The sequence below is a fragment of the Pan troglodytes genome, chromosome 13, assembly GCF_028858775.2.
Source record: "Pan troglodytes isolate AG18354 chromosome 13, NHGRI_mPanTro3-v2.0_pri, whole genome shotgun sequence".
Taxonomy (NCBI): Eukaryota; Metazoa; Chordata; class Mammalia; order Primates; family Hominidae; genus Pan; species Pan troglodytes.
The window spans coordinates 19,045,230-19,189,408 of NC_072411.2; the positions used below are offsets into that span (position 1 = coordinate 19,045,230).

Here is a 144,179-nt window from a genome sequence, read left to right on the forward strand (position 1 = left end):
GGAACTTCTATTAGATAGTTATTGATCTGCTGGTTTATCCTCTATGTTTCTTACTTCCTTTTAAAAAAAATCTCATATTTCTAATTCTTTGTTATTTTGCGGAACGTTTTAGAAGATTTCCCTAATAAGTTCTTTTAACACATTGGATTTGTTTTAATTTAGACGATTATATTTTTAATTTCTAATGCTTACTTTTTAAAAAATAGAGATAGAGTCTTGCTACGTTACCCAGGCTGATCTCGAATCTGGCTTCAAGTGATCCTCCACCTCGGCCTTCCAAGGTGCTGGGATTACAGGCATGAGCCACCATACCTGGCCCTAATACTTATTTTTAAAATCAACTTGTTGTTCTTGTTTTGGTGGTAGCTTATTCTTGTTTTTTATATATATTGTCTTAAATTTCTCTGAGCATATTTTCATTATTAATCTTAAAATCTCCATTTCCTCTGAAGTCAGGTATTCTATGGCTCTTCTCTGTTATGGCTCAGATGGTTGCTTCCTCCAAACCTCATGTTGAAATTTGAACCCTCGTGTGGGAGAGGGACCTAATGAAAGGTATTTGTGTCATGGCGTCAGATCCCTCTTGAATGGATTGATGGCCTTCCTCAGGGCTGATACTCACTCTATTAGACCCCGAGAGAGCTAGTTATTAAAAAGAGCCTGGAACCTCCCCCGCTATCTTTTTGCCTTCCTCTCTTGCCATGTGATCTCTCCACAGCTGGCTTCCCTTTGCTTTCCGCCATGAGTGGAAGCAGCCTGAGGCCCTCATCAGATGCAGATGCCCAGTTTTGAACTTTCCAGCCATGAAAATTGTGAGCTCTTTTCCTTTATAAATTACCCAGCCTCAGGTATGCCTTCAGAGCAACACAAAACAGAGACATTTTCTTCTGAACTGCTGATTTCCTTAAACACATCCTTATCGTTTGTTGTCTTTTGGATTTGTGATTTAAGCACAAGGTGTGTTGTATGAATGGTTGGTATGCATTTCCTCTGCTGTGATGCAGGTCTGTTTCTCTAAGATGCTTTGTTCACTTCCAAATGAGATGGCTACTTGGAAGCTTCGGTATGTGGGTGGCTGGTCCATAGCAGGCTTTACTTTGGGGCTGTTGGGATGGGAGCAGATCTTGCTCCTTTCGAAATGCCAAAATAAGATAGCCTTATTTGCAATTCCAGCATCCACCCTTGAGGTCGTGGCTTGGCTCAGGTATGTTTCCATGTCTAGAAAGTGCTCTGGTTTATGTAGGGAGTAAACTCTGCTGATGCCAGTGTCTCTACCCACTTGGGAAGTGGATTAAAAAACTATGCTTTTTGGCATAGTTGTATATAGAATGTGTTGGAATCACTCTGGTTTCACTAAGAAATCCTTCTTTCCAGTTTTTCCTGGTCAATTCTGTATCCTTCCCTAGGGCCCTCTCAAGATGGATTGTGAGGTAGGATTTGATGGACATTTTGGGGCACTGCCCTTCAGCAAGTTCTTCACAGGTAGTGTGGCTTTTCTCTTTACAAGGTGGAGAGCTTTATACCTTTGCTCTCAGCTGTAGTCAGAAAACAGAAGAACTGGAGACAATATGATTAGTTATCTTTTAACATCTCTGTGCACAGAAAAAGAGTACTGTGTGGTCTCTTCACAGCCTGGACTCTCCCTTTGGACCTGAGTCTCCCAAGATTAGAGACTAACTTTTTCATCTTTATTTCTGTCTGCCAATGATGCTGATGCCAAACTGAATTTCAGCAAATGCACCAGGAGGGAGGGTGCAAGAAGACTGGGTAATTATGGAGTGGCTGAGGAAAGAAGGGACCAGAGGAGGAGAGAGAAGACTTGGGTGCAATGCTGAGCTGAATGGAGAAGAACCTGATGAGTTCTTCCTTAAGGCCCAGGTTGTGATGTTGTAATTCTGTAATTACCTCAGAGCTAAATCTGTTTTATTTGTCTAGAAATGACATGACCAATGCAATAGACTTAACTTTGTAAAGTGTCAAGCCTTTGGGCAAAAGGAGAAATAAAAAAGACAAAGCATGCTGGGTAAAGACAGAGAGAGTCCTGTTTGTTGATGGGCTTTGAAGTCCACTCTGAGTGCAGTTGGCTCCCCATCTCCAGCTGCCTTATGTGTTTATTCTTTAACTCTGAAAATGTGAAATTGTGTTCTCCCGTCAGGAGAAACCTTCCTGACAGTTGCAAGTGCTCCACAGGAGTGTTTGGAGCGGGCCTGTGCAGGCCTGGTGATTAGGCCCTGTGTTGCTGACTGACAGACTCTCACTCCCGGGGGTCATCCTAGCTCCAGCAGCTCTGCAGGGAGAAGCTGAGCTGGACAGAATGGGAAAAGCTCTCTCTCCAGAGCCTGTATTAAAGAATGGGTCCTGCCATTTATGGAAGATGCCACCTTCTCTGTGGGGCTGAAATTATTGAGAAAATTAGTTCATGTTTTGGTAGAGGAAATGGCATATTTTTTCTGTTCTATTTTGGCACTCATAATTCTAGAATGTGGCTGGACGAGTTGGTTTCCCGATGTCCAAGGACATTCGTATTAAAAACTGAAAACAAAGTAATAGAAACTAGCATTTTTGTTGCACCCACTATTACAAGCTCTGTCATAGAGTGCTTTCAGCAAACTGTCTCATTCAATCTTGCCTCCTTCAGAAAAAGTTTTACTGTCTCCATTTCACATGCATGTAAGTGGAAAACTGGCATTTGAATGCAGATCTGTCTAGCTTCAGAATGCAACTTTTTCCTCCATTAAAATCCTTGCTTATTAAAGTAAAGAGTACTTGGCAAACAGTAGGTAAAAATCCCCATTTTGCTACTGATTAGATGATTTTAGGTGAATTAACCTCTTTGAGCTTCAGATTTCTCATCTGTAAAATAGAGATAATAATAGTACTAAGTTTGCAATCTGTTATGGGTGTTAAATGACTCTGTATATCTATCTGTTATCTGTCTATCTCTATCTATCTATCTATTGAAAAACAATAACAGTCTTATAGAACACCCATTTCCATGTAACAAGGTTTCTCAGCTTTAACACTATTGGCATTTTGGACTGGGTAATTTTTTGTTGCTAGCTTCTGGCTTATGCATTATAGTATATTTCACAGCATCCCTGACTGCTACCCACTAGATGCCAGTAGCAGCACCCTCCTCCCCACAATCATGACAACCAAAAATTCTCCAGACATTGCCATATGTCTCCAGTAATTGCCCACCCCTCTGCTTAAGAACTACAGCCTCAGAGAGAACCCATTCTGTCTTGGACACTATAGAGCAGCAATATGTAAACAGCAAATTTTTTACATAGTCAATAGCAAACAGTTTAGACTTTGTGGGCTACTTGGTCCCCGTTGAAACAACAAAACTCTGCCATTGTAAAGCATGAAAGAAGCTATAGACAATACATAAACAAATAAGCACTACCATGTTCCAGTAAAACTTCATTTACAAAAACAAGCTGGCCCCCAGGCTGTAGTTTGCTGACTCCTGCTTCAGAAAAAATGCAGAGTGAGCAAGTATGGAGTCCCCTCTTTAAATATGCCACACAGTCACTGTGTCCTACGGGCCTGGGACTGGCCTTGCATATAGGCAGAGGGGATTTTGTGAACACATAGACTGTGAGAAGGGCCCCTAAGACGCCCTGCGCCTCACAGGCTAGGTGTAGCGCCTCCCATATCACCAGGGAAGGATGATCTTGGGGGATGTGAAGCATGGCTTTGACCAGTCCTCTTCTAAACAGCACCTTCCTACAAGAAGGCTGGAAGATAAAGCTGTTATTAGTGAGCACTACCTATATGGGAACGAGTTTCTCTATTCAGAGGGATTCTTAATTCTCTGTAGTCACTGAACCTAGGACAAGGAGGTGAGACAGGAGAACAGACCTAAAAAGAAGGGACTCTATAAAAGTGTGCAGCAGGGTCGCTGAGCACACACTTGGCTGACAACTGAAACCTGCTGATAAAGAACATCTCCAGTTTAAACAGAAGAGGAAGTGGCACAAAAGTCAACTCTATTATTTGGCAAGGGTGTAATTAGGCTTACAAATGGACCTTTATTAATAAGGAGCACTAAAATTCTTCTCTAAATAGTACCCTGCAACCATCGTGTCAGCAGCCTGCAGGCTAAAGCATGTCCCTTATTATCATGATGCCGTATGCATCTGTCTCAATAGAATACCAAAATTAGTCTACCACAAACACATTCTCACAGTGCCACAGTGAGAGTCCTTGCCAAGTGCAAACAAGATGGTAGGGATGGAAAGGAAAGGGACTGAAATAGACTTGTCTGGGATTCACTGCTTTCTTTCATTGAGCTCATATCCACCACCTGTTAAACAAGGAAACATTTAAAAACATCTCCAACGTGATGGTATGCTTTCTTTTTGGTGTTACTATCCTTGCTTCTCTTGTAGAAGGAGAGGCCAATGAGATGTAAACAGCAGCCATGGGAAGGTTCAAGAAAAGTTCTTCCAAGGACTGACTTAGCTGTTAGATCCCTTTTGCTTGTCTGCTCTATCCATTTGTTTCTGCCTGAAACTTGGTTGTAATGGCTGGAGTTTTTGCAGCCACATTTTGATCAGGGGTCTGGGTTGCTAATGACATTTATAAAGCTGCAATCAAGATCTGGATAGCACATCCTTGGACCTATCATTTAAGAGTGAAAAGCAAACCTATCTTCTTTAAGAAACTATTTTGGGAGTCTTTATTATGTTAACTGAGGTATCTTAAAGATGACTACAGATTATTTTCCACTTTTGCCATAGAGAGGTAGAATTTGTTTCCTTTACCTTTAAATCTGGGCTAGTCTTCTGGCCTGTTTGGACCAAAAGAATGTGGTAACAGTCATACAGTGCATCTTCTGGATCTGGGCTTTATGGGGTCTGCAGTTTCCATCTTTGCCGCTGAGAGCATCTCTTCTTGGAACCCAACTGCCATGCTGTGAGAAGTCCAAACTGCGTGGTGAGATCACACAGAAAAAAACCGAGACACTCTGATCCACAGATTCAACTATACTCTCAGCTGATAGGCAGCACTGACTTCTAGCCAAATAATTAAGCCTTCTAGAATGTTCCAACCCTGTCAATCCTCCAGATAACTGCAACTCTTGCCAATATCATATCAAACCAAAGAATCACATAGCTGAGCCCAGACTTCCAGATGATACCACCTCAAGCATCAGATGAATGAGTCCTCACAGAAGTCCTAACCCATCAAGTCTCCAGATGACTGCAGCCCCAGCTAATACTAGTTAGAACAGAAAAACCACCCAGCTAAGCCCAGTCAACCCACAGATTCATGAAAGGTAATAAATAGTGGTGGTGGTTTTAAGGCACACCAATATGATGACTGAAAATAAGAACCATGCAGGGATAGAATGAAGAAGGAAAGATGGAAAAGGCAATCTCATTAGAATAATTCTACCCATTGGCCTCGAGGACATTGCCTGAAATTTATTCCCCAATTCTGGGCTCTGTTTAGCCACAGTCACTCTTAAAAACTTCAGCTCTCAAGCATACATTCATAGGAATATGGGGATCTAATTCTCAGCTTAACTGAATGTTTCAAAAGCCCCTGAACTGAGAAACAAACATAAAAACAGGCCAAGTGGTAAATCTTTGGTTATCTGAGAAAACCAAAATTGAAACTATCCCATAATCTGTCAGCAGGAGCCTGGGTCCATAAGACACCACCCTCCTAGAAGATAATTCCTGTTGAAGGTGAACTGATGAGTGAGAATTACAAAGTGCACAGGGAAAGTCAGTGTATAACTTCTTGTACATTTGGTGAATGAAAAAAAAGAACATAGCCCAAACTAATAGGCAATAGAGAAAGAAGAAAGGGCCTTTGAAATTAATATATTTAAAATATTTGAAAAGATAAAGAAAAGATGAAATCAGTAACATTAATAATGGGATTTAATGAAAAAAAAAACAGGCATAGTTGAATAAAAAACTAAATAGAAATTCTAGAAATAAAAAATAATTTAAATTAAAAAGTCTCAATGGATAAAGAATAGACTATATATGTATGTATACATATATATGTTTACTCTCTCTCTCTCTCTCTCTCAATGAATGTCAGGCCAGATCCAAGAAATTACTTAAAATACAATACAAAGAACTAAAATGATGCAAAGTAGAAAAGAGAAGTTAAAATATATAATAGGAATTCTAGGAACATAAAACAAAGTGATTGCAGTGAGTTGTGTAATTTTTCCAGAAATAAAGAAATACTTGAGTCCCTGAGTTGAAAAATTATTCTGAGTCTCAAATGGCATTTCCTGCATGATTGAGTTGTTGACTAAAGTGACATATGTGTATACATATATAGTTTTTCTTTGTGTAACATATTGGCTTCATTATAAAAGAATTCCCTTTCATATCATACCTTTTATAATTTCCTCTGATGATGGGACCGGATCTTTGTTTTATCTTTCTGCTTCATTTCTCTGGCCCCTTTCCCCACATTCATGAGCTCTTTCTCACTGTGTCCCTCTTATTAGGAAGGCCCAATCCCATTTCCAATGCCTAGCCAAGCTCTGTCACCTTCTAGAAGCCTCGCCTGACCACCCCAGGGCAATGTCTCTGTTTTCTCTAAAATTTTACAGCACTGAAATCTGTTCACTTATTTGGCTTATAGTCAAATGACTTTTCAATTAGCTCTGCAAGCTCTTTAAGGTTGGTGGCAATAGTTTGCATTTCTGTGACTTAGTTCTCAATAAATGGTACTTTGTTAATTGATGGCCAAAATTCCACAGATTTTTGAGACTAATTTTTGGGAGGATTAAAGAGATAGCAATGGGAAGGTTTGCTAAAAGCTTGACATAAGAACCTGATGTTATTCCTGCTGCACCTGTACAAAAATAACAAATACTACGGCTATTACTACTACATCACCACGGCCACTTTTACTACTGCCATTATTAGTATTGCTATGACCACCAATGTGTAACAAAGCCCTCAAAGTAAAACACTGGAGCAGAATTTTTCAATGAGCCTGTGGAGCAAGAAGACTGTAAAGTGATGGTGGGAAAATTAGGTAGAGGAAAGAATTTCTGAAAAGGCAGGAGAAAAGTGAAAGACATACAGTTGGAGGGGAAAGAAGATTGAAATAGGAAAAGAAAGTCGGACTGGAATTCACTTCTTGATTGGGTAGAATTCTAGGAATAACAAACAAATTAAACAGGACAATGGACCACAAAGATGGTGTAATGTAATTTATCTCCATGAGAGGAAAAGTCATATAAGCCTATCAGTTTTATGAAACATGCAGAGGCTGCTTGCCCAAGAGCAAGCCTCATGACTAGTTCAGAGAAGCCAGGTTGTCAACTCCACAAAACTACCTCCCTGGAGATGTAGCATCATTTTTTTTCAGTTACTCAGATTCGCTGGAACAATGAGAAACTGCCTCAGGGGTCATGGAGGCCAAAAGTTTTCTTAGGATACAGCCTCACATCAAAACAGCTTGGATGGGAGCTAGAGCTTCACAGATTTGGCAGCTTGGGCTCAGCCAAGAACTGAGAGTTTTGACTTTTTTCCCCAGAGTGATAAATCTAAAGAAACATCTGGATCACTATCACCAAAACCACCAGCAAGTTTGTCATAATCATTGAACTTTAATCACTGACTAACTGGGTTAGTTTCCATAGCCTTTAATTTTTACTATTTTGGAAGGAAAAATACCGTTAATCCCAAATTTCTCTCATTTCCTTGACTAAGCTCCTCTCATTTTGTCCCTCCAAACTCAAATCATTCTTTTCTTGGTTAGTCTATTAACTGAGTTTTCTATATTATGTGTTACAGCTCTTGATTCAAAATGTCCTGCTGAACACATCAATCTGTCTTGTTGCTGACTTTCAACTTCCTGCTCAATCAATCACAAAACACCTTAATCCTTCTTGTCTTGAATTACATTTGATACCAGTCCAACCTTATCTTTAATAAGCTCACCTAGGTAATTTGCATATAACAAACAAATTAGATCTTCCAATGATTATTTATAGGGTGCCAAAGCCATAAATCAACTGAGAAATAATCTGCTATAAGAGGCCTTCTGGCTAAGTGGGGAACAGAAGTTAACAAATTAAATTCCTTCTCTCAAATTCAACCTTTTCATTACACCTACACAATTCCATCTTTCATCTACAATTAACCATTAGGTTCAGGTCAAAAATGAAACTCATGCTACTATTTTGGATATTTTGGTATCAATTATTTGATTCTTTTCAGTGCTTGATCACAAATTTGTGTTATTTCTCTATTCTGCATTAATGATCTACTGTACATATACATGTGGAATGATACAAGGCAGAGACATAGGATTCCTGGATTTTCCTTCAGGCTCTGTCATACAATATCTGAGTTTTGGGGTAATATGCCACCATCCTCCCACTTTCCCCACTCTAAATTGAGTAGGGGTTTATGTATAGGCTTCAAGTGATCTGGGAACACTTGAAGTGTCATGCAACATTTTTAATGTGTTTGTGCATTTTTTTTTCTTTTAGAGAGAGGCCCCATAGCTTTAATCAGAATTTATCTCTAACATCAAAAGGTAAAGAAAGTACACATTAAAGTATATCTCTCTTCTATTTCAGCCCTTACATAATATAATTTGATTATTATTTTATGTTCTCAAGGGAGAATTCTATTTTTCAAGAAGTCGGAGTTTTATGCACTCTAACTGAAGGCACCTACAAATCAGGGATGCAGTGAGGAAGGGTAGACTTTTTGGTAAACTATCGTGAGATCGTTTCATATGAAAAAATTAAATTACCATCTCACACCATACACAAAAATAAATCCCAGATATATATAAAAAAATGAAAAGCCACAATTTAAAAATTAGAAGATGTGGGAAAATATCCAGCAGTAAAGTATTTCAAAAATAAAACAAAAATTATACATCATAGAGGGAAACATGGATACTTTTTTATTACCGTATAGATTCAAACTGCTATATGGTCAAAGACTTCTAAACAAATTTTTAAAACATACTACCAACAAGAACAAGGTATTTTAAACACTTATAACTCACAAAGTATCAATATCTTGAATATATGAAAGTTTTTATATATGAATAAGAAAAATACAAAAAATAGAAAATAAGGAAAAGATATAAACAGTCAACACAATGTAAAGTCACTATGAATGGCCACTGCCATTCACATCCCTTTCAGCTCTGACATGCCTTGTCATTTCTATAGCTGTTACTAATTGTGTCATTTACTTTAAAATGTATTATGTGCCATTTATCATGGTTATCTATTTCATTTGGGGAACTTTTCTTGTTACATCCCCTGAGAACAAGCACTGCATTTAGATCTTTAAAATATATGCATCAGACAGCCCCTAGCTCACCAATGGATACCCTGAAGAGACTCCATGAATATTACATATATATTTTAACGTCTCTAAAATTGAGGTGCACATTACAATCTATGGTATTTAACACTGAGAGCCAGGCAACATTCAAGGCATAGTTGCCATTGACTGCATAGGCATGAACTTGGTTATTACTACTCGTATTATCATCACTTCAGTTGAGTTAAGTGCACCCTTGGCATTATATTTGTAGAGTTTAATTGTCATTTTAAATATATTTTAAAAGATTACACTCTGACTTGACATTGATGCAAAAAGTTACAGTAAAGGCAGAAGGCACAGAAACAAAGTGGTGGGACAAATTTGTTATCTGTAGAGCAAATACTCATAACTGTGAAATTGCCTTAATTCCGCATTTTCTTGCAAAATAAAGACCAAACTACTTGGTCCTCAGAAAGGAAGGGATCCCCAAACAAATGAAGCTGTGGAAAATTCTGTCTCTGAGATATTTGCAAAAACATTGTCTAAAATAGGCCAAGTAGTGCAACACAAGGCAAGAAGAATTGCCACATCTCTCCAAAGGAAATTCAGTGCAACAAAGGAATGATGTGACTGGTTCATGCTGCCTCTCATTCAACCAAGAAAAGATCAGCATGAAAACTTGAAGAACACATGTTAGCAGCATGAAGAAAAATTCCAGATCGAATAGTGGAATTCTCTTTTAAGAAATGCTGCCTCAGGCCGGGTGCGGTGGCTCATGTCTGTAATCCCAGCACTTTGGGAGGCCAAGGCAGGTGGATCACCTGAGGTCAGGAGTTCAAGACCAGCCTGGCCAATGCAGTGAAACTGGTCTCTACTAAAAATACAAAAATTAGCTGGGTGTGGTGGCAGGTGCCTGTAATTCCAGCTACTTGGGAGGCTGAAGCAGGAGAATCGCTTGAACCTGGGAGGCAGAGGTTGCAGTGAGCCGAGATCACGCCATTGCACTCCAGCCTGGGCAACAGGAGCGAAACTCCGTCTAAAAAAAAAAATACTGCCTCATCAATGCACTTGATGGTATAGAGGATGATATTGTGAGATAAACATAAATGTTGACTCTGAAATCAGACTGTGAATACGAGGGAATTTTGAAAATGCCTTGAATAATTTATTACACTTTTTTTCTGTTTGTAAAATAGTGATAGTTGATAAAAAATATGGCTAGTTATGTCTAAAAGATCTCTTCCAATAAGCTTATAAAATAAACAACACTAAGAGATAAAAATTGTGTCATCATTGTATATAAATAAACTTACATCGTATTATTTGATGTAATAGACATGATTATTTTTATTAGGTTGTGGTTTATCCTTTCACTGAAACTTGACTGGTTTTGTGACTAGCTTTGAAAGATAGAATGTAGAAGAAATGCTGATTTCAGTCCTAGTTCTTAAAGACCTGGAAGAAGCTGAGCATGATGGCTCACATCTGTAATCCCAGCACTTTGGGAGGCTGAGGTGGGCAGATCACGAGGTCAGGAGTTCGAGACCAGCCTGACCAACATGGTGAAACCCCATCTCCACTAAAACTAAAAAAAATTAGCCGGGCATGGTGGCGCATGCCTGTAATCCCAGCTACTCAGGAGGCTGAGGCAGGAGAATTGCTTGAACCCAGGAGGTGGAGGTTGCAGTGAGCCGAGATCACACCATTGCACTCCAGTCTGGGCCACAGAGCGAGACTCCATCTCAAAGGAAAAAAACAAAAAAGCAAAAAAACCTGGAAGCTTCTTACTTTTTCTCTTTTGGAATGCAGACACCATGTTACAAAAATGCTAATTTAGACTACTGGAAAAGAGAGGCCACAGAGGAGAGGAATGGCACCCAGGTGATTGCCAGCATCAAATGCCAGACATGAGAGACAGGCCTAATTTGTTGTTCCAGTCAAGTTGAGTGCAGCTGTATGGGTAAACTCAGCTCACACCAGGAGGAACAGAACCACCCAGCTGAGCCTAGCCAACCCACAGAATTATGAACAATACTAAAACATCATTGTTTCAAGAAACTAAGTTTTAAATGTACTTTGTGCAACAACACATAATTAAAACAGGGGTTTGTCCTAAAGGGATGTGTTGTCATCACAAAAATCTCAAACCTGTGGTACTGGCTTTGGGACAGAATGTCAGGAGGGGGCCATGAAGGCAGCAAGGAGATGGTGGAAAAACAGCAAAAGAAGGCAGTTTATAAATGCTAGAAAAAATGGTGAACATTTAGTGCAGGGATTGAACAGTGGAGAAAAGAGCAGACAGTGTTATGTAGTGTCAGAGTAATTAGCAAGACTGCCATCTGGGGTAACTTGGAAAAAGAAAAATTACCTAGTAAACTTGTGGATCTGGCTAAGAATACTTCCAAGCAAACTGCTAAAAATATCATCAAGCTTCTTTTAAAAGCATATAATGAAGTGTTGCAAGAGAAAATGGAACTAAAACTGAACTGTTTGGTTTTTAAGCAGAATTTAGAAGAAATATAGAGAATTCAGGTCAGTTTTTCCAGATGGCAGAAAAAAAAATCCTAAGAATAAATAATCTCATGGAAAATAACAAATCTACAGTATTGTCAGTAAAAGTAGCCTCAGGGTTAAAATGAAATAAGAGTGTGGCTGAAAGACTCATTGTTTAGACCTCGGAAAGATTTAAAGTGGTACTTGGTGGACCATTCAGCTAAACAAAAAAAGCTTTTAAGAATCTTAAGGTAAATTCTCTCAGCAGAAACGTAAGTCTCATAATGAATTTGGAAGTGGCTTTGAGGCATGGGATAAACTCAGTCAGATTCATAGAAAATCCACAGAGTCTTTAAGAGGATCATATTAGTAAAAATATCACCACCACGGGCTAAAGGGGACGGTGAAATTTGTAATAAAAAGAAGCAGGCTAAAAGAACTATTCTGCTATAAATATGGGCCATTTCTTATAAGGATGCAGCTAAGCCCAGAGTAATTAGGGAATTGATCACAGGGAACAGAACTGGTACTAATCAAAGGATATGCCCTGCTTTGAGTTGGGGAACTGACATATGCCCAGTGGATTTCAAAATTATTAGGCAGAAACTGCTATGTACCCTTCATATATATAATTGTGGTAAAATGCATATAAAATTTACCATTTAGCAATTTTTAACTGTACAATTCAGTGGCATTAAGTATGTTCACACTGTTGTGCAACCATCATCACTATCCATCTCCAGAGCTTTCTTACCTCAAACTGAAACTCTGCACCCACTAAATGATAACTCTCCATGTCCCCTTTCCCCCAACCCCTTATAACCATGATTCTACTTTCTGTCTCTATGAACTTGACTGTTCTAGGTACCTCATATAACTGGAATCATACTATGTTTGTCCTTTTGTGTCAGGCTTATTTCACTTAGTGTGATGTTGTGAATGTCCATTCATCTTGCTATATGTAACAGAATTTATTCTTTTTTAATGCTGGATGTTATTCCATTGTATGTACATACTATGTTTTGTTTATTCTTTGGCCTATTATTGGGCATTTTGGTTATTTCCACTTCTGGATGTTGAATAATGTTTTTATAAACATTGATGTACATCTATTTGTTTGAGTTCTTGCTTTACAATTATTTTGGTTATGTATCTAGAAGTGGAATTGGTGAATCGTATGTTAATTTCATGTTTAATTTGTTGAGAAACTGCCATACTATTTTCCACAGCAGCCACAAAATTTTACTTTCCCACCAGCAATGCACAGGGTTTCAATTTCTCTACTTTCTCACCAATGCTTGATTTCTGTGTCTGTTTTTGTTTTAATAATAGCCATCCTAATGAAGTAGTATCTCATTGTGCTTTTGGTTGGCATTTCCCTAATGATGAGTGATGTTGAAGATCTTTTTATGTGCTTAATGGTTATTTGTATATCTTCTTTGGAAAACTGTCTATCCATGTCCTTTGCCAATATTTAATTGGGTGGGTTGTTGTTTTTGTTGTTGTTGAATTGTAATAGTTCTTTATATATTTTGGATATTAATCTCTGATTAGATATATAATTTTAAAACGTGTTTTTCTAGCTCTGTGTGTTCTCTTTCACTCTGTGGATAGTGAATTTCAATGTGTCAAATTTATCTCCTTTTTCTTTTATTGCCTATGCTTTTGGTGTCATGTCCAAAAAATTATTGTCAAATGCAAAGCTATGAATTTTTTCCCCTACATTTTCTTCTAAGTGTTTTATAGTTTTGACTCTTACATTTCTGTCTTTGATCCATTTTGAGTTAATTTTTGTATGTGGTATAAAGTAAGGCTGCAACTTTATTGTTTTTCATGTGGATATCCAGTTTTCTCACATTATTTCTTAAAAAAAAAAACCAAAAAAAAAAAAAACCTGTCTTTCCCCATTGGATGGTAATGGCACCCTTGTCAAAAATCATTTGAGTATATATGGAAGAATTTATTTCTTGTTTTTCTATTCTATCCTATTAGTTTATATGTCTGTCTTTCTGCCAGTACCACACTGTTTTGATTATTGTAACTTTGTACTAAGTTTTGAAATTAGAAAGTGTAAGTCCTCCAACTTTGTTCTTTTTCAAGATTGCACCAGCTATTCAGGGTCCATTGGGATCCATGTAGATTTTAGAATTTAAAAAAAAAATTGTATATAACACACAGTGATTTTTGACAGAGACAACATTAAATCTGTAGATCACTTTGGTATTATTTTTCTCTTAACAATATTAAGTCTTTCATTGTAAAACATAGGAGGCTTTTCCATTTAGTTAGGTCTTCTTTAATTTCTTTCAGACATTCTTTTTTCAGTTTTCAGTGTACAGGTCTTTCATCTCCTTAGTAAATTTCATACCTAAGTATTTTATTCTTTTTGATGCTACTGTAAATGGAATTGGTTTCCAAATTTCCTCTTTTGCATTATTTTATATTAGTGTACACAACTGATTTTGTGCATTAATTTTGTATCCTGCAACTTTGATGAATTTATTCATTCTGAGAAATTTTTGTGTGGACCGTTTGAGTTTCCTACATATAAGATCATGTCATCGGCAAAAAGAGATAATTTTAAATTTTTCCTTTCTAATTTGGGTGTCTTTTATTTATTTTTCTTGCCTACTTGCTCTGACTATAATTTCCAATATGATATTGAATAAAAGTGGTGAGTGTGGGCATCCTTATTGTGTTCCTAATCTTCTGGGAAAAGCTTTCAGCCTTTCAGCATTGAGTATGATATTTGCTATGTACTTTTCATATATAGCCTTTGTTAGGTTAAGGTAGTTTTCTCCTAGTTTGTGCAGTGCTTTTATTCTGAGAGGGTGTTGAATTTTGTAAAATACTTTTTTGCATCAATTGAGAAGATCATGTTTTTTTTTTTTTCATTCTGCTAATGTGGTGTATTATATTGATTGATTTTTATATGTTGAACCATGCCTGCAATCTAGGAATAAATCCCACTTAGTCATGGTACATAGCACTTTTACTATGCTGCTGAACTCAATTCTTTGTTTGACTTTGGTATCAGGGTAAGGCTGGCCTCATGAAATAAGTTAGGAAGCGTTCTCTCCTTTTCAATTTTTTTTTTGTTTGAAATGGAGTCTTGCTCTGTCACTCAGGCTGGAGTGAAGTGGCATGATCTCAGCTCATTGCAACCTCCACCTCCTGGGTTCAAGCAGTCCTCCTATCTCAGCCTCCTGAGTAGCTGGTACTACAGGCACGCACCACCATGCCCAGATAATTTTTGTATTTTTAGTAGAGACGGGGTTTCACCATATTGTTCAGGCTGGTCTCAAACTCCTGACCTCAGGTGATCCACTCGCCTAGGCCTCCCAAAGTGCTGGGATTACAGGCATGAGCCACCGTGCCTGCCCAACCTTCCTTTTCAACTTTAAGAGTTTCAGAAAGATTGGTGTTAAGTCTTCTTTAAATGTTTGGTAGAATTCAGTGAAGTTCAAATATTGATTTTGGTTCCTTGACTTTTGATTCCTTGACTACTGATTGAATCTTAGTAGTTAGGCCTATTCAGATGTTCTATTTTTTCCATAATTTAGTCATGGTAGGTTGCATATTTTTAGAATTTGTTCATTTCATCTAGTTTAAACAATTTGTTTGCTTATAATTGTTCATAGTACCCCTTTATAATACTTTTTACTCTGCAGCATTGATAGTAATGTCCCTACTTCCATTTCTGATTTTAGTAATTGGAATCTTCTTTTTTTTCTTGGTCAACCTAGCTAAGATTTTGTCAATTTTGGTGATCTTTTCAAAGAAACTATAGTTGGTTTTGCTGATTTTCTTTATTATTCTTCTATTCTTTGTTTTCTTTATCTTTGCTCTAATCTTTATTATTTCCTTCCTCTGCTAGTTTTGGGTTTTGTTCACTCTTCATTTTCTCTTCCCTTAATGTGTAAAGTTGAGTTGTTGATTTCAGATCTTTCTTCATTTTAATGTACTTAGAGCTATAAGTTTTCCCTTTAGCATGGCTTTTGCTGCATTCAATAAGTTCTGTTATGTTTGGGTTTTGTTTTCATTTATCTTAGATATTTTCTAATTTTCCTTGCTATTTCTTCTTGTACCCACTGGCCGTTTAAGAGCCTGTTGCTTGGCTGGGCACGGTGGCTCATGCCTGTAATCCCAGCACTTTGGGAGGCTGAAGCAGGCAGATCACGAGGTCAGGAGTTTGAGACTAGCCTGACCAACATGGTGAAACCCCATCTCTACTAAAAATACAAAAATTAGCCGGACGTGGTGGCATGCGCTTGCAATCCTAGCTACTCAGGAGTCTGAGGCAGGAGAATTGCTTGAACCTGGGAGGCGGAGGTTGCAGTGAGCTGAGATTGTGCCACTGTACTCCATCCTGGGCAATAGAGTGAGACACCATCTCAAAAAAAAAAAAAAAGAAAGAAAAAAAAAGTGTTGCTTAATGTCCACATATTTGTGAATTTTCTTCTCTTATTCATTTCTAGTTTTACTCTATTGTGATCATAAGTACTTTGTATTGTTAAAACATTTTTAAGTTTAGTAAGACTTGCTTTGTGGTATAATATATTGTCTATCCTGGATAATCAATAAACACTTGAGGAAATGTATATTCTGCTGTTGTTGGGTGGAGTGTTCTGTATATATTTGATAGATCCAGTTGATTGATAGTGTTATTGCATCCTCCATTTTCTGATTGATCTTTGGTTATTCTATCCATTACAGAAAGTGTAATATTGAAGACTCCAACTATTATCATAGAACCGTCTTTTTCTCCTTTCAATTCTGCCAATGTCTGATTCATATATTTTGAAGCTCTGATGTTTGTGCCATATAAGTTTGTAATGGTTATTTTGCGGTGTGTTGACCCTTTTCTCAATATATAACATGCTCTTTGTCTATTTAACAGTTTTTGACTTGAAGTTTAATTATCTAATATTAGTATAGCCACCCCAGCTATCTTTTGGTTACTGTATGCATAGAATATCTTTTTCCATCCTTTCACTTTCAACCTACTTATGTCTTTAGAATTAAAGTGAATCTCTTATAGAGGTTATCTAGTCAGATCATGTTTTTAAAATTCATTCTGCCAATATATTATTTTAATTTGAGAATTTAATGTATTTGTGTTTGGAGTAATTGCTGAGAATGAACTTCTTACTTGTGTCCTTTTATTATTTGTTTTTGGTGTTTTATAGTTTTTTCATCCCCCCCCCCATTCCCTCCAATACTGCTTTCTTTTGTGTTTAGTTCATTTTTGTAGTTTCACATTTTGATTATCTTCTCATTTTCTCTTGTGTATATCCTATAGATACTATCTTTGTGGTTATGACAGTGATCACATGTAACATTCTAAAATTATAACAACCTAATTTGAATTGATACCAACTCAACTTCAGTTGCATATGAAACCTCTACTTCTATGAAGCTCTTCTGTCCATTATATAATTGATATCACAAATTGTAACTCTATGATACAGTTTGGATTTTTGTCCCCTTCAAATCTCATGTTGAAATTTGATCCCAATGCTGGAGGTAGGGCCTAGTGGGAAGTGTTTGGGTCATGGGGATGGATCCCTCATGAGTGGCTTGGTGCCCTCCCCATGGTAATAAGTGAGTTCTTGCTCCATTAGTTCATACAAGAGCTGGTGGTTTAAAAGAACCTGGCATCTCTCTTGCTCCCTCTCTTGCCATTTGCGGTGACTGCTCCCCCTCCACATTCTGCCATGAGTAAAAGCTTCCTGAGGCCTCACCAAAAGCTGAGCAGATGTTGTCTTATGCTTGTACAACCTTCAGAACTGTTAGCCAAATAAACTTCTTTTCTTTATAAATTATCCAGCCTAGACATTCCTTTATGGGAGCACAAACCAGCTAACATACTCCATATATTGTGTATTCACTAACAGAGACTACCTTTTTTTTTTCCATTTGTCTTTTAAATTCTGTAGAATATGAAAAGTGATGTTAGAAACTAAAATTACAATAATATTGGTTTTTATATTTGCCCACGTATTTACCTCAAGTAAAGATCTTTATATCTTCATGTGACTTTGAGTTACTGCCTAGCATCCTTTTATTTCAAAATGGACTTCCTTTAGCATTTCTTATAGGACAGATTGAGTGGTAATGAACACATTCAGCTTTTGTGTATCTAGAAGTGTCTTAATTTCTTCATCATTTTTGAGGGACAATTTCTTTAGATGTAGAATTTTTGATTAACAGTTTTTTTCTTTCAGCACTTTAAATACATCATCCCACTGCTTTCTGGCCAGCAAGGTTTCTGTCGACAAATTGACTGATAATATTAGAGGATCCTTTGTATCTGACAAACCAATTCTCTCTTGCTGCTTTTAAGATTCTTTCTTTCTCTCTCTTTGTTTTCCAGCAGTTTTATTATAATGTATCTCAGTATAGATTATTTTGAATTTACCCTACTTGTAGCTTGTTGAGCTTCTTGGACTTGTAGATGAATACATTTACAAATTTAGAAAGTTTTTGACCATTGTGTCTTCAAATAATCTCTCTGCTTCTTTCTGTCTTATCCTTCTGAGACATCTATAATGTGCATATTGATCTGCTTGATGGTGTCTCACATATCCCTTAGGGTCTGTTCACTTTTCCCTATTCTTTTTCCTTTTAGCCCCTCAGATTAGATTATTTCAATTTTCCTGTCTACATGTTCACTGATTTTTCTGCCTGCTCAATCTGCTGAATTCCTGTAGTGGTTACTACAATTTAGTTATTGCTTTTTTCAGCTCCAGAGTTTTTTCTTTTAATAATTTGTATCTCTTATTGATGTTTTTATTTCTCGTATTCTTTTACTAATTTTATTTAGTTATTTGTCTGTGTTTTCCATTAGCTCTTTGAGCATATTTAAGACAGCTGTTTTAAAGTCCAGTGTTATGCTTGAAATGGAATTATTTCTGCCAATTTGAATTTATCTTACTTGCAGCTTGTTGAATTTCTTGGATTCATAGATTAATAGAGTTAATCAAATTTAGGACTTTTTGGCCATTACTTCTTCCAATAATCTCTCTGCCCCTTTCTATCTTCTCTTTCTGAGAATTTTGTTCTTTACATATGCCATGTTTTATTTATTTATTTATTGTATAGGCTTTGTGATTTTTTTTTAATGGAAATTGGGCATTTGAGAAAATAGCCACTCCTCGCAGTCTTTGCAGACAGAAGCAGTCATTATGCTCTAAGCCTAGGGATCAGCCTAAGGTGAGACCTTGGAGTCTTCTCAGGTCTGTTTTGAGAATGTGTTTTGCCTGGGCTTATGTCTGGCTTTCTCAGTTCTCCTATAAACACGGCTGCTTTTGAATGTCTTAATTTCCCAAAGAGTCTCACCTTTCATTTTCCTTCGGGCCTTAGATGGTCTATTGTTTGTCTCCACCCATAATCTCTTGCCTCAGGTATGTGTGGGGTAATAGTCATCCTGTGGCTTTCACAAGCAGTGGCTGCTGCTTTTTCCCACCTGAGATCTAAGTTAAGCAACACAGAGACTGGTCCTTCAGGCAGTCCCCAGAAAGGTTAGAGCTTGAAAAGTATGGTCTGCTCTGCTCTCTCTGGTTCAATTGGGCTATAGTCTCCTCATGACCGAGACCATACCATACCAGAGAAGGGCTGGGGCAGAAGTGAATAAAAATGCCATGAAAATGTCCTACGAATTTGAATGTGGCTTTTTTTTTTTTAATTAAATATTTGCTTGGTTGCTGTAGACTTTTCCTTTATTCCAGAGCTCCTATAAGACTAGTTCAGCTAGTTTCTGGTTGTTTTCTGAAGTTTTCATGGGAGAACAGAGACTGAGAACTTTTCTATCTACCATTTTGCTGCCATCACTACATTTTACCCCTTTTTAAATGAGAGCACCTAATGAAGTTATCCAATCCACGTCACACTACTGTATGTGGTGTTTTAGGGCAAAAAACTAAAACTAAAAGTAAAACTTTTTAGTTTAGTGTAAACTAAAAAGTTTGCACATTAAAAATGTTGCATCAAGGAGTCTCATATACTTTCAAACTTGATGCAGATGATGAGATTTGAATTTTGAGCTGTTGCCACAATGAAATGAGACTTGAGGAGTGCATGTATTTTGCAAGTGGGAGAGATATGAAATGTTGCTGTCAGGGGATATACTATGGTAGACTATGTTCAAAGATGACCAACAAGAAATTCTCTCTCTTGTACATACATACCCCTTCTTCCATTGAGAGACAGAGTGTATTCCCCCTTCCATTGATCTAAGATGGCCTTATAACTTGCTTGGACAAATAGAGTGCTGTTCAAATGATGCTCTTGGACTACTAAGCAAAGGTCTTAGAAGGTCTTATAACTTCCATTTTTAGCCTCTAATTCAGCCATCATGTAAACAGTCTTAGGTTAAGTCACTGAATTGTGATAGACTGCCTGGAGAGAAACACTGTATACAGGAGCACCAAGACACCCCAGCTGAGCCTCAGCTAAATGCAGTCACATGCATGACACTCACTACCTTGGGTGAGCAAAGAGCCACCCAGCTGAGCCCCACTAACATGAGATATTAGCCTTCCCCTGAGCCCTGACCAAATTGTGGAATCATAAGCAAACAAAATTATTGTTGCTGTTGTTGTTTTAAGCCATTATGATGTTTTTGTGGGGGAGGGGGAGGAAGTGGTTACATAGCATAGCCACACTACTTATCTGAGACAACTATTTAATTGATTTTAATGAGTAATTTAGGTTACAAGCCATTTTATTCTGTGTAACTGACTTACAAATTACCCCTGTTTAAAATGAGACTCCTTAGATACCATGTCCTTCTTTCATTAACTTCTACATGCTAGGGAGGAAATAGCATACATTTGGGTATACACAATTCTGGGTAATAAATTATCTGTTTTTTATAAGCTAGAGGCCCGGGTAAGTGACTTCACCTTTCTGAGCCAAGGTTTGCTGTTCTGTGAAATGAAGATAATGATTGTGACATAGATTTTGGGGAAGATGAAGGATACTATGGTGTGATATTTGGTCCATATGGAAAACATGAAGCACAATTCCTAGCACACAGTAGGCATGCCAATGGTGGTAATTAGAGGAATCCCCTCCTAAGAGAGGTGTTCTTAGATATTGATATTTTCTCAGAGCTCAAAGAAAGGAGGCTAAAAAGGCAATCTTGTAGGTGTTTAGTTAATTAATTAAATGATAACATGAGTTAAACTTGTAAAGGAATTGGAGCAGTGCTTGTCTACATAATAATTAACTGAGTATAATTATTGTTGTTATTATTGTTGCTGCTGTTATTATTTGGTCAAATGACTTCACCTAACATCCCTCTGGTCACGCCTAGGAGACTTATCAGGCCTTGTTTTAGGTCCTGGTGCCTTCATGCTGGTGAACCACCTTTGGGACCCATCTCTCTCCCACAGAGAAAGCAGTAACATCACAAGTCTGTATTCTACACCAAATAGATGTATTTATTTCATTCTGACACCATCAATGAGCCATGACTCCCCACTATCTCAGAAAATTTTGCTCTTTGGAGCAATAGAATGGCTTTATTATTATTGTCTGAGCAACATAGACTTGAAGAAATACTTGATTGTTAGAACCAAAATGCTCCTAGAGATGTTCCATGTTTCCTACCTTTCTTCCTTTTTTTTTTTTTCTCTTTTCACTTACCTGATAAATTGCCATGTTCCAAGGAGTATCTAAAAAACAACATATTTTCCAGTTTGCTTTATATTAGTTTAGTTGTTTCTTAGGACATTTTTCAAGTGGTCAGTTCGTGGTGACATACTTTTTTTTTTTTTTTTTTTCTTTGAGACAGGGTCTCACTCTGTTGCCCAGGCTGGAGTGCAGTGGCGCAATTTCATCTCACTGCAACCTCTGCCTTCTGGGTTCAAGTGATTCTCATGCCTCAGCCACCCAGGTAGCTGAGACTACAGGCATGTGCCACCATGCCTGACTAATTTTTGTATTTTAGTACAGATGGGGTTTCACCATGTTGGCCAGGCTGCTCTCGAACTCCTGGCCTCAAGTGATCTGCCCACCTTGACCCAAAGTGCTGGGATTATAGACATGAGCCACCATGCCTAGCAATGTGATTTTCACATAGAGGGTTTCATCTACAGTCTTCGGAACTACTTTGACTTCATTTATTTGCTGTAAGTTCAGAGTTCCACGTATCTTAAATCCCCCACCAAATAGCCCTTTGCTAAGTAACCTGGACACTGTGAGCTCAGTGGTGGCTTTAGATCCTTTGTATTTTTCAACCAAACTTCCAAGCTTACTTACAGTACTAACTACCTAATGCTGCAAAATAAATCACCCTAATACTTAGTAACTTGAAACAACAATAATCATCTATTATCTGTCACAGTTTCTGTGGGCTAGAAATTTGGAACAGCATGGCTGGGCTGTTCTGACTTGGGATCTTTCATGAGGTTACAGTGAGATGTCAGCTGGGGTTGCAGTCATCTGAAGTTTTGACCAGGCTGGAGAATCCATTTCCTAGATGGCACAATCAGATGACTGACCATTTAGTGTTAATTGTTGGTAGAAGGTCTCAGTTGCCCTCCATGGGAGTCTTTCCACAAAGTTTATTGAGTCTCTTGACAGCGTGGTAATTGGCTTCTCTCAGAGCAAAAGATCTAAGGGAGCAAGGAAGAAACTGCAATGCCTGTTGTGATCTAGCCTGGGGAATCAAACTTCCTCCATCACTTCCCCTATATTCTGTTGGGCACTTGGCAGGCCTTCAAGGTGACTTCACAATGGAGAACATACTAGAAGATGAGGACTACTGGAGGTCATCTGGAAAGCTGACTGACACATCATCGTACTTCACCAAATTTCCTAGCGTAGTTTCAAATCTAAAATTCTGACCCACTCAGGTATTAACTATGTATCTCAGGAAAATGGTTCTTTTATAATTTGTTAAAGTACCTTTCTCCTTGAATTTCTTCAGAGCTGTTATTCTTGGTCAATGTTTCTAGAATTGACTATCTTATTTATACAACCCTTAACAACCTCTCTTATTTTAGAAAAACAGGAAAGTAGAGAGAAAGAGAAAAAGAGGGTGGAACGTAAGAAAAAGGGGAGGGAAAATCCTATTCAAGGTGTTTAACCTTGTTGTTAAAGCGTTCTGGAGTGCCGGTTGTCACACTGAAGGCAGTGTTTTCCAAGATTTCATTTTAAAGAATCAGGCCCATTAATAGTTTCCAAAATTACATTTCTTCTCCTACTAGTTGTATCAACTTGTTCTCTGATTTTTTTTAAAAAAATACAGGCTTTCACATTGCCTCCGTGACATGAAAAGTGGTATTTTTATAGACATGATCTTTTTGGTTCAGTTCTTCTCTGTGTATAAGAGACTATTTAGCGTCTGCCATCAAATATACAGAATATGTGCCAATTAGAATTTTTGCCCGTGTCTGTCATGTAGATCTAGTGCTTTGGAAAAAATAAACATTCTTGCATTTTAAAGCTCAGGTCTGCATTAATGCTGCTCCCCACAGTTTGGTTTTCCTTTTGCTAACCTGGCCAGTTTTTTTCTCTAAGCCTTGTAGGCCTCCTCATGAAGCACAAGGGTACTTACGCAGGATACTCTAAGGGGCAAGACTCAGGCTCTGGCATCTGAACCTGTGTGAATCATGGCTCTGCCAATTATTAACTGAAAGACCATTGGGTAAATTATTGGAAGTTTCTAAGCTTCAATTTTCTTATCTGTAAATCGAAGATATAAATAGACAACTTTATAGGGGTGTCAGATAGACACTGGCCCTGACTGCCATCGTCGAAAACTGGTTTTGAAATTGAATCTAAAATAGCAATAGTCATTGTGTCATTGTGTGAAGTTAAATGGTGCAAGTGAAAGTGCTTTGAAAAGCTGAGACTACTGTGACAGTATTCTAAACACACCATATGTGTGTAGAAGAATTCAGATAACTGCTACTCCCAGGAATAGCCACTTCGTCACACTAGTAGATTCGTTCAGTTCAAAATAGTGTAGTTAAATGTCAGCTTAAACATAATTCAGACATTTTAAAACTTTAAACTCAGTATTGAATGGAAATCAAGCTTTAATTTTTGAAGGAAATAGGTCTCTGTTTTTGGTGTCTTGACAGACATAGGGTTCTCTATGGTAGTGGGTCTTCTTTCGATGGAACACTTGTGTTAATCAAAAAAATGGCAGGGTGCATGAATCTCAACAAAATATTTTTATTTATAAAATATACATATTTTCTATAATAATATGTACATTAAGAATATACACTAAGAATAAGAATTCCCACATTAAGTATATTGTTTTTGTAAAACAATGTCTGTCTAGCTTATTGTCCAGTTAATAAAGTTAAAGGTCCTTTAAAAGTTGTCATTGTAAATAAAACAACTTGCAAAAAAGTGTTCTGGAATAGAATTAACAAAATATGATCTCTATTCATGAGTTGGAAACTGGAAAAAGGATTCTTGAAGTAAATGTTCTGAGTGGAGTTACTAGGATGTCTTCCAGCCTCCTGCAGTCAAAGAGTACCACTGTATTGATTAGTCTGCATGTAGCAGGGCTCCCTTCATCACATCGGGGGACTTTTTTCTTTTTCTTTAATTTCATTTTTAATCCTCTTAGCTTTAAATATACTGCCTAGAGACTCAGTTACTACCCAGTTGGTGGTTTTTTGGGATAAATGTAACTGGACACTTTGTTAGCTTTTCAATTAAAAAAGACACTTAGCCCATGTGGGATGTCATCTTTTTATAATCAGTGTTCCCATGTGGGGAAAATTATTCACACTACTTGCAAGTAAAAAATAATTTAACTTTTAACATTAAAATATGTGGTAAAACCCAGAAAACATCCCAAACAAAAGAATATACATAAAGAATAAAATTAAAATTGTAATGTAATGAATAAATAAAAGTAGTGGTTGCTAGTTTTTCTTTGTGTATTTCAATGGATTACCTTGTCTACACTGTGAGATTTACCTGTCTTACTTTGGAGACCACTTTCATGCGTGTCCGTGTGAAGAGACTACTAAACAGGCTTTGTGTGAACAATAAAGCTTTTTAATCACCTGGGTGCAGGTGGGCTGAGTCCAAAAAGAGAGTCAGTGAAGGGAGATAGGGGTGGGGCCGTTTTATAAGATTTGGGTAGGTAAAGGAAAATTACAGTCAAAGGGGGATTGTTCTCTGGCGGGCAGGAGTGGGGGTCACAAGGTGTTCAGTAGGGGAGCTTTTGAGCCAGGATGAGCCAGGAAAAGGACTTTCACAAGACAGTGTCATCAGTTAAGGCAACGACTGGCCATTTTCACTTCTTTTGTGGTGGAATGTCATCAGTTAAGGCAGGGCAGGGCGTTTTCACTTCTTTTGTGATTCTTCGGTTACTTCAGGCCACCTAGGTGTATACGTGCAAGTCACCGGGGATGCGATGGCTTAGCTTGGGCTCAGAGGCCTGACAACCACTGCTCACTCTCAGTTGTACATGAAAAATAGTCAATTAAAACAACAATGAGATACCACTGTAGAGCTATTAGAATGGTGAAAATCTAAAATACCAGCACCACCAAATGCTGGTGACAAGGTAGAGCAAGGAGCTCTCATTCATTGCTGATGGGAATGCAAAATAGATACAGACACTTTGAAAGATAGATCTGGCAGTTTCTCACAAAGCTAAACATACTCTTAGTCTAGCAATCATATTTCTTAGTATTTAGACAAACAAAGAGAAAACTTACATTCACACGAAAAATCAGAACATGATTATTTATAGTAGCTTTATTCATAACTGGCAAAGCTTGGAAGCAGCCAAGGTGCCCTTCAATCGGTGAATGGATAAACAAACTGTGGTACATCCCTATAATGGAATATTATTCAGCAATAAAAAGACATGAACCACAGAAAAAAATGGAGGAACCTTAAATGCATAAAAAGGCTGTATACTGTATGATTCTAACTATATGACATTCTGGAAAAGGCAGTAAAAAAGATCAGTGGTTGTCAGGGTTTTGGATAGTAAAGGCAGGTGGATGGAATGATAAAAAGGTTTAGCACAGGGCATTTTCTAAGCAGTGAAACCCTTCTGTATGATATAATGACGGATACATATACATTTGTCAAAACCCAGGGAAGTACATAATGCAAAGAGTGAACTCTAATGTAAACTATGAATTTTAATTAATAATAATGTATCAATATTGGCTCATCAATTAGAAAACAATGTATCACACTAATGCAAGATGTTAATAATAGGGAAATTGCGGAGGAAGAGGGAGAATATGAAAACTCTACTTTCTGTGTAATTTTTCTGTAAACTTAAAACTGATCTGACAAATAAAACTGATTTAAAAGATAGACTAAAAGAAGTATAAGTGGTTGTTCTGACTAGATTTTGACTTGGCTGTCTGTGTGAGAATTATTAGACACCTTGTTGAAATTCTAGTGGCCCATGTTTGGGACATGACTAGCAAAGGAAAGTGTTTTAAAACATTTTAGTCCAGGTAAAAGATTGCATTCCCTTTCTGGAAAGATGACTTTTAGGTGGGCTAAATTTGAATCTGGGCCCTAATCCTTATAGCCACATGAGCATGAGTAGCTCACATAACTGTTGTGAGTCTCAGTTTTGTCATCTGTAAAATGGACATAATTTCTACAATATCAAACCTCAAAAAGTTGGTGTGAGGATTATTAGAGTAAATATATGTAAAAAGATTGGTGATCAGTAGGCATGAATGAACAAACACTTTTATTGTTAGGCAAAACCAAGTAACTCTGCCTGAGAAGCCATCACTACATATTCTACCTTGGCTTATGCATCCATTGAAATGAAGAATCATGATGTCTGTTAAAAATTCTCTCAATGACACTCAATTTTACTGAAGCATAGGAAATAACTGGGAACAGTAATAGTTATAAGAAATGAAACAAAATGAGGCTAATGTAAATAAAAAGGAGTTACCTACTGGCTTTTCCCAATTAATTAGCATATGCACACTCAATTATTCATACTTTAGGGAACTCATTTAGGCAATCAGGTATCCCATAAATATTCATCTTGTTTACCTACAGTGTGTCTGTCATTAGGATTGGAAATTGGCAGTGTTTTCTCAATATATTTCACAACTGGTTGCTTTGAAAAAAAATTACCTGAGACTAAATTCATATGTCATTAATGGTGCAAACAATCTGCCACATGAACGCTGAATTAACAGTGGGATGCTTCGTGCTTGTTTGTCCTCTCTTGGGTAGGGGCTCCATCACCTACTCAAAAGGCATGGATTTTCTCAGTGGGCCAGTGGATGGAACTGCAGAGGTGCGATTCTGACCTTTGGCCACTAGCATGTGCTCTTGAATAGCTTTTCATGGCAGTCAGGCCCTGGGCCCACAGGAACTGAGAGGCTACCTCTGGTTCTAATTTGTTGAAGAGGCAGAAAGAATGTGATTTATAAGTGTGAAAGCATTGTGCCACTAACTCAGACATGACCCCACATAAGTGGCTCTTCAAGATGCCAGGAATGGCCCAGGCATTTGCAGAATGGAATATATAATCAGGAGGGGCTACGGAATATGCAGGGCCAGTGCAAAATCAAAATGTGGAAATGTAGAGCCCCTCTCAGCACCCGCTGTTCAAAAATTAAGTATTTCAAGACAGTAACAGCGGGGCCTTTCTGTCTGAATGTGGGGCTCTGTGCTACTGCACAGGTTAGGTTGAAGCTGGCCCTGAATGCAATACACTGTTACCTTCTCCCTAACTGCCCAGCCTCAAACAGATGACAAAACAACGATGAATGACCTCTCCTGGCTACTAGGGAACCAAATTTTGTGTTATAGGTGCTATTTCTTGAGCACTTATTAGAGCCAGTGCTAGGCTATGACATTGTCTCTAACCCCTATGTTTCCCTTATGCCTCCAAAATAGACGTTAGTGTCTCCATCATACAGGCAAAGAAATGGAGTTATAGAGAGAGCAAATGACTTACACAGAAGTAGTAAGTGACTGAATCAGGGTGTCCAGGTTTGTCTAACTCCAAAGCCCATGTTCTTTCCATGGGAATCATGCTATTTTGTAGGGTTGGAAGCTATGAACTTCTAAAACATAGCATATGCAGTTTTGGTGGGTAACTTTCTATTTCCAATAATTGTATTTACCTTTAAAGATTTTGCAACATTCCTCAGCTTCCTTTACCAGGTTCTGCAATCTCTTCTCTCAGCAACAGGAAACACTGCAAGAACATTTTCCAGAGCAAATTACAAGTGTTGCTTCCACTTCTTGCCCTCCAGGCTGCAGACAAAAGCTCTTTTCATTGTGTCAAAGGGATACAGTCAGGCAAACAGTATAAACTAGCAGGATGGTGTAGTTTCCAAAGAGGAGCCTAGTCTAAACTTTTTTGATCCACACTTGAAATAAATCAATATGGTGCAGGACGGACCATGAAAGACCCTTTGAGAAGGGAAAGGTCTTCAGAATACGGAATGGGACCAAGTCTTTCCCTAACTTTCTCACTCCCAAATTGTATAAAAAACAGGGACTATGGGGTGGGGGGAGTACCAAGGAATGGCCTCTTGTCTTGTTTAATGGGAAGGAGACAATTCCAAAATGTCCCCACCTTTGCAAAGGAAAGCTCCTTTTGTTTGAAGCTTAGCAAAGCTACTTTGGTTGCTATGAAAACAGAATCAGTACGATGGACTGTTTCAGGGTTTCAGGCTGTGCTCCTCTTGGAAGTCACAGCCCCCTTGCAGCCAACAAACAGCATGAGTGGCTCAGCTTTCCCAAAGCTGGGCTGCTCATTAGAGCCATCAGTTAACCCCCTGCCCCTGCCCATTGCTTACTTATTGTAATTAATTTTATGGCCCCTTTAAAAAAGAGAGAGAAAAGAAAAGGGAGACCTCTACATTTTATGCTACATTGCACAAGCAATTGAAAGTTGCGGGGAAAGAAGAAAAAAAAATCAAGCACCAAATGTTTAGCAGGGTTTTCTTCTCTTTTAAATGAGCAATCTATTTAAATCAATTATCAGCACAAAATGAGCAGGCTGATCTAATTAGTCTTGGCCCCTGGTGGGTTAATGAATGAAAGGGAGGTGCCGGGTAGATGTGTGCTTTCTTTGGAGTCTTCAGAACTGACCACACTAACACTAAGCCCTTCTGGGTTGCTAAGTCTTATCAGGCAGAATTATAGAAAGACATAAAAAGAGACAGAGAGAGAGAGAGAGTAGAATGAGAGAATAGGGGAGAATTATTAGTTCCATCAACGGAATGACTAAGCATTGCGTGGCATATTTTCAGTCTGAGATTTACCACACAGTGATCATTACCATTTGATAAGTAGTTCAGAATTGCAAAGAAATCAATTTGTGTTTTCTTTAAGCATGTTTGAAATGGAACAACATATTGACTTCAGAAGAAAACATGCTGGTGAGGGATGACGGCTCCAGCCCTGAACCTTGGCACAAGTAACCTCCTCCCCCTTCTAGCCCCAGTCACTTCTTACCCTTTATTTAATCATAATGGCCCCTGGACATTAAATATAGTTAATTAAGGAACTAATATGAGGAAGCAGGAGTGGGAAATATGATGAACAATAAGTTTGTGAGTGCTGGACCGGAAGGTCTCAAGTTTCCCAGGATTGAAAAAATATATATCTTTTCAAGTATTCCTTGGTGCAAGGAAGTAGATATTTGCTTTTTGGGTTATGACATTTCTTACCCCAAATGTTAACTCTCTGGTAAATGTTACAAGTATTTATGGTTTGGGAATTCGATATGTGTTACTTTTTGGGGTTATTCTTTTCTAATGGAAATTACATGGGCTTTAAGTTTAGGCAGACCAGCTTTGCTGCTGAAGTGAGTGGCCTTACGTGACTTTCTCCCCACCTCTGAACCTCAGTTTTTTCATCTTTAACATGGGATAACTTCATTTAGTTGTGCTGGGAATTGAGATGCTGTGCACTGAGTGGTCACTGTATACACCCTACCTCTCCTTCTTTACTCAGAAGTGTGGACCTGAGGATGTTTTGGCAAAAGGCAGAAGTAACTTTTTTTTTTCCTTTCTTCAAAATAATGCAATGAGGGTGTGAATTTTTATGTGTTTTTTTTTTAATTTTAATTTTTTTTTGAGATGGGGTCTCACTCTGCCTCCTAGGCTGGAGTGCAGTGGTACCATCGTAGCTCACTGCCACCTTGATCTGCAGGGCTCAAATGATCCTCCTGCCTCAGGCTTCCAAGTAGTTGGGAACACAAGCATGCATCCCCATGCTAGGCTAATTTTTAAAATTTTTTGTAGACAAGGAGTCTCGCTATATTGCCCTGGCTAGTCTTGAACTCCTGAGCTCAAGTGATTCTCCTGCCTCAGCCTTCCAAAATGCTGGGATTACAGGCATGAGCCACCAGGCTCAGCCTCTGTGTGGATTTTTATTTGAATCATTTCACTTTTTTAAAATCCTACTTCAAGGAATGAAAAAAACAAGTCTCAAGGAACCAAGCCCTGCCTCCAACTGAGGATGGGGAATAATAATAAACTGCCCCTGCTGTTTACTTGGTGTAGTCAAGAGACATTTCTGGATTACAAAAATATCTATGAAAAACTGAAAAGAACCATCATCATTATTAGGTTTTCGGGAGGCCAGTCATTGCAGGGTGGTGTTCACACTGCCTGAGCCAAGCCTGTGATGTGGGTAAAGGCCTTGAGGAGCTGGTTCAAGACATACTACCAGGTATAGAAGAACCACTCTCCATGATTCCTCTACCCCTTCCTTTTCCTGCCCTACCAGATTGTATATTATCAGTGTCAAAGAAACTTGGGAAATATTGCATCATCTTTGAACTACAAAATTATTATGTTTCCTATGTGGCAAGATAATTCTTTGCTACCAAACAGCTATGTCTTTTAGAACATTTCTAAGAAGTCTCAGTCTTTTATTAATGAAATGACCAGAATCATTGGCCTATATGCAAATCGAAATCCCATTGTTTTATGACTTTTCATGGTTCTTTTCACCAAGCCCGATCTCAGTGAGGAGAGAAATCCTGTTTATCTATTGCCAATTGTTTTAGATTGGGAAGGCTCACAGTGGAACTACAAAACTCCTTGTTGGAGATGAAAGTGGCAAATTTTGGAAAATGAGGAAGAACTTTGCAGAATCTCATGTGAACTGGATTTTGGCTTTGTGTGACAAAGAGTGGGCGTGGGAGCATTCAGGAGCATGATAAAGGAATGCTGGAAATAATTTGCTATTTTTAGAGACAGAAAGACATAAAGAAAAAAAAAAGAAAAATCTTTTGCAGCCAGGGAATGCAAACTTTGTAGTTCATCATAGTTTCAACATGGGTTCTTACAATGATTTATTCAATTAACCTCTTGCCTGTAAGCCCCCATCTTTAAATAAGCAAGATCTGAGAACAACAATTATAACTTTGCTAACGAGAAGCTGGGTAAGTATTAAGTGTTTAAAAACCCCACTATTGGAGCCTGGTAATTTTTAAACATATAATTACCTCTTTTATTATACTTTGATTAGATTAAAATTAATGCATTATTAAGTCATGATATGTTCAACCATCTAGACCTCTGTATAGACACAGATAGCAATTCCTTTTTTTCCCCTTCCCCAGGTCTAAGTTAATTAAATTCCCTTTAATTATCATTTACTAAAAAGCTTCACTTTTGCCACTATTATGTCTTTTGAACTTTGAAATTTGAAAAAAAAAAAGGACCTTAAAATGGTCTTTTACAGGAGAAATGAACTGTCAGCGAATTCAGGCAAAATTAATTATTTCAGCTTGATAAACCTTTTCATCTATTTGACTCCTTATACAGAAAAGCCAATTAATAATGTCAAACATGCTTTGCCTCCAGGGACCCGCAAGTTCTAATGAGTCTGTTTACTGTGGAGTGGCTAGCAGAATGAGCTTCATGTAGAAATTTTCTAATCGCGCCATACCTGTCAAGCTCAGTCTCATTATCTGTGTACCAAGGGCAAACCTCATTTTGTCAGTAGTGGTTTTCGAAGAACTAACAGATGCCTGGGGGAACATGCAGGACTGTCGGCCAGTAGACGAGTCACTTAATTACCAATCAGAGCAGCCGGGGTGAATGCCTAATGCTCCTTAGTCCCGACCTCCTCCATCCCAACTCCACGAGCCCATCTTATCAGAGACCGGAGATTCGGTCCTTCTCAGCACCCTGCGCTCATCTACCACGACCCCTTTGTCCTGGGCCCTCGGAAGTGATGATTGATGAGGCGCCTCTGGAAACAGTGATTAATCATACGCGCATTGTACCACAAGTAGGACAATCTGGGGGCTCCTGCTCCACCTGCCTGGGCGCTGATTATGGTTTGGCTGATGCGGGTGGAGCCTGCAGTGGAGGGCGTCCCCACAGCCACGCCTAACGAGACCTAGCATTCCCTACCAGCACCTTTGCGCCTCTTTGACTTGCAAGAAGCACCATCTACCGCGCAGATATTTGGCTGCAGACAGGGGCTAGCATCCTGGAAACTGTGCATACTGTAGAGCAGCGATTCTCAAACTTAGTGCACCTACACATCACCACCGGGAGACCCTGTTCCAACCAGTTCCTGATCCGTGGGTCTGAGGCCAACCTGAGATTCTGCATTTCTAACCAGCCCAGGCTTGCACTGCAGACCTGTGGACCACATACTGAAGCCAAGGTCGAGAGCAGAGATCCTGGACGAGCTGTTCAACCTTTCTGGGCCTTACATTTCCACCTCTTTAACATATTACAGAAGATTCGGTTTCTTCCTATGGCCTTTTATCGAGCAAGCTCCCAGATGAGCACCCTGCGATCCAGGCCCTACCTGGCCTCCCATCCTCACCTCCCCTTTGCCTCAATCCCTCATTGCAGCCTCTCAGAGCTCCGGGCAGGACACATGCTGCCGGAGCCATGGTCTCTCACTTCCTCTCACACGGCCAGTTCCTTGCATTCTCTTTCAATCCTTTGCTCAGTCATCACCTCGGATAGAACACCTTTCGTGACTTGCTCTCCCCTGGCCCTAGAACAACTAAGGGGACCCTCCTTTGTGCTTTCCTGCACTTTTGTCGACCTCGTTAGGGTCCAAGTTACCCTTCGCTGCAATGAACTATTTCCCCACTTACCTCTACAATTAGGTTGGAGTTTCTTGGGAGAAATTCTGTCTTCGGCTTGCTGCTCCTACCTTCACCGAGTTCCAGAATCTTCCTTCTTCTCCTGAACCCCTCTTCCTCTGTCTTAATCACAACAGGTATTATTTCTGGACTATTGCAGCAGCTTCCTCTTTATCGGTTTCTCTGATTCTAGTTTCTTTCCTGTCTAATATACCCTTAACATTGTTACCAGAATCATTACCTAAAGTTGAAATCTGCTTATGCAGACTACTGCCCCACTCCAACCTGCCCAAACCCTGTTGCCTTAAACTTGCTAGTTTCTTCTTCCCTGAGAAGAAATCACACCAGCTGCCAACTGTGAGTTCCAAAGATCAACATACTTCTGCAGTCTCTTGTTTGAAGAGAACTTATTTTGGCTAGGTCCAGACCTACGGCTCTTGAGGTAATTTTATAATGTTGCATTATGCCTGAAAAGGACTGAGATTTGCAAAGCAGCCTAGAGAGGCAGTCAGACTCAGGGCTTTGATGTCAATGAGTTCTGGATTCAAAATCAAAGTCTGCTATTTATAAGCAAGTCACTTATTCTTGTTCTGCCTCAATTTCTTCTTCAGTAAAATTGAGGACTAAATTCTAACTCACCTATCATCATGAGGATTAGAGAGATAAAATTTAATAAATTTCACTGCTTACTGAAATAGTCTGTGAAAGAGCTTTGAAATCAGGTGAGTGACATTTATGCACAAGGCATCAGTACTTTGGCTTTGTGACTTGTTCACAAATGTTTTTCCTCTGTCCACTCTGAACACTGCAATGTCACTGAGCCATGTGCTTAAGGTCTAAAAGAAATCAGGCAGTTCACATAAAATTAGGCACTGGGCTTTCAGGAAATCAAACATAGTTAACCTCTCCTTTCATTAGCTTTATTTCTCCAGGAAAACTGTGTTTCTGGGGAAACCTCAAAGTGTATCTGAGTTGGCCAGAGCCTTCTAATTTCTTAGCCCAGGGAGCAAAAGAAAGCTTGAAAATGGAGCCTGATTAATTCCGTCAACACTTTACTGGATTGCGTTCTATGCTGCCCTCCTGTTGAATATTGGGCAGAGAGATGGCTAGATGCCAAGGGACTCCTGTCCAGAGTGGATGCTTCAGCTAAGCTGGCATTATCCCATCTCTCTTAGACCTTTAAACTGTTGGCCACCAGAAAATTTTCCATATTTTTTATACAATAATTATTTTTTTATTTCACATTTTCCCCTTTTAATATGTAAGTAGAAAAGGCTTGGTCCATTCTTAAAAGGTGTTGTTTTTACGTATTTATGTCAATTTGTTTACCAAAGAACACATCTCTAATTTTGTAATAATGGTCAAGAGGAAATTAAATCTTGATAAGAAAAGAAATCACAGGTTAGGCGTGGTGGCTCACACCTGTAATCCCAGCACTTTGGGAGGCTGAGGTGGGTGGATCACCTGAGGTCCGGAGCTCGAGACCAGCCTGGCCAACATGGTGAAACCCCATCTCTACTAAAAATACAAAAATTTGCCAGGTGTGGTGGTGCGCACCTGTGATCCCAGCTACTCTGGAGACTGAGGCAGGAGAATCACTTGAACCTGGGAGGTGGATGCTGCAGTGGGCCGAGATCATGCCACTGCACTCCAGCATGAACAGAGAGACTCCATCTCAAAAAAAAAAAAAAAAAAAAAAAAAAAAGAAAAGAAAAAAAAAAGGAAAGAAATCACTTTAGTGGAGAGCTGTGGTATTCTGGCCAGGAATTTTTACTGTGTTCTGTGAAGCCCTAGATTTTCAGAGAAATACCTTGAGACTGTTTCCCAGGGAAAGAATGAAGGAAGGGGTGCAGCCAAAGGTTCCCTGTCCTAGTTTCAGTGACCTCTGCTTGTATTTGTTTTGTATATTGGGAATCTATTAAGATTTTGTTTGAAAAGGGGCACCATGACTTTTTAACATATTGGAAACCATTGTTCCAAAAAGGTTTGGACGACTAGGTCAAATTTCTGTGCTAATGAGGATGTTCAGACCTTGTTGCTTTAGAATCCTCAGGCCGCGTTTACTCGATGCCATATATTTGCTTATCACAGCCAGCACTGGCCATCAGTTCCTAACACAGCTTTCATCTGCACCCACCAATAGCCTTGTTACTTGATGAACTTTATCCTACACAGAAAATAAAAAGAGTCCACAGTCCATTATATTGACATTGTAACTGATAAATACCTATTGGGAAAGCTGTCCATCTGGCCTCCCTTTCTGTTATCACAAGGGAGACCAGAGAAAGAATAGAACATGTGTAGGGAAGATGGCTGGACCTTTTTATTCACACTGGAGGATGCCAAGAAAATTATTTGGAACACTGGGGCTCTGTTCCCCATGATCAGTTTGGTATTGCCAAATGCCCTTCTACATTTTAGTGGAGAACCCATTTACAGTCACTCAAGCATCAGGCATCTTCAAATTGCTTCTGTAAACTTTATTTACACTTAGAACACTGGACTATCTACGCCTATGCAAGAGTGTCCCCCTTTGTATAGTAGAAAACCCACAGGTTTTAGAGTCTGACAGAACTTCAATAAATTTCACTCTACCACTTATTGGCTAGGCACTCTTAATGCCCTGTTTCTCCTTATATTTCTGGGAAAACAGAACCCTCCCCCATCCTTTTCCATCAAATGCACCTCATGATTGAGAGCCAACTTATATAGTACAGATATTTTGGGCCAATCTGAAATGCATTGGATTGTCTGATAAGAAAGAGCATTTCTAAGCAGATTTCAGTTCAATCCAGTGCACTTCCATATTCAGCTATTAAGCACACATCTTATGTCAAGCACTGCCCAAGGTACAGTGAGGGACACACACAAAGGTGAGTCAAATATACATCTTAAGTCAGAGAGATGCAGACCCCACTGGGCCAAGCTAAGGTAAGGGCTATAGTTGGAATTGCAGCTCTGGCATCATAAATGATTCTACAGGCCTTCGCTAGGATTTGACTGTTTCCTCTCAATTCTATTGTTAAAATAACAAGCGAAACATATTACGTAGGTTTTTCTAAAAAAAAAAACACCTTATTACAAAGTTGATATTTTCAGCTTTTATCCCTAAAACTAACAAATACAACCCGATACCTCATTTGGATATTGTCACTCAGACAGTATTCAAATCTGTTAGAACATTTGAGGACGAAAAGGTTGAGGAGATCACATGCTCCAGTCTCTTCCCTTTACAACAAATAAACCAAGGTCTTGAGATGGGAAGAGCCTTAGGAAAGGTCACATCCTTTGTCTTCTAGGCCACAGCATTTTTTATTCCACATAGGTGTCAACTTAAAGGACCCCATATTATGCCTCCTGATGGCCTATCCTGGGCAGGTTGGCACTAATTTCATATTCATCTATGCTTTAAGTCTACTGTCTTTTAGGAAGTCTGAAAGCCTTTCCCACTTTTTAAAAGAATGTGACTTTCACCCTTCACAGATTTCCCATTGCATTACCGTGTCTGTCCAACTCTACTGGCAAGCCTGTGAGCATTTCTGAATCCCTCAGAGCCCTGTGGTTAGCAAGGGCTGGTGGAAGTTAACGCCAATTTCTTGCCACATACGGGTTTTGTTACCTCCCAAAGAGAGCTTGTTTAAACCTCCTTTGATCAAAGCAATTAGAAGAACTGGAGGCAGGTGATTCATAAGCTCAGCAGCTGGAGAAACTCTGCTTGGGGATGCAATCATGAATCGTATTTAAATACATTGTCTCATTACCTTACCAGGACAGAACTTGAATATTCACACTTGTTTTTCAGGGTTAAAACTCCTGGAGAAGATTTCAGTGCTGCATTTCCAGAAAGCCATTATTTGCTCAATGTTTCCATTTTGATATGATAACAGAGTCTACTTAAGACTATAACTATCCATTCAATAAACAAGTACAACTTAGCCTATCTTTGAGAAGTGCTAAGTTTTGAAAATTAGCCTGCCAAAGAGTATCATGGAAGCAGAGACCATATTTATTCACCTGGCTTATTCACTTGGCTTATCACAGGCCAGGTACTTTGCTAAACTATGAAGATTAAGAAATGAGAAAACTTATGAAACTCCAAAAGCAGTCATGATGCAGTAGTGAAGACCTCCAAGAAGACATGGTCTTGCAATATAGGCTGGTAGGTAAAATAATAATGTACAAGCAGTGCTGGTCTAACTCTATGAAAACTGGTGGTAAGAAGTGAATTGGGTCTCTAAGGGGGAGTGAGTGAGAGTTCTCTGATTCCCATTTCAGACAGAAATTTCCTGGGAACTTTCACTTAGGCCTAACAAATAGATATTAATTCCCAAGACCTCATGAACCAATTGGTTATTGAAAACCTTAAGATGATATCACACAGTGGTTAAAGAGAGGACTCCAGATCCAACCGCCTGAATTTGGACTGGTTGTACCAATTCTTAGCGATGGGATGCTGTGGAAGTTGTTTACTTCTCTGAGTCCATTTCTCCCTCCATAAAAATCAGAATAACAGTAACTTCCTTATAGATGATTGTGAAAAATAAATGTTAGAGATAATCTACATTAATCGCTTGAGACCATGCTTGGCATGTGGTAGACGTATGGTAAATGTTGTCTTTATGGTTTCATTTGTCCCTCCCACATCCACATACAGTTGACTCTTGAACAGCTTGGGTTGGAACTGTGAGGGTCCACTTATATGCAGATTTTCTTTCACTTCTGCCACCCCTGAGCAAGACCAACCCCTCTTCCTCCTCCTCCTCAGCCTACTCAATGTGAAGAAGATGAGGATAAAGATGTTTATGATGATCCACTTCTACTTAATAAATAGTACATATATTTTTTCTTCCTTATGATTTTCTTAACCCATTTATGCCTAATGTTGCAATTTTTTGAATTTTTGCAATCAGACCTTGGCGATGACCTTGAGCAGTAGGATATAAATAACTCTGACATGCTTAGTGTTCCAGTAATGGAACACTAGGCATTTTCTTTTCCCTAGCTTATTTTATTGTAAGAATATAGTGTATAATACATATACAAAATATGTGTTAACAAATTGTTTATGTTATCAGTAAGGCTTCCAGTCAACAGTAGGCTACTAGTAGTTAAGTTCTGGGAGAGTCAAGTGTTGTATGCAGATTTTCAACTGAGTGGAAGGTAAGGCCCCCTCACCCTTGTGTTGTTCAAGGGTCCGCTGTATCTTCATTGTTTGCTTGTTGCAGTGCCTACTGTTAGAATTGACAGTGTGTTAAGCAACAGAGACCAGAAAATTGTCTGTGAGGAGTCTCCAGTAAAGTGTTGGTAGTTCCTTGGCCCAGATATAATTAGAGATGGTCTGGTTATTTAGCAATATTTGTCATGGATATGGGACGGAGAAGCAGGGTCATATATGAGTCTTAGTTGTCATCCTTTTTCTTAGGCCTTTAGAAGGTGGGGCCCAGAACAAGGAAGTCTCAACAGTGTGAATATCAGAGGACCTGCACTGTGGCAGCTAGGGAAGGGAAAAGCCTGGGCAGCAGAGCCTGTCCTGAGAAGGCCAAGCACTAGGAGGAACAAGGCAGGCGAGGAGGACTCATGAGGCAGGGCTGGGAGGGATGCAAGGTAAGAGGGTGGTGCTCAGAAGGCCAGCATCATCAATTCTAGAAGGATTTACAAGCAAGGGTAATGACACCGAGGAGGAAATTATTAATTGGTTCACGGGTCATATGTATAGAAGTTTAACAAGCATCAGAGGTATCAGGTGATGCCATGCTTTAATCATTTAGTCAGTTAACAAATATTTATAACCATCTCCTGTATCAGTGGGAAAGCTGACACAGGCCTTTCCTAAAGCTTATATTCTGCTGGGTGGGGAACAAATTATGAACAAATAAGTATGTAATGTGGTAGATGTTATACGTACTCTAAGGAAAAATGAAACAGGGTAAAAGCAAAGTAATAGAACATCGGAAGGGGTTCCATTTTGGGAGAGAGCTCAAGGGAAGCCCCTCTGATAAGATGGCTTTTGAGCAGAGACCTGGATGAAGTGAGGCTGAGAGCCCTGCAGACATTTGTAGGAAGAATATTCCAGCAGTAGGGCACTGTGATAGTCAGCCTCCAAGATGGCCCCCCAAGATTCTCACTTTCTGGTATCCATTCTTCAGTGTAGTCTCCTTCACACTGAATAGAGTTGACCTGTGTAACCAACAGAACCTCATGGCAATGACAGTGTGACTTCTGGGGCTAGGTCATAAAAAGCATAAAAGGAATGATCCCTTGTTGATCATTCACTCTAGAGGACACCAGCAGCCATGTCATCAGGAACTTCAAGCAGCTCTTTGAAGAGGTCCACATGTCATGGAACTAGGGCCTCCTGCCAACAGCCAGTACCAATTTGCCAATCATATGTGTGAACCATCATGGAATGAGATCCCAGCCCCAGTCAAGCCTTCAGGTGACCCCAGTCCTAGCTGATATCTTGACTCTAGCCTCATGGGAGATCCCCAAGCCAGAACCACCACCTAGCTAAGCTACTTTCAAATTCCTGGCCCACTGAAATTATATGAGAGGATAGATGCAGATTGCATTTTAAAGCCAATTTTTAAGCCAATCCTTAAGCCAATTCTTAGAGCAATTTGTTACTCAGATAACTAGTAGAGTAATTCAAAACAAAGTTTCAGCTTAAGTGCTAAGGATGAGATGTCAGCATTTGGACATCATTTAGGACCTGCCCAATGGAGCAGCAGAAGTGGAGCAGAGCGCCAATGCCCTAGGTTGCTTGTCACGTACAGTGTGTTCCCTGGCCTTTGTTTAAGTCCTCCTGTCATTCACATTCTTCACCCCCTGTTATCTCACCTGGGGCAGCTTCAAGCCTAAGCTTTGGTCCGACCTCCTGCATTAGCCTTACCTACCTAGTCATGGTAGTTGGGTATGTCATGTCTCCTGTCACTGAACTCACATAAGCAGAAGTGAGTGGAACATGGATTGAGTTCATGTTGCATACACAGCACTGTATGCACATTATCTAATGTAACCCTCCTCCAACTCTATGAGAAGGTATTATTATCTATCTTTTATAGAGAGAAAAAATATGAGACACAGAATGAGTAAGTAGTTTATCCTATGACAAATGACTGCAAAGAGATAATTTAAATTCAAACCTGCTGACTTTTAAGCTTTAGCTTTTACATTTTTTTCTTTTTAACTGCCTAGGAAACACACTGATTATAAAAAATTTGGAAAGTTTAGACAAGCATGCACACAAATAATTAACAATCCCACAACTGAGAGATAACCACTGCTAATATTTTGGACTAGATATATCTAGTCCATTTTAAATCATTTAAAAAAATTTACAATGTTAGATAAGACTGTACAAACTGTTTTTGAACAATTTTTCATCAAGGAATATACCATAAACACATTTTGTGTGGTTACATATTCCCCTAAAAGGTAATTTTTAATGGTTGCAAGTATATTACACGTTTTGATTATATGACAATGTATTCAATACACTTTATTATTGTATATTTATGTTGTTTCCAGTTTTTTGCTATTGTTAAGCATCATACAATAAGGATATTTGAAGATAAATCTTTGCGCACATAAACGGTTATTAGGGTAAAGTTTCACAAGTAGTGTCACTGGGTTGACATAAACATTATAAGACTTTTAATATGCATCGTCAAATTGCTCTCTAGAAAGGTTACATCAAACCTGTTCCCATCAGCAGTACATGAGGATGTTCATTTCCCCACACGTTCACCAGAATTTAAAAAATTCCTTGTTAGGTCTTTTATTTTGAATTACATGTGAGACTATTGATGGTTCATTATAAACTGCCCAAGGAAAGCTTGGTGAAAAACATGCTCACGAAGTTCTTGAGTAGCCAACGACATAACATGTAAACAGTTGCCCAGTCACTGTATTGGTGAAGTCCAGAAAAACAGAAGACATTCACTTCCAAATGTCAATTTATAACAGTGGAGGGAAACATGGTGGAGGAGCAGTATCCCTACCATGATTCTGCTATGATTACTACGATTCCTAGTGATCATAGTGCCAGAAGTGAGGTCCTAAATATCCCCTCCAATACAATATGGGGTTGCATGACTGCAAGGTTTATGAAATAGCTGGTGCAGGCCTGTGCAGGCTGCAGGGAGTCGATCCACAGTTGCATGATTTTCACATTTGCATTAATGCAAGGTGTGCCCTCTGGGTGTCCTCATTTGAGTGTCGCTGTACTGCATGGGGCACTGTACCACATCAGCATGACATGAACATCACCCTCATGCTACTATTCAGGTCACCAAGGCTCAGGGTTACATAGCCAATGAGCGAGCAGGCAGACCTCAGACTTGACCCCAATGAGTCTGACCCACAGCTTGTGTTTTTCCTTCCCCTGGTTTCATACATTACTCCACAGAGTTGTTGAAGACCCCTGCCTGGCCTGGCTGGCTCAGGGCCTCCTTCTGTTTGCCTGACATTCTACACTTAATGCTGTGACAAGCATGAAGCCATTAAAAGGTATAACGTGTTGGAATGTCAGTCTCCACACTAGTCTGTGCACTCCTTGAGAGGGAGAACAGTACTTGACTCACCCGTTCACAATGCCTAGTATTAGAGTAGTTCTCTTTAAATGTTGCCAACTGACTGATAAAAGAAAAGTGGGGATGAAGAGAGGGAGGTAGGAAGGGAGAAAGGAAAGAAATTAAAGAAAAATGGGCTAGAATCTGGCCCAGTAATTTCCCCCAAGGACCTGGAGACTACTGTGCCCTCATATTTTAACTCTTCCATGTAATGGTGTGTGAGATTGCTAGTGGTGGCAGTGTTGTAGAGAGACTTCAGGAGAGACAGGTGGGCACTTTGTGGGGAGAGACTCCACTCACTGGGTATGGGACAAGGCCTTCCTTGGTCTAAGGCTTTATGGTAGATCCCAGAGGCTCCTGGCAATGCCAGGGAAATTGGCAGTGGCCCTGCACCATTTGGGCAGTGGGCGACTCCTCCTGCATATGGGGTGCTCTAGGGGCCTTTGATCTTGATCGTTAGGGTGTGCCTGCCTTTCACTTCCCATCAGAATCACCACTGGGCCCGTGCCAAACTTGCTTTCATGCTACTGACAAAAAGCCATTTTGGAAGGGACATTCTTGTGTAAGAAAATCATTTTTGAGCAGGAGCAGATATTAACCTAATGTTCAACGTGTTATTCTTTCAAACTCTTTTTCAAACGTAAAAAACAAAATCTTTGCCATGACATGCTAGAGCATTACAGCTTTGTAGATTTCTTTTTCTTTTATTTTTTAGAAATGTACCACATATCCTGCTGAAGAAGCCAGTGGGAGAACATTCTCTTCATTTCTCTGGTGCTGCCGCCAGAGAATTAGAGGCCTGGCCTGGAGTTTACACAGCATTTTTCTGGCCAACTTGTGAGCTGTTCAGAGTGAGGGAAGTATCCATGTAACATTGCTGGAAAATAGAGACATATTAAACATGCAGGACATGCTCCCTTCACTAGTGTGGAAAGTCACAGGGCAGGGGTGGCTCCTCAGAGCCTGCTCACTACTGAGAGATGTGCAGGATCCCGATGCTGGGCCCCACCCCACCCTCATGCTTCGCTCCCTTCTGACCCAGTACCTGTTTTCCAGATGTCAGGGCAAGGCTGCAGAGGCAGACAGGGACATAGGCCGAATCATCCTTCCCTCGGAGGAGAGTCATAGGCTGAATCATCCTTCTCTCAGAGGACAGTCAGGATGACCTCATGCACGGCTAGTACCTCCCTAGTCGGCTTGTTCTCACAGGGGAAAATTGAACCCTCACCTTGGGCAGGTCCATCTGCTGCAGATGTTTATAGGGTTCTTACAGTGAACTCAGCTTCTCATGGCCTGAGCTGGGTGCTGGCGCCCTGTCTATCTCAGCATCAAGTAGTCCTTGCTTTACCTTCAAAAGGCTGCATTTCTTCATGGGCCTCAAGGCCAGCTCCAGAAGACACAGGCAGACAAGGAGGACAGCAGTGCTGGGACCTGGGGAGCTCCGGAAGGGACTCTGGTCCCATCGGTGCATTCATGGTACCCCCTTTCTCTCGGCAGGGCTGGACTTCCTGCTGGATTGACCTCACAAGAGGATAGACAGAGGAGAGGGCATCACCTACAGATGGCCCTGCTGACAGTCCATGAGCTGATAGCTCATCAGTTGCTTTTCTTAGGGCCAGACTTTCCCATGACTTGGCATTTTTATTCATCTTTAATTCTGAGGGTTCAGACTACACAAGAGGGAGGCACACTGATGCCAAAGAAAGAGAATCGGATTTTTTAACAGACAACTTTGGTGCAAGTCCCAGCAGAGCTGTTTATGATTTTGAGCAAGTGCCTTAACCTCCCTGGGACTCATTCCACTTGCCTGACTCACTGGGTCATTTTAAGTGAGACAATGCATATAAAAGCACATCATGAAGAGCAACATATCACACACGCTCATTAAAGACTTATTGGGCCCATTTATCGAGTATTTCTTCTATGTCAGGCCCTGAGCTAGGCACTGGGCATAGACACTTCATATACAGCACACATTCAAAGCATCCTCAGGGCACAGCTTTTGTCAGTATGATTAATAATAAACATTTGAAGGCAGGCAAACCAGCAATGATGGTGAGGATGCCGGTTACACGGGGCCCCTGAAAGGCAGGGTGTGAGGGCAGCCATTTCTTGTTAGTGGTCTGGAGAAACTACAAATACTGATGGCCCCTGGGATAGGATCTGGTCCATGGGAGGTGGGTACTCCCTGGTTTTGAAGCTTCTGTGTTCCTACTTTCTCTCTCCAGATTTTTTCCTCTTGAAATCTTCCTAGATTTTTAATACATTCTGTTTGGAATCTCCTACTTTTGGACACCCACTGTACTTTGATAACTTGGCTCCTGGGTATAGGGCAGGCTCACAGTTTCTTGTCTGAAATCCTGTGGCTTGATGTGCTTCAGAAATCATTTTTGGGTTTTAGAAAAGTAACATGATCTATATTTTTCATATTAAGTAACACCCTTAGCAGGGTTTGGACATCACTCTCAATCAAACACGGAAATATTTCTGCAGCAAAACCTAAAACTATTTCCTACTAAGTGAAATAAACAGTGAGTTGTGGTAGAACTAGATTTTTTAGGTTTTCAGTGTTGGAGTTGTGCATAAGGAACTGTGGAACTGCAATAGCTCAGTCCATGGACTCAGTAAATATGTTTCTTCTTGCCTTCAGGTCCAGACAGTTTTAACATTTCTATATTTTAATAATTTAATGTATGTCCAGCTTGGTCTCACAGAGGATATAAGGCATTTGGGGCCCACTGCCACAGTTCAAGCCAGAGAGGGCCCACCACTTGAATGTACTAAAAAAGTGTACTAAAAGAAGAAAAAGGAAAAAGAAAAAAAGACCACTCATGGCAAAGTCACAAAATCACCTTCTTTCCCATGCTAGTGGGATTAACATAGCTCATGATCACAGGAGCTCCTCTTGGCTGCCATTTCCTCACTCCTTGTGACTCACTCCTTCAGTCACTTATTTACCTATTAAATTACTCATTCATTTTTTATTCCTTCCTTCATTGATTCATGTAATCATTCATTCAATAAATATATGTTTAGTAACCAATCTGTGCCAAACCCAAGGCTAGATCCTGGGAAAAGAAAAACAAGTGGGACACATCCTTGCCCTCTGCAGCTCTCAGTCATGCTGGGGAGACCAACAGGAAGCCAACTATGGTGTGCTTCAAAACAGAATGAAATTGGAGAGGGGGATCCAAGCAGAGGGTCCCGGCAGACAGATGAAGAAGGTGGTTGTGGAAAGCTTCATGGAGAGAGACCCTTGCCTGGCCCTGAAGAACTGCTATATTTAAATGGATACGAAAGTCAGGGCAATGAATGGGGTAGGTGATTGTTCCAGACTGGGGGAAATGCACAGACATGGAGAGTTTAAAGCCATGGCATAGCTGTGGTATATTAGAGAGCAGGCTATCAGGGATAACTGCAGTAGCTGTTAATCGTCCTAGCTATGTTTATGAGAAAGGGATAGTTCAACAATTAGGTAGGGGGACATCCCTACTCTCCCTTCCAGGAACATTCTCCCTTTAGAGAATGTTAAGATTTATTCACAAATGGTATCTCTTAGAGCCAAAAGACACCTCAAGTAGTTGCTATGTGGTCCTGCCCTGGCTTCAAGTAGGTATTAGACCTCCTTTGCTAACAAAAATTCCAAAGGCAGGAGGTGGAGGGAGAATGGACCTGGACCATCTTAACTTCCCAGGACAGTTGTCAGATCAAACCTGTGATTTGGGAGACTTCAGGGTGAGGTGGATAGAGTATTGTTTTGGATTCTGATTCTAGCTCTGCTGCCTTTCAGCTGTGAGATCTCAGGCAACTTTTACCCCTAGTCGAACCTCAGATAAGTTGTCAAAGAACACAGTTGAAATTATGAGCAAATATCCAGGCAAATAGGATGTACTCAAGGATTGTTCCAGATGTTAAATCCATGACAACAGAAATTGTTATCTATTGCATCTACTGCTAATTCCCCAAGATCTACAATAGATTGGTGTGTAGTAACAGATCAACAGCTATCTGTGGAATGAATGAAAGACTCCTCTTCTCACCTTTCCATGGCTGGTACATTCATTCATTGGAGCCTCTTTAGCTGTTTACAGTTACTTCCACATTCTTAATTTCATTTGCATCTTTTGATTTTGAAGTGTGAACATGACCACACCCTAAGACAGGCTGGTGTTACAGAAAAAGATTCATGATATATTTACTGACAGGGCTCAGACCAGGAGTTGGATGGACCCATTATCAATTCACAAAAGTTCAACTACATTCGACTACTTCAAGGAGAAAAATTATGTAAAGCAATAATCACGATTATCAAGAGAAAAAAAATGTGAATTGTGAGCAACCTTGGGACAAAAACTCAAACTTGTTTTATCTTCAGTTCCTGACACAGCAACTCATAGGCATTAAGAACTCAGTGAATATTGAATGGAAGAACAAACCAAGAAATGAATGAAGGAGTGAGTGAATGAGTGACTATATTAAGCATTAGTTAATAAGAGATGAGGAAAAGGAAGCTGTCATTGAGTGTCCACTGTGTGTCAAATTCTGTGCTAATTGTTTAAATCTATTCATCAATAAAAAGAAATTTCCCATTTGATGAGCCAATATTTTCCTCTTCGTTGATGTATTATCTTTTTCCTTTTATGAGTCTGATATGGTTTGGCTCTGTGTGCCCAACCAAATCTCATCTTGTAGCTCCCATAATTCCCACATGTTGTGGAGGGATCTAGTGGGAGTTGATCAAATCATGGGGGCAGGTCTTTTCCGTGTTGTTCTCGTGATAGTGAATGGGCCTTATGAGATCTGATGGTTTTAAAAACAGAAGTTTCTCTGCACAAGCTCTCTCTCTCTTTGCCTGCTGCCATCCATGTAAGACATGACTTGCTCTTTCTTGCCTTCTGCCATGATTGTGAGGCTTCCCAGCCACGTGGAACTGTAAGTCTAATTAAACCTATTTCTTTTGTAAATTTCCCAGCCTCAGGTATGTTTTTATGAGCAGCATGAGAACAGGTTAATACAGAGGCATTTACTGAATTCCCTAAATTTAAAATGGATGTCTTTTTTCCTTGCTAACGTTTATGAGTGACAAATGAAAGCAAAAAACTTTGGATGAACCACCCATGTAATTCAAAATCTCACTGAAGTGACTTAGAAATAGACATTTTTGTTGCTTATTTTGTTATAGTGGAAGGCTAGGATGGAGTAGGCAGTCAAATTATGGCTTAACAGGTTCATGCCAAGTGGGAGGGGAATACACATTCTACAAAACAGGGAAGAAGGAAAAATTTGTCTCCCTGTATCCCACTTTCTTAAAAAGAGTCAATAAATCAATCAACACAGACTTTCTGAGCTGGAACTACAAAGTCATGTTTCTGGCAATCTGTTCTGAACTCTTCTTTGTTCCTGAAAGCTAAAATCCTTTATACTCTCTATTACTTTTTGTGGATTGATGTTTAATTTAAAAATAATAAATTATTAGCACCTTAACAAATATTATTCATGTATAGGAATCTAAATATATAATTTTATTTCTTGGCCTAATACCTATATTTTCTCATAAAACAAAAAAGTATTCCCTACCTCAAACTTACTTTGACCAGAGTCTTGTCATCATCCGTGACCTGGTTATTTATACTTAATGTCGATAGCACAATGGTGCCTTCATGGTATGGAAACCACTGGTTGGAAAGATATGTTGAAGAGGTGGCCCTCAGCATTTCCACTGGTTAAACTGTGGCCCCCAGTCTCTGACTCTGCCCACAGCTCCCAAGCTTTGGGGAGATAGAAAGAACAGTGTCTCACACTCATAATCACAATCTTCCTCCACTTCTCCTTCCTCTTCTGTTGTCAGCTCCCATGCACCGTTGGAAAGTCTTGTGACACAGAAATGAATCCTATCTTGGGAGATATAACATGCAAACAAATAAACAAATAAACATTTTATTTAATATTTATATATGTGTTTTTATTGTTGTTGTTTATACCAATCACTGACATGTATTACAAATGAAGTTGGGTTGCATAATAATTCTGAAAAGGCATTTCTGAAATTGTATTTGATTCCTGTGTACATCAAAAAGATATAAAATATGAATGTCCTTTCACAGATTAGTATCCTAATACCAAAAAGGAATGAAATATCCATGATCTGGGGTAGGGGGTATGCAAGTATGTATAGGCTTGGTGGGTGCCCCAACTGTTCCAGGCTAGATAGGCGTGATAAGCAGAAAGTGTCCTAAGAGAAAAGGAAGGAGTAGGAGGAAGAAGCTTAGAGACACGTCCCTTTGGGTGAATTAGGCTTATCTCATTTAGAAGCAAGCCTTGCTTTGAAAACTCTTTGTCAACCCAGGTCTCCAGGCCCAGACCTCCGCCTCACCTCATAACCCTCACACAAGGGCTATTTGGCTCCTACCTGCTCACCCAACTCTATCGGAGGCCCTGGAGACAAACCTGCTCATGGCCAGGGATTTGAGGAACTAAACGACATGGGGTTTGGCATCAGCAAGGGCACCGGAAGTTTCCGATTAATTACATGTACTCCAGTAGCTGAAGTCTTGGTTTGTTAGATGGGTGCTGGCCTTGGATGCCGCCAACTTATCCATTGAATAATTGTTTAGTATCCACTATTGTGCCACCCACTATGCTAGGGCCTGGAAACCCAGTGCAGAACACTAGATGTCTCCTCCCTCAAGCTTAGAGTCTACACAGGGCAGCAGCATCAAGTAGGGAACGACACAGTGGTCATTCAGTTGGAGTTGTGCTAAGTGCAGCAAAGCAGAAGCCCAGCAAGGGGTGAGTGTGCACAACAGGTTGGGAGGGATTCCCCAAGGAAGCAGCATCTCATTCCAAATCTCAGCAACAAGTGGGGTCTCACCAGATGAAGAGTGAGAGGAACAGTGCTCCAGGAAAAGAAAACGGCACTCGTGGGAAGGCCTCAAGCAGGGAAACAAAACAAGCAAGGGTGACAAAGGGTACCATGAGATTGGACACGCAGCCTTGTCCTCCTCTGTATGTACCTCACGGGGAAACATACATTCGTGCACCAAAAATATGCACTCCAATGTTCATAACAGCAGGGTTGGTAATATCTCCAAACTGGAAGCTACCTAAATGCCTATCCATAGAAGAGGAAATAAATGCATTGTGGCACATTGACACTGGAAAACTATGCATCAATGAGAGTGAATGGACCCCAACTATCCACAACAAGATGATGGAGTCTTACAAACATAACAGTGTATACAGGAAAGAAATCAGACTGGATGCACTGCATGACTGTGTCTACAGAAGGTATAAAAATAGAGTAGTGCTTCCCCTTTGGAGGGTTCATGACTAAAAGGCTGTTATGAGGGTTGTCTAGGTTGCTGCCAATATCCTGTTTCTTGAATCTGTGTGCTGGTTACATGGGTGTGTTCAGTTTAGGAGAATTCATAAAGCTACACACTTGTGATATATACCCTTTAATTTGTGTAGGTTATACTGCAATTAACGGTTTAAAAAATGATGTTAGACAGGCAGGCAGGGACCTAATAGGTCTGGTCTAGGTTTGAAGTCCACCCTGCTGGTGCTGCTGACCGGGAACCAGGGGCCTTGCTCTTCTGAAGGTATTTCCAGTTTCCATTACCTGCTTGATGACCTGCCTGCGAGCCTCAGGTCCCACACTGCAAGCTGGCCACAGCCCCACAGATCCACAACCACAGAAGGCATCACCTTCTGTCCAGCTGCCTGCTTGTCCAGTTCCCATGCTGTGGTGGCAGCCAGCAGTTTCTCTCAGTACCTGCCTCCGCAGAAGCGCTTCCTGTCAGTACCAGGTATTACACTCCACCTCTGCATCTAAATAAGCAGGATCACTGGGACATGGGGGGTCAGGGGGTATACATGTTTGTTCCTATTTCATTTGGCTTAACCTCTAAGATGCAACAAGACATCTCTCACTTAAGTTCTTAGTAAGAATATTTTTAAAGCTTATTATCTTATTTGCGTCAATATTTACTCTCTGCATTCGAATCCTTAATTAAGGCTAAGTGCCTATTAGATAAAAAAATAATAATCCCATATTGTTTAAGCTACTTTTAGATGGCTATTGTGCTACTTGCTGCCACAGGCATTCTATAATAACACACAATTTGTCTTTTCTGCATAGAAACAGCAGCGACTTCCTGTTAGATCCTCTGCCTCCTTGTGCAAGGGGTGGTAGAGTCTCGTGAGGGTGGCGGGAAGCCCAGGCAGGGAGGCAGGACACCTGAGGTCTAACATTCTCTGTAGCGCAGTGTCAGAGCTTTTCATATTGAAACAATCAAATAAATAAGCTAACAAATGGGTAACTGAAAGAGACAAAAATATACCTGGGTCACGGTAGGCAGTTTATCTAAACTCTCAGGGCTTCAGTTTCCCTAAATGTTAACTTGGAGGGTCACACCAGTTTCGTATTTTCCTCATTTCAATCATTTGCTTCCTCCTGTCTTGATTTTTGCCATATATTCATGTCATCTGAAGGACACTAAGTATTTTATATTTAAACTGATTCCCTTTTTCCAACAAATTCATTTCATAAGGTAGCTTTATATCACTACATGAAAAATCAGAATCACTTGCAACATAAAGGGGCAACTGTCAAAACAAATGCAATGTAAACAGAACAATGTGATTCTATCCTGGCTAGATCTTGTTTTTTTTTTTCTCTTTTTCTTTTTCTTTTTGTTTTTTTTTTGAGATGGAGTTTTGCTCTTATTGCCCAGGTTGGAGTGAAATGGTATGATCTTGGCTCATCGCGTCAATCACTTGAAGCCTCCACCTCCCGGGTTCAAGCGATTCTCCTGCCTCAGCCTCACGAGTAGCTGGGATTACAGGCATGTGCCACCACGCCCGGCTAGTTTTGTATTTTCAGTAGAGACGGGGTTTCTCCATGTTGATCAGGCTGGTCTCGAACTCCAGACCTCAGGCTAGATCCTGTTTTATGGGAAGGAATGGGCCATCAGCAAGCCCTAAGACCTCATCCTGGATGAGATCAGAAGTTTGAAAAAAAGGGACTTTCTCATCATGCAATACCATTTGATTCCATGCCTTGCCTATGTACCATCTAAAATCACCCTGAAAAGCCTTGGACGGGCTGTCCCACGCCTGAGACACACCCGTCCTATCATTCCCTAGACCTGGTTGGTAAGGAGGAAGGGAAGTAAACACCTGATGAAGAGGGGGATATGTAGAAATGTCTTCCTTTGGCTAAGAAAATAATGGAAGACAAACACCTTGCTTGGCTGCCCGTCCCTGCTTTCCTACTTCCCTTCCACACTCATCACTTGAATGGGATCAGCAGAGCAAAGCTGTCCACGATAGTGAGAATGAAGAAAGAGAGGGGCTATGGCCCAGGAGTACAATGTTTACCAGCCTTGCCTGCCCCGGAAGTGGTCCTAGGCCCTCACTCATTCCCCACCCCAGACCCCATCGGGGTCCCAACCCAGAGGTCCCCACAGCATCCAGGCTGCCTTTTGCAGCCTCATCCTGTTCCCAAATCAAAACCAGACCCTTTAGGTCTTTATATTTTGCTGGATTTTGGCTGGATGGTGGGATCTTTGGGGGGTACTGTTCCCAATCTGTATGGAAGTGAGTTGTGAATGATGAATACCATAGATCATCTTGTTTGTGAATGGCACCTTAATATGCTGAAAGTAATATGAAGCCATATATCTTTCCAGGTGAATACATCCAGGTCCTGAAACAGCTTAATAGACTCTCTCACTCCCTCTAGTTATTGCAGAGGGTCATCAAATGGAGTTCGCCAAAAGACGTTATGGCTTTTGACCAAAACTAAGATTTCCTGTCTCTGATTTCCTGTAATTTCAAAGTTATTTCCCTTTTGTCCTGTAAATTGCAAACCCAAATCCCCAAAGCGAAAGAGACCCTATACTTTTGCTTCTTCCATAGCCCTATAATAAATAATTAATATTTTATGGTTTTATGAGGTTGCTTTGCCCTCAGCAATGATTGCAAAACATTGCACTTTCTGTGGATGCTCCTTTAGTTCTCAAGAAAGCCAGCATTGTTAGCCACTTTAACTTTTAATTAAGATGTTCAGAAAAAAATGAAAAGCCTGTAAAAAGTTATGGGCAGCTTATGACTAATATTTCTTGATGCAGGGACTTATTTTTACCTCCATATTAACTCTGAGACATCTATCTGCTTCTTTAACCCATGATTGCCCTCTGATTGCCAGCCAGTCTATGGGTGCCTTCCAGTTGCTTAATTCATCTTAGGAAATCATGTCTGCTTTATTCTTAAAAAAGTGTATTCTTGCATCTGGCCCCCTTCAAGTCATAGAATATAAGAGAGAATTTGTTTTCCTTTTCTCTTGTTTCAGTCATTCTCTAAGTCGGTGTTTTCAAGATGTCTTATGCAGAAAACTAGTCCTAGGATGTTGCAAGGTCAAAATACCTTGAAAAGTGGTACATACTGTATCCTCTTCTTGGAGATTCCCAAGTGTTTTTTGTTTGTTTGTTTGTTTTGTTTTGTTTTGTTTTAAGACTCTGTCACCCAGGCTGGGCTGCTGTGGTGTGATCATGGCTCACTGCAGCCTCAAACTCTTGGGCTCAAGTGATCCTCCCACTTCAGCTGCCCAAGTAGTTGGGATTACAGGCATGAGGCAATGCACCTGGCTGATTCCCAAGCTTTTTAAGATTTTTTCTAAAAAAAAACTTTGTGAGTACATAGTAGGTGTATATATTTATGGGGTACATGAGATGTTTTGATACAGACATGCAATGTGAAATAAGCATATCGTGAAGAATAGGATATCCATCCCCTCAAGCATTTATCCATTGAGTTGCAAACAATGCAATTACACTCTAAGTTATTTTAAGATGTACAGTTAAGTTATTATTGACTGCAATCTCTCTGTTGTGCATCAGATAGTAGGTCTTATTCCTTCTTTCTAACTATTTTTTGTACCCATTAACCATTTCCACCTCCTCCCAATCCCCCCCACTACCCTTCCCAGCCACTGGTAACCATCCTTCTACTCTCTAGGTCCATGAGTTCAATTGCTTAGATTTTTAGATCCCACAAGTAAGTAAGAATATGCAATGTTTCTCTTTCTGTCTCTGGCTTATTTCACTTAACAGAGTGCTCTCCAGTTCCATGCATGTGGTTGTAAATGACTGGGTCTCATTCTTTCTTTATGGTTGAATAGTACTCCATTGTGTATATGTACCACATTTTCTTTATGCACTACTAATCTGCTGATAGACACTTAGGTTGTGATATGGTTTGGCTGTGTCCTCACCCAAGTCTCATCTTGAATTCTCATATGTTGTGGGACGACCTGGTACAAGGTAAATGAATCATGGGGGCAGGTCTTCCCCATTCTGTTCTCATGATAGTGAATAAGACTCATGAGATCTGACGGTTATAAAAAGGGGAGTCTCCCTGCACAAGCACTCCTCTCCTTGCCTGATGCCCTCCACATAAGTTGTGACTTTCTCTTCCTTGCCTTCAGTCATGATTGTGAGGCTTCCACAGCCCTATGGAACTGTAAGTCCAATTAAACCTCTTTCTTTTGTAAATTGCCCAGTCTTGGGTATGTCTTTATCAGCAGGGTGAAAAAGGACTAATACAGTAAATTGGTAACAGTAGAGTGGGGCATTGCTGAAAAGATACCTGAATATGTCAAAGCGACTTTGAAATTGGGTAATAGGCAGAGGTTGGAACAGTTTGGAGAGCTCAGAAGAAGACAGAAAAATGTGGGAAAGTCTGGTACTTCCTAGAGAATTGTTAAATTGCTTTGACCAAAAGCCTGATAGCAATATGCACAATTAGGTCCAGGCTGAGGTGGTCTCAGATAGAGATGAGGAACTTGTTAGGAACTAGAACAAAAGTGACTTTTATTATGTTTTAGCAAAGAGAGTGGTGGCATTTTGCCCCTGCCCTACAGATTTGTGGAACTTTGAACTTGAGAGACACGATTTAGGGTATCTGGCAGAAGAAATTTCTAAGGAGCAAGCCTTCAAGAGGTGACTTGGGTGCTGTTAAAGGCATTCAGTTTTATAAGGGAAGCAGAGCATCAAAGTTCAGAAAATTTGCAGACTGACAATGTGATAGAAAAGAAACACTCATTTTCTGAGGTGAAATTCAAGCCTGCTGTAGAAATTTGCATAAGTAATGAGGAGTCCAATGTTAATCCCCAAGACAATAGGGAAAATAACTCCAGGGCATGTCAGAGGTCTTCATGGCAGATGGCAGCCCCTCTCACTACAGGCCCGGAGGCCTAGAAGTAGTTTTGTGGGCCAGGCCAAGGGTTCCTGTGCTGTGTGCAGCCTGGGGACTCGGTGCCCTGCATCCCAGCCACTCCAGCCATGGCTAAAAGGGGCCAACAAAGAGCTCAGGCCATGCCTTCAGAGGGTGCAAGCCTCAAGCCTTGGCAGCTTCCATGTGGTATTGAGCCTACCAGTGCACAGAAGTCAAGAATTGAGGTTTAGGAACTTTTGCCTGGATTCAGAGGATGTATGGAAATGCCTGGATGCCCAGGCAGAAGTTTGCTTCAGGGGTAGGGATCTCATGGAGAGCCTCTGTTAGGGCAGTATAGAAGGGAAATGTGGGGTCAGAGCCTCCAGACAGAGTCCCTACTGGGGCATTGCCTAGTGAAGCTGTGAGAAGAGGGCCACTGTCCTCCAGCTCCAGAATGGTGGATCCACTGACAGCTTTCACCATGCACATGGAAAAGCCACAGACACTCAACACCAGCCCATGAAAGCAGCCAGGAGTAGGGCTATACTCTGCAAAGCCACAGGGGTGGAACTGCCTAAGACCACAGGAACCCACCTTGCCTCAGTGTGACCTGAATGTGAGACCTGGAGTCAAAAGAGATCATTTTGGACCTTTAAGATTTGACTGACCTGCTGGATTTAGGACTTGCATGGGGCCTATAGTCCCTTTCTTTTGGCCAATTCCTCCCATTTGGAATGAGTATTTACACAATGCCTGTACCCCCCATTGTATCTAGGAAGAAACTAACTTGCTTTTGATTTTACAGGTTCATAGGCAGGAGGGACTTGCCTTGTCTCAGATGAGACTTTGGACTGTGGACTTTTGAGTTAATGCTGAAATGAGTTAAAACTTTGGAGGACTGCTGGGAAGGCGTGATTGGTTTTGAAATGTGATGACATGAGATTTGGGAGGGGTCAGGGGCAGAATGATATGGTTTGGTTCTATGTCTCCTGTGTCCCCATCCAAATATCATCTTGAATTGTACTCCCATAGTTCCCATGTAATAAGGGAGGGACCCAGAGGGAGATAATTGACTCATGGGGGCAGTTTCCCCCGTATTGTTCTTGTAGTAGTGAATAAGTCTCATGAGATCTGGTGGTTTGATAAGGAGAAACTGGTTTTGCTTGGCTCTCATTCTTTCTCTTGCCACCACCATGTGAGATGTGCCTTTCACCTTCCACCATGATTGTGAGGCCTGCCCAGCCACGTGGAACTGTAAGTCCAATAAACCTCTTTCTTTTGTAAATTGCCCAGTCTTGGGTATGTCTTTATCAGCAGCATGAAAATGGACTAATACAGTTTGCTTCCAAATCTTAGCTACCATAAACAGTGCTGGAATAAACATAGGAGTGCAGATATCTCTTTGATATACTGATTTCCTTTATTTGGGGTATATACCAAGTAGTGGGATTGCTGGATCCTGCGGTAGCTCAATTTTCAGTTTTTTTGAAAAACCTTCAAACTGTTCTCCATAGTGATGGTACTAGTTTACATTTCCACCAACAGTATACAAGGGTTCCCTTTTGTCCACATTCTTGCAAGTATTGATTATTGCCTGTTTTTTGGATAAAAGCCATTTTAACTGGGGTGAGATGATATGTCATTGTAGTTTTTATTTTCATTTTTCTGATAATCAACAATGTTGAGCACATTTTCATGTGCCTGTTTGCAATTTGTAGGTCTTCTTTTGAGAAATGTGTATTCAAACATTTTGCCCATCTTTTGACTGGATTATTATATTTTTCCTATAGAGTTGTTTGAGCTCCTTATGTATTCTGGTTATTAATCCCTTGTCAGATGGGTAGTTTGCAAATATTTTTCTCCCATTCTGTGGGTTGTCACTTCACTTTTTTCATTGTATTCTTTGCTGTGCAAAATGTTTTTTTAACTTGATGTGATCCTATTTGTCCATTTTTGCTTTGGTTTTCTGTGCTTGTGGGGTATTGTTCAAGAAATTTTTGCCTAGACCAATGTCCTGGAGATTTTCCCCAATGTTTTTTTATAGTAGTTTCATGGTTTAAGGTCTTAGATTTAAATCTGTAACCCATTTTTATTTGATTTTTGTATATGGTGGGAGAGAGGGGTCTAGTTTCATTCTTCTGCATGTGGTTATCCAGTTTTCCCAGCACCATTTATTGAAGAGACTGTCTTTCCCCCAGTGCATGTTCATGGCACCTTTGTAAAAAATGAGTTCACTTTGGTGTGTGGATTTGTTTCTAGGTTCTCTATTCTGTTTCATTGGTCTATGCCTGTTTTTATGATAGTACCATGATGTTTTGGTTACTATAGCTCTGTAGTATAATTTGAATTCAGGTAATGTGCTTCCTCCACTTTTCTTTTTTTGCTTAGGATAATCGTTGTCTATTCTGGGTTGTTTGTAGTTACATATACATTTGAGAATTGCTTTTTCTATTTCTGTGAAGAATATCATTGGTATTTTGATAGGGACTGCAGTCAATCTGTAGATTGCTTTGGGTAGTATGAACATTTTAACAACATTAATTCTTCAAATCCATGAACATGGAACTTTTTTTATTTTTTGGTGTCCTCTTCAATTTCTTTTATGTATTTTATAGTTTTCATTGTAGATATCTTTTACTTCTTTGGTTAATGCCTAGGTGTTTAATTTTATGTGTGGGTATTGTAAATGGGATTACTTTTCATGTTCTATTCCTTCACATTGTTAACTGTTGGCATATAGAAATGCTACTGATTTTTGTATGTTGATTTTGTATCCTGCAACTTCATTGAATTTATTTTTTAGTTCTAGTAGATTTTTGGTGTAATATTTAGGTCTTTCCAAATATAAGATCATATAATCTGTAAACAAGAATAATTTAACTTCTTCCTTTCCAATTTGGATACCCTTAATATCTTTCTGTTGTCTGATTGCTCTAGCTAGGACTTCCAGTACTATATCCCAGTACTGTAACAGTGGTGACAATGAGCATCCTTTGTTGTGTTCCAGACCTTAGAGGAAAGGCTTTCACTTCTTCCGCATTGAGTATGATACTAGCAGTGTGTCTGTCATATATGGCTTTTTATTATGTTGTGGTATGTTCCTTCTATCTCCAGTTTTTTGAGAGTTTTTATCATAAAGGGACATTAAATTTTATCAAATGCTTTTTCACCGTCAATTAATAATATGGTTTTTGTCCTTCATTCTGTTGATATGCTGTATCACATTGATTGATTTGTTGTATGTTGAGCCAGACTTGCATCCTGGGGATAAATCCCATTTGGTCATGATGAATGATCTTTCTAACGTATTGTCAAATTCAGTTTGCTAGTATTTTGTTGAGGATTTTTGCATCAATATGTATCACAGATATTGACCTACAGCTTTTCTTTTTATGTGTCTTCATTAGGTTTTGTTGGTATCAGGGTAATACTGGCCTCGTACAGTGAGTTTGGAAATATTCCCTACTCTGTTTTTTGGAATAGTTTGAGAAGGATTGGCGTCAGTTTTTCTTCAACTATTTGGTTGAATTCAGCAGTGAAACTATCAGCTCCTGTGCTTTTCTTTATTGGGAGACTTTTTATTTACAGCTTCAATCTCATTACTTCTTCTTACTTGTTAGGCTGTTCAGGTTTTGGATTTCCTCCTGTTTCAATGTTGGTAGGTTGTATGTATCTAGGAATTTGTCTATTTACAATTTATTGGCATATAGTTGCTCATAGTGGCCACTGATGATCCTTTGAATTTCTGAAGTATCAGTTATATTGTCACCTTTTTCATTTTTGATTTTATTTATTTGGATCTTCTCTTTTTTTCTTAGTTATTCTTGCTAAAGATTTGTCAACTTCATTTAACTTTTCAAAAAACCAACTTTTGGTTTAATTGACCTTTTGTGTTTTTTATTTCAATTTCATTTATTTCTGCTCTGATCTTTATTATTTCTTTTCTTCTACTAATTTTGGGTTTGGTTTGCTCTTGCTTTTTCCAAGGTTTTTAAATGGTCTGAGAATCCTGGTATGTGAAGAAAATTGTTTAACATTGTGTAGCTATATTTTACTAAACTTTCTTACCACACTGCAGGGTATATTTGGCACATGTGTTCACTAGTTATTTCTAGAACTGAATTTAAATAGGGGACTTATAAAGGAGTGATATGGCTTGGCTCTGTGTCCCCATCCAAATCTCATGTCAAATTGTAATTCCCAGTGGTGGAGGAGGGACCTGCTGGAAGGTAATTGAATCATGGGGGCGGACTTCCCCCTTGCTGTCTCATGATAGAGTTCTTACAGGATCTAGTTTTTTAAAAGTGTGTGGCACCTCCCCCTCCTCTCTCCTGCTCTGGTCATGTGAAGGCTGTGCCTGCTTCCCCTATGCCTTCCACCATAATTGTAAGTTTCCTGAGGCCTTCCCTCACTGCCTGCAGAGCTGTGAGCCGATTAAACCTCTTTTCTTAATAAATTACCCAGTCTCAGGTATGTCTTTATAGCAGTCTAAGAAAGGACTAATACAGGGAGCATGGTTTTAATACATGGCCTCCAATTCTTTGACACTCCTCCTTTCAAGAGTTAGGGTCTATGTCTGCTCTCCTTGAATCAGGGTGGGTTTATGACTACTTTAACTTATAGAGTGCTGCAGAAGTGCTCTGTGCCTGGATACACATGCCCACATAGCTTCTGCCACATTGCATTTGGAGTCCCAAGCCACCATGTAACCATGATGCCACTGGATGTCTAACTATCCAGAGACTACCAAAATCATGAGACCACATCCAGGTGTAGTGGTCAGCAGCTAAGCCCAGCCATCTCCTCCAGCCATCTCCTCCACTGTGTCAGCATGTAAGTGAAATCATCTTGGATCTTCCAGACCCAAATTATGCTCCAACTGAATACCACCACCAAAAGACCTCCATTGCTACCATGTAGAATAGATGGATCACTCAGCTGAGCCCTGCTTGAATTCCTGACTCACAAAATCAAAAGAAATAATAAAACAGTTGCTTGAACCTCTAAGTTTGGTGTTAGTTTTTTGCATAGGAATAGATATATCAGGGTAGGGGTGTTTAAATTATTATTTGTGGGTGAGAAACCTGAGTGTCTCCTCTGAGACATTCCAAAGCTAGAAGGACTAGACCCACTAGCGAAAGCTTAGAGTCTGGGGATACCAACAGATCAGCACTTTGATTCAATTTGATAAACAAGTCATCAGTTTAGCATTAAGCAAAAAATGTGAACAGAGTGAGAACAGGTTGGAAACAAGAACGTTTTTGGACTGTTATACCTTACCTTTCCTACCTGATATATGGATGTGCTAGGCTGAGACAGAGCCACTGCCTTGCTGCATGAACCTAAATCTTCTGATGTAGACATCAAGGAACCAACCACATTTTCCTACCACAAGGGGCTTGGTCTCTCTCTAAGATATAATCATGCATTGGATGGAACATGGAGAAGATTCTGATGTCTTTATGTCCATGGGGAGGAAATAAGTGATAGTGATAGTAAATTAATTTCTGGAAGGGTCAGATTAGCTATGACTGATCACCGGATATCATAAAACCCAAATTGCTTGATTCATTTCCTTTATGATTCTGCCCTCCACCTACACAGGACCATCCAATGGTACTCCAGTGAGTCAGTGGTTCCTTCCTTTATACCTGTCACTACTCTCAGTTTCTTTATCTAGGTTCTTCCCTCTGTTTATGTTACATCAAATAATGTATTAATCAGGAATGGACTCCTGCCTTGGCTGGCTCTGATACCTTCCTATTTATTGCGTTCCCAGACTGCTCTCCTAGTGACCCTAGACACATACCACTTGATGCTGGAGTATATGGATGAAAACACTGGGGATGAGGGAGAAAATGTGCTATTCTCACACAGACCCCACAGACGCATATTGAAATGGCTGATGCTTATGTGCAAACACTCTCTTATCCAATTAGTCATTAGCACTTGATAATGACACCTCCTATGTATATTACTAATCCAACACATCCTCTCAATCACTGCTCTAGTTCCGACACTCATCATTCTCTTCTTATATAACATTTGCCTTCTGACTCATCTCCTTTCTTCCAGTTTCTCCCCAGCTGTTGTCTGAGGAGTTTTTCTAAAGCACAAATCTGACATATTGCTCTCCTGCATAAGATTCTTCTCACTGCATACAGGGCAAAGTCCAAATTTTATAATGTTATCATATTGGTCATAGTCCAATGAAAAAGAAACTATTCTAGCTATTTTAAATAAGTGGAATTTAATAGAGGGAACTGGTTACATAGCTAATGAAAGATGATAAGGCAATGCGGACATTAACGAGGAGGAGGTGGGAGCTGCCATCATTGAGGTAGGGGCTCTATTAGGACCTTCAGCCACAAAAAAAGATGATGTAGCTGCTGCCAGAGAGGTCCCCTAAGGCAGAGCAATACCCTGGTTTCTGTCCTGCTTTCACCCTCCAGTTTTCTGCTTGAGTCTTCAATTGTTCAAACTTCCTAGGAAGCCAGGTAGCAAAGAATTTTACTCTGTAGTTCTCTGAGGAGCAGAGAAAGGATGGGAATGGAACTGAAGGCAAAGAGAAAAGTGACCAGCACAATGATGTATAAAGACCTTCAAGGTCTTAACTCTACTGATATCTCATTTCCATGTTTCACCATTCCTTCAACTTCTCCTTTCCCCCTAATGACACTGAACTACTCAGAACTCCCCAATTGTATCGTTCTCTTTCGTAGTTTCATAGGTGAATTGGCACATGCTCTTCCTTTCATCTTTAATGTCCATCCCTCCATATGATTAGAGAACTTAAACTTACCTTTCAAAACCCAGCTCACTATCTTGTATGTTAAAGCTTTCTTAGACCTCTCCAGAATAGAGCTGGTCAGTCTTTCATGTGCTCCACTCCTGCATCCTGTTTCCTTATAATATTTATCATATTGAATTATAAGTAAGGCCGATAACTCTTATTTTTGCTTGTCTAATCTTTCTTTCTCTTATATTAAGAGGGCACCTGTTTTTCTTTTAGGAGCCTCTTCTAGTTTACATGGTGCTAGATAGGTTTTCAATCACATGGATTGATCTTGTTTTTGATATTGGCACGTGACCCAGGTTTAACAACCACGGTACCTCATCTACAGCGATTGGGCTGTGATGTGTACATGAATAAATGATCTATCAGAGTTTTTAGAGACCGATAAGGATATTTGAGGGTGGAAGGGTAGTCTTTAACCATTAGTGCAATGCAAGCGAGAGCTTCTGGTGAGCATCTTTGCACCTCATGGGAAAAGCTCACCTGAGAATCAAGCCCAAATGGAGCAAAGCTGGACATTGTTTGGGCACCTGGATTTGAATGTGCTCGAAGGAGATTAACCCCTAAATCTCTCAGGCACATGAGCCAGCAAATAACCCCTCCCTTTCAAAATTAAAACATTTTTCATGTGCACCTAAGGCTTATTGTCTGTTACTGGAATTCAGAATTTGATGTATGCCATAAGATCTACATTACTCATTGTGTTAGTTAAGTCTTCCATCTTTACTAATTTTTTTATTTGTCTTGAACTGTGAAAAATATATTAAAGTTATCTATAAATAGTATATTTCTGTCCATTTATTTTTGATTCTATAGTTTCTGTTTTATGCAAGTTGTTATTTCACTGGATGCATATATATTAATTATATCTTTTTTGTTTTTGCACTTTTTTCATTTTATTTATTAATTATATCTTTATTGTGAATTATATCAATTAGCATTATAAAATATAACTTAACAAAATGCTTCTTGACTTATTTATATCTTATTAAATCTTGATGCATCTACTTTTTTTTATATTTTCACTTTCCTGATATGTCTGCTCATTCTTTTATTTTTAACCTTTCAAGAATATTTGTTTTAAATGAGTCTTTTGTATACAGCATAGGATTTGCTGTTAGTAAATTTGAAAATCTTTTTATTTTAATAGATAAGCTAAACTCATTTACAATTATTAATAAGAATGGTAAGTTTTTTTTCAGTGTTACCATATTTTTTATACATGTGTATGTATATGCATATTTTATACTATGTGGTCTATTTGTTTTCTTTCTTTCACATTTCTCTTCCTATTTGAAAAGCCTCATTTTTTATTGTTGTTTTACTCATTACATTTCAACAAATATCTTCATATAATATATGTAATTTCCTTTTATCAGATACTGTTTATTTGTTCTTATTATGAACAACATTGAAACAAGCCAGTAACAGCTTATATCTTATTCTCTCTTTTTTCCTCACCCCAGCAATTTTTATTTTTTTTTGAGACAGGATCTCACTCTGTTGTCCAGGTTGTAGTGTAATGGCACTATCATAGCTCACTGCAGCCTCAAACTCCTGGGCTCAAGCAATCCTGCCACCTCAGCTTCCCAAGTAGCTAGGACTACAGTTGTGCACCACCATGCCCTGCTAAGATTTTTGTGCGCATAGAAATGAGATCTCACTATATTGCCCAAATGGTCAAACTCCTGGCCTCAAGTGTTCCTTCTGCCTCAGGCTCCCAAGGTGCTGGGATTACAGGCATGGACCACTGCACCCAGCCACCCTGGCAAATACTCTACTCCTACTTGACATCAACAAGAAAATTAGCAAGCTTATTTTACTTTATGTATGCTTCCCCCACCCCAAACATTTTTGATATTTGTGTTATATCTATATTGTTAGAGTAGATTGTAACAGTTACATAAATTATGCCACTTTTATCTTTATTATTCAATGGTTGTAACAGCCATGCTTATCATGAGTCCTCATGCCAATAATTTTTCCAATCATTTTTGGTTTTCTGAGAACAATTTTTTCCTAAATAATTACAGGTAATAACTATTCATGTGATTTATACTTGAAGATTGGTTTGGATATAAAATCTTTGGCTGCTCACATTCTATTTCCTAGATTATGTTAACAATTGTTATTTTCCTGTTTTCTATTCTAAAATGTTGCTGTTGAAAAGACTGATGCCAATCTGATTTCCTTTTCCTTATAGAGCGACTGCAAGTTCCACTTTGTTCCAGTTTACATATTTTGTCCAGTAATAATTACTGGTGGTTCCCCATTTATTCTCACAAGTGTCCCAGCCTACCTAATAAATTATATGTCATCCTGCTTATAAGTGACAGCCTTTCTTCCTGCCTGCCTGGAAGTTTTTTCCTCGTAATTTCATAGATTTAGTGGAATAGATTTTGGTATAGACTCTCCTGGATTAATTTTCCCATGTACAAATGTGATCGTTTAATATGTAAATTCAAGATGATTTTGTTTCAGGAAATTTTTCTTAGATTATGGTTTTCAGTACCTGTTCTGTTTTACTGCTTTGAGTTTCTTCTTTAAGGATTACTATTATACATCTGTTGAATCTTCCTTGCCTGTAATTACTCTCAAATCCTTCTTTTAAAAATATTTTCCGTTTATTTAACCATTTTTTTCTTGCTTCCTAATCTTGTTGGTACTTTTTGTGGTGTTTATTCTACTTTGTGCTCCTTCTGATCTAGTGTTTATTTTTGAAAAGTAATTTTTTTTAATTGATAATTCTTCCTTAAGTTTTTTCAGGCCTTTTTAAAAATATCTTCCTAGAAAGCCAACCAATCCTGAAATTGTTTATCTAGTTTTGTGTCTTAAAAAAACACAAACAAACAAAATAATGAGTTTCTTAAAGATGGTGTTCTTATAGTCTGGCACTTACTAGGAGATTAATAAGTGTGTGTTGAGCCAAAGAAAGAAGAAAGAATGAATGAGTGAGTGAGTGAATAAACACCAGATGGCAATAAAGAAATAAGGGGGAGGTTCCAAGATGGCCAAATAGGAACAGCTCCCGTCTGCAGCTCCCAGCATGATCGACGCAGAAGACGGGTAATTTCTGCATTTCCAACTGAAGTGCTTGATTGATCTCACTGGGACTGGTTGGATAGTGGGTGCAGTCCGCAGAGGGTGAGCTGAAGCATGGCAGGGTGTTGCCTCACCCAGGAAACACAAGGGGTCGGGGTATTTCCCTTTCCTACCCAAGGGAAGTCATGACAGACTACCTGGAAAAATGGGACACTCCCCGCCAAAATACTGCACTTTTCCCAAGGTCTTAGAAACCGGCAGACAAGGTGATTCTCTCCCGTGCCTGGCTGGGTGGGTCCCACACCCATGGAGCCTTGCTCACTGCTAGTGCAGCAGTGTGAGATCGATGTGCAAGGTGGCAGACTGGCTGGGAGAGGGGGGTTTGCCATTGGTGAGGCTTAAGTAGGTAAATAAAGGGGCCAAGAAGCTTGAACTGGGCGGAGCCCACTGCAGTTCAACAAGGCCTACTGCCTCTAGACTCCACCTCTGTGGGCAGGGCATACCTGAACAAAAGGCAGCAGACAGGCTGGGCACGGTGGCTCATGCCTGTAATCCCAGTGTGATGGGAGGCTGAGTCAGGAAGATCATGAGGTTAGGAGATCGAGACCATCCTGCCTAACAGGGTGAAACCCTGTCTGTACTAAAAATACAAAAAAATACAAAAAAATGCAGGCAAGTGCCTGTAGTCCCAGCTACTCCAAAGGCTGAGAGGCAGGAGAATGGCGTGAACCCAGGAGGCGGAGCTTGCAGTGAGCCAAGATCCTGCCACTGCACTCCAGCCTGGGCAACAGAGCAAGACTCCATCTCAAAAAAAAAAAAAAAAAAAAAGGCAGCAGACAACTTCTGCAGACTTAAACGTCCCTGTCTGACAGCTCTGAAGAGAGCAGTGGTTCTCCCAGCATGGCGTTTGAGCTCTGAGAATGGACAGACTGCCTCCTCAAGTGGGTCCCTGACCCCTGTGTAGCCTAATTGGGAGACACCTCCCAGTAGGGGCCGACAGACACCTCATATAGGCAGCTGCCCCTCTGGGATGAAGCTTCCAGAGGAAGGATCAGGCAGCAATATTTGCTGTTCTGCAATATTTGCTGTTCTGCAGCCTCCGCTGGTGATACCCAGGTAAAGAGGGTCTGGAGTGGAACTCCAGCAAACTCCAACAGACCTGCAGCTGAGGGACCTGACTGTTAGAAGGAAAACTAACAAACAGAAAGGAATAGCATCAACATCAACAAAATGGTCATCTACAACAAAACCCCAACTGTAGGTCACCAACATCAAAGACCAAAGGTAGATAAAACCATGAAGATGGGGAGAAACCAAAGCAGAAAAGCTGAAAATTCTAAAAACCAGAGTGCCTCTTCTCCAAAGGATTGCAGCTCCTCTCCAGGAATGGAACAAAGCTGGATGGAGAATGACTTTGACAATTTGACAGAAGTAGGCTTCAGAAGGTTGATAATAACAAACTTCTCTAAGCTAAAGGAGGATGTTCGAACCCATTGGAAGGAAGCTAAAAACCTTGAAAAAAGATTAGATGAATGGCTAACTAGAATAAATAGTGTAGAGAAGACCTTAAGTGACCTGATGGACCTGAAAATCATGGCATGAGAACTTCGTGACACATACACAAGCTTCAATAGCTGATTCGATCAAGTGGAAGAAAGGGTAACAGTGACTGAAGATCAAATTAATGAAATAAAGTGAGAAGACAACGTTAGACAAAAAAGAGTAAAAAGAAATGAACAAAGCCTCCAAGGAATGTGGGACTATGTGAAAAGACCAAATCTACGTTTGATTGGTTTACCTGAAAGTGATGGGGAGAATGGAACCAAGTTGGAAAACACTCTGCAGGATATTATCCAGGAGAACTTCCCCAACCTAGCAAGGCAGGCCAACATTCAAATTCAGGAAATACAGAGAACACCACAAAGATACTCCTTGAGAAAAGCAATCCCAAGACACATAATTGTCAGATTCACCAAGGTTGAAATGAAGGAAATAGTGTTAAGGGCAGCCAGAGAGAAAGGTCGAGTTACCCACAATGGGAAGCCCATCAGACTAACAGCAGATCTCTAGGCAGAAACCCTACAAGCCAGAAGAGAGTGGGGGCCAATATTCAACATCTTAAGAAAAGAATTTTCAACCCAGAATTTCATATCCAGGCAAACTAAACTTCATAAGTGGAGGAGAAATAAAATCCTTTATAGACAAGCAAATGCTGAGAGATTTTGTCACTACCAGGCCTGCCTTACCTAAGCTCCTGAAAGAAGCACTAAACATGGAAAGAAACAATTGGTACCAGCCACTGCAAAAACATGCCAAATTGTAAAGACCATTGATGCTATGAAGAAACTGCATCAATTAATGGGCAAAATAACCAGCGAACATCATAATGACAGGATCAAATTCACACATAACAATATTAACCTTAAATGTCAATGAGCTAAATGCCCCAATTAAAAGACACAGACTGGCAAATTGGATAAAGAGTCAAGACCCATCAGAGTGTTGTATTCAGGAGACCCATCTCACTTGCAAAGATATACATAGGCTCAAAATAAAGGGATGGAGGAAGATTTACTAAGCAAATGGAAAGCAAAAAAAAGCAGGGGTTGCAATCCTAGTCTTCAATAAAACAGACTTTAAATGAACAAAGATCAAAAGAGACAAAGAAGGCCATTACATAACGGTAAAGCAATCAATTCACCAAGAGGAGCTAACTATCCTAAATATATATGCATCCAATACAGGAGCACCCAGATTCATAAAGCAAGTCCTTGGAGACATACAAAGAGACTTAGACTCCCACACAATAATAATGGGAGACTTTAACACCCCACTGTCAATATTAGACAGATCAAGACAGAAGGTTAACAAAGGATATTCAGGACCTGAACTCAGCTCTGCAACAAGCAGACCTAATAGACATCTACAGAACTCTCCACCCCAAATCAACAGAATATATATTCTTCTCAGCACCATATCACACTTATCCTAAAATTGACCACATAATTGGAAGTAAAGCACTCCTCAGCAAATGTAAAAGAACAGAAATCACAACAAACTGTCTCTCAGACCACAGTGCAATCAAATTAGGACTCAGGATTAAGAAACTCACTCAAAACTGCACAACTACATGGAAACTGAACAACTTGTTCCTGAATGACTACTGGGTAAATAATGAAATTAAGGCAGACATAAAGATGTTCTTTGAAACCAGTGAGAACAAAGACACGATGTACCAGAATCTCTGGGACACATTCAAAGCAGTGTGTAGAGGGAAATTTATAGCATTAAATCCCCACAAGAGAAAGCAGGAAAGATCCAAAATTGGCACCCTAACATCACAATTAAAAGAACTAGAGAAGCAAGAGCAAATACATTCAAAAGCTAGCAGAAGGCAAGAAATAACTAAGATCAGAGCAGAACTGAAAGCGATAGAGACACAAAAACTCTTCAAAAAATCAATGAATCCAGGAGCTGGTTTTTTGAAAAGATCAACAAAATTGATAGACCACTAGCAAGACTAATAAAGAAGAAAAGAGAGAAGAATCAAATAGATGCAATAAAAAATGATAAAGAGGAAATCACCACCAATCCCACAGAAATACAAACTACCATCAGAGAATATTATAAACACCTCTACACAAATAAACTAGAACATCTAGAAGAAATGAATAAATTCTAGACACATACACTCTCCCAAGACTAAACCAGGAAGAAGTTGAATCTCTGAATAGACAAATAGGCTCTGAAATTGAGGTAGTAATTAATAGCCTACCAACCAAAAAAAGTCCAGGACCAGATGCATTCACAGCTGAATTCTACCAAAGGTATAAAGAGGAGCTGGTACCATTCCTTCTGAAACTGCTCCAATCAATAGAAAAAGAGGGAATCCTCCCTAACTCATTTTTTGAGGCTAAAATCATCCTGATACCAAAGCCTGGCAGAGACACAACAAAAAAAGAGAATTTTAGACCAATATCCCTGATGAACATCGATGCGAAAATCCTCAATACAATACTGGCAAGCTGAATCCAGCAGCACATAAAAAAGCTTATGTACCATGATCAAGTGGGCTTCATCCCTGGGATGCAATGCTGGTTCAACATACGCAAATCAATAAATCTAATCCAGCATATAAACAGAATCAAAGACAAAAAGCAGATGATTATCTCAATAGCTGCAGAAAAGGCCTTTGACAAAATTCAACAGCCCTTCATGCTAAAAACTCTCAATAAATTAGGTATTGATGGGATGTATCTCAAAATAATAAGAGCTATTTATGACAAACCCACAGCCAATATCATACTGAATGGGCAAAAACTGGAAACATTCCCTTTGAAAACTGGCACAAGACGGGGATGCCCTCTCTCACCACTCCTATTCAACATAGTGTTGGAAGTTCTGGCCAGAGCAATCAGGCAGGAGAAAGAAATAAAGGCTATTCAATTAGGAAAAGAGGAAGTCAAATTGTCCCTGTCTGTAGATGACATGATTGTATATTTAGAAAACCCCATTGTCTCATCCCTTAAGCTGGTAAGTAACTTCAGCAAAGTCTCCGGATACAAAATCAATGTGCAAAAATCACAAGCATTCCTATACACCATTAACAGACAAACAGAGAGCCAAATCATGAGTGAACTCCCATTCACAATTGCTTCAAAGAGAATAAAATACCTAGGAATCCAACTTACAAGGGATGTGAGGGACCTCTTCAAGGAGAACTACAAACCACTGCTCAACGAAATAAAAGAGGACACAAACAAATGGAAGAATATTCCATGCTCATGGATAGGAAGAATCAATATTGTGAAAATGGCCATACTGCCCAAAGTAATTTATAGATTCAATGCCATCCCCATCAAGCTACCAATGACTCTTCGCAGAATTGGAAAAAACTACTTTAAAGTTCATATGGATCCAAGAAAGAGCCCGCATTGCCAAGACAATCCTAAGCAAAAGGAACAAAGCTGGAGGCATCACACTACCTGACTTCAAACTATACTACAAGCCTACAGTAACCAAAACAGCATGGTACTGGTACCAAAACAGAGATATAGACCAATGGAATGGAACAGAGGCCTCAGAAATAATGCCACACATCTACAACCATCTGATCTTTGACAACCCTGACAAAAATAAGAAATGGGGAAAAGATTCCCTATTTAATAAATGGTGCTCAGAAAACTGGCTAGCCATATGTAGAAAACTGAAACTAGATCCCTTCCTCACACCTTATACAAAAATTAATTCAAGATGGATTAAAGACTTAAATGTTAGACCTAAAACCATAAAAAACCTGGAAGAAAACCTAGACAATACCATTTAGGACATAGGCATGGGCAAGGACTTCATGTCTAAAACACCAAAAGCAATGGCAACAAAAGCCAAAATTGACAAATGGCATCTAATTAAACCAATGAGCTTCTGCATGGCAAAAGAAACTACCATCAGAGTGAACAGGCAACCTACAGAATGGGAGAAAATTTTTGCAATCTACCCATCTGACAAAGGGCTAATATCCAGAATCTTTAAAGAACTCAAACAAATTTATAAGAAAAAAAGAAAGAACCCCATCAAAAAGTGGGCAAAAGATATGAACAGACACTTCTTAAAAGAAGACATCTGTGCAGCCAACAGACACATGAAAAAATGCTCATCATCACTGGCCATCAGAGAAATGCAAATCAAAACCACAATGAGATACCATCTCACACCAGTTAGAATGGTAGTCACTAAAAAGTCAGGAAACAACAGATGCTGGAGAGGATGTGGAGAAATAGGAATGCTTTTACACTGTTGGTGGGAGTGTAAATTGGCTCAACCATTGTGGAAGACAGTATGGCGATTCCTCAAGGGCCCAGAACTAGAATTACCATTTGACCCAGCAATCCCATTACTGGGTATATACCCAAAGGATTATAAATCATGCTACTATAAAGACACATGCACACATATGTTTATTGCAGCATTATTCACAATAGCAAAGACTGGGAACCAACCAAATGTCCACCAATGATAGATTGGATTAAGAAAATGTGGCACATATACATCATGGAATACTATGCAGTCATAAAAAAGGATGAGTTCATGTCATTTGGAGGGACATAGATGAAGCTGGAAACCATCATTCTCAGCAAACTACCACAAGGACAGAAAACCAAACACCGCATGTTCTCACTCACAGGTGGGAATTGAACAATGAGAACACTTGGACACAGGGCAGGGAACATCACACTCTGGGGCCTGTTGTGCGGTAGGGGGCTGGGGAAGGGATAGCATTAGGAGAAATACCTAACGTAAATGATGAATTGACGGGTGCAGCAAACCAACATGGAACATGTACACCTATGTATCAAACCTGCACGTTGTGCATATGTACCCTAGAATTTAAAGTATAATAATAATAATAATAATAATAATAATAATAAAAGAAATATGGCTCAGAAATTTGTCAGGTAGAGAGAAGAAAATTACCTAGGATTAAACCACTAAATGCCCTTTTGTAATCTACTGCAGTGATAAGTTCTTGGCCTATCTATGATTACCCTGAAGTTTCAGGGCTAGTCACATAGTTCTCTTTTGCTTTTGGGTTCCAAGGCTTACAAGAACTGTGCAATCAGTTGCATGTTAGGTTTTACAGTAATTAGGAAGATCATTGGTTAAAATCTCGAATCTGCAATTCCTAGCTATGTGGCCTTGAGCAAGTGACAATCTCTGGCCCTGTTTCCTCACTGGTAAAGTGAATATGATATTGTATCTTAGGCCTGTCATAAGGGCTTAATGAATTAAAAGATAAAGCACATAGTCTAAGACAGTCACTTATGAAAGGTCATTTTCCCATTTCTCTGTCCTCTTTTCACTCACCTAAATACTTAGGTATGAGTTTTCCTTGAAGTCTATGAATAAGAACACTTTGCTGGACCAAGGAAAGCCACATTTGGGGTAGGTGGGATTTGGGGGAAGATGGGAGGTGAAGGGAATTTTAGGGTTGGTGCTGGTCACATTTGCCTTCTCTGTACTCCCACCTTCTCTTGTTAGGTTCTGATAGGGCCAGATTACCCTATTTGTCACAGGAGGAATGGGTGCCTAGGCTGCATCTGTGGACAACCCTATTTGTCTGCAGGGTTGTGTGTGCCTCTATTACAGAATTCTAGGAACAACCCTTCAGAAAGAGCCTCAAAGCCTATTCTCACTTGCCACACTTTGTGGGTAGGGGTGGGAAGCTTCCCCTTTATAACACTTCTGTTCTCTGAATTTCATTTTGACTGATTTAGGCAATCCCTGCCTCATAGGGAAGTCTAGAGCACAGGTTTTATTTGTTTTTTGGGTTTTCCTGACCTCTGTTCCTTTTGAACAAGGCATCAAAGTATCCCTCCCCTTTTCTCCCTCTCCATCTGGGTTGTCTTGGTGTGAGACAAAAAGGGGTGGCAAATTTCACTGTTGACTCCTCCTCCTTTCTGAGCAGCTTTGGCTTAGTTAATTTCTCATTAAACTATGGGGAGGAGCCTCTCGCCTGGTCCACAGCATCACCCGGCCTCACACTCAGGATTATACAAGTTCCCTGCTACTGTGGAACATGTTCAGGGTTTATCACCCTCCAAGCTCCTGTCTAAGCATTACCCCTCCCGTCTTGGTTTCTCCTGTCCTCTCATCAGCTATTCTGCATCCTTCCAGGCTTGCTAATTTCTGTCTCCTCTCTCCAGCTCCTGCGTGACCTAGATAAAAAAATATACATATTTTTAAGCCACTCTCCTATCTGCAATTTGCATGTCCTATGTCAAATGCTTCAAGTTGCTCTGAGTTAATTTGCTTAGAGCATTGGAAAAGGTACAGAGCCTGGATTCAAGTCCTGGCTCATCCCATAGCAGCAGGGAAGCATTTGTGAGATGCCATTTACTAAACCTGTCTTTGCAAGAAGTTGCGTTACAACCATGCCTCAATGCTGGATCTGTAAATTGCAAAATCCCACATGACTTGAGCTAAATATACAACAGATAAAGTCACTTTTGCAGGAAGAACCCACTTTTAAGAAAAGAAGGGTAGAAGGTATAGCCAGTCATGTTAGCAACTACTGTAAAGTCCCTGGAATGGAGGTCAGCAGAAACATCCTCACAAACCAAGGCTCCTCACCCCTCATGCCTGGCCCTGGCAAGCTCCCTCCCACCCCTTGTCCCACAGTGGGAATATCTGGGAAGGCTCTTTTCCTCTTGGACTCATTTTAAATTACATTCTGGCAGCAGTTAGATAAATTCTATCTGTCTTCTGAGCCCCAGACCCTCCTGAGATCACTACTTATAATTGAAGAACGAACAGAAACCAAAACTTGATTCAGGCAGTTTGGGTTTATGTGCTTTGTCAATTTACCTATGTGAATCCCCAGAGGACAGAGGATAAAGTTACCTAGGAGTGAAAAATCAGACGGAGAGGCCCTTACAGTGAGTGTTGTGCCTTACGCTAAATAAAAATAACAATTCACCTTTGACACAAGTGCTTTTTGTACACAAGGGGTCAAGTTAAATAACTTTGAATCCATGTCTAGCCATCACATAAGCATCCAGCTGAGTCACTGGTGCAGTAATGCTTTGTGCAGTGCTTCTCCATACTCAGCCAGAGAACAGTTAGTAAGACTGGTGTTAATGACTTCAGGGCTCTGAATGTGATTTCCACATGGGTCAGGCTCTGCCCTGGCTACAAATTTTATGCAAGAATTAGTATTTCCCAAAGCTCCAGGGTTGGCTCTTGGTTTTCTTACTTTATGCTGTCTCCTTCTGAGAGTTTGTCTGCCTCATGACTTTAATTATTACTCCAGTTTGGAGAGCCTTCCATCATTAGTCTGTCTCTGGAGCATGAGTTCTGAGGCCCAGGTCAAGTATCCAGCCTACACTTCCACTGTCTCCACTACCCAAGTACATAAGTGCCATTGCCATCAAAAGCTATGTTTCCCTCTGAACTTTCATAAGTGGCACCTTTAAAGAAAGAGGCCACTCTGACATTAAGAAGATCCATGAAATAAGTAGTCCTAGATATTCCAATGTTATTTACAGAAAAACAAAATTAGCCCTTTTTACTTCAGTATGTGACCCAGAAGTTAAGTACTTTTCATTCCTATAGCCTTTTGCAGCTTGGAAGTGAGTGGCTCCTACGTTAGATCTGTAATCATTTTTGCCTGTTTCATCTCCTATTTTAGACTGTATGAGCTTTTTCAGTGCATGAACTGTGTTGTGTATTTTTTATATGCTCTACAGAACATTAAAGAATGATTGCAATAGATGCTCAAAAACACTTGCTGAAAGAACAAATAAGAGAGTGAACAAGTGGACAAATGAGATATTCCCTAAAGGGAACCTCAGTTTTCAGTTCTCTGACCTTTAATGACTATAGTGAGTCTTGTTGTGTTTCAAAAGCATGCTTTCTCTGAAAATCTGTTTCTCATATTTTCTAAGAAGTCTATGTGTAGCTAGTAAGTGTCTCCTAATGCTGGTAGCTGCATTTAAAAGATGAGATGGTTTTGGCATTTGAATCTCGAAGGTTTAGAAAATCAAATCTATAAATACTAATGCCTTTTTTTCCTCATTCAAAGGATAGAAAAGTGGGAAAATCCCCTGGAAAATCCACATTCCAGTAGAAGTCTTCAAGTTGGGGCAGGGTAAAAGTGCCTTACCATTATAAAGTTTGATACATATCATTGAACTTTGAGCTCCAACCTTGTGGGAACCATATTATGAAGTTAATCAGGAAATGTTGCAATTCTGCAAGGGAATCTTCTTGAGATCTGAAATTCATCTAGATCTCTAAGAATTCTGAATTCAAGGTTACAAGGTAAATTTTATTATTTTTTGCCCTTCAAAAGAAACGCAGACACTTCATGTGTGAAATAAAGAAACCAGAATTTTTAACAGAAAAAGAAATGATAAGATGCCCTACTGCTGAGGTGAGACTTGGTGACTCCAACATCCTTCATCCTTTTCACCTCACAAATTCTGCATAGTGCGTGAGTTCATTGCCAAGATCCACTAGAGATTCCAGTCATGAAAAGAAACCAACTTTCTTTAGTCCCCAGTGATTAGAAGTACTATATCTATTCAAGTGATTTTATGTCATATCGTTTACATGCTATAACCACTCTAGTCAATCCCAGCACAGTTCAAATAAAATTCATACTCCTTGATGTGGGTTTTAAAGTCATACATCATGTCCCTCACTGGCTTTTCCTAACTCATCTCTTGCCACTGTCTCCATCACTCTCCATGTTCCATCCAGAGTAGTTCTCTGTTGATTCTTGGCAAATACAAAGATCACACCTCACCTCACTCATGTACTTTTCACTTTCCATTTACTGTGTTCCATATTCTCCCACATCATTGCAAAGCTGGTTAATTCTTATGTCTTATCTTAATACTTACTGGAAAGTGGCATCTCATAGTCACTGTCTGTCATTGCACTGTGCTTAATTTTTTCTTAAAGCTTTTTTCACTGATTAGAATTTATATATCATCATATGCCTTCTACTTGTTTATTTACTTTTCTATATGCTTATTGTCTGTCTTGCTCTACCAGAATATAAGTTCTTTAGTTCTTCAAAAGGATGGGCTTTGCCAGTCTTTTCTAGAAGAGAACTTGGCCCAGTGTATGTGTGTACTCTTAGAATATAAGAATCCAGAAGAAAAAGTAACTTCCAACCTGGCAATAAGAAAAAAACTGGATAATTTACAAAATCAAACTTTCCATGAACCCATTATAGATCTTCTGTCAACCAAATGAACTAAATTACAAAAACCCAAAAATTTCTTCAAGAGGAGATGAGGCACACAAATATTTCTACCTTCATCAGAGAATGAGAGAGAGAGAAATGACCTTCATTAAAGCAGATGGAAATCAAACAGCTAAAAAATGTAATAAATTCTTCAAGGACAATGTGGGCTAGAGTGACAATTTAGAATAACTGAAAACCCTCAGACACGAGAGGCAATATTCACTCACAAGCAATATTTTTATGAGCCTTCACTGGGCACTCCCAACAAAGATTGACCAGAGGACCTCCTTGCACGGTGCAGGAGTACAGGAAGTACTGTGAGGTGGGGAGACAGGTATGAAACACCATGCACTTCCCTGAACCCTTTTCTCACTTGAAGCAAAGACTTAAGCCAATGGAGGAGGAGTAGAAATGTTCTCTTGCAGGGTTCAAGCAAAATCTGAAAAAAGAGTGGAAGAAAAGCTGTCTTCCACTGGTGGAGATGTAGAAAATGTTCTTTGTTCCAGGATCCTGTATGCATATAGAGCAGAGTAAGCTTTCACTTGGAAAGGGGCAGAAAATCATCTCTTGTCCAAAGCCCCCACAGATGCAATAAATAGTTTAACTGTCCTGGATGGCTACCCCTGAAGCCCAGATGTGCACAGCCTATATGAAACTAAGACTGGACCAGAAGAACCAAGAATCTTTCTGTGCCCACAATTAGCTCAGCACTGAGAAACAAACAACAGCAGTCTATTCCTGTGGAAGAGGGAAGAGCATGGTGCATATGTGCAGAGACTGCTAAAAGCTGAGGGTAATACAAGAACATTGAGAAAAATCTTTCCATGCCCCAGATCCCATTGCAAGCGCATGTTAAAGGTAGCCCACTAAGGGAGAGACTTCAACTTTGTGGTCAGTTTGCAACAATGAAACACAAATTCAAATCAATTTCTATCTAGATTGACTCAACTTCCCTACTCAACCCCATTTCCCAACACCAATGGCCTGATACTAAAAGAATCATTATTATTTCCAGGCAAAAATATTTTTTGCTTCTGCATCTGCTGTCTTCTTACATGTAATGTCTGGAATGTAATAAAAATCAGGAGATTTACATACAAGCAAGGAAAAAAACAGAAAAAGCCAACACTATCCCATTGTCAAGAGACATGGATACACTTTGAAATAAAGCAAATGTTGGAACTATCAGACAGAGACTTTGAAATAACTATTATAATGTATGTCAAAGGATCTGGTGAAGAATATGAATGACATGCATGAACAAATGGGGATTACAGCAGAGAAGTGAAGAACTAAAGAAGGCATCAAATACAAAATATCAGAAACGAAGAATTTCTGTGATGGGCTTGGGAGAAGACAGAACACACATGAGGAAAGATATCTTGAAGATAAGCCAATATAAATTATTCAAATGGTAACAAAGAGGGAAAAGAAGAGGCAGACAAAAAACAAACAGAGCTTCCAAGAACTGTGGTCCAACATATGGGTCACTGGAGGCCCAGAATGAAAAGATGGAGAAAACAAATGAAATAGGTATACATATATATACATATTTGAAGAGATATGTGCTGAGAGTTTCCTCCTAATGAAAGAAAACAAACCACAAATTTAAGCAGCTCAGAGAATCCCAAGCCTGTATGTGCACACAGACACACATTCACACACACACACACACACACAGAATTCACACACTGATTATAATAAAACTGCTCAATATCAAAATCAAAATGAAAAATCTTCAAGGTATACAAAGATAACGACAACATTACAAATAGGGCAACAAATAATGACAGCAGACATGTAGTCGAAACTATACAAACCAGAAGACAATGGTGTGACATCTTTAAAGCCACACTGTCAACTCAGAATTTTATACTCAGTGAAAATATTTTTACAGAAAGAAAGAGAAATAAAGATTTTTGTTCAGACAAACAAAAGCTGAAAGAATTTACTGCCAACTAACCTTCACTACAAGAAATACTAAATGAGAGAAAATATGATACTAAAAAGAAATTTGGTTCTAGATAAAGAAATGAAATACAATGGAAATCATAAAAAATGAGGGAAAATACAAAAAGACATTTTTCTCTTATTTTTAATTGCTTTAAAAGATAATTGCAGATATATAAAATGATGTTTGTCATCATTACTTAATCAAATTACAATGAGACACCATTTCACAGCTACCAGGATGGCTAGAATCAAAAGATTAGATAATAACATGTGTTGGACAGGATGTGGAAAAATCACAATATTTGTACACTGCTGGTGGGAATGTAAAATGGTACAGCTGCTCTGGCATACTGTCTAGCAGTTATTTACAAAATTAAGTATAGAATTACCATAAGACACAGCAATTTCATTTCTAGGTATATACTCAAGAGAAATAAACAAATTTGCCCACATAAAAACTTACACACAAACATTCATAATAGCATTATTCATAAAAGCCAAATGTTGGAAGCCAGTTCAAATGTCCAAAGACTAACAAATGAGTAAACAAATGTGGTATATCCACACAACAAAATATTATTCAGCAACAAAAGAAATAAAATACTGATACATACTATAACATGAATGAACTAGCATTATGAGGCCAGCATAAACTTACCAAGAATATTATAAGAAAGGAAAATCACTGTCCAATCAATCTCTTTCATAAACATACCCACAAAAATCCTCAACAAAATATTAACAAATCAAATCCAGAAAAACATAGAAAGATAATACAACATGAACAAATTGGGTTTATTCCAGAAATGCAATGTTTATTTAACATTAAAAAATTAATCTGTATAATTATCACATAAATGGAATAATGGAAAAAAATGTCAATAATTACAGGGAAATCTTTTGATCAAATTTAACATCGGTTCCCCTCAAAATTCTTCACAAACCAAAAATAGGCAATAATTTCCCTAATTTAATTAACAGGTTTCTTACAAAAATCTTTCAGCTAACATCATAATCAATGCTAAAGTATTTAAAATTTTATAATTGAGAGACAAGACAAAGATACCTGTTATTACACTAACATCATAATTAATGCTACAATATTTAAAGTTTTATCATTGAGAGACAAAACAAAGATACCTGCTGTTATACTACTGTTAACATTGTCTTGGAAGTCTTACCCAGCGCAAGACAGCAAGAAAAAGAAATAAAAGTCCTTAGGACGGTGTTTTGGTTTCTCATGCCTTCTATAATAAATTACCACAAGCTTGGTGGCTTAAACAATAGAAATTTGTTCTCTTTACAGTTTTGGAGACTAGAAGTCCCAAATCTGGCAGGTGCATACTCCCTCTGGAGGCCATAGGGGAGAATCCGTTCCTTGTCTCTTCATTTTCTGATGACTGACCTGGCATTCCTGGGCTTGTGGCTTCATCACACCTCCATCTCTGCCTCCATCTTTATATCAAAGTTTCCCCTGTGTGTCCATTATCTTCCTGTGCTACTCTCCTATAAGGACACTCATGATGACATTTAGGACCTACCCAAACAATACAGGACAGTCTTCTCAGTTCAAGATCCTTAGCTTATTTATATCCACAAGATTCTTTTTCCAAATAAGGTAATATTTATAAGTTCCAGGGATTAGGATTTAACACCTTTGGCCATCATTTAACCCACTGCAGACAGAAAACAAATAAATAAAAGTCATCATTATTTACAGATGACATGATTTTATAAGTAACAAAGAGAGAATCTCTATATAACTATAAGATAAGTGAATTTACTAAGGTTGCTAGATACAAAGCACTATTTAAACATTAATTGCATTTTGACATACAATCAACAAACAACTAGAAAATAAAATTTTAAAAAGCTACCTTGTACAATAACATAGAAACCAACCAAATACATAGAAACAAATAGAATTAATGATACACAATACCTCTTAGGCAAATACTACCACAACTGAGAAAAATTGGAGGAGACCTAAATAATTAGAGGGGCATATCATGTTTCATAGATTGAAATATTCAATATGTAAAGATGTCAAGTCTCCCTTAATTGATCAATAAATACAAGGAAGCCCAAATCAACATTTTCATCAATATTTTAAAATACAAATTGACAAGCTGATACTAAAATATATATGGAAATCAAAGGGCCAAAAATAATCAAGATAAACTTGAAAAAGAACAACAAAGATGTAGTTCTTGTACAAACAGATATCAGGACAATATAAAACTATAGTAATTAAGACAATAGCATAAGTAATTAAGAAATGCTAACATGCTCATATAAAAGAATAGAGTCCAGAAAGAGACCAACACTAACACTACTCTTTACTTAAGCACTTTCTTCTCTTAGTATTCACCTTGAATTGCTCATCTCCAGCACTCTTCTCTGGTTAATTTTCCTTCAGCACAGGCTTCTTTATTTAGAGAGTTATCTTCACCCCAATCTTAACTCTCTAGTACTATAATCTTCTGGAGGGAAAGAAACAAATCTATTACCTCTTTATATATAATAAATGCTAGCTGTCTTTGTAATTTCACTCACAGAGAAGAAGTCCTGCAGATAACCTTCTAGATGACTTGATCCAACTCCCATATCTTCTTGAAGAGCAAACTTTAACTCTGAGAGGTGACAAGACTTGCCAAAATTGCATATCTAGTTAATACAGGAACCAAACCTAAAGTCTAAATAAGAAAACTTCTAAGTTGACAGTTGGGAAATTCTAATGTCTCTGATTCCCTGTGAAAAATACAAAGAATATACTCTAATGCCACATACAAAAATAACCCTTGCTCCTTGTAGTTTTCTTGTAACACGATGATCTGTTTTATATTAAGACCTGGTAGGTCTCTACTGGATAGGTTTTCATTTACAGAGCCAGTCCTCCCAGGGGAGGGGTGCGGGCTCAGCCAGGCACTGGGACAGAGCAGGAGGCAGGAGAGGGCATGTTCAGCGCCTCTGAGACCTTCCTACTGTGTTCCATCTCAACCTTGAGCAGGGCAGACATGTTGACAAGTGCTCCTGGTGTCACTGGAGGAGCAAGAGAATGAGGAATGATTAGGTAGCAGCCACTACATAAGACAGGCTGGAGGAGAAGGAGACCCCAGCATTTGGCTAGAGTTGGTGGGCAAAGCTCAGGAAGTTCCATCTTGTGAGCCACTATCTAAATCTCTGAATTAATTTTTGCTTTGAAGTTCTACTGCTTATAGAGTTTATTTCAGCTCTGCTAGGCTGTGGGAAGGAGCATAGTTCCACATCCTTGAAACAAAATATTGACAGCAGTCTCCCTTCTTCCCAGAGGTCAGTGCTGCGGGGCCGGGGCAATCTGAGAGCTCTCCAGACGGAAGGAGAATCTTGTGGAAGATAACAGAAGCAGCAACCTTAATGGCCTGCTGTCCCATCTGAGCCAGTGTGCCCACTCTATTGTATACTTGGATGATTTACGATTAATGTTATGAAGGAGATTACTTGTATCTTTACACCCTCAGTCCTCTGCTTCGTCTGGCATGTAAACCATTGCACTCTGGGGAATCTAACCTGCCTTCTTCACATCTCTGGCCACAGTTTCTCTCAGCAGAGAATAGATCTCCTTAATAAATGAGAGATTAGTTCATAATAGGCAATCTAGCTTCTCCCAAGCCAATTTTAAAACTCAGTCAAGAAGCCTTTCTGTCTCTCTCCTTAGGCTTCTTTCATGCCTTAGAGCTCTCTAGAACATGTACTTGTATCTGGTGGCTGTGATATGAATTGCCAACAGTAAGGTGGGAGGTGAGGAGAGCTGGGCAGGTATCTTAGTACAAAGAGAGTCAGACATGACAGACACCGGCATCAACAAGGACATCTCAGTAGAACCAGAGATAGCATTCCACAGGTGGGAGATAAGTGTCTTTCAAGTAGGAAAGGGTTAATCTTCTGCCTCAAATCACCTCAGAGAGTGGCTCCATTAATAGGAAATCACTGGCAGGATAGGAATTAACATCTGCATCCTAAAAGGCTCATCTGGCCTCTGCCTTGGTGAACAGGCCCATGTCAAGACAAGGTAGCCCTGGGAAGAAAGAGGCTTACTTTTCCCTCTCGCCCCTCCATAATGCCCTGTTGTGTCTGGGAAGAAGGAATGGGGGTGGAAAGTATGGTGAGAAAATTTCACCACATTAAACTATCTCAATCCCCCTTTTTATAGCTGTTGTGGAAAATAGAGGAAGCGTTTAAGCCCTTGGTTCATGTGTTTTAAAAACTAATTATAAAATAAGGGAAATGTGCATTTCATGCATGAAGCATTTTAAGACACTGGAGTATGAATTTCACAAAAGCCCATGCTGGAATCAGAACACTGGTTGGCATTCATCACTTACTGTAAACCTTGACTTCAGTGCCTGGATTCCTGGGGAGCCTGTGTTTGCTTCGGCGGCTCCTGCCAGCTTTCACAGTTCATAGCCCTCCTGTATCACAATTTCACGTTTGGGGGGAATGCGTCAGCTCAGGACATACTCCTATAGTCTAGATACACCCATGGTGCAATGGCTGAGGAATATGTTGAAGCCTAACTGGTTCCCTTTTTGTGGGTTCCTTTCTTTTTTCCTTTTGAAAAACTTTCAAATAAGATTTGAAAGACTTTTTAGACATTTACAAACAAAATCTGTGCTCATCAATTTTTTGAAAAAGTCTCTAGTAGAACAGAATGGCCAGGAGCAATTTCCAGGACTAGCCTGCCTGGCTTTCCTTGTCATCTCCATTACTTACCAGCTGTGTGGCTCTGGACAAAGATTGCACGCTCCCTATGTCCCCAAAATCTCCATACATGGTAAGATGGGGATCCTATCAGAACTAGAGTCATACAGTTATTGCAGGAAAGGAACACATTTCTGATGAGTACACACTGGCTGACTGCATTAAAAACTTAGGGACTCTCAGCATCCATATGGACAACTGCCTTTATTTGTCCTTTTAAAAATAAAATGTATGCTACCTTTCCCATTACATGTTAAAACAACTTGGAAAACACACAAAAGTGGAAAGGAAGAAAAGACATTCTTACTGTTTCACTTGAAGGGAAAACTAGTTAACTTTTGATACGTTTCCTTCTAATCTTTCTCTGACAAAGATGAAATTTTAAAAAATCCCACCCATAGTTGTGAATTAGCTACAAACACCCATCCAGAAGAAGATGCCTTGTTAACATCAGCATAGGGAGTGGTTCAAAACTAGACCCAATCTCATCTTGCTGCTTCACTGTCCAGAGTGGTTACTGTGGTTTTTCTTTGGTACACTTACTCTTGCTTCTCCAGCCAGAAGTCAGAGCTCCAGGGGGGAGAAATTACATGCTTTATTCTTTTTGTAGCTCTCTCTAGGCATATCATAGATTCTCCATAAATAGCTATAGCGCAAAACTGAAAAGCCGTGGGGTTACTTATTATTGTCAAGGTAGTAATATTGAAAACCTTGGAAGACTAGCTGGGACAGGACGAAAACCTTGTCCGCTGAAATAGCTGATATTTCTAGGAAGTGACAGTCACTGTTAATGAATTTGAGAAAGAATCCCAAGTACTCTAGTTTACCTTGTGAGGACAGTCTTTGGTCCTATTAGTGATGGCCTGAAGTCTTAAGGGCTGGTTTGAAGATTTTCACAAAGAAGCAGAGATAATTAATTGACTATTTTGGACTGAGAATGGATGTCTGTTAATCTTTTTAATGACTCAGACTGGGGATGGTGGCAGATATTGGGATGATGGAGGAAGGGCCTGTCTACTCATCTGGCCCTGCCATGGGGTGGTGGTTGGCACCCTCTGATTGATCTCACCCAGGATAGCCTCACAGGGTTGGCTTCCAACGGGAGATATCAGCAGTGTTTGTCTTTGAGGTACACCTTCTCATGCTCCTCTGGCTGGCAGCACCTACTCCCAGGTACCTAAGCCCTGTGAGGTACTTCTACTTTATCCAGAATTGGTTTTAAGAAACCAGCCTCTGTCCACCACTAACCTCTCAACAGGAATAAATAACTGTGCTTATTCCCCCAGGTGGATTAATTTTTTTAGCTTCCATCTGTGACTGTGAGAAATGGGGTTTCTGTCTCCCATGCCAACCAATAGGGAAGGGAGAAATTTGGGAAACCTTAGATTCCTCTCACGTCCAGAGATTTGTGGTAGGAAAGGTCACCTCATTCTGCCTAGCTTTGCTTTGACTTTCCCAGTGATCCTGGAGCGCTCCTCCTCACCCTGGCTGCTGTGTTCTTCCTTAGAACTGCAAGCTCTAAGATTGAAGCGAGGAACACTTCACTTCATAAGCAGAGTGAGGCCTTGGGTGGGTGAGAAAACCAAGATCTACGACATCAGCCATCCCTGGAGCTTCTGGGGTCTTTTTGTTCTGGTACTGCTGGGTATTTGTTTCCATAACACTTCAGAGAAACAAGACCTCCTTGCATGATTATTCTAACTTTCTCCCTAGTAATTTCAAGTTCAGGTTGACATTTGTGTAGCCTATATTTATTGTTTATTCACTTTTATTTATCTGAAGTCCCTCGGATATCAATGCTGTGGACACTTGCTACAAGAAAGGCTGTAGAGAGACTACATAGGGTGAGCCATGTTGATATGGGGCAGGGAGGTACTTGTTCCAGCCTCTCAGCTCTGATGGTGATGAGGTAACAAGAGCCATGATACTCTTTCTCCACTGAAAACTAGAAAGTTTGGCCCTTTTAGGAGAATTTCAGTGCCTAGAGCCACCTCAATCAGCATCAGAATTATCCTGAAATATCCAAAACTGTTGCTATGCAGTGGGACTCGATGTAGTTTTTTATGAGAGTCTGGTCACATGAAATAGTTACATCATATAATACAAATAATTATTATTTACATGTGCCCCATAAATATGTACAACTATTATGTATACATAAAAATTAAAATAAAAAAATTTTAAAAGTTAAAAAATAATTGTTATAGATTAGGTTTACTGAGTTTACTATGCACTTCAGTGCTTTACATGTATGCATTAGTCAGTATAGTCAGGGGTATGCTTCAGTAACAAAATTACCTTGTATGTAAGTTTCCTTTTTGTCATAATAAATCACATCAAATTTCATGTCTTAAAATAACACAAATATATTATCTTACAGTTCTGTAGGTCTAAAGTCTGGCACAGGACTTACCAGACCCAAACTGAGGTTCTAGCAGGGTTGCATTCCTTTCTGGGGACCTAAGCGTGAATCTGTTTCCTCACTCCTCAGGTTGTTGGTAAAAGTTAGTTCTTGTGGTTATAGGAACCAGGTTTCCATTTTTTGACTGACTATACACTGAGAACCCAGTTCCCAGTTTCCAGCAGCCACAACATTCCTTAGCTCACAGTTCCCTTTATTTATCTTCAAAGCCCCCAATGGCATGTTGAGTCCCTCTCACATGGAATTTCTCTGATCTAGTTGAGAAAAGTTCACTGTTTTTAAGGACTTACGTGATTCAACTGGACTCCTGCAGATGACCCACCTCAAAGCCCATACCCTAAATCACATGTGCAAAGTTCCTTTGGCAATGTAAGGAAATGTATTTCTATGTTCTGGGGGATTAGGGTATAGACATCTCTGGAGGGCCATTATTCTGCCTGCCATACCCTGAAATCACAGTGGCTTAACACAATAAAACTTTGTTTCTTGCTTTTGTAAGATCTAGTGGATATGAGGCAGGTTTTCTGTATTTTGTATGTCTCCCATTTAGGGCATCTGAACTTTTAGGTCAAATGCTACTGCTAAATCAAGTAAAATGGAGACTGTTGGATTAAAAGAATGGCCTTGAATAAAGTAGTGATGGTGGAGGGAGAGGATGGAGGCTTGATTGGGGCAGGCTCAAGAGATAATGGAAGGAGAGTAATTGAAGACAGTGACTATTGTCAGCTCTAACTGTTTTTGCTTTACCAATCAGAAGTTTGAGAATTAGGAATTGTCTGTGCAAAGCCTAGATTAATTTTTGGAAAACCTGAAAAGTCAGTGAAGTTGTCCTGATGAGCCACTTTATTATAGTAAGAACTCTGGATTGGCACCCAAAGGATCTACATTCAGGCCAGTCAGTTACATCTCTGTGTAGGGACTTGACTATAAGCCCTAAGCGTTAAGTGCAGATTATATGTTTAATCTGTAATATGTGTGTGGATATAAATATGTTTATATTTACATATTTATTATGTATTAAATATGAATTTAATACATATTTTGCAATTTATTTGAATTAAACAAACAAAACCCACAGTGTAGTAAGGGCTATAATAGAAGTATGAACAAGGACGACAGATACCTGAGAATAAATTAGTTTATGCTAGATTAGCACTCCACTATATGTGGTATGTTCAGTTACTCCTATCCTATAGGAGAATATGTCCATCGTGAAGACATCTGGGAGAGTAGTACATGGTCATTATGGATGTTAGGCTTGAAATAGACACTTGTAGGCTTAAACCTCTACTCTGCCACATATAGTTATGTGATCATACCTGAGTTAATAAGCTTTCCCCAATTTTGACTTTCCCATCTATAAAATGGGTATGATAACAGCCCCATCCTGTACGTGAGATAAATACAGAATTCATATAAAGCACCTAGAACAAGACTCAGTAAACATCAGACATTGTGATAATTAACTTCATGTGAAGAAGATATAAGGTGGTGATGAAGGAGGTTATAGAAAACCTGTCTGCTTATGTGTAAGGGGTGGATGGCAGGGGTGTGAGTCTGGAGACTAAATGTCAGTTCCAAGTCTATTTTGAGTGCAAATGATAATGAGAAGGGCCTGAACCAAAGTAGTGGTTATGGAGGCAGTGATTTGAGAGCTGCTTAGGAGGTAGAATCAGAAGGACTTAGTGATCAGGAAGGAAAGAGGTGAGGTAAACTCCCAGGGTTCAAGTCTGGGGGACTGGATACCATCATCAATTAAGAGATGCTTTGTAAGAGAAGAAGATGAGCTCAGCTTTTGCTCTGTTCACTTCACTGCCTGGTGCTTGTGGGACCCATAGGTAGAAACAGCTATGGCCCACTGGTTGTGTGGCTCTGAGCTTCTGTTCTCTCCATGTTGTTCAAAAATAATGCTTTGAGTGATAGCTGCACAGGAGTGGTCACAGAAACCATGCATGGGAGCAATGCCACTTAGCAATAGCATAGAATAGGGTTTCTCACTCTTGACACTATTGACATTTTGGATGGGGCAGTTTTTGTTGTAGAAGATTTGCCTGTGCATTGCAGGATAGTTAACAACATCTCTGGCCTCTACCCACTAGATACCAGTAGCATTTCCCCTTTCTAGTTGTGACCACCAAAAAAATGTCTCCAGACATTGCAAAATGTCCCTGGGGGACATCCTCACCCCTGGTTGAAAACCTTTGAATAGAATAAGGGCAAGAGGCCAAAGGACTGAACCCTAGAGTCCACCAACATCTGAAAAGAAGTAAAAGAAGAGGAGTTAGTACGAGCAACCAACAGAGGAGAGTTCTAAAAAAGAAGTGTTTGGAAAAGGAGATCTCCCCTCTAGGGAGATTGCATAAGATATAGACAGAAAAAATGATGGATTTGGTGATTAGAAAGTCCCTGGTGACCTCCTTCATAGAACTGGTAGGGGAAGGAGACTGAAGGTGGGGAAATAAATGTAATGCGTGGGAGCAGAGTTAGAGAAGGTAAACTCTCAATGTGCTTGCGTAAGAAAGGAAGGAGGAGAGTGGTAATTAAAGGGGTGGGGTATCAGGAGAGTGCCTTCTAAGATATGAAACTTCTTGTATCTTGCGAGGTGAGCAAGATACAAGAAATCTTGTATCTTATTTCTTTTTGAAATATCACGCTTGATCCATAGAACAGGCTCAATAAATATACACTGGTTGAATTAGAAACTGCTTTTGTTACCTTTCTTGGACTTTGGATATTTTAAAACAAATCCAGGAAGAGAGCAATGTACAACACAAAGGGATGAATCACAAATGGCAGAATTTCAGACATGAGTCAGAGATATTTTGGGTGTAGACCTGCCCTGTGTCCTATAACCCTACCACCTACTCACCTCACATTTCTCATATGATTGTTCTCTTGTTCCCTTTTTTTGTTGTTGTTGCCAACGAGACTTTGTTCCCAAATTCAAGCCAGCCATGGGTAATTATTTCTCTCTTGACTAATTGATGATGACAACTACTAAATTGGGTAGATAGGGGACAAATTTGGTGTCTTAGTTTTTCCCGAACTCTTCAGGCTGGGAGAGATAGGAATGTTCCCCTGGATTGAATTGAACAAAATTGTACCATCAATCTTTAGGATATCTGCACTAGCTAATTAGATGCAAACAGTGACACATCAAAAACAAAACCCAACAGAAAACCTCCTAACTTATAATGTTGTCCTAAGGGCGGCAGCAGAGTACAGAAAAGAGAGGGGGGAAGAATAGCTACCAGCAAGACTTTTGAGTGATGAGTTGTTGGTTTACCTATAGCTTATGAACATAATCTCAGCCTAAAAAGATGAACGGGAAGAGATTCTGAGAAAAAAATATATTATTTGAAGCATGCAGAATTGTAGTTTTGTAAAGCCACAAGCAGAGGCAGTTTGTTTCATTTGGTTTTGACTATGGCTCACGTCTTCTCCCCCAAAAGAACACAAAACCAGAAATAGCTGTAAAAAATTGATAACCAACATTATTTATATCAAGAACGATCCCAGATCATAGCCACTAAGAAGCCAGGACTTACTCAGGGCTGACTCAGAGCTCTTCTGTACATCACCGAGCCCGGTGCCTTCCAACGAGCAGTTGCTTGGCTCCTGTTTATTGAACTAAAATGGAGTGATTTTTTGAATTGATGCAGTTTAAAGTAGGATTTTGAATGTCTCATTTGATCTTAAATGAAAACCCAGAAAATCAGCTGGGCATCAGATGATGCCATTGGCCTTGAAGGGAACAGCTCTCAGGTAAGCCCCAATTTTTGATGTATTGCTGAACAGCCAGCTTAATCAGAACGCCTTTTCTGAAGCCTGCATGATGAGCAGTGACATGCTAATTGAAATGTACTTTCCCCAGTGAACCACTTAACAATTCATATAAATATCAAAGCCCTGGACTTTACTGTCAGTCTTTGTTTTGGAATGAGAAATTTATAAAAAACATATGTTTCCAACTGTCATTGACAGAGTGTTCTTAAAATATGGCCACTGAATCACATCCGACTTTTCTTTCTGCAGACACCGAACCAGTCAGGGTACATTTCTCTGTTAATAACATCTCCTTTCAGAAGGCATCTACTCCACACCAGGGTTTCATTACTGAAATCTGGGGAACTGTTGATAATGGAGGTGGCTTTGAGGGAAAGAATGCCCAGGGAAAAAGAGCTAATATATTTGAAATTCTAATTCTGGCAGGTGAGAAAAGGGAAATAGTTGGGAGAGAAACCACTGATCTCATTGCTGGCTTGGCGATCTTAATGAATAATACTGTCTTCTCTGGTAACTGTTACAGACAAGTCTACGTCCCTTTTACAGGTGAAAGTTCTGTGATTGTGAGTGAAGTCGCTCCTGAATCTGGAGACCTTCTTGTTTGAGTTGGAATAGGGACAGTCAGTCTGCGATCATAAGTCTGGCTTGCAGAGGACTTGGGAGTTGAGCTAAAAGTGTGAAATCCTGCAATAACTGTATCAACTGGGCCAGACAGAGTGTCTTTTGTCTTCTTAAGCTATCTGACTTTCCCATAGGGTTTCTTTCCCCTAACAGGCCTCAAATGGTGTCATTTAATAAAAAATGCCACTCGGGACAAGGTAGCTTGGGCCAACCACCATACGTGGTGAATATTCTAGTAACTCTAGTCATATGGGAGAGCTGAACAGGCTTAGACAGCTTGGGAAAAATGAGTGCTGAGGGTGGCACCAGCAGAGCCACAGGGCTGGGAGGGTGGAGGAGATGGGTCATGTGTCAGTCCCTGTCCTCCACAAGCCCCCTGCAATCCATCTCCAAAATGCCACAGACCCTGAAACCATGCAATCGTGTTGCATCTAGTGCTGCATATAAATCTTTTAATTGCACGCCTTAAGCCTTGTGACATTTAGGCTGACTTTTTGGGAGGAAAAAATAAAGGAAGGAAGGAAGGAAGAAACTTCTGCTGGCAGCCAAGCGATCTGCATTTCATTTCAATTTAGATAGTTTTGCTCTACATTTTTTTCCCAAGGTTTCCTGGATTTCAATAATATATCTTTCATCACCAGATCACCAAAACATGGTTATGCAGAGCTGTCTCAGGGGCTTTGGCCTGGATATCAGGGATTACTTCATAACTGGGAACTTATGAATTGTATTGGGTTTACAAATGACTTGTTTTTCTCAGTTTAATGGTTAAACCATGAAACTGATAACTTATTCCTAGAAGGGTATGTGCATGATATGTTAATGGGTCTTTGAGAACAGGATTTAAAAATACACACACATACACACACACACACAGTCAACTAGCTTTAAATAAGACATTTGCTGAGTAGATGAGCTCTGACTGCCACAAATCGCAGGCATTAAATTTTCCATTTTAATGCTTTCTTGCATTTCTCTACCCTTGACCCACCTATTGCACTTACTCTAAGAGCTTTGAGGCTGAATTTTTCTAACCTCTTGGCAGCTGTCATTTGACCCTGTAGTACAAGCAACGCATTGTATAGCCCAGTGGACTTCTAGCAGGAGCCAACACTGGAGGAACCCTGATCTCCAGCATGCACTGACTTGCATTGTGGGAGTCACTGGCTGGCAATGGGTGCAGGGGGTGGTGGGGCGGGGAAGGGCGAGTGAACATGGCACATTTCTGAGCACATCTGTTTTATTTCATATCAGTGTGATGGCTGTGGCTGGGCAGGGGGTAGCAGGAGGCGGGTCGATAGGTGGGGTTTCTGCAAAAGACATGTTTGGATTTCCATTTTACAGGGATGAAAGAACCTGTGTTTGCCAAATTGCAAACCCAAAGAAATATCCTGGGCTGGAAGTGGGGAATTCAACTGCAGCCTTTGAGGTGAAGGTGATTTATGGCTGGCCAAAGGAAGAGTCCAGGTCCACAAAATGAGGGAGGTGGGAATTGAAGAAGCAGCATGAGAAAATGAAAGAAGGAGTGGAATTTTTCTGACTCTCCAAAAGCTGTCTCAGTATAATGTTGTGAGGAGTTAGGTGTAAATCAATCAGAATCATGTGAATTAAACTTCCCTTCAAGTAGGGGAAGTACAGTCATGCCTACCATAATGACATTTTAGCCAGTGCTGGACTACATATGCAATGGTGGCCCCATGGTATTTTTATTGTACCTTTTTTACGCTGAGATATGTTTAGATATACAAATACGTGCCATTTTGTTACAACTGCCTACAATATTCAGTACAGTAACATGCTGTACAGGTGTGTAGCTTAGGAGCCATAGGCTATACTATAGGTGTATAACAGGTGTATAGCCTAGGTGTACAGTAGGCTTCACAATCTAGGTTTGTGCGAGTGCACTGTGTGATGTTCGCACAAGAACAAAATTATCTTATGATGGATTTCTCCGAACATCACTGTCATTAAATGAAGCATGACTGCAGTGGGATACAACGGATGTCAAACTGGGGGCTAGGGACAATTCTAATGTAGACCTCGTTTAAAAATATCTCTGCTGACTGACAAGGGAAAACTCTTCCTGTGATGGACTCTCTTCAGTTTTGGAGGGTGGTTACATTGAAAGCTGATAGTCAAAACCATCTTTATTCTTTCCAAGATGATAGCTGTTCTAGGGTTCACATCCCCCTCCTCCTGCAGCCCTGTGCCTTCCACCTCCATCTCCAGAGTACGAGGTCTCTTTCATTGTTCTGTTAGTACCGCCCCTTGGCAGCCAGTGCTATTACCTCTTTAGTTTTGGTAGATTTTCAACAAAGGAACTTTCATGTTAGTGTTTGTTTTTTGCAAAGACACAGATTTTTTTTTTTAAGTGTGATGTTTAAAGTTGTAGCATCTTTTCTTTGGTTTGACTTTGCAGGTCTGCCATATGCATCATTTGCATGACAATTTTGTTGATGCTAAAAAAAATTAGAAATTTCATTTGCAGAGTTTTTGGTTCTGTTGACATGTTGGTAGGCCCCTGGGGTGATTCTTGGGGTGAGGTACCCTTGAGGAGTGGTTGCAGGAGGGAGAGAGAGAAGACTGCAAAAGAGGGTCTGAAAAGATGAATGTGAGGCTAAGCATGGATGGCTGAAGCACTGGTTCCCCTTCGGCGGGCGATAGTAGCCACAGCATTTGTGAAGTGCAGTGCTCTGAGCACTGTACTAAGCTCTTCAGATATGTCCCATCATTTAGCCCTGAGAGTAGCTATCAGGGGGTGTAAGATGTCCATTTCACAGATGGGAAAACTGAAGGGGAGGTATGTAAATCATATGTTTGTGTTCAGAGAGCTGAACTAGGTGAGGCAAACAAGACACTTACCTCAAGTGTCCCAAAGATTAGTAATCTAAATAGATCACATTTTAATGTAAGTCTTTAAAAAGTCCCTAACTGATGCAAAATAATTCACATGGAATATACGATTAAAATTTTAAATAAAGACTGGACCTGGACCCCGCACTTGCAAGACTCTCCTCCCAGAGCTGCCCTACTCAGGGCCCTGGTGCACACAGCTATGTGAATGTACAAAAAAATGACTCCCACAGTGCGTCCCTACCAAGTGGTTTGACTGCCCACACACCTGTGTCCCTTGTGCCCACACCTTGTAGAGACAAAGGCAGAAAGAGAGAGGGTTGAGCAGAGGGTGGGGCACAACTCATGTCAGAGGACAGGAAACCCACTGAACTGGGGTGACGGGAGAGGGGTGAGGTTTGAGGGACAGGGTGGGGTACAAGAAGGGCACCTGACTCAAAATTCCCAGAAAAGAAGGGAAGGGAGGTAAGGAATGTGAAGGTGAGGCTCAGGGAGTTATGTGTGTTTGTTGTGGTGATTGATCCAGACATCCTAGCCTCACTGAGGGAGGCAGTCATGGTGGGCTTAGGGACAGGGCAGGACAAAGGTCAACAATAGGCGAGCCTACAGCTGCTGCCAGAGTTCAGTCGCTTGGGGGGTGGGGGGCAATGCAGGACTCCTGGGGTGGAGGGTGGGCTGAGAGATGGTGAAGAAACCAGGAGGGGTCAGGAAGGGCCTATGGGGCAGATGCATACAGCGACCCAGTGAGGAAAGTAGTTGCCCTGAGCTAGGCGTGGTTCTAAATTCTTGTTTTTGTTTTTGTTTTTCTTTATTTTTTTTCTGAGACAAGGTCTTACCTTGTCACCCAGGCTGGAGTGCAGTGGCTCCATCATAGCTCACTGCAGCCTTGATCTCCTGGGCTCAAGTGATCCTCCCACCTCAGCCTCTGGAGTAGCTGGGACTACAAGAGTACACCACTACATGTGGCTAGTTTTAATTGTTTTATTTGTTAGTTTTTAATAGACTGGGTCTCCCTGTGTCCAGGACTGGTCTTGAACTCCTGGCCTCCCAAAGTGCTGGGACTACAGGCAACAGCAACCACACCTGGCCTTCTCCAATGCTCTTGACCACCATATGACACTGAGAGAAGCCGGGAAGAAACCAGGAGAAACCTAAAAAATCAAGATGGGGAGTTTAAAACTTAAATCGTAGTTGGGCTCTTCTGAATGATATCTAAACAGTGTGGAGAATTTCTCCCTCCCTCCCCTCTCACCGGTCTGGGCTGGGGGTGCATATATTAGCTTTTGCATCAAGTGATAATTAAGACAGCCAGACTTGAGTCCACTTAAACTCTCTGAGCTTCAATTTTCTCATCTGTAGCCTGGGGAGAGTAATAGCTATCTGCAGAGAGCTGTGGTGTGGAATAAACAAGAAAATACAATTGAACATAGAAGATGTTAGTCATTGGAGATCCAGATACAGTAGCTGCCCCAATATTTGTGAATGTCATCAGGAGTTGTATAATCATCATTGTGATTATTGTCTGCCATGTATATAATACCAGAAATTATAATAGTAATGCTGCCAATAAAAGTTAATGTTTCTTGAGTGCTTACCATGCATTTTGGCACTGTATTAATTCCTTTGACTATTTACAACTGCCTTCAAGGTACATATTTGGTATCTTCATTTTATTGTAAAATTAGGCTGAGCACTGATGTTTCAGGCACTGGTCGATCACTGTGAGTTTGGCTTATCCATGACACATTTGGAGATTTGGGAGACATTCTGTAGTAAAGTTGTCTTAGCAGAACAAACTCAATGTCTGCCCACTTTCAGAGCTCATAGCAGCCCTGTTCTCTCTGTGAAGTCTCCTGTGATCCACAGGGCTGCAGAATTCCTTCTGCCTATTGACTGTGATTGCTGTCACTCAGCTGGCCAGGATGCCATATGGTCTTGTCATTGCGCTTGTGTCTTCTCTTGCTTCTATTCTGTTTGCTGAGAACTATTGCTTAAATTGCAACTTAGGGAGGACACTCTCTTCTTATTACATTGTCTTCTTCACATCTTAGATGAATTAATAAATGAATAAATAGAATACCAGAGAATATTTCATGATTTACTAGATCTGTTCATATTTAGCTACAATTAAATGTTTGTGATTTCCATTCTCAACTGTCTTCCCCTACTGGAGGAGCTAGTGGTTTTTCTGTTTTATGTGGTTTCATGTTCCTCTGCCAGATAAAAACACCACTACCCTGGAATCCTAGAGAGCTTGCCTGGGGTAACAGTTACTTTCGAGTGTTTCTCTTTGTAGTCTCTATTCCATGAGAGACCATAGAACCTGTCTGGGGGAGGGCAGCAGGGAAGATTCCAGAGAATTCAGTTCATATCTCCTTGGCTGAGTGATATTATGTGAAAATAGCTCCTTGAACCTTGGAAATGTCAGCATGCTGAGTGTATGACAGGTAATGAAAGAGGACTTTTCCCACACATTAGTTTTACAGGATTATTGGCCTAAGTTGTGGAGTAATAGACATAAATCTTGTTTGAAAATAGAACATCACACTTCTAGGTAGACTTAACACCATGAGAACAGTCAGTGCAAGTTGGAGCCTGGCTGGGTGCAAGCACAAGGTAAGAGCTATTGACTTTTAAATCTCTTTGGGTAGCAGAAGCCAGTTAAGAAGTGGCATGTACGCCCCATTCCCCACTTTCTTGTCTGTGACAGACATCACTAACAAATTATAACAATGTTTTTGACTTTTCCTAGTTCAGTCTCAGAATTCTTCTCATTACAGTTCTACAGGCAGTCATTTCCAATCAGATGGAGTTGAAATGAGAAATTAAATTTATTTGCCAACTATGCTCTTTCTATAGACAGGATCATATTAAGTTTAGTATTGTTAAGTAGCTAAAATAAGTTTGACTTTTAAATGATAGAAAATACCATCTATATACTATTGTTTGATGTTAGGAATGTTGCTTCATTTCTTTGAACCTTGGTTTACTCATCTCTGAAGTGGAGAAATGACAAATCCTGCATGGCTATTGAGGTGATTTTTAAGAAATTTTTAAATTTAAATTTAAATTTTTTTTGGTAGAGATGGGATCTCACTATGTTGCCCAGGCTGATCTTGAACTTCTGGCCTCAAGTGATTCTCCCACCTTGGCCTCCCAAAGCACTAGGTTTGCAGGCATGAGCCACTCTTCCTGGCCCTATTGGAGTAATTAATCAGACAATGTATTTAAAGTGCCTAGTACAGTACTTGGGGCATTCAATCAGTGGTGGCTCCTGCTGTGGCTTGCTTTGTACCCTGAAGGGCTTGAGAATACATTTGGTCTGTGACCCTGAATATAGACAGAATTGAGCTTTTGGCTTTTCTTCTTTATATATCACTCTAAAATGCTGAGGAAACTTCATCTGCTCCCTTCCTCAGCTTCCTTGAAAATTTTACAAAGGTTTAGATGATAATATGAATGGGAGGAAACTCTCACACTGTGTTTTCCTTCAAGAGGTCATTATTGCTGGAATTGACACAGAGACTTGAGTTTAATGTAGTGACAATAATCATTTGGATTAAATTTGAAAAATGTCCTCTGGTATGTAGAACACCATTCCCTGCAATTGGCACTATGTTAATGGCCTTAAAATTGGTCTGCCCTCACTCACTCCTACCCCCTTTAGTGTTTTGATTTGTTTTGAGTTGTGGTCTCTGTCATCTAGGCTGCAGCACACTGGCACAATCATGGCTCACTGCAGCCTCAATCTCCTGGGCTCAAGCAATCCTCCCACCTCAGCCATCCAAGTAGCTGGGACCACAGGTATCCACCAACACGCTCAGCTAATTTTTTAAAATTATTTTTTGTGGAGATGCGGTCTAGCTATGTTGCCCAAGCTGATCTCAAACTCCTGACCTCAAGCAATCCTCCTATCTCAGCCTCCCAAAGTGCTAGGGTTACAGATATGTACCACGGCACCTGGTCCCAATGCAATTTTAAAATGCAAATTGGAGTAAAATGCCAACCTCCTTCTTCAAGCTTTTTAATGGCTACTGTACCAGTCAGCAATCTGGTTGGAAGGAGATGGTTCACTCAAATAGTAAACATTTAAAAGTTCACGCAGCTGTAAGGGAAACCAACAAGGAATGATGTTGCACCCCCAGGGCTGCCCCTGGACTGAGGGTCATGGTGAGGGAGCAGCTGTAACTCAGGCATTCTCAACATGGGTAATATCACCCTTCAAGGGGGCAGAAATTGGTTGTGGGCTTTTTAAAAAAATGTTCTTTGTTATGTACAGAGCACGGATATACATAGGCTACATAAAACTAATTTCACTGGGGAACCATTAGGAACACAAAATGCATTACAAAGTTCCAGGGGTGGGGGAGCAATAATGAAGAAAAGAAAAGGATGAGAAACACTGTAATAGCTAAAGGATTGCACTACTTAGCAAAGTTTATGGTCTTATATAGAGGAATTTTTGCAGCCGCAACACACAAGGAGGGAGCCTGGGGAGCAGATGTCTTGACCTCTATGTTCGCCTGTCCTCTGATCATCTGTCTGCATGTGCCTCCCATTGGTGGAACCCAACTAGAAGCCAGAAGGTAGGGGAGCTTGTGGATATATGCCATCCAGGTCAGAGCACACTTGGAAAGGGTGGAGGATGGATTTGGGGCACAAAGGGAGATAACCAATGGGACTGCCAGTAGCTCTGGGGATAAAGGGCCAAAGATTTATTTTGACTCACAAAGATCTGCACCACAAGGCTCCTGCCCTGCTCTTCTCTCATCCCTCTCTTGCTTGACTCCATCATCCTATCCTGTTGGTTTCCCCAATACTGAGCTAGTCCCTGACTTAGGACATTTGCACATGCTGTTCCTTTGATATGGTACATGTTTCCCTCCGTCCTTCTCACCATTCACCTCTCAGCTTGATTGACACTTTCTCAGGGAACATTCTCTGACTCCCTGGCAGGGCTCCATTCTCTCCGTTATGGTTTTTCCAGGAAACACTCAGCTTCTTCTTCATAGTACCAATGACAATTATAATTCAAATGTTTTGTGTAATCATTTGTTTAATTTCTGTCTCCCTCACCAGATAAAGTGCTTTATGAGGGCAGTAACCCATTAGCCTAGGCAAGTGCCTCGCACATAGTGAGAACTTAATAAATATTTGATGAATAGGTGCATTCCAGCAGGAAATAAACATATCAAAGGCACAGAAGTTTCCTGGAGTCAGACTGTGTTAGAAACTTACTGTTAACCACTTGCTAGCTGTGGAATCTTCAACAAGTTACTTAACCTCTTTGTGCCCCTAATTTTATTCATTTGTGAAGTAAGGAGAATAATAATAACTATTTTTGGGGGGCTGGAGAGAGGGTAAGTGGGTTAGTACATGCAATGTGCTTAGAAGAGTACATGGTAACTGTTCAATAAATGACATCATCATCATCATCAAAGCTTCGTTGTGTAATTATTCTATTGTTGACTGGCTGTTTGGTGGTGACATTCACACTAATCAGAGAGAAAAAGGCATGTTAATCTTACCACTGATTCTAACCATCTCATTTTGAGAAGTAAGAACCCAATTTTTCTGATACTAAATCCTGAAAGCAATTTAGTTTTTCTCTTGTCATATAGTTAGAATCTGGGGAAAAGTTATTTGACAGCTAATCTAGTTTACCCTGTAAAAAGCAAAGATTAATCTTTTTGCTACTGAGATGGGACATGAAGGCCTGGGTTTCTTCCCAAGTCCTTGCGTTGGTTGGCTCTCTCCCAAGTTTTAGGTCTTAACACCGGACAAGGCAGGGACAAAGGGGGAGATAGGGCAGAAAGTAGCATCAGAATCCCTCTGTGTTCCAAGAGACGTGGTCTTGGGACAGTCAGAATTGCTTCCTGGGAGGTCACTGGGAGATGTAGGGAGACCAGTTGAGAAGCAGCTAGTTATACAGGGATTGGGAACCAAGGATGAAGATCAGGAAAGGCAAGCAAGGTAACAGGAGCAATACCATGAGACAGGAGCACTGACCACCCCACTAGATTTAGCCAATCAATTTCTTCTGGGTGGTACATCTTTTGTCTGGGAATTATTTATCTAGATTGGGCATACACACACTGGCTTTTGCACTACAGCATTTTACAGAGTTTTTCTGATGTTAGACACAGGCTGGATTATAGAGTCACAGGGTGGTCAGAACCTTCCCATTCTATTTTTTAATAGGAACAGAAAGTGAGGTCTTAGGTCAAGTGGTTGCCTTCAAGTCATGCAGCAATAATGGAGTTGGTAGATGATCTCACGTGCCCTTAGCTCCAGGCCAATGTTATTGCCTTCCTTGACTTTCCTTTCAATATAACCCTTAACTTCTCTTGTGGCCTTCGATTCACACTATGGCCGTAAGAAAAAGTTAATTTCCATAGAGTCACACAAGGGAAACAACTTCATTCCTTCAGCCACACCACCCGAGTGATCATCCCAGTAGTCACACAGTCACATATTACCTGTGATCCCAGTTCCATCTCTGGAAACCTGAGCAATGTTAGTACCATGTGCACTTGATTTTTCTGAGTGAACCATACCTTTCACATGGGTGGTGGCATGCATGGCTGAGCAATCACTGTCACAGAGAGAAGAATTTACGTTTGCATCTGTGTTTCACCTCTTTTCACATCTGGTCTTTGTAGGCCTTTGGGAATTGGCTGGAAAAAGCAAAGGAGAGCACTGAAAAGAGCTCTCAGTATGCCTGGAGTCAGGCTGAATAAAGATGAGATCACCCTTCTTCCACTTGCAGAGAAGCAGTGGGGTTTTGACTGGTTAGTGGCTTGATGTCACTGGTCTAAGAGACTGTGTCTCTTGTCAGACATCAGGGCCTTAGAAGTGTCTCATGAGGTCAGTTTCATGTTCTCCCAGCCAGGATTTTTTTTTTCCCCTAATGAAGGTCACCAAGGAAAAATACATATATCTCTCTCTCCTCAAGTCAGTTTAGGGATATGTCTTAAATGGCTCTGGTTTCCGTTATTAATCAGGGGTAGATTTGTCACTCATGATTTATCCAGACCCATTTTGAAATAGTACATTTTCTGTTATCAATTTTTAGGTAAGGTTCCATTCATTTAGCCCATGTTGATAATGTAGGTCTCTTTTTCCTGCAATGCTGATGGTAACCACCATTACTTCAGTACTCAGGGCATGAGTGGCCAAGCCCTTTTAGGTTTTATAAATGCCCATTTAATCCCTCCTCAGCCCTTCCTCTCAGAGTAAAGTGGTCTATGCCCTTTAATTAGACTTCGTATAACAGTATCCTAAGTCCACTGCTTATCATAATACCTCTCACTTCTATCCCAACTCTTTTAGATGCCAAAGACAGAAATATATGCAATATTCTCAGGGCAAGAGATTATCACCAACTAGGAGACAGGAAAGAAGAATGTCTTCTCTTTGGTTTATTTTGATCTTCACGGAAATGCTATAAAATTGGCAAACATTAGTGTTCTTAGGATTTGTTGCCTCTCTTTGCTGTAAGAGCATGGTGGATCAATAACCTCAAGGAGTAAATTATCCACACTAATTATTTCCTCAATGCAGATAGTTTCAGAGTTCATCATCTTCCAAATAGTGTCTCTTCCACATGGGTGTCAGTTGGACACCTGCCTGCTCACTCTTTCAGCGCTGTGGGACTGCACTCTGCTGACCACACTACCTTATTGGATCAGTTCCTTGTTCAGCACTGTTTACTTAGCTCACTGTCTGAGAGCACAGTGCAGATGGCAACCCAGTGGCGAGGTTCCTTCTCCATATGGGTCCATGGATTTGAAAAGAAAGACGATTTGCTGGCAGGCACCATTCTTGCTATAAGCAAATGACTTACAGCGGTATCTCATAGCAATGTATTCCAAACTTCCTTGCTTGCAACTCACAGAAATAAATATATTTTACATTGCAAATCAGCATACACACATACATGTGTGCATATACATGCACACACATATGCCTGAAACCAAAATTTCATAAAATAATGCTCTTGCTAAGTATGATAAAAAGTAAAAAGTATGGTAGAAAAGCCACATATTTACAAATAATATTTTTTAAAAATGTTAGTTATAACTTACAAAATTGATTTTTGACACATGCTAATGAGACCAGCAGTTGGCAAAACAATGGATTACAGTACTTTTATGTGAAGGACCCAAACTTTTCCTTGTCATTCTTTTCCTTTTTAAAAATTTCCTTTTGTTTTCTTTCTTTCCTTTTTAGGAAATGCTTTTGGAAAGAGATCAAAGTACAAAGTTAGCCACATGCCAATCTGATCCCCACTAAAAGATCTGAAATTCATGCTATTTTCTCAGTCTATGACTCATATCCTAGGTCATAGGCTGTTAGCTTCTTCAGCTTGACGTGATGTTGCCAAATTACTTCCCTAAAAGGTTATACCAATTTACCTTCCCAGTAGCAGTGTATGAGAGTTCCCAAGTCCCCACATATTTGGAAACCGGGTATACTGAAACTTTTAAAATTTTTTGATGCATGTGTAATTGCTTAAAACTTCATTTTTAAAATTATTAATGAAATTGAATATTATTTTCCACATACGTTGTTCAATCAGACTTTCTTGTAGGTGAAATGACTATTCATATTTTGGTCTATTTTTCTATTAGGTAATTTTTTTTACTAATAATTTGTAGGATTCCTTGCATATTCTGTATACTAACCATCTGTGTTTATTAGTTATATAAATAGAAAGTATTTTTCCTCCCATATGAAAAGATAGAAATTGCAATTAATTTTCCCCAGTTGTCCCAAACCACTGATTAGTTTTTCCTTTCCCTTTTGACTTACTATGACATTCCCATCATTTACAAAGTTTTTTTCTATGCATCATTCTAAGATTTCTACTGTGCTCCACTATCCTATTTGTGTATCTCTGAGCCAATGCCATATTTTTAATTACTATAGTTTTATAATTGGTTTTAATATCTGGAAAAGCCAATCTTCTCCCTTGCTCTTCTTGCCTTTTCTTGGCTACTGTTGGCCCATTATTCCTCTATATGAGTTTTAGCATTTTTTTTTAACTCCATGACAATTCTTTTTGTTATTTGAATGGAACTATGTTGAATTTATAGACTCATTTAACTAGAATTGCCATGTTTTTCAAATTGTTTTATATAGTCTATATTTTTATTTGTTCAGATTATCTTTTATTCTCTCAGTATTTTATAATTTTTCTCTATTAAATTTATTGAAAATATTTTATGTTAAATTACTCCTAAATAACTTAAAATTTGTAAATCTTTAGGATATTATTTTTTCTATAATATTTCCTAATTGGTTTTTCTTTGGTGTATAGGCATACTATTTTTTAATGTCAATCTAGAAATCTTTATGAATTTTCTTATTGCTTCAAAATTTTGCTTGGATTTTCTAATTAGATACTTATAGTGTAAATATAAAAAACATTTTATTACTCTCAAATTCTTACAGTGTTTGACTATCGCAAATAAAGCTGTTATGATGATGATTTATGTACAAATCTTTGCATGGACAAGAGCTTTCACTTCTCTTGGATGAAGAATGGAATGGCTTGATCATGTGGTAGGTGTATGTTTAACTTAAGAAACTGCCAATCTGTTTTCTAAAGTGGTTTTATGGTTTTCAAGTCTTATTAGCCGGGTATGAAATTTCCAGTTGTTCCACACCCTTGCCAACACTTGATATGGTCAGCCTTTTTAGCTTTAGACATTCTAGTTAGTGAATAGACAATTTTGTTGTCGTTTTCATTTGCATTCTTTTTGTCATTTGAATGGAATTATGTTGAATTTATAGACTAATTTAATGCTTTATGAAGTTTCGTGCTTCATATGTACTTATTTGTCATCCGGCCAACTTTTCTAATAAAGTGTCTGTTCACGTCTTCTGCCTAGTCTTTATAACTGAGTTATCTGTCTTCTTGCAATTAACTTGTAAAAGTACTTTATGTGTTCAAGATTAAAATTCTCTTTTAGGCAGATATTTAGCAAATATTTTCTCCCAGTTTATGGCTTGTCTTTTCATTTTGTTAACAGCATCCTTGACAAGAAGAAAATTTCAATTTTATCAAGTTCTATTTATTGATTTTTTCTTTTATAGTTCATTTTGCCTGTGTGTTGTATTGAAGAAATCTTTGCCAAATCAAAGGTCACTAAAATGTTTTCCTATGTTTTCTTCTCAAAGTTTTCTAATTTTTTGCACATGTCTATCCAATCGTTCCAGCACTGCTGAAAAGACTGTCCTTTCTTCCATTAAATTGCCATGGCACCTTTACCAAAAATCAATTGGCCATAAATATGAAGTCTACTTCTGGAATTGAAATTCTGTTCTGTTGATCAATATGCTTATCTATTTGTCAAAACCACACTATCTTGATTACAGTAGCTTTATAATAAATCTTGAAACCAGTTTATTAAGTACTGTTTTTACACATTGTTTTGGCTATTTTAGATTATTTGCATTTTCATACGAAGTTTAGAATCAGCTTTTCTATTTTGAAAAGAATAAATTTTCTGGGATTTTGATTGGTATTATGTTTAACACACAGATCATAGCAACTTTTTCTGTAATAGTCCCAAACTAGAAACAACCCAAATGTCTATCAACAGGTTGATAAATAAACAAATTATGATATATCCATGTGATGGATGGTAACTCCGCAATAAAAAGGAATAAACTGTTGATAACTACAAAATCATGGATGAATCTCAAATCATTATGCTGAGCTAAAGAGCCAGCCCAAAGAGTATATATTGCATGATTTCATTTATATAAAATTCTAGAAGCTGCAGCCTAATAAACAGTGGCAAAATGTATATAAGCTCTTACCTGGGGCTGGGAGTTGGGTTCCGGAAAGGCATAAGGGAGAGGTTACAAAGGGATATGAAGAAATTTGTGAGTGATGAATATATTAATCCTTTTTATTGTAATGATGATTTCACAGATATATATATAGTCAAAACTTACCAAACTGTACACTTTAAATGTGTAGCTTATTATATGTCACCTATACTTCAATAAATCCATGAAAGAAATATTATACCAATTATTCTTTTTCTTATCTTTTTTCTCCATTGGCAATCCTCACATAATATGGGATGATGGTGGGCCTCCTTGTGTTGTTTTTGACTTAAAGGAAATGTTGCTACTGTTTTCTAAGGACTCTTCCTTTCCCCACCCATTTCACCCTTTTCTTTTTCTTCCTCCTTACCTACCTTCCTCCTTCCCTCCCTGCCTCCCTCCCTCCCTTCCTTTTGTCCTTGTTTACTTCCTTCTTGTCTTTCTTGAGATAGATAAAGTCTATGAAGTTAAAGAGATTCCTAGATCTCTAACATTTTTTTTTTGAGATGGAGTCTCGCTCTGTCGCCCGGGCTGGAGTGTGGTGGTGCAACCTCGGCTCACTGCAAGCTCCGCCTCCCGGGTTCACGCCATTCTCCTGCCTCAGCCTCCTGCCTCAGTCCTGCCATTCTCCTGCCATTCTCCTGCCTCAGCCTCCTGCCTCAGTCCTGCCATTCTCCTGCCATTCTCCTGCCTCAGCCTCCTGCCTCAGTCCTGCCATTCTCCTGCCATTCTCCTGCCTCAGCCTCCTGCCTCAGTCCTGCCATTCTCCTGCCATTCTCCTGCCTCAGCCTCCTGCCTCAGTCCTGCCATTCTCCTGCCATTCTCCTGCCTCAGCCTCCTGCCTCAGTCCTGCCATTCTCCTGCCATTCTCCTGCCTCAGCCTCCTGCCTCAGTCCTGCCATTCTCCTGCCATTCTCCTGCCTCAGCCTCCTGCCTCAGTCCTGCCATTCTCCTGCCTCAGCCTCCTGCCTCAGTCCTGCCATTCTCCTGCCTCAGCCTCCTGCCTCAGTCCTGCCTCAGTCCTGCCATTCTCCTGCCTCAGCCTCCTGCCTCAGTCCTGCCTAGCTGGGACTACAGGCGCCCGCCACCACGCCCGGCTAATTTTTTTTGTATTCTTTTAGTAGAGACGGAGTTTCACCGTGTTAGCCAGGATGGTCTAACATTTTTCTAATCAAAATCAATGTTGAGGTTTACAATTGCATTTTTTGCATCTGAAGGAGTATCATATTTTTTCTTCTTCTGTTAGTGGAAATATATATATATATACACACACACACACATACTGATGTCTAAATATTGTATTTTTTAGATAAGCCTTGTTAATCTTGAAACGTTTTTGTTCTTAAAATTATGGATTTGATACGCTACGTTTTATTTAGATTTTTTTGTATGAATGTTCATAAATGAGATTGGACAACACTATTTTCTTGCCTACATTTGTCCAGTTTTGATGTCACGTTTGAGTTTTTACCTTATAAAATGTGTTGGGACACTTTCCTGCTTTTTAGATTTTTCAAAACACCTTATACAACATAGAACTTATCTATTCCTTGAAGGTTTGTAAAACGTCACCTAAAAATATCTATTGACATATTTTAGGGGTAAGGTATATTATTACAGAGTCAATTACTTTAATAATTAATTGACTTAATCAATTACTTTAATAATTGACTGTAATAATATGCCTTACTCCTAAAAGATATATTTACTTTATACTATAATTAATATATATGTTAAAGTAATTACTATGTAATTACTCCAATAATACTGTAATAGTTAATTATGGATTACTTAGCTTTTTATTTCTTATTTAGTCAATTTTTGTGGTTTACATTTTCCAGACAGTTCATCATTCTAACTTTTAAAATTTACTTAAAAAAGATATTCATATCAATTATATAAAAATAAATGTATACTCATATATAAATATAAATGTATACAAAAAATATATACATACATGAATATATACATTGAAAGAGAGTATGTAGTAAGACACACACACACACACAGAACATCTCTATTATTTCTGTAGCTTTGTCTTATTTGTAGTCCCTAATACTGTCTCTTTGTGTTTTCTACTATTTGCTTGTTTGGGCTCACTAAATTTTGTCTTTATTTAAAGAACTAACTTTTAGTTTTGCTGATTTGTTTGGCTGATTTATTACTGTCTGTTTTTTAGTCCATTAGTTTCTGCTCATGTAACTATTAATTCCTTTGTTCTCTTTAGGTTGTTACTGATTTTCTAATTTCTTGAACTGAAACACCATTTTTCAATAAATATATTTAAAGCTATCCATTTCCCTATAAGCATAGCTTTAACCTCATTTTACAATCTTGAATATCTTTATCTTTCTGTGCTGAACCTGGGATAAGTCCTCAGAACTATCTTACATTTCACAGTTTGTTCTTTGTGTCCAATCTATAGTTTCTTTTGGAATCTTGTCTACTAAGCATTGTATTTGAATGTCTATACTTCATTTCTAAGATCTCTAGTAGGTAGGTTCTTTTTCAGCTTAAGTTTGTAAAAAAATATTTTTGGTGAGAAGAAAATTCTAGGTTGGAATATTCCTTTTTAGCATCTTAAATATGTTATTTTTACTGTTTTCTGACTTTCATAGTTTCTATTGGAAAGTTAGCCTCCAGCCTCATTGCTGATCATTTGGAAGTAACATACCCTTTTCCACCCCTTCTTCATGCTTTGATATTTATCTCTCTGCCTGCGTCTTCCAGCTGCTTCACTATGATAACCTCAAGTGTGTTTTTTTCTGTATCTACATTGCTTAAGGTTTCTGAATCCGTAGATTAATATTTCTCATCAGCTTTGCAAAATTTTCTCTAGAAATAGTGCCTATCCTTATTCTCTCTCCTCTCCTGTGAGACTCTAGTTACAGGTACTTCAGTCCTGTACATTATTTCCTTTACATCTCTTATGCTCGACTTTGATTCTCCATTCGTTTTTCTCTTTGAGCTTCAGATTGGATATTTCTACTCACATATCTTTAAATTTATTTCTAAAATTCTTAACTTTGGATATTGTATTTTGTAATACTAGAAGGTCCGTTTGATTATTTATGTAGATTCGCATATCTAGTACCTTTTTTGTTATATGCCAGACATTTTATTAAAAGGAATTGTAGAGGCTACAGATAATATCTTTCACAAGCAACAGCTCTCTGTCCCTTATGTTAGGTATATTAGTAAGGGGCTGACCACCTTGATCTAATCACAGCATAAGCTAGGTTAAGGCTGGTTGCAGTTTTGCTAAGATTTATTTCATTTACCTCTGTTTCCTCTCCATTTCTTGGATGTATCTCTCTTGAACTTTTGATTGACAGGCTGCTGGTTTCTATCTTTTCAATCTTAGAACACTGGGAAAAATTCAGTCTCAACCTTCGAAGGTTTGGATTTTTGCCCCTTTGGAAATTTGGAAAATATTTTGGAGAGGAGAGTAGGTGTATGTTTGAAGTGGGCCACACTCCTCAAGCAGGAAATTTTCTCCCAAATACTGTGAGATCAAGAGATTTTATCCCACTTTGTCAAAATCCCATAGCCTTTTGTACAGCCTTAGAATTTAGAAAATGAAACATAGCGAAAGCCAGCTGTGCATTAATGGCTCCCAAGGTTTCTAAATTGTCGTGCCAGCCCTGCACAACTTCCAAAAGCTTTGCTCATTTCTCTTTTCTCTAACAAATCCCTTTGTGTTTGTTAGATCTGGTCCTCAACCAAATACAAAATTGGCAAATGCACCCAGAGGAAAGAAACAGCCAATAACTGACTACTCTCATCAGAAAGAATTTCTCTTCTCTGGAATTTTAGTTCATTTAATTCTCTTCATTTCTACAGCACTCTAGTGTCTTTAAAAGCACAACTTTTGCAATCTATCTGGATTTTTAGCTGTTACAGTAAAATTGGTAGTCTACAACTACCAACTACAGTCTTTCTCAGAACATAATCATATTTTAAAGTCATTTTCAGATTTCTTCTTATTCTCATTTTATTTGGGGTAAAAAAGTCTAATTTAATTTTCAAACATCATTTTTATCATTTATTTTCATATATATATATAATTTTGATTTCCAAGCTCATTTGGATAAGATTTTTTTTTTCAGTCTTGCTCTCTCTCTCTGTGTTTCTTCCTGCTCATCACTTAGCAGCTAGGGGCTTTGAAATTACCTCCCTCTCTCCCCTTGGCAACCCTTAAGACAAGAACCATGTTTTTATATTGATGGTGTGGGGTTCTCATTCCCCTAGGAATTATAAGCCAGCAAAAATGCTTATCTTAAGTCTTTACTATAGACTTCTGTCCCCAGGTCAATGTGGACAACTTCTCCAGCTTTCTGTCATGGGTAGGTATGAACTGCCTCAGTGTCTGCTCTCAACCAAGGAGCTCAGTTCTGCTCTCCTGTTCCATGTGTGTGTGTTTGGGGGTAGGGGGATGTTTTCAGCTTGTTAGCCACAGGATACAAATTTCTTCTCACCTTTATCTTTTTCTAGACCTGAAGTTCAGTAGATCCCCGCTTCATCGTTTCTAACCCGTTTGCATTTTGTATTTCTGTTCTTTTTTGCTCTGTGGAAATGTCTAGCATGTTTTTGAGCATAGCTTTATCTTTGTAATTTTTGTATTTTATCCATCTTAGCTATGTATATGAGTTAAGAGGAGATGGCTTTGCCTAAAGCTTAACATTACAACACAATTTTCCTGAGATTTTTTTTTTTTTTTTTTGGCCAATTTTTTTTGGCTTTTAAATAGCGAGTGAATGCAATCTTCCTTTGGACACACTAGGACGTCACCTCCCACTGATTCTTTCATGTACTCAAGAAGTCTCAGCATCATTCAAGTAGGCTGGATCAGTCACCTTTTCAGAATAGAGTTTTGAACTCTTCAAAAAAAATGAATAATGAGCAGAACTTTCCACAGAATTCCAGAACAAAGGAAATGAGATGTAAACAAAGTCTCCAAGTGCCCTCAACCCATGATGAGGCACATCTAACGCATGATATTTAGTTACTAAGCAGATCTCTCTCATCATCATCATTAAGAAATAACAGTCCAGGGTTCTCAGGCAAGTTTGGATTTCTCTTTGCTCTTGGACAACTTGTAAAAACATTCGGATTTCCTTAATTTTTCTACCTACCTTGGCATCGCTCATCTCTCGTCTGTCAAATGCTTAGTGAGCACAGTCCTGGCATTAGGATAAGTCTTCTCAGCACGCTGGTGCAGACCCTAGGCAACATCCATTCAGGAACCTCCCACGTTGCTTTTCTAAAAATATCATCTTTATCTTCTTTACTATCTTGAAATGTCTGTTGTTATTCTCTTTTCAGAAAAAAAAATTGTTATAGTCAAATATCATATCAAATTTTCTTTTCAAAAGTCTAATACCATAATACCTTGGATGAGAATTTTTTTTATTTTTTTATTTTTATTATACTTTAAGTTCTGGGATACATGTGTTACATATGTATACATGTGCCTAGTGGTTTGCTGCACCCATTGTCTTGTCATCTACATTAGGCATTTCTCCTAATGCTGTCCCTCCCCTAGCCCCCCACCCCCTGACAGGCACTGGTGTGTGATGTTCCCCTCCCTGTGTCCATGTGTTCTCGTTGTTCAACTCCCACTTATGAGTGAGAACATGCGTTGTTAGGTTTGCTGTTCCTGTGTTAGTTTGCTGAGAATGATGGTTTCCAGCTTCATCCATGTCCCTGCAAAGGACATGAACTCATCCTTTTTTATGGCTGCATAGTATTCCATGGTGTATATGCGCCACATTTTTTTTTTACCCAATCTATCATTGATGGGCATTTGGGTTGGTTCTAAGTCTTTGGTATTGTGAATAATGCTGCAATAAACATATGTATGCATGTGTCTTTATAGTAGAATGATTTATAATTCTTTGGGAATATACCCAGTAATGGGATGGCTGGGTCAAATGGTATTTCTGGTTCTAGATCCTTGAGGAATCACCACACTGTCTTCCCCAATGTTTGAACTAATTTACACTCCCACGAACAGTGTAAAAGTGTTCCCATTTCTCCACATCCTCTCCAGCATCTATTATTTCCTGACTTTTTAATGATCGCAATTTAACTGGTGTGAGATGGCATCTCATTGTGGTTTTGATTTCCATTTCTCTACTGACCAGTGATGATGAGCTTTTTTTTCATATGTTTGTTGGCTGCATAAATGTCTTCTTTTGAAAAGTGTCTGTTCATAGCCTTCACCTACTTTTTGATGGGGTTGTTTGTTTTTTTCTTGTATATTTGTTTAAGTTCCTTGTAGATTCTGGATATTAGCCCTTTGTCAGATGGATAGACTGCAAAATTTTTCTCCCATTCTGTAGGTTGCCTATTCACTCTGATGGTAGTTTCTTTAGCTGTGCAGAAGCTCTTTAGTTTAATCAGATCCCGTATGTCAATTTTGGCTTTTGTTGTCATTGCTTTTGATGTTTTAGTCTTGAAGTCTTTGCCCATGCCTATGTCCTGAATGATATTGCCTAGGTTTTCTTCTAGGGTTTTTATGGTCTTAGGCTTTACATTTAAGTCTTTAATCCATCTTGAGTTAATTTTTGTATAAGGTGTAAAGAAGGGGTCCAGTTTCAGTTTTCTGCATATGGCTAGCCAGTTTTCCCAACAGTGTTTATTAAATAGGGAATCTTTCCCCATTTCTTGTTTTTGTCAGGTTTGTCAAAGACCAGATGGTTGTAGATGTGTGGCATTATTTCTGAGGCCTCTGTTCTGTTCCATTGGTCTATATATCTGTTTTGATACCAGTACCATGCTATTTTGATTACTGTAGCCTTGTAGTATAGTTTGAAGTCAGGTAGCGTGATGCCCCCAAATTTGTTCTTTTTGCTTAGAATTGTCTTGGCTATACGGGCTCTTTTTTGATTCCATATGAAATTTAAAGTAGTTTTTCTAATTCTGTGAAGAAAGTCAATGGTAGCTTGATGGGGATAGCATTGAATCTATAAATTACTTTGGGCAGTATGGACATTTTCATGATATTGATTCTTCCTACCCATGAGCATGGAATATTCTTCCATTTGTTTGTGTCCTCTCTTATTTTCTTGAGCAGTGGTTTGTAGTTCTCCTTGAAGAGGTCCTCCACATCCCTTGTAAGTTGGATTCCTAGGTATTTTATTCTCTTTGAAGCAATTGTGAATGGGAGTTCACTCATGATTTGGCTCTTTGTCTATTATTGGTGTATAGGAGTGCTTGTGATTTTTGCACATTGATTTTGTATCCTGAGACTTTGCTGAAATTGCTTATCAGCTTAAGGAGATTTTGGGCTGAGACAATGGGGTTTTCTAAATATACAATCATGTCATCCGCAGACATGGACAATTTGACTTCCTCTTTTCCGATTTGAATACCCTTAATTTCTTTCTCTTGCCTGATTGCCTGGCCAGAACTTCCAAAACTATGTCGAATGTAAGTGGTGAGAGAGGGCATCCTTGTCTTGTGCTGCTTTTCAGAAGGAATGCTTCCAGCTTTTTCCCATTCAGTATGATATTGGCTGTGGGTTGGTCATAAATAGTTCTTATTATTTTGAGATCTATTCCATCAATACCTCATTTATTGAGAGTTTTTAGCTTGAAGGGGTGTTGAATTTTATCGAAGCCCTTTTTTGCATCTATTGAGATAATCATGTGGTTTTTGTCATTGGTTCTGTTTATGTAATGGATTACGTTTATTGATTTGTGTATGTTGGACCAGCCTTGCATCCCAGGGGTGAAGCCAACTTGATCGTGGTGGATAAGCTTTTTGATGTACTGCTGGCTTCAGTTTGCCAGTATTTTATTGAGGATTTTTGCATCGATGTTCATCAGAGATATTGTTCTGAAATTCTCTTTTTTTGTTGTGTCTCTGCCAGGTTTTGGTATCAGGATGATGACGGCCTCATAAAATGAGTTAGGGAGGAGTCCCTCTTTTTCTATTGTTTGGAATAGTTTCAGAAGGAATGGTACCAGCTCCTCTTTGTACCTTTGGTAGAATTCAGCTGTGAATCCATCTGGTCCTGGGCTTTTTTTGGTTGGTAGGGTATTAATTATTGCCTCTATTTCAAAACTTGCTATTGGTCTATTCAGGGATTTGACTTCTTCCTGGTTTAGTCTGGAAAGGGTGTATGCGTCCAGGAATTTATCCATTTCTTCTATATTTTCTAGTTTATTTTCGTAAAGGTGTTTATAGTATTCTCTGATGATAGTTTGTATTTCTGTGGGATCAGTGATGATATCCCCTTTATCATATTTTATTGTGTCTATCTGATTCTTCTCTCTTTTCTTCTTTATTAGTCTGGCTAGCAGTCTATCTGTTTTGTTAATCTTTTCAAAAAACCAGCTCCTGGATTCATTGATTTTTTTGAAGGGTTTTTCATGTCTCTATCTACTTCAGTTCTGCTCTGATCTTAGTTATTTCTTGCCTTCTGCTAGCTTTTGAATGTGTTTGCTCTTGCTTCTGTAGTTCTTTTAATTGTGATGTTAGGGTGTCAATTTTAGATCTTTTCAGCTTTCTCCTGTGGGCTTTTAGTGCTATACATTTCTGTCTAAACACTGCTTTAGCTGTGTCCCAGAGATTGTGGTACATTGTGTCTTTGTTCTCATTGGTTTCAAAGAACTTATTTATTTCTGCCTTAATTTCGTTATTTACCCAGTAGTCATTCAGGAGCAAGTTGTTCAGTTTCCATGTAGTTGTGCAGTTTTGAGTGAGTTTCTTAATCCCGAGTCCTAATTTGATTGCACTGTGGTCTGAGAGACAGTTTGTTGTGATTTCTGTTCTTTTACATTTGCTGAGGAGTGCTTTACTTCCAATTATGTGGTCAATTTTAGGATAAGTGTGATATGGTGCTGAGAAGAATATATATTCTGTTGATTTGGGGTGGAGAGTTCTGTAGATGTCTATTAGGTCTGCTTGGTCCAGAGCTCAGTTCCAGTCCTGAATATTCTCGTTAATTTTCGGTCTCGTCGATCTAATATTGACAGTGGAGTGTTAGAGTCTCCCACTATTGTTGTGTGGAGTCTAAGTCTCTTTGTAGGTGTCTAAGAACTTGCTTTATGAATCTGGGTGCTCCTGTATTGGGTGCTTATATATTTTGGAAGCTCTTCTTGTTCCATTGATCCCTTTACCATTATGTAATGCCCTTCTTTGTCTCTTTGGATATTTGTTGGTTTAAAGTCTGTTTTATCAGATACTAGGATTGCAACCCCTGCTTTCCATTTGCTTGGTAAATATTCCTCCATCCCTTTATTTTGAGCCTACATGTGTCTTTGCATGTGAGATGCATCTCCTGAATACAGCACTGATGGGTCTTGAATCTTTATCCAATTTGCCAGTCTATGTCTTTTAATTGGGGCATTTAGCCACCCATTTATATTTAAGGTTAATATTGTTACATGTGAATTTGATCCTGTCATTATGATGCCAGCTGGTTATTTTGCCCATTAGTTGATGGAGTTTCTTCATAGGGTCGATGGTCTTTACCATTTGGCATGTTTTTGCGTGACTGGTTCCAGTTTTTCCTTTCCATATTTAGTGCTTCCTTCAGGAGCTTTTGTAAGGCAGGCCTGGCGGTGACAAAATCTCTCAGCATTTGGTTGTCTGTAAAGGATTTTATTTCTCCTTCACTTATGAAGTTTAGTTTGGCTGGATATGAAATCCTGGGTTGAAAATTATTTTCTTTAAGAATGTTGAATATTGGCCCCCACTCTCTTCTGGCTTGTAGGGTTTCTGCAGAGAGGTCCCCTGTTAGTCTGATGGGCTATCCTTTGTCAGTAACCTGACGTTTCTCTCTGGCTGCCTTTAACATTTTTTCCTTCATTTCATCCTTGGAGAATCTGATGATTATGTGTCTGGGGTTGTTCTTCTTGATGAGTATCTTTGTGGTGTTCTCTGTATTTCCTGAATTTGGATGTTGGCTTGTCTTGCTAGGTTGGGGAGGTTCTCCTGGATAATATCCTGAAGAGTGCTTTCCAACTTGGTTCCATTCTCCCCATCACTTTTAGGTACACCAATCAAACATAGGTTTGGTCTTTTCACATAGTCCCACATTTCTTGGAGGCTTTGTTCGTTCCTTTTCATTCTTTTTTCTTTAATCTTGTATTCACACTTTATTTCATTAAGTTGATCTTCAATCTCTGATATCCTTTCTTCTGCTTGATTGATTCATCTATTGATACTTGTGTATGCTTCATGAAGTTCTCATGCTGTGTTTTTCAGCTCCATCATGTCATTTATGTTCTTCTCCAAACTGGTTATTCTAGTTAGCAATTCCTCTAACCTTTTTTCAAGGTTCTTAGCTTCCTTTCATTAAGTTAGAACATGCTCCTTTAGCTCGGAGGAGTTTGTTATTACCCACCTTTTGAAGCCCACTGCTGTCAATTTGTCAAACTCATTCTCCATCCAGTTTTGTTCTCTTGCTGGTGAGGAGTTGTGATCCTTGGGAGGAGAAGCAGAGTTTTGGAATGTTCAGCCTTTTTGCACTGGTTTTTCCTCATCTTCATGGATTTATCTACCCTTGGTCTTTTATGTTGGTGACCTTCGGATGGGGTTTGTGTGGACATCTTTTTTGTTGATGTTGATGCTATTCCTTTCTGTTTGTTAGTTTTCCTTCTAACAGTCAGGGCCCTCTGCTGCAGGTCTGCTGGAGTTTGCTGGAGGTCCACTCGAGATCCTGTTTGCCAGGGTATCACCAGCGGAGGCTGCAGAACAGCAAAGATTGCTGCCTGTTCCTCTGGAAGCTTGGTCCCAGAGGGGCACCTGCCAGATGCCAGCCAGAGCTCTCCTGTATAAGGTGGCTGTCGACCCCTGCCCGGAGGTGTCTCCCAGTCAGGAGGCACAGGGGTCAGGGACCCACTTGAGGAGGCAGTCTGTCCCTTAGCAGAGCCTGAGCGCTGTACTGGGAGAACTGCTGCTCTCTTCAGAGCCAGCAGGCAGGAATGTTTAAGTCCGCTGAAGCTACACCCACAGCCATCCCTTCCCCCAGGTGCTCTGTCCCAGGGAGATGGGGGTTTTATCTATAAGCCCCTGACTGGGGCTGTTGCCTTTCTTTCAGAGATGCCCTGCCTAAAGAGGAGGAATCTAGAAAGGCAGTCTGGCTACAAGGGCTTTGCTGAGCTGCAATGAATTCCACCCAGTCCAAACTTCCCAGCGGCTTTGTTTACACTGTGAGGGGAAAACCATATACTCAAGCCTCAGTAATGGCAGACACCCCACCCCCACACCAAGCTTGAGTGTCGCAGGTGGACTTCAGACTACTGTGTTTGTGGTGAGAATTTCAAGCCAGTGGATCTTAGCTTGCTGGGTTCCATGGGGATGGGATCTGCTGAGCTAGAAGACTTGGCTCCCTGGCTTCAGTCCCCTTTCCAGAGGAGTGAATGGTTCTCTCTCACTGGCATTCCGGGTGCCACTGGGTTATGAAAAAAAACTCCTGCAGCTGGCTCGGTGTCTGCCTAAATGGTTGGCTAGTTTTGTGCTTGAAACCTAGGGCCCTGATGGTGTAGGCACCTGAGGGAATCTCCTGGTTTGCAGGTTGCAAAGACCGTGGGAAAAGTGTAGTATCTGGGCAGGAACACACTGTTCCTCATGGCATAGTCCCTCATGGCTTCCCTTGGCTAGGGGAGGGAGTTCCCTGACCCCTTGTGCTTCCTGGGTGAGGTGATGCCCCCCCTGCTTCAGCTTGCCCTCCGTGGGCTGTACCCACTGTCTAACCAGTCCCAGTGAGATCAGCCAGGTACCTCAGTTAGAAATGCAGAAATCACCCACCTTCTGTATGGATCTTGCTGGGAGCTGCAGACTGGAGCTGTTCCTATTTGGCCATCTTGCCTGATGAGATAAATTTAACCCTGATTTCAGTGAGACAGAAGTGAACATGAGAGGGAGCTGTTCAAATAAGGTGTTTATGAGCTATGAAGATACTCTGTGTTGCTGAGAGATGGTCCCACCATTTAGTGGGACAGACAGAAGATAAAACACCTATGTTGAGAAGGAGGAATCTAAAGTGAAAATTTGAGGGAACATTACAATTTTGCAAAGAAACAGTTCTGACCTGGAACATCTGAAAAGAGCATCTGGTATGTGCGGACATGTGTGAAGATGCTCATGTAATTGGGGAAGTCAGGGAAAATCTCCCAGAGGGAGACTGGAGCCAGGGCCAGTAGAAACAGTGTGTGCATGGCAGGTGCTTCCAGGCAGATGTGTGCGTCCAGGCTCTGGGAGTCACAGCACCAGGACAGCTGGGTGGCTGGGATCCTCCAGCTCCTCCTTAGCTGCCTGGCCAAAGACACAGCTGGCTCTGGCATGCGAATGGGAATGCCTTTGGAATCCCATGCAAGCTTTATGGATACTGATTCTGGTATAAAAGCAAGTGTTGTCTAAAGTGTCATAACAGACAGAAATGGGGACAATTCTAGGTAGACTGTTCTCAGATGCAAATGATCTCCCAGAAAGAGAATAAAACCATGCTTTAAAAGTTAAAATATTTCTTTGTTGCTTGATTCATTTGTTCATGTTTTTCATTTGTTTATCAGATATTTTTGAGTGTTTCCTCTGTGGCAGGTACTACACTAGGTGCTGAGAATATAGGTGACCCAGACACTGCTTGTGTCCCAAAGGGGCTCACATCCATTGGAAAAGACAGAAGTTAATGAGTAAGCAAGGAAGAGTGGGAGGTGCTGAGGACACCCCCTCAGGAGGGGGGATACAATAATTACACCCAGAAGTATTAAGCGAGTGAATTCTGAGCGACCCTGGATGTCCAGAGGGGTTTCTTTCCTGTTTTCCCTAAAGACAGATAGAGAATAGCAGCCTCTCCCACACGATATAAGAAGAAAATCTAAATCTGTGCAGAGAATCTGTGTTTTGGTGGCACACAGCGGTAGGAAACTCTCAGGTTTGCGTCTTCTTTAGCAAACCAGATCTCCCTGCCTCCCATCCTCTGACCCCACCTCTCCACCACTGAGAAGAGCAGTGGATGAGCAAGTATGAGACATGTGGAACCTGTAGAAACTTGAACTTGGCTGTTGGTAACATTTATCCAGATATGCAATGCCTTGGTTTGGCCCTCTAGGAACTAAGGCAATTCACAAGATTCAGGAGTGAGTATAAAAACGACCCCCCACTATCATAGAAGTGTGGCAGATGAGCCCACAATGTGTTCCCAGAGTTAAAAAATAAATTACCACAAAAAATAACAGAAAATGTTCATATTCTACTGTTCTTGTTTATGTAACATCAAATATCTGAGCATTCACAAATATCTCGAGGTTGAACATCCTGAAGAATGACATCAACTGTCATGTCTTGAGATACTACCAAATGTCAGGTATAGTGTTAAGTGCTTCATAGGCATAATCTCATTTGAGCCTCATCTTTTATTATGATCTCATTTTATATATTAAGAAACTGGGGTTCAACTGAGGTTTCTTAACTTGTCCCAATTCACACAATGTGTGAATGGTAGATCCTGTATTCAAACCTGAGTTGGCTTTCTTTTCAATATATGATTCTTCCTTTACAAGCACCTAGCTATTCCTAAGAAATACCTGAGTATTTTCTTATGGATTGATGGCTGGGTAAATGCATTATCTTATAAGTTTCTAAAAACAGGTTACCTTACTATTAATAGCTGTTTTCTATGCTTATGTACACTCTACTGGACTGTGACTGACAATGTGCTGGAATTCATGTGTCTCATCTCTGTCTTCACATGTCACACAGCAGCCAGCACAGGGCTGAACCCATTCTAAGTATTCACAATTGACCACAATCCACAAATCAGTGGAATAAAATGTCCACCATTGTAGACTAACTCACTCAGTTTACGACTGTGCCCAATTCACTGGGAACTCCTTCCTTCTTTGTCTTTGGGAAAAGCCTGGACCATTATTTATTAAACTTTTAAGATTTATTATTTATTGAGGCTCCTCTATGTCAGGGGTAAGCAAACTAAGACATGGTTCCCATCTTTAACAAGGTCATAGAGCAGTTGGAGAAACAGACATTTAAGCAATTACAATGCAAGGCTGTGTTCAACACTGGACAGCTGCATAGCCAGTCTTCTGTCAGAGTGCAGAGGCACAACCATGCCACTGCATCGGGTGGAGTTGGGGCAGGTCTCTCTGAAGCAGTGGTCATTAGGGAAGCAATCATGGCCAGAGAGGCCTCAAAGCAGAACTGGAAGCATGCTCAAAGGTCCAGAGCTGGGAACTTGATGCCTCCCAGGAAATAAAAAAATCCGTCATGACGAGAATGTGCTCTGCAAGGTGGGCAATGCTGAGAGATAAGGCTGAGAAGTAGCAAGGGGACACATTATGAAGGACTAAGAAATAGGGCTTTTTCTGGCTATAAAACAAAGCTAATGAGATTGATTGTTTATCATCTCCAAATGTCCCCAGCCAACAGGAAGCTTTGGCATTGTTGCTTCTTTCCCATTACTGAGGTTCCTAAAGTGTTTTTCTTGTCCAGGAAATCCCCTCCAATGACAGTTCTTCATCCATTGAGCAGCCAAATGTGCCCCCTTCACTCTGTCCATCACCATGCAGGACAGGGTGGCATGGAGCTGCAGCCCGACGCCTCCCCAGGCTGAGGCTAGAAAAAGGCAGGGCAGCTGCCAGCCCGGCCTCCACCAGGCTCGCCCAGCAAATGGTTTTCTCCAGGCCTAATTAAGGATGACTTGATGTCTATAAGCCTACACTTAAGTCTTTGTTGGCTTGCTATTGTTTCCACTGAGCATGACAAGGTCTAGGAGCTTTAGTCTGGCTGTCTCAGCCAAGTGCCAAAGGCAAAATGAACAAAAAGAAAATCACTACTTTCATTCACTAAACATGCCCATTTACTTGTTTTTCTATTTTATTGCATTAGTCATTGCTATAAACCCAGCGTGGTCTCCTTTTTTATTTTCTTTGTATTGTAGTAATATCCCAAAGCCAGGTGAGTACTCAAGTCATGAGACAGACCTATCCCACATATCCAGGGATGCCAGGTAAAACTCCCACAAGCAGCTCCTCCACAGGCACCCCCAGAGGCTCCCAGGTCTAGCAAGCCTTTGTTGCTGCACCCTTCAGAGTCCCTCTGAGAGATCAATGTGATTGGTTGTATCAGTCATTATCATTCTAGTACATGATGTTGACCAGATCATTGCTTTCTTTATTCCAAAAACTAGAGTTGCCAGATTTAGCAAAAAAAGTAAAAGACATCCAGTTAAAATCTTCATTTCAGATAGGCAATAAATAATTATTCAGTATAAGTATATCTCCTATGGTTTTAGGAATAGGCTTATACTACTAACACTTTATTTTATCTACCACCAACTCAACTCTTCAAACAAATATTGAGTGCCATCTCAGGACTGAGCACTGTGCTTGGTGCCAGAGAGTCAAGCATGAATCAGATGCAGTTTTTCACCTTAGGGGGTTCAAAGGCTAGTGAAGGTGAGATTAGTAAACAGCTGAAATATGTACACCCTGATACTGACAATTCACCCCCACCCACACTCACCCAGATACACATGCACAGGCACAAATTATAGGTGAATATCATTCACAAATATAAACATAAACATAATGTGAATTAATAAAATGTTAGCACATTGGAAACTATTCAGGATTACAGAAGGAAGAGTAATTTGCTTCCACCAACTAAGATTCAACCCTAGAAGACATGAGAGAACTTAAGATTTGAATATCTGTTGATATAATACATCACATTGTTATGTCAATACAAATCTGATAATCTTAACATGTATTAGAAGAACTTGACCAAGTTCATCCCTGATTTTTTAAAAAAACACTCAAAAGCAGGAATATATAGGTAAGTCCTTAATATGATAAAACATAGAAGAAACATTCATTTCTAATTATGAGAAACACGACAGAAAGTCTTAAAAAAATGGGAATAGATAAATGTCGTGTGTGTGTGTGTGTGTGTGTGTGTATGTGTACCAAACCAAAAGTGAGAATCATGCTTAGTGGCAAATAGTAGAGTGTCTTCTTTAAATCTGGGAATGGTTATCATTATAATTATTATTTAATGTTATACTGGAAGTGGTTACCATTTCAATTAGACAAAATAAAGAAATAATAGATATAAATACGATATCATGTAATATATATTTATATAACAATATAAATAGAATAAAAATTTCATTAACAATGTCAACCAAAGATATAATATCTACATGCTAACTTATTTAGCATATGTGCAGGTCCCAAATAAAGAAAACTTTAAACACAAGAGTCTCAAAAATAGTTACGTACCAACAAAAGATGCACTAGCCTCTTGGCATAGAAAGCCTCAATTTTATAAAGACACCATCTGTCTCAAAATTAATTTCAAAATGTAAATGTAATTATAATACCAAGAGGATTTTTGTTGTTGTTGTTATCAAAATTTTTTGAAACTTAAAAACGTTACGCAAAATTCATCTGAAAAAACAAACATCCAAAAAAAAAGAAAAATGAGAGGAGGCAACTTTTACCAGATATTAAAATGCATTTTGCAGTTATAATAAATAAAATACTTGGAGAAAACAAATTCAGGGGTAGAAAATCACCCCCACCCACACTAACCCAGATACACATGCACAGGCCTTCCATACCGAAATAGAATGAAGAGAACAGAAATAGACACAAATATATGTGGGTCCTAAATACAAGACAAAATAACATTTAAAAATCAGTGGGAGAAAGAGAGATTTTTTTTCATGATTTTGCAAGAACTTGGAAAAATAAGCTAGATTACTCCTTTTAACAAAAGATATTACAATTGGAGTGAAGATTTAAATATGTGACAATATAAAGCTATATAAGTTTCAGAAAACAAAAAATTAACAAGCTTTTATAAAGCAGATACATAATTGAGAGACCATAAAATAATCAAATGATACTGTTGGTGATTTAAAATTTAAAACCTGGCCAGGCTTGGTGGCATCCCCCTGTAGTTCCAGCTACTGAGGAGGCTAAGGCAGGAAGATCACTTGAGCCCACGAGTTCAGGGGTGTAGTATGGGATAGTCACTCCTGTGAATAGTCACTGTACTCCAACCTGGGCAACCTAATGGGACCCCATCTATTAAAATAAATAAATGAATAAATCTGTAAGCAAAGTTATATACAGAAAGTGAAAAGACAAAAAAAGGAAGTGTTACATCACAAAGGGCTAAATTTTTTAATTAACAAAGAGCTCATAAAATTCAATAAGAAATAAAGTAACATCCAACAGAAACAAATGTGCAAAGTTTGTGAATAAGCAACTAATGAAAAACATGAACAATTTCTCTCATATTTTAATAAAAGCAGCAGTAATTTTCATAATTTATCATCTGGGCAAAAATTAAAGAGTTTCATGGTATCTGGTGCTGGCAATTGTGTGGAAAAATTGGCTTCATGCACTATTGATGGACATTTAAGTTAGTATAACCTTTCTAGACAACAATTTGGTGATATCTACCAGAAGTGGAAATGCATGTTTGCTTCCTTTGGCTGCTAAGATCACTTGTAGGAATTTATCTTTGGAACATATGCATATTTTTGTAAACAATTCCAGAACAGATATACAAGTTTATTCACTGCCATGTTGTTTGTAATTTTGAAGGGGGAGGAGGAAAATAAAAGTGGAAACAAAGTGTCCATCAGTAGGGTACTCACTAAAACTTATTTATGATATATCCATATGGTGAGCAAATATGCAACTGGTGAAAAGAATGAATTATAAGGTTTGTGCTTATGTGATATTAGAATGAAATATCACACAGAGATGAATGGTATATCGTGGCATATTATAGTCTCGTGTTAAATATATGTTTTTTGTGACCATAATGTATAAATATATTGTGCAAAAATATACAGAATATGTATTTTATATATATATATACAGAGAGAATCATAAATACTGATACATGCATGTCTTTCTTGTAAAAAACAAAAATTGTTACTAATGCGGAAAGTAAAAAGAGGGGAAGATTACCTTCCATTTTCTTCCTTTCGCTATACATTGGATTTTCTAAGCACGCATGTGTATTTTCATTTTTCTCCTATACCAGCTGGAGTTATTTCAAGCTGTGGGATTAAAGGTTATTTTTTGTTTTCTTTAAAAATTTACTATCTCTATTTTTAAGTCAGGCAAATTTTTCTTAGGACACGGTGTGATGACCACAGCCAAGGCAATGCTCAGAAGGCTGAGTCTCCTGATGCTGAGGCTCTTGCTTGTTCTCTGGCTCCTTCTTTCTCTTCCAGTGTGGCTCCGCGTCCATCATGGTCTTAGGTTCCCTTCCTCTGCCCAAGTCCCATCACAAGTGCAGAATCACTGCAGTTGGATTAACTGGACCCAGCCACAGCTGAGTATTAAATGAAATCATATGTGGCTTTGGTAAGTGATCAAGAAATGCTAGCTTTCCTTTGCTTTTTGTTTTCCTTTTCAGTTTTGTTTTTCCTCTTCTTGTGGTGATGAGGAGAGGGGAAAGAAGGCTACTGCTGTCAAAACCCTAAGCGTCACCTCCCAATGTGACACTTAGGTTTATGACAAGACGTAGCAGTAGGAGCCTTCAGCCTCATATCCTCCAGCTGCAGAGGAGTTAATTCTTCAATCTGTCTCTCCATGATGAGGTGCCCAACCCCAGGGAGCTGCGCAATCCCAGCGGCTGATGGGATCCCCGCAGGCTCTCCTGGGGTGAGCCTGGTCTTCACCAATTCTTATTTCTTCATCACTTGATTTACAGACACACGCCTATGACCTGCAGGTCTCTGGGCGTGAGCATCCAAACAGAAAAGAGTCATTAAAGTTCAATCAGACCTGGTGGGTAAAGTTCCAAGTCCGCTGTGAGCCCAGAGCTGGGAAACCTAAGCTCTCTATTAAGGACCGCCGGCAACCCCAGCCCTGTGCGGGTGGAGACAGTCTGTAGTACCTGTTTTGATTCTCCAACCAGAACTGCAGGGCAAGATCTTATTGTTATTATTGCTTGGGAGAACTTAGCTTGCATTTTTTTCCCCTTTGGAATTTTACAATTCTCCTTTAAAATAACTCAAGAAAATCCATAGTTTTAAAGCTTTTTACTATTCAAAAACATATGAAGACAATGAAGAGGGTCTGTAGGACACAGCCTCTGCAGTAGACACACTTGGATGAAATCCCAAGTCTGGCACTCAGAAGCAGAGCCAGAATTTGAGTTTCCAGCTTTAGCTAGCTCATTTGTCAACAAGGATAATAACATTCTCTGCTTCAGGATTAAATTAGGCAACAAATGCAATGCACTTAACAAGAGCCAGGCATACACTAAGCCCACAAGTGATGCTGGCTATTACTGTTACGGGTTGGCACACAGGTGGTGACTTATAGGTGAACTCTAGAGGCAGAGTGCCCAGGGTTTCAATCCAGACTTTGCCAAGTGCTGTTTGCATGATTCTGTGAAGTTATTTGACCTTTTGTGCCCCAGTTTACTCATCTGGAAAATGGGAATGAAAATGGCACCTGCATCATGTAGTGGTGGTAAGAATTAAATTAGTTAATATATGCAAAGTGCTGTTGAAGGCCTAGCACATAGTAGGTACTAAACTCATGTTGTTGTGCATCAACTATTTACATTTTACATTTTTTTTCTTTTTCAACTTTTATTTTAGAATCAGGGAGTACATGTGCAGGTTTGTTACAAAGGTATACCGCATGATGCTGAGGTTTGGGGTGTGATTGAACCTGTCACCCACGTAGTGAGCATAATAACCAATAGATAGGTTTTCAGCCTTTGCCTCCCTCCTTCCCTCCTGCTTTGGTAATACCCAGCGTCTATTGTTGCCGTCTTTATGTCCATGAGTACCTGATGTTTAGCTTGCACTTGTAAGGCAGAACATGTGCTATTTGTTTTGCTATTCCTACATTAGTTCACTTAGGATGGAGGCCTTCAGCTGCATCCATGTTGCTGCAAAGGACAAGATTTTGTTTTGTTTTGTTTTGTTTTATGGCTGTGTTGTATCCCATGGTGTATATGAACCACATTTTCTTTATGCAGTCCACCGTTGATGGGCACCTGGGTCGATTCTATTTTTGGTATTGTGAATAATTCTGTGATGAACCTACAAGTGAATGTGTCCTTTGGGTTAAATTACTTTATATCTTTGACATATACACCCAGTAATGTGACTGCTGAGTCGAATGGTAGTTCAACTCTTAGATCTTTGAGAAATCTCCAAACTGCCTTCCATGGTGGCTGGAGTAAGTTATATTCCCACCAACATTCCCATTGTTATCTTTTGACTTTTCAACAAGAGCCATTCTGACAGGTATGAGAACAGTATCTCATTGTGGCTTTGATTTGTATTTCTCTGATGATTAGTGATGATGAGCATTTTTTCATGTTTCTTGGTCGCTTATATGTTTTCTTTTGAGAATAAATATTTTTAAAAGTATTATTGATAAAAAAATCTAATGAAGAAATTCAAAATAGCAAAATAAAACAAAAAAATGCATGCATACAACAAACCTCAAGGAAAGCAAGTAGGAGGCAATAATGAAACAAAATCAGAAAACTAATTTTAAAAACAGGAAAACAGAATTGATAAATAAATTCAAATGAAATACTTCCCCCCACCACACACACACACACACACACACACACAAACACAAAACACTAAAACACACGAGCCTCTGGTGAACAATGAAGGGATATGAGCCGTAAATAAAATCAGCAACTATGAGCTCAAGTTCCCCCAAATTGAAGTTTTAAATCCATTTGGGTGGAGGTGGGCCTGGTGCAGCCAGTAGCTGATGGAGTCTTTGCTGGCAGAGGGTCTGCTTTGATGACGTGTGATTTGTCTCTACTGGAGTTGTTTCCACCTCTCCCGGCCTGGATATTGGCCACTTGGTGCCAGCCGTCCTGCCCAAGCTGGGGCTTTCTTTGTCATCACCCATCTCTCTATCGGCCTCTGAGAACAGGCCTGATGTCGGCACCATCCTTTCTGGGAGATCTGACTCAGACCTCCTCCTACTGTCCTAGCAGGGCCCGGGACACCCTGTTCCTCAGCCAGCTTCCTGCAAAGCAGCCCACTAGCACACCTGTGGGCTGTCTTAAGACTTGAGACCCAATTTGAGAAATGATGAAAGAGATTTTCCACTCGCCTCATGTAGTATGGTGTTTTGTTTTGTTTTGTTTTGTATTTGTATCCATGGGGGATTGATTTCAGCACCTGTGTCAATGCCAAAGTCCTCAGATGCTCAAATCTTTTCTATAAAATGGCGTAGCATTTGCATACAACCTACACATGTGCTCCTATATAATTTAAGTCATCTCTAGATTACTTATAGTACCTAATACAATGTAACGGATATGTAAGTAAGCATTATACTCTATTGTTTAGGGAATAATGACAAGAAAAATGGTCTTCACATGTTGAGCAAAGATGCTTTTTTTCCTCAAATATTTTCCATGCATAATTGGTTGTTGAATCCATGAGTGCAGAACACGCAGATATGGAGGGTGAACTATCTATCCCCTGGGTCCCCTCTGCATCAAAGACCTTGGGAAATAGATGCTATTCAATAAGCATGAAAATTCATGCTGGGATCTGTGGAATACTGGGCTGGTATGGTAGTGTGTTATGAAGTATAAGAAAAATAATTGACTTTCTACTGCTTTCCAAGAGAAAAAAGAGTTGAAAGGAGGAAAAAGTCCAGATATTGGGTACAACCAAGAATATGTCAAAAGAGTAAACAAGAGAGTGTTTGCAAATTCCAAGTGCCTGGCCCCGTTAGTGAGTGTCATGAGCAGGCAGGGAAGGGAAGAAATGACCCTGTTGTAGTCATGGATGTAAGCCGTGATGGACAGAGAGCCAGGTGACAGACAGAGCCAGAGAGCAGGGGAAGGATCGTCACCATCAGTAGTACATATTGAGCAGTTCGTCCACTCCATGCACTTCAATGTATTCATTCATTTAGTCTTTACAACTTCCCTATGTGGAAGGTGCCACTGCATGGCCATTTCACAGATGAGAAGACTGACGCACAAGGAAGTTAAGTACTCAAGCCTGTTCAGTTTTTTTTTTTTTTTTTTTTTGAGACGGAGTCTTGCACTGTTGCCCAGGCTGGAGTATAGTGGCAAGATCTTGGCTCACTGCAACTGCTACCTCCCGGGTTCAAGTGATTCTCCTGCCTCAGCCTTCCGAGTAGCTGGGATTACAGGCGCCCCCACCAGACCTGGCTAATTTTTTGTATTTTTAGTAGAGACAGGGTTTCACTATGTTGGCCAGGCTGTGGCTCACGCCTGTAATCCCAGCACTTTGGAAGGCTGAGGGTGCAGGCCTGTGTTCTTAACCACCCTGAAGAGCTGCCAGGTAAGACTGTGGTTATATTCAGAGTTGGCCACTTACTCATAGCCTCAGTTTCTTTATCCTTAAAATGGAGGTAGTAATATTAACCTCATAGGGCTGAAGGGGCCAAAATGAAATAACATAGGTAAAGTCTCTGGCATACAGTTGATGCTCAGACATCCCTGGCCATTGCCTCCTAGTCCCACCAAACCTACCTTTGAGCATTATTGACAGATATGTTAGTTCATGCCACGTGTGGTCACCATTTCTGAAATACCCATGAGATTTCTGACTCAACGGCTTTGCTCTGACTCAAAGTCTTCTCTAAATTGGGGGCTTCCCAATTTCTGGAAACCTGGAGTTAAAAGGAAGAGGCATCCCAGATAGAATGGTTTCCTCTAGCTGGAGTGCCTTTTCCTTCTATTTCCAGGTTTCCAGAAGCTGGGGAGCCTCTGAGCCCCCACCTATGTAGCATTTACCCTGTGAAATCCCATCAGTTCCCTCCAGTGTTGAGTCATGTTTCTTCCCTTTGTGGTCCCCTGGCTCTTTGTGGGGGCTGTTCCTGAGGGCCCTGGGTCTCAGCTTTGTCACCTAGAAAAGGGGATAATAACATCCAGTCTGTAGGAACTGTGTAAAGTATGCAAGCTGTGTGACGTTCTGTAACTTTCACAGAACACAATTAGCACCTAATAAGTGGTGCCTGTTATAATCATTATTGCTGGGCAAAGGCTTTCTCATATTACAGTTACCATTGGGCCAGGTTTATATTTCCTCCTAGATGAGGGATTAGGGCAGGAATGTTATTAAATCATGTTTTGTTCTCCCCACGTTGTCTAGCACACAGCCCGGAGCATAATAGATGCTCAGAAAATGTGGAATGAAGTGAACAAGTATGAAGCTAGAGACCACACAATGGGGGAGGCTGGTCCATGTAATAGGAATGAGGCTCTTTCCACATTTGCTGCATGCTCACAGTCCGCAAAGCCTCATGCTACGTGCTCTAGAGGGTATCAGAAGGAACACGTTGAAGTGCTCTCTCACCCCAAGGGCTAGCATTGTGGTTGAGCCTAAGTGGGAGGGCACAGCACAGGGTTTATCAGCAAAGCACAGAGATTCCAGAAGCATTGAGGCCACCCTTGGGAAGGTTGAAAACGAGGTCAGGCAGGACACAAGTCCTATGGCTGTAGGGATGCTGCTCTTTTTATCTACTGCTGTGTGTCTCTTGTCTAGCCAGGTATCCTGGCAGCTGCCCTGATAACAACATTTGTTAAATGGATGAAATGCGGAAAGGCTTCCTGAGGAGGATGAGAGAAATGGTGTGGGGTGTTCGGTAGGAACAGCTTTGATGACAAACTATTGGGAAGAAATTATATATACAACAGTAGGAAAATGATTAGCTAAATTATGATACTTCATTCAATGTAATTATTTATAGTCATTTAAAATTAGGTTTATGAAGACCTTATACCAAGGAAGAATGCTTTTTGTTTTATTTTTAGTGAAAAACACAATGATAGAAAAATTCAGAAACCCTAACATTGTAACTATTAAAGCTATATATAAAGACTAGGAACAAACACACTAGATGTTACTAGTAGCTTGCTCCAAATCCTAGGTTTATGAATAATTTTTTCACCTCTCTTTTCTTCTATTTTTCAAAATTTCTATGACCATGAGCAACTTTGATCATAGAAAAAGAATGAAATTATAAATTGTATAACATATCTACATTGATTAAAATATTTTCTAGAAATAATTTAGGAATTCTATTGGATTATCCATAATTGGTAATCCTCTTCCTTTCCTGATTTTAATAATTTAGAAGATATTGAATATGTATTGTGTACATCATATTTTGGGTGCATTCAGGTGAATCTCTGCAAATACTCTTTAACATGAGAATGTATTTATCGCATATGTGTATATACATCTGAAATACACACACACACACACAGGAAGGGGATATAGTTAGCGTGGAGGGAGATGGACAGGTGGCTAGACTGAAGGGGAATAGAATAGAGATAATAGATTCTTAGTGTGTACTCACAAGTTCAAAGATGTGTTACAGAACTGAGAGAGCCCAGGACAGTCTACCAAAAACACACCCTCTCTCTGGAATGGACTGAGGATTTGAGAGAGAAACGAGACAACAGAGACAATGTATGAGTCCCTTCCTTTCCATCTCTCTCTTGCTCTCTCACTCTCACCTCCCATTCTCTGCCCCCGCCCAACACCCCTTTTCCTCCCTCTCCCTCCTTCTGTCTCTTCTCTGACTGCCTCATGAGCTGTCCAGCCCCAGGGGCTGCTGCCACAAAACACACCATCCATGAGCATTTTGCCGGCTGGGAAGAGGCAATCAGGACTTTGGCAAAACGTTTCTGACAAAGACAAATGCCAAAAGTGGTCAAAATGGGCTAATTTTTGAGAGAAAAAAAATATATTTTTTGACCTGGCTGGGCATTTGGGGGTTGTGTTTTGAAAATAGGTATTTAAGGTTGTACATAATTCATTTAATGTGCAACGAAGTTACTAATTTTATAGAGAAATGAAGATCCACAGAACTCATTCTTCTGAGCTCTACCTCAGCCTTAGCCTGGGGTAATTACTAACTGCTTTGGTGAGAAGATAATTTTATTTTAATTCTCATGCAATAGCTGAATAACTTCCATACAAATGCCAACTACTAGTCTTTATGAGTAAATTATTGTCCTCACTATTAGGGTGTGGTAAAGACAGAATGACATACTTTAGGAGTGATAATGCTTCTTGGATATGAGTTCTTTCTAGTCATTATAAACATAATAACCCTATTTTAAAAATAGTTTAGGTGAACATGTTGAAAGAGCACAAGAAAGAGACAAAAAATTATCATTTAAAAAATAAAACAACAATGCAGATACTACTTTGATAAAGGAGGATAAGATATTTACCTTTTAGTTCCATCTTAGAGAGAACCATGGCTTTCTGACTTTCTGTGCCTTGGGTCCCCACCATCCCCAGCCTCTCTTTTCCAACTCTTCAGACCTATGTTACTCAGCCAAGGGACAGTTCCTGCCTTGAGTATCCTTGCTCTACCTTTAAAAAAATGTGGAATGACACGCCTGTAATCCCAGCACTTTGGGAGGCCGAGGCGGGCGGATCACAAGGTCAGGAGATCGAGACCATCCTGGCTAACACGGTGAAACCCCGTCTCTACTGAAAATACAAAAAATTAGCCGGGCGTGGTGGCGGGCGCCTGTATTCCCAGCTATGCGGGAGGCTGAGGCAGGAGAATGGTGTGAACCCGGGAGGCAAACTTGCAGTGAGCCGAGAAGGTGCCACTGCACTCCAGCCTGGGCTACAGCGAGACTCCGTCTCAAAAAAAAAAAAAAAAAGTGGATTGAAAATTTTAAAAATGTGAACTATGGTATTTTTTTTAAAGACAGAAGGCAAAAACTAAATGGAATAGTTACTATTTGTGCCAAACACTTCGCACAAATGCCGTAATGCTTTTTTATTTACAGAAACCTGCATCAGGCAACCCAGGAGCATTCTGTAGCTGGAGGGGTTTGGCTGTACCTGTAAAAAATCTAAAATATTATTTTTATTTTTTTCTTTAAGAGAGGAGGGCATAAAAGTTAATAATCAAATATTATATTTTTCCATTAAGCACTTTGCACACACGTGCTCACATTTGATTAATATGGAAACCTGCTGATGCAGGCACTAACTCTCTCAAATTAGAGGCACCAATGCTCCAAGATAGGAAGCAGCTTGCCTAAGAAGAACAGATGACTAGTGAGTGAGAAAGTGGGATTTTGCCTGACTCCAAAGTTTATATTTTTCCTCCCCAGCCACCACCCTGCTGCAACCACCTAGAGAACTACCCAGTTTCCAGTTCTGTACCTTGTTTACTTCCCAAGTTTTAACACCTGTACTGGGACTGAACTAGAATTCCGGCTGCAAAACTTCATTATCTCAAAGGGTTTGTGCTCAGAATTACGGAACCGGGGTCTGTCTATGGTGGGTTGATGTTTTTGTTTTTGTTTTTGAGAAGGAGTTTAGCTCTTTTTGTCCAGGCTGGAGTGCAGTGGCGTTATCTCACCTCACTGCAACCTCCACCTCCCGGGTTCAAGTCATTCTCCTGCCTCAGCCTCCCAAGTAGCTGGGATTACAGGCATGCGCCACCGTGCCTGGCTAATTTTGTATTTTTAGTAGAGACAGGGTTTCACCATGTTGGCCGGGCTGGTCTTGAACTCCTGACCTCCAGTAATCCACCCGCCTTGGCCTCCCAATGCTGGGATTACAGGTGTGAGTCACCACACCTGGCCAGGTTGATGTTTATCTCCATAAATTTACTAGGTGGAAAGATAGATAGCAGTTTAAAGGAAGATATATTTCTACTCTTGGGCTGTGACACTATCTACTTTTTCAAGGACCCTCACTTTCCCAGGCCCCTGTTACTGACAGTTCTGTGAGCCACTCCTCCCACCTCCACCAACACTTTAAAATGTAAAATGTGAATGAATTAATTTTTTTACTTTGAAGTTCTCTTGACACTCCTTGAGGTAACTGGAGTCATCTGTGATAAAAATCAGATTTGGCAAGCAGATTTCTCCAAGCTTTCTATGTTTATTCTTTGCTTTCTTTCTCAGCAGACCAGTTTGCAAGGCCCCACCCATCCACTGCCCCAAATCATTGGCGCAATACTTCTCCAGTAGAGAAGATACCCAAGCCTGAAATCCAAGCCACGATTTCATTGGATATATGAACACTTGACTTATTTTAAGGCTCTTGGCTTTGGGGTTTTATGAAAATCATAACCAGAATTAAAAAGGACAATGGAAGCCAGATGCTTCCTGTGTTTTATTTATTGATGAAGAAATTAAAGCTAAGGAGCTTAAGCAGGCTTCCAGAGTCACCTGCTGTTAGTGACAGAGCTGGAATTAGAACCTGGCGCTATGGACTGGGGCCCCAGCTTGGAGGGTGCAAGCACAGTTTCTCCTCTGGTGCACGAAGAAAGCCAGAGTGCCGCGCGGAACCAACACAGGGTGGTACCTATCCCAGAGGGTTAAGAGGGATTGAGTGAGTCCATACATGCGAAGTGTTTAGAACAGTGCCAGGAGCATAGAAAGTGCTCATTCTCATTATTATTTGATTAGCCCAGATGAATGTCTTTCAGAGCAGGAGAATGAGGCAGTGAAAGGTTTTTAGCGCTGACCTCCAATGCCAACGTGTGGATGCCAGAATAACTGCTGGTCATGTGTTGGAATCCGTACAAGAATGCAAGTCACTCACTCTTTCTCTAGGTTTTTAACTTCATTAGGCCAGCATTTTGAAAGCAAGGCTTTGAAATTAGAGTTGTTTACTTTTAAAATATTTAAAAGTCCTCCCGAACCTCTCTGTAAAGAAAAAGTAACTGGGCTGATACAGGGAGGATTGCAGTCATGGTCACAAATACTATAAAAAAGCAGTTTACTTTCTCTGTTAAAACTAAGTATGACTTAAAGACTCTTTGGGCTTTTTTTCCTGGAGAAACTGGATATTTATTATACAGGACTGATAAGTCTTTCAGGATCCGGTGTAAAGCCGGAACTTTTTGCAGCTTACGTCCTTATTTAAAAGGATATAGGGTATGCCTTTATTTCCTGGATATTTAGGAGATTTCCAGAGAATTTGTTGTTGTAAGAGAAGTCCGCCTTGTGAAAATGAGAGCAGTATTTGCATTTCCTGTTCTAAACTCTTTTCCTAAAATGTGCACATGATGCTAACACCTGGACTGCTTGCTAAATTTCTGGAAAGTTGTCAGCTCTTCCCCTCCCCATGCTAAAGTCTCTGAGTTAGCCCCGCCCTTTCCCACTCTTTATCCCCCTACTCCACGCCTCCACTCCAAGCCACGAGGCAAAGACTGAAAGGGGCGAGAGGCTGTACGGACTACTCTAAGCAGAGGTACCAAGCACGACTCCATCACCTTAGAGGGACATTTGAGGGGAGACTGAAAGGGTGACTTAGGTCTGTGATATGTGGTTGGCCTCTGTGCATAGGTGGCGCGACTCACCCCTGAACAGAGGACTCTTGCTTAGAGATTTCTGCTGGGTCAGTAAAGCTGATTCTTACAAAGGAAATGAGCCAGGCTAATTGATAATAACAGCTGTCATTATGGAGGGTTTACTTTGTGCTAGACGCTGTGTTAAGTGCTTTGCACACATTATCCCTTTAAATCCCCTGTAGCAACCCTGCGGAGAGGCCGTTATCACCCCTATTTCTCAGGGACTCACAAGGTGAAGCCTGGGGCAGAGCTAGAACTTCAGCCTGAGGCCCCCTCCCCAACACTCCTATGTGATTCAGGACCACAGAGCTGTTTGCAAATATCTCCTGTTTTCCTCCTTCATGAGAGAGAGAAGTTATATGTGAGCTTCAGCCCTGGAAAAGGGGCTGCTCTAGGGCCTGGGCCCATTGGCATCGACCTGTATGACTTGGAAGAAAATGCACGGTTCATCTGTGAGATAAGGTATTCTACCGGATCCTGCTTTCTTGGATTGTTATAAATTCTGTCTAGCATGTTGTTGGGATTCGTGACAGCCTCAAAATGTGAATATTGAGCCCTTTGGTCTAAGATGTTGTTTTCTGCTTATGCTTTGCTGAAGTTTGCCTCAAATGGAGGATTTAATGAGACAAAGCTATTTTCTCTTTAAATCTATTTCATTGCATTTAGGCAAAATGAAAATATGCAAATTCTCTTCCGTAGGGCTTGCCCTCGTCTCAACACCAGATTTCAAATGCAGAGGTGAGGAAAGAGGTTTGAAAGGTTTCAAGTTAGGACTTAGTCTTTCCTTCACATGCCCTGTGCTTTGCTGTCCTGCCATAGTCCAATTGGGTATCCAGGCTGGTGTGCTGCCGGTGTCCTGACATCTCCCACGACTTCTATCCCGTAAACATACTAGACACAACTTCCTTTTGAGGTCCCTCATTCTCTCTAAGATTGGGGGTCATAACTTAGAAATAGTTTCTTTTTAAATTAATCACTGTGCCTTGACTGTTGACCCTGTACCCATTTATCATAACCAGTTCCTTTCCTAACCAGTTTCCTCGTGAGTGGAATTTCCAGTTTAAATTGCTTTGATTTCAACTTCAGTTTTTAAAGACTGCTGTCCCTCCTTCTTTCCCCTATTGAAGTAATGCTGTAGTAGGACTGAGGGGCATTGCCTACCATGTAGGGGAACCATTTTGGCATAAAATTTGACTACACCAAATGACCGTATCAAGGGGCAAAATTTGACCCTTTGTAGAGCCAAGTCAATGTCATGAGGCAGTTGTTTCTGGAGCTCTGCTACAGTGGGTGTTTGAATCAAACTGCAATCCTCAGTCCCACCTTAAGTATCAAGCAGGCTTAGACGCTCTTCATGGTGTGCACCTGAATCTTGTATATGATCTATTGTTTAAAACCCATATCCCAAGAGAAGCAAATACTTAATTATCACCCTCATTTCCCAAATGCAGTTAGGTTATTGGTTTTGACTTAATGAAGAAAATAGTTGGTGGGAATGAGCCGGGCTCTGAAACACCAAGGAAAGAGCTGAGAGTTCTGAAGGAGGGGAAAGGGTGGCAAAGAATCAAATATATGCAACTAAGCACTTTTCATATTTCACATGAAACAGTTTGATACCATTTTTTAAAAGAAGGAAAGAAATATTTTAGATATTCTAAGCATATTGCTTAAACCACAAATTCTGTAAAAAATGAACAGCATAAGCTATTAACAGCCGCACGCGTCATAAACACCTTAGGCGAGACAATCAGATACTAATGCCAAAAGCACCTTGGAGCCATCAGTCTGCACAGGGCTCGACTTCTGCAATTTCATAAGATAAATGCCTCTGCTGTTTTAAGATGATGAAACTACAGCTGAGACGAATCTCCGTGTTTTTCACCAGTGATTTAATAAAGGCCAGCTCAGAATAAATATGGAACGGCTACTCTGAAAGCTTTTTTAGCTTTGTGCTGAAATGTGTTCAAACTTTCTTTTGTAAATTGATTATATTCAAAGTTCCAATTTGTTTCGACGTTTACTAAGTCGTGGACTTTAAATGTTCCATGTAACGCACTGTGGTTTTATGGGGAATTCAGGGAAAGATGCTTTCTTGGGCAAAGCCAGGGGCTGAGGATCCAAAAGTTGACTCTACTTTTCTTGGCCAAAAATGGCTGCCAAGGGAGACAGAGGAGAAAAAGGTGTCTGCATCATGGATTTTGCTGTCCTTACAATTAGGCTTCTCTTTTTTTAAGTGCTTATATCCATATGATGTCACCCTTGCCCTCAGGTTTATTTTTGTGTCTTAAGATGCTTTAAATACACATCCAATCAATAAGTAGGTAGACAGTGAGATGGATATGGAGATGGACAGTCGGCAGCTCAGATAGCTAGATAAACACGCTTCAATATATTACAGGCAATTACTTCCAAAAGTATTTAAAATCCTAGGGGACAAGCCTGAATATAATTTTAGAGGATCTATTTAAATCCTATATTCATGAGTAAGAAAAGGTTTTTTTTTTTCTCCATTTTTGATGAGCAAGAGAGGGCAAGCCAGCAAGAAAGCAAGCGAGGCAGGCCTGATTTATTATTTCTTTGGGCCCCTGTACTTGGCAACTGACTCTTTTAGTATGTCAACCATCCTCTTCCAGAATTACTGATGAGGTTGTGTGTGTGTGTGTGTGTATGTGTGTGTGTGTGTCCATATATGTGTGATTGTCATTGGTCTGCCAGCCCATTTTTCAGAATGGCAAGAGCCTGTTGGGAAAAAAGCAATGGTCCGTGTGCAGGTTTGGCTGGGGGCCCGGCACAGTTGACTCCTCAGAGGTGGTAGAAGCCCCCTGCCCACTGTCAAACGCTGCAGCTGGGGGCTGTGTCCGTCTGCCTGCCTGCCCCCCTGCACTGGGCCCTTCTGACTTTAATTACGTCCTCCTTGGCTAAATTCACAGGTGGCTTTCCTTGGAGGAGGCGTTTACCTCTCCCCAAGCCCCCGGCTGCTCATTTCCTCAGTGGATTAGCAGGGCCACGATGAAACAGAAGCTTGTGCCTTCTCCATTCTTTACACAACCTGGTGTTAGAGGTTGACCTTTCACCCCTGGAGATTCGGAGGATTAAGGCTGCTTTTAAGTCTCGCTCTGGTTACTAATCCACCACTTTCACTTCATGTTATGTAAGCACTTCCTGACTTACCCTTTAAATCCTGTAAACATAATAAAACAGAGTTTAACCTTTACCTTTGGATTTCCCCACTATCTTTTGCTCCATTGAATCAACTGTGGAAGGATCCAGGAACAGAAAGCTAATAAGTGATAGCCTGGATTTTTTTTTTTGCCCTGGGACATGTAACAAAACATTACAATATTTAATATATTCAGGTCAAATAGTTGTGGGAGAGCACCAAAAGCTTCAGACTGGGCAAATACTGTTTTCCCCTTTTAACTGCATATATTCCCACAAAACAATGAAGCAGATGGTATTGGGTGTTTCCTCCCAAAGGGAAGCCCTTTTAAGCAAATTAGAACCAATAAGGTCCAAAAGATAGCTGGGAAAAAAAAATAGGCTTTTGAGGCAGTTTGCAATAATACAGACTTTCAGTCTGGCTGTCTCAACCCTGCATCCTCCCGATACTAACCTGAGAGTCCCTCTCTTGAAGGCTTTGCTCTTTTTTGTTTTTTTTTTTTAGACGGAGTTTCACTCTTGTTGCCCAGGCTGGAGTGCAATGGCGGATCTCGGCTCACCACAACCTCTGCCTCTCTGGTTCAAGCGATTCTCCTGCCTCAGCCTCCTGAGTAGCTAGGATTACAGGCATGCGCCACCATCCCCAGCTGATTTTGTATTTTTAGTAGAGACAGGGTTTCTCCATGTTGGTCAGGCTGGTCTTGAACTCCTGACCTCGTGATCTGCACACTTCGACTTCCCAAAGTGTTGGGATTACAGGCAATTTATCTTATCTTTAATCCATATGATCTGTGGATGAAACCAAAGTTCTGAGATCTGTACATCTCCAACTTCAGCTTCCATTTCTGGAGCACTTACTATATGCTGGAACCCATGCTGGGGAATATACTTGTCCTTTGATATCTGTTGGGGGTTGATTGGTTCCAGGACCCCTGTAAGTGCCAAAATCTGTAGATACTCAAGTCCCTGTTATAAAATAGAGTAGTGTGTGCATATAACCTACACATACCCTCCTGCGTACTTTATTTCTAAGTTACTTAGAATAACCAATACAATGTAAATGTTGTATAAATAGATGTTATACTATATTGTTTAGGGAACAATTACAAGAAAAATTATCTATGTGTTTAGTACAGATGCAACTATCCATTTTTTTCCCAAGTATTTTTGATTTTCAGTTGGATGAATCCATGAATGCAGAAGCCATGGACATGAAGGGCCACTGTACATGCATGGTATTAATTTAATCCTTACTATCGCCCTGTGTTGTAGGTGTTAGTAGGTGTCCTCATCCGTTTTTGAAGATACTTAAATTCAGAGCTGCTAATACAGAACTGGGGTGCCAGCCCAGCTCTGCCTGGCCCTGCCCAGCCATGGAGCCTGCCCGAGTGCTGAGCCACTCTCAGGTAGACACGAGCACACCATGCCCTTTGTCGCTCCTTCTCACAGCAACTTTTTCAATCCTCACAGCTTCCGGGGCAGGTAGCAGAGTTGCTCCCATTCAAGAGTTGAGAACATGAGGAGCCATAAAAATAAAATATTAATTTTCATGTATGAATATTTTGAAATGTTCACAGGAGAAAATGTGACGTGCCCTAGGAGGGGTGGGGATCAGGGATGTGGGGGCTGCTGGCCCATGTGGGTGGTGAATCTCAGTTTCTATGGGGGTTCCCTGGGATTCCCTTAGATTCTCTATTCATCTCTATCCCCAGAGGCTTTCTGCAGGAAGGGACCCCTGCCCTGTCTGCCTACTAGAGAGACGCCTTGCCTTGCCAGTGTCCTCAAAGGGGGAAGGTGATACAGAAGCTGAATGCCAGGTGGGTGGCCAGGGCAGCCTGCTGCTCCGCCATGCTTCTCACAACCTGCCCTGCCACTGTGGGGGAGCTAATGGGCATCGGAACACTTAAGAAATGCCTCCTGACAAGAGACACTTGTGATTCGTGTCCTGTGGTCAATGCCTTCTCAGTGAGTCTCTGCAGAGGTTTACTGTGCTGTTAGTGACGAGCATGTCCTTTCTTGTAAATGGCTGTGTCACTGCTTTGCTCCTGCACAATGCCCACACACGTGGGGATACCTGTTCCCACTTGAGGTGCTGGCCCCCCAACCTGCTAAGCATAATAGCTGGGGAGGAAGGGCACACCCACGCCCAGCAGATCTTTCCTCTGCATTCCACACAACTTCCTGCAGAGGTGGAAAGACAGAGAAAAGAGGACATCTGAGAGGGAAAGGAGATGCTCCAAAGCAGGTTGAACCCACATCCATCTCGGTTTGGGGTCCTCAGGCTTCACAGTGCAGAGACCCAGGTATGCACACACTGTGCATACTCACTCACACACTCAGCCCTTTTGTCTCTCCTGATAAAGTTCACTCAGTTCAGTCCTTCCTGGGTTCTACCAGATGGGAAGAGGAAAATCCAAGTAAGTCTCTTCATCTGTGAAATGCACAATTAGTACCCACCCTGCCTACTTCTCAAAGTTTTTTGAAGGTCACATGAGGGTGAGTGGGATTAAATTTTGCAGGCATTTTAAAATTGTAATCCAAATTTAAAAACCCTAATAGCATATAAGATCCATGAAGACAAGGACTTTGTTTTGTCCACTGCAATATTTCCAGACCCTAGAACAGTACCTGGCACTGAGTTGGTGTTCAATTAATATTTGATAAATCAGTGAATCAATAATTGCATAATACCAATAATAAGTTAATATAATTTATCACAAAACCATGGAGGCACATGACCATTTTAGATATACTTGCAATGGAATATGCTATAAACGAGCTTACCAGGTAACAGAGCCTTTTTGGTTTTTGCAAACCAATATTCCTTTAAAGGATACTAGGCAGCATCTGAATATTTGACAAGATATAACAGGAGTTCTTGCAGTTGAAATGGCAGACAGTCATAGTAATTACAGTAAAATATCCTTAGCCCAAAGTTGCTTGCCCTGCAAGCAGTGATCTGAAATGCAGCTGAGGACCCAAGAGGAAACAAAAAGCTTGAGTGGTTGACATGGCTGTCCTAGAGCTCAATATGTTGGAGCTCAATTGTCCCACTTGGAATCCATTAGCTCTTACTTTGCACCTAATCATAACATACACAGCGATTTATTTTCCCAAACTAGAAGTGAAAAGAAAAGGTGAGAGAAAAGGCAGAAAACCTAATAAAAATAAAAATTTAAAAAATGCATTCTAAAAATATCTGAGTTGGGTTCAATTGAGTTAGGGATCAATTTCCTTACAAAATCTCACAGTTCTTTAGTATTCATTCACTTTTTAATTTTTAAGCAACTTGAAATTCTTAATGATAGCTCAGCATTTCCATGAAAAGCTTAAATGATTTTCTGAATATGCTTTTAAAAGAAACAGATGTGATTTCTAGCCAAAAGGCACTCTAAAGGCATATAAAGGGATAGCTGCTCCAATAAGATGACAAAGAACATGTATCCCGGAGTTATGTTGAGTGTCTCAATCTCAACATCACCATAATAGTATGCAATACTATTATATAAAATACTAATACATAAAATTATAGCAATATATAGTTCTATATAATTCTATATATTAGTGTATAATAATACTAATATAATAATAATACTATATAATAATACTAATATGTAGAATTATAGCAATAATTAATAATACTTTCAGTTATCATCCTAGGGATGACCTAATAAAAGATTCTTAACAAAAATTCAGCTCTCAGTATTAACAGGATTTTTTTTTCTGGAAATTTTATGTCAAATATTTCTGGCAGCAAATGCATTTGCTAAATTTCATGCCATAAATAACCATAACCACTTAGAATTGTTGTTACATGGCTTCCTTGTAGTTCACACTTATCAATCAGTAGGGGTTGCTAAGGCCAAACAGTTCCCAGATCAAATGGCAATGAAGAAAAGAATCAGGGTAGATGTATTTTATGGCATAAGATTCTTTTCAAATTGAAGTGTGAAAAGAATCAATTTAACCAGGTGTCTAAGTGTCCCAAGAGTCCAGAGAGAGCAATTACTGAAATAACAAAAATGGATGCAAAAGAGAAAAAACAAAAAAGACCCTTCCTATCGGTAATTGTGGGAAGGCAGTTTATACCTTGTAAACTTTCTGTTTCCATAGCTCCTCCACAAACAATGGATTTGAGCTATAAAAAACTGCATGATCTACAGTCCAAACACTCAGTGCAAAGATGACTTTTCTGAAAGAAAATGTGACAGAGCTGGGGTTTTGAGTTTCTGGATAATTCTCTTTGGGTAAAAGCCATTTAATATTATTGTGGGTAAGAAGTGGCCCTCTTCTGGCATCCATCTTGCCTTCTACAAACCAACGAGTTGGGTTAGTGTTTGTTAAATTTCTTTTAATTAGGACCCCTTGATTCAGTATGTGCCTGATAAACAGATAAACAGAAGTTGCTCTAGTGAGATCTGGGATGGGCGGTTCTGGAGTCTGTTCACTAACTGCCCTCTCCTCCACCCGAAAGGCCCTAAGGACACCTAGAAGAACCCCTGGCACTTGATGGAGACCATCAGAAAATACTTCCTCTCCTTGCCCAGGTCTAAGAGTCTATGGTTATTTTATTACATTCAAATGCAATCCTCTCAGTCAGAAATTTCCCATGTTTGAGGACATGGTTAGGGAATCAGGACTGCTCCAGAATATTTTTAAATTTATAATAAGAAAAAGTCAGCTTCAAAAAAATGCTGAAGGTAGCAGCACAATCACAGTTCTAATGATGGAGGGCACATAATAACTAAGCTCTTAGGAAATCCAGAGCAGTGAGGGCTGGCCTTCAGTCTGGGGCACCGTTAGCGACCATCTCTAAGGCTTGCCCTTCAAGCACATTTAACACCCAGGGTGAAGAAACCCTGAAACTCTATGCTCTTTAGGGACAGAACCTCAACTTATTAGTCCTGGAATACTCAGTCAATAACAGAAGAGTCAAGTTGAAGGGAATCTTGAGTAGTCAGCAGGCACATCCTCTGTGTCCAAGTGGTTTGTGCCTTTGTTTGTTTGTTTGTTTGAGACAAGGTCTTGCTCTATTGCCGAGGCTGGAGTGCAGTAGTGTGATCACAGCTCACTGCAGCCTCTATCTCTTGGAATCAAGCAATCCTCCTGCCTCAGCCTCCTGAGTAGCTGGGACTATAGGCACGTGCCACCAAGCCTGGCTAATTTTTTTTAATTTTTAGTGAAGATGAGGTCTTGCTATGTTTCCCAGGTTCTCGAACTCCTGAGCTCAAGGGATCCTCCCATCTCAGCCTCTCAAAGTGCTGAGATTGCAGGGATTATGTGCCTGGCCATTCTTGTCTTAAGATTTCCAGGGAAGAGCTTCTGTGACATGCCCTAGTCACTATTACGGGGACTTGTAACCTCCAGGACTGAGAAACCCTTTTTTGATAACAAGCATAAACCTTTCATACAGGGATCAGTACCCATTTTTTGTCTCTACAGAGGCAATGAAGAACTGCTGATGAGTCTTCTCAACACCTTGGAGCTTTCTCAAGTCCCGTATCTTTATTTTTTCCTTGGTGTGGAAATTGCAAGTGACTTCAGCTACAGACGTTGTGAATTAATTTCCTATGCCTGCCCCTGGGGTTCTGGAAGGAAATGGGTGCACCTGCCCCAAATCAAATGAATAAATCATATCGCATCTGGGTCTAAAAGGTGATAGGCAGCATAGAAATACAGAAACAGCTGGAAACAAGGTTAAGGATGTCCTCTCCAAAACAGAGAGGCTGGAAGGCAAACTGGTTTTGCTGTTTACCCTGGTGCTAGTCTTCTGAGCTTGATCAGCTTGAGGTTTTGTCACATGCATTTCTCTGAAAGCTCTGGTTGGGGCTCAGAGGACAAAAAAGTCAAAAGAAGACAAGGCTCAGGGAATGGCCAACTTCTCCAAAGCAACAGAAGGTCACCCAGCACGGAAGCCCAGCGAGCATACCTCTGGGTACTCAGACATCTGTGGACAAGTGTGTCTCCCTCCCAGCAGCAGAGCTGGTATTGCGAGAAGGCAGGTGCTTGGGTATAGCCATAGCAAAGATGGGACCCCAGTTCACGTCACTGTGGAAGATTGTTTTGGCAAAGATTTCCAATATAGACTCCATCTCATACGCTCTTTTTAATGAAACATTGACATTGATCTTGGAAAAGTGAGAGGTCTTTTTTTTTTTTTCCTTCTTGGATCTGGATGGATGTCTGTAATTGTTTCAATGAAAAGAATACGGTGGATGTGGCATGCTGTGACCGCTGAGGTAAACTCATGAAAGGCAATATATTTTGCCTAGCTCTTTTTCTTTCTGGATGCTTGTTCTTGGTATATTACCACCATGTCGTGAGGAAGCCTAGATCACACGGAGAGACCACTCAACAGCCACAGCAAAGGGCTTTGCAGGCAGCTAGCATCAACCTCCAGGCATGTAAGCGAGTAAGCCTGCAGATGATTCCAGTCCCCTGTCATTGCATGTTCCAGCAGAGGCCCTAGGCATTGTGGGAACAGAGACTAGACATTTCTGCAGTGTCCAGGCTGAATTCCTGGCTCACAGAAATTGTGAGAGATAATAAGTCATAATTGTGGCTCCTAGGCACTAAGTTTTGGGGTAGTCTGTGAACAGCAACAGATAACTAATTCAGCCACCTTTGGCAAATCAGTCACCCTTTTCTGCCTCAGTTTTCTAATTCTCTACAAAATCTGCTCTTGAAGGTCCACAGGTGAAATTAAAAAGGTAACAGATGTAAAGGGTCTTCTGCATAGTGTGTGGTGTGTGAAAGGGAGCTGATGTTATGTTATGGGTGACCAAGACAAGTCAGAGACACACCCAGCAGGCTGATTCCCTTTGGGCATCTGTTTATGTCACCTGGGGCCAGTTCCACTTCCAGGCCACACTGTGCATACAGTACCTGCCCTTGTCCTGCTGCCTTTGTTTTCTCATCATTTGCCCTGCTCAGTTCTCAATCCCTGAGTTAGATGCTGAGCGCCTGTGGACTGAACCTCAACACTCTGAGCACCTATGAGGCATGCAGCAATATTGGGAGTTCTGCTTTGCTTTGTTTTTTAACTCAAGAGTTTTGCCAATCCCAGGGAGGACCTGCACTGGGGCACGGGTGGGGTTAGAGAAGGAAGAGGTGGCCTTCCCTTCCTGCTTTTTGTGCTTGATGATTTGTTTTTCTCTTTCCAGACTTACCTCTGGGTTCCTTCTCCTTGGAACCTCTGCTCACCCGCCTCCCGGCTCCTCTGTGTCTTCTGGGGCAACCGGTATTCTCTCCTAGTCGTACCACCACACTGTCTACATTATCTCCAGCACCCCATTAGCCCATGAGCCCTGGAGAAATGGGATTGAGTGTCTTATACCCATATCATCAGTAATTTACACAGTGCTTGACACAGAGCAGGTGGTCAAAAAAATGTGGGAAGATGAGTAACAACACATGAATGAATGAAAAAATGAATTGATAAAGCCAGATCTGGTTTATTTGCCATTTGTTGCCATGGTAATTTAGGAAAAGTCTATTTATCACTCTTCTGGCTATTTTACTCATCTTCAATTGTGGAAAGTGTTAACACTCTGTTAAAAAGGTAAACTGAGGTGGCTGGGCACGGTGGCTTACGCCTGTAATTCCAGCACTTTGGGAGGCTGAGGCGGGTGGATCATAAGGTCAAGAGATCAAGACCATCCTGGCCAACATGGTGAAACCCCGTCTCTACTAAACGTACAAAAATTATCTGGGCGTGGTGGTGTGAGCCTGTGGTCCTACTCGGGAGGCTGAGGCAGGAGAATCACTGGAACCCAGGAGGCAGAGGTTGCAGTGAGCTGAGATCGCGCCACTGCACTCTGCCTGATGATAGTGCAAGACTCTGTCTCAAAAAAAAGGTAAACTGAGGCATAATACAATTTTTAAAAGAGTCTATTTGATAAAACAACGATTCATGAATTGGGCAGCTCTAAACCAGAAGCAGTTCACGTGCTCTGCTGAGGGAATGCAAGGGGGTGGAGCAGGATGCAGCTTTTATAGAACAGATACAGATTTAAAGCAAATAACATATTTGATTGGTTACAGTTATACAGTTGCCTCATATGGCCTATCTAATTGGAAAGTCCCTAGTTATATAGTTATAAGATTGTTGGCTATTTCTGATTTGTTGAACTTAAATTCTGTTTGTTTTGTTTGTTTGTTTGTTTTTAATATAGGAGTTTACAAGAAATAGCTCGAGTTAAGTTTCCCTTATGTTTGCAAATCAAGCAAGGCTTAGGTCACTTATGAGGCCTAACTGGTTTTGTCCACTCAGGGATTCTCCATTTTAATTTACTTTAACAACCGCTACTAAAGACAAAATCTGTATGAAAGTAGTCACGAACTGTAAAATGTTATTCAAATAGGAAGAGTATCATTTGTTTACTCTGCATAGAAGAAAAGAAGGGCTGCGAAGAAAGAGAACAGCATCATCAGCAACAGTAGTGGTCATCATGATAGTAGCTCACACCTAGCACTAGTTACATGCCATGCTCAGCAATAAATGTATTAAACCTTAATCTTCTGAACAACTCAAGGGGCTAAATACTGTGATTTGCATTGACACTTTACAAATGTGGAAACTGAGGCACACAGGGCTTAAGTAACTTTCCCAGAGGTGCAGAGCTTGGAGTCAAGCCCAGGCTACTTGGCCTTAAGGTCTGTACTTTTAACCACAACCCTGAGCTGTCTCTTAAAATTCACCTGAACAAGGAAGCCTCTGAGACCTCCTCCCCATCTGCCAAGAGGTCCAAAGGCCTCAGTACCCATTAGACTCAGATAAAACATACCAGCAAAGAGATGTTAGGAGGGAGCTTTGTAACAGGCTAGAAGGGATTTATCTGAAACACCTTCCTTACTGGCCAGGATCTGGACTGGGATTGCCACCATTACAGCTTTGACGTCTTTGGATAGACTGACCTTCAGAAGACTTGTTAAAGTGTAAATGTTGGCCGAGCACAGTGGCTCACACCTGTAATTCCAGCACTTTGGGAGGCCGAAGCATGCCGATCTCCTGAGGTCAGGAGTTCGACACCAGCCTGGCCAACATGGTGAAACATCGTCTCTACTAAAAATACAAAAATTAGCTTTGCATGGTGGCGGGCACCTGTAATTCCAGCTACAGCTGAGGCAGGAGGATCACTTGAATCTGGGAGGCGGAGGTTGCAGTGAGCCAAGATTGTGCCACTACACTCCAGCCTGGGCAACAGAGCAAGACTCTGTCTCAAAAAAAAAAAAAAAAGTGTTAATGTTCCTGGGTTGATAGGGAAACTCACTAACATTTTGGCAAGAATTTGTTCTCAGACTTTCCACCTTCATCTATTTATGTCCTGCCGACGCACACTCTAATTAAGCCAGGCTTCATTCTCTTCCTCCTCTCTAAGACAGACCCCTTCTTGCCCCTCCACCTTTGCTCAGTCCCTTCGCTTTGCCCAGGATGCATTTTCCTGACATTCGCTATTAAAGCCTTGCCCTCTCTAAGATGTTGCTCAAGAGCCACCTTCTCTAAAAAATTTTCTCTTATTTTATAATAGTAACACTATTCATTTCACATAAGGTTGTTAGAAGGACTACATTTTTAAGCAAGTAGTAAATTACACTTTAAAAGACTTAAAAATCATTCCTTAGAGATAAATTAGGAAAGAGAAAAAGAACAAAAGCAAGTTGACGTAGTGGAAATATTTCAGGGCGAGAAGTCCTGGGTTTTAGTCCTGATTTGCCCCTAGTTAGTGGAGTGATTCTGGTACCTCCGCTACCGTGAATGAGAACTTTCAACTAAATGACCTCAAGGACTCCTCCAAACTTTGAGTCTAGACTATCAGGAGAAAGGCACGCAGGCAGAGGAGATGAAGAATGCGGAGGCTGCAGCTCTCCTTAGGCTGGGGAGAGGGTGCTGAAGAGCCTGGCTTCTACTTTTTAGTAGAAGGGCTGCTACCAGACCAGGGCTGCTAGGCTGGGTGGATTATGGTTTGACCCAAAACAATTATTATTTTTTAAATGTGAATACTTCTTTCTTTTTTTAACTGGCAAATAAAAAGTGTGTATATTTATGGTGTACAACATGATATTTTGATGTATGTATAAAAGTTGAGCTCATAGAAGCAGAAAACAATGGTGGTTACCAGAGGCTGGGGTGGGGAGATCGGGGAGGTATTGGACAGAAGACACGAAATGTTAATTAGACAGGAAGAGTAAGTTCAAGAGATCTACTTTACATTATAGTGACTGTAGTTAATACCAATATATTGTAAACTTGAAAACTGCTAACATAATAGATTTTAAGTGTTTTAACCACACATACAAAAAATCAGCTGGGCACAGTGGCTCACAGTTGTAATCCCAACATTTTGGGAGGCTGAGGTGGGAGGATCATTTGAGCCCAGGAATTTGAGGCCACAGTGAGTCATGACTGCACTGCTGCACTCCAGCCTGGGTGACAGATCAAGACTCTGTCTCTAAAAACAAATCAACCAACCAAACAAACAAACAAGCAAAAGATAAGTATATGAGGTAACGCATGTGGTAATTAGCTTGATTTAGCATTCCACAAAACAATTATGCTAATGGACCAGCTTCAGCCTGGGGGCTCCTTCCTGTCTGCTTCTGAGTTTGTTCCTGGTGCTTATGCTGCACATTTCTCCCTTTTCGAGCCACGCTCCTTTGCCCTTCCAGCTTCTATGGCTCTCAGGCAATGTCCTGAAGGTCTGTAGAACCCAGGACCCACCAGGAAACGTGCCCATTCTCTTCACATTTGTATCTGGGACCCGAAGATGACAAAACAGAGCAGGGAAAGCCATCTTCCATGGGCTATAAAACAGGAAGGCTCCAAATGACAAATCAGAAGACCCATTCTTATCCTCCCTTCCCAGTTATTAGCATTGTCATTGTTATTAATGATTCGAAAGCAACCCATGCATTAGCCTTGGATCCTTTGCTGCTTTGACTCCGCAAGGGCTTTGTCATTAAGCTGGGGAATTATTTTCACTGTGGATTCAGTGGGACCAGGTGTTTTTCCATGTTCCGGAGAGATGTCATGGAATTCGGGGCCTTGGCAGAATAGCAGTCTGCCACAGATCAAGGCTGAGGGGTCAGGCCCCTCCTATTTCACTCCAGCTGTGTTTAATGCTGAGGAAACCAAAGTGGTTGGAAGACAGCCTTAACTTTTTCATTCTTATTGTTCTGGCTAAACTCAACACATCCCTCGGGGCCCTGATCAAACTCATGTCCTTTCAGGGGCCTTTTCCAAGTACACTGTCCCTTTTTATCTTTCCTT

General features: G+C 40.1%; 1 long non-coding RNA gene across 1 annotated transcript; it reads right to left on the reverse strand.

Annotated features, from left to right (window-relative positions):
* Positions 1 to 77,017: 77,017 nt before the first annotated feature.
* On the reverse strand, positions 77,018 to 78,981 carry LOC104005153 (uncharacterized). The gene is made up of 3 exons (XR_678345.4): positions 78,728 to 78,981; positions 78,543 to 78,654; positions 77,018 to 77,847 (listed from the first exon to the last, which is right to left on the reverse strand). It is a non-coding gene; the product is annotated as an uncharacterized LOC104005153 (long non-coding RNA).
* Positions 78,982 to 144,179: the final 65,198 nt, after the last annotated feature.